This window comes from Pezoporus occidentalis, unplaced genomic scaffold (assembly GCF_034315485.1).
Source record: "Pezoporus occidentalis ecotype Australia unplaced genomic scaffold, CSIRO_AGI_Poc_V1 ctg324, whole genome shotgun sequence".
Lineage (NCBI taxonomy): Eukaryota > Metazoa > Chordata > Aves > Psittaciformes > Psittacidae > Pezoporus > Pezoporus occidentalis.
Genome location: NW_026915202.1, coordinates 1 through 104,763, shown reverse-complemented (window position 1 = coordinate 104,763; position 104,763 = coordinate 1). Strand labels below are relative to the sequence as shown.

Sequence of the window (104,763 nt, the reverse complement as noted above, 5' to 3'; positions counted from 1 at the left end):
AAACCCAGACTGGTTTGTGTTGAAAGGGAGCTCAAAGCTCCTCCAGCTCCAACCCCTGCCACGGGCAGGGACAACTTCCATAGAGCAGCTTGCGCCAAGCCCCTGTGTCCAACCTGCCCTTGAACACTGCCAGGGATGGGGCAGCCACAGCTTCTCTGGGCACCCTGTGCCAGCGCCTCAGCACCCTCACAGGGAAGAGCTTCTGCCTAAGAGCTCAGCTCAGTCTCCCCTCTTCTACCTTAAAGCCGTTCCCAGCCTCTCTCAGCCTGGCTCCAGAGCAGAGCTGCTCCAACCCTCGCAGCAGCTCTGTGGCCTCTGGACTCGCTCCAGCCCCTCCACGTCCCCTTTGTGCTGTTGCCCCAGAGCTGCATCAGGACTGCAGGGGGGGCTCCCCAGAACGCAGCAGAGGGGCAGGATCCCCTCCCCGAGCTGCTGCTCACACTCTGGGGGTCCAGTCCAGCACACGGGGGGGTTCCGGGCTCAAGCACACGCTGGAGCCAGGGAGCTTCTCATCACCCAGCACCCCCAACTCCTCCTCAGGGCTGCTCTCAATACATATGCATTCAGTTCTATTAACATCTATCACCCTGGTCTATACAATACATAACACTGCAGACCTCTGTAAATCTGCCAGCCACATGGGGCTTCCCTCGCGGAGGGAAAGCAGCTGCGAGCGCCTTTTGCTTGGAGCCACTTGGGGCACTGTGAGTGCCGAGCCCTGCGCTCCGTTTGGCGCAATGCACCTCTTGCTGCATCCCGGCAGCCTTCAGTCACGGTGTGAACGTTCCGAGTGGGATGCAGAGGGAGACGTGCTGTGGCTGTCACCGCGGCTGGTGAGGCGACAGATGGCTCTCGCATGTCTGCTCCTGAAAACGCTTCTCCAGGGGCTAGACGCTCCCTTGCTGAGCCATGCTCTCCGGGATCCTAATGGCCATTAGGAATTAGCTTTATTGTGTTATGTTGGTGTTATTTCTTATACAAAGGAACTAGAAAACATCCTCAGGAGCTGTAATAGCGAAATGGACTAGGGGAAGACAACCTTTACTGAAGGACCCACAGCCTGAAACCTGGAGCCTGTGACATCTTGTTCTCATGCTTGCACAGAGTCTCAAAGTCTGGTCCTTGACGACCACTGCAACATCCTATTTCCACTGGTAAGCCAAAAACCTGGGACAGGAATAAGGGACACACTAATTTCTCATCAGATCTTGTGTCTTTTTGTCTGACTTGTCAAATATGTGAAAGAGCTAGAAACGTGCCAGGCAGAACTGCAGCATGTTGCTGTTCACACTCAGCAGTTACATCATTCAGTCCCGATGGTGTGTTATTTGATGGTTTCCACTGCAAGATGAAGAGGTGGCAAAGCAGTGGAGTTTGAACACACACACAGAGCAGAAAAGATACAAATCAACAGCAATTAGGAATGTTAAAAGGAAGAGAGAGAAAAAAACCAACCCAACAGCCAAATCCTCTTTCATGTGTCCAGCCTGTTTACATCCTATACTAGAATAACGCTGATCTCACTGCTGCCATTAATGAAGTTTACACCTCTGGTTGAGCACATTAATTTATCTCAGCAAGCCAAAACTCATTATAAGAGCCCATAAATGCTATCAGATGAAAGCAGCATCCTTCAGCTATCTCAGGGATTAAAGCAAGGAGGCACTCAACTGACAAGTCTTCCGCTGGCAGGACTGCAGTCGGAGCACGCGTGGTGTGGGACGCACAATACCTCAGTTATGGCTGCGGGTTTCTCTCTATGGAGAAAGTGATGTGGAGCCTCTGCAGCACCCCTGTGGGGGCGAGCAGCTCCCTTCTCCCCCGCTCTCAGGACACTTCCTAGGATTCATCAGGCCCAGCAGCAGCTGAAGGGACATGGGAGGCTCTGGGCGACTCCAGAGGTTGGCTGCGGACTGATCTGTGCAGGGACTGGCAGCCCCAAAGGCAAATAAAGAGGGTCAGGGTGGGAGGAGGGAAATGGCTGATTCTCTGATTCTGGCCCCTTGGGTGTGGAAACCTCCTCACGGCACACGTCCCCTCCCACACCGCATCCGGCCCCTTGAAACGCAACTTCCAGCCAGCACCGGCCTTGCCCTGGGTGCAGGCAGTGCAGGATGTGCATGGTCCTGCCCATTGGGCCCCTTAAGCCAGAGCCAGCAGCTCCCAGCACCGCTGCTGTGGGTTACAGGGGAGCCTGGCTGCTCCCAGGCTGAGGGGCTCAGAGGGAACAGCTTCTCCAGCAGTAGGAGTGATCTCCACCACCTTTGCGTCTGAAATCACTTGTCAAAATGACGTATTTTCAGTTTTGCAGCTCTTTTTTCACATGGAGAGTGGTGGAGGGCGGGGAGTGAACCAAAATGAACTCGCAGAACTCCAGCTTCTTTTCCATTTAATGTCACACATGAACTGCACATCACGAACGCAAACCGGGCTTTTCTTCCAAGTCCTCCTTCCAGCAGGCCCAGCACAACGTGGGCAGGGGCTGGGTGGGGGTGAGCCTCTCGGGCTCTGCACCCCGCTGTGCCTCAGCACCACGCTCGCTTTTCCTTGCAGAGCAGCCCACATCCCCGGGAATGCCGTGCGTGTGGCACAGCCCTTGGGATGCAGCAGTTCTCTGTGGTGCAGAGAAAACCATCTCCCCTTACAAGACACGCACCGTGTCCGGCGGTTACCTCATCCCTGCAAGCCACAGTGAGCACACCGAGGGGAAGGTTGTGCGTTTTCAGCAAGGGAAGGAAGACATGCTGGCCAAATGGTCAGCTCCTCCCGGGTGCACAGCATGTGGATGCGCTAAGCCCTGTCATTTTGGGACTGCCGTTGTCAGTAAACTATTGATGCTGCGGTGGAAGGTTGAAGTTAAGGAGAAGGATTCTCATTTCACAGGATTTCTGCAAGGAGCACAGTGGAAAAGGTGCCTGCCTCCAGAGGAGGACATGGTGGGATGCTGTCCTGTGCACACCAGGAAACCAGCCTCGTGCCAGCCGTCCTGCTTGTTTGTGCTGCCCATCCTCAGCCTCTGCAGCTTGGGTTTGTGGGGGGGGAAGATGCTGAAGCATCCTCAGCAGTGTTTTGTGGGAACGATACGCTGCGCTGGAAGGGTTTCTTCAGTCTGCTGTCATCATGAGGACTCGTGTTCGCTGAGCATCAGTTACCACTTGGCAATCACCTCCATTGTCTCTGTGATCAAAACAGCGGCGCAGGGAGCTGTGGCTGTGAGTGGCAGGTACGTTTGAGAGGCTGTGTCACATTTCTTCTAGCTGCTGCCTCGACCTGTCAAATCTAAATGTAATTTACTGTGATACAGGCACAGTGTCATCCAGGAGGCACAGCATCCTTGTATGTGTGATACAGCTGGGAGATCTCATCTGTGTGCATCCCAATGCTGTCAACACAGGTGAGGCAAAGGCAGAACAAAGGCAGAAGGACTCTTTGAGTTCCCACAAACCCAGACAGATCAAGGCACTTTCAGCCCCCAACCCAGGGGGGCCCAGGCTGCCTTGACAGATGAGGGGAGGCTTTTGTGGGCTTGGCCCTGATGGGGTCCATGGTGAATGAGCGCTGGGGCTAAGGCCAAGCTTCCACAGGCAGCTGCCTGCAGACCCACCACGGCTTTGTTATCTCCTGCCTGTTCCTTGTTCAGTTCCTTGAGAGCAGAGCAGAGGAGAGCCCTGCATGAAAATAAATGGATGTGGAACAAAGCCCTAGGCAGGGTGGCCGGCATGGGGTGCATCCCACTGCTAGAGGCTCCCCTATGTCGGGTTAAAGCCATTCCCCCTTGTCCTGTCCCTACATCCCTTGTCCCAAGCCCCTCTCCAGCTTTCCTGCGGCCCCTTCAGGCACTGGAGCTGCTCTAAGGTCTCCCCCCCCTTCAGGAGCCTTCTCTTCCCCAGGCTGCCCCAGCCCAGCTCTCTCAGCCCGGCTCCAGAGCAGAGCTGCTCCAGCCCTCGCAGCAACCCCATGGCCTCCTCTGACCTCACCCCAACAGCTCCACGTCCTTTTTATCATCTTTAGTTTCTAGAGCTCTATTGCAAAGCTCCACTCGAGCTCCTGCTGCCTGGAGCTCCACTCCTCCCTCTTGCCCGTTTCCGCTCCCCGCAGCCATTTCAGGGCTACCCGAGGCGATGCTGATGAACCCCCCGCGCCAGTGACCGCAGTTACAGCAACCGCAGCATCTCGGCCAGACGCCGCTCCCGCTGCGCGGCCGCCCCAGCGGAACCCAACCCTTCGGCGGCTCCACCAGCACAACCGCACGCTCCGCCCCACCCCGCCCTCGGCCGGGCCCCGGCTTTTCGCCGCCCGCCGCCACCGCCCCGCTCCCGCATCCGCTCCCGCAGCTCCGCTCCGCCATGTCCGCCGAACCGGCCCCGGCTGCCGCCGCCACCGCCGCCGCCGCCCCCCCCGAGCCGGCCCCCGGGCCCGAGCCGCCCGCTGGCGCCGATGAAGCGGCCGAGCACCGGGCGCTGGTGCTGACGGGCTTCGGCGGCTACGAGAAGCTGAAGGTGCAGTCGCGGCGCAGCAGCGGCCCCGGGCCGGGAGAGGTCTCGGTTCGCGTCCACGCCTGCGGCCTCAACTTCGCGGACCTGCTGGCGAGGCAGGGGCTGTACGACCGCCTGCCGCCGCCGCCCGTCTGCCCCGGTATGGAGTGCGCCGGAGTCGTCCGCGCCCTCGGAGACGGCGTCCACGACCGGCAGGTGAGGGCGGGGCGGGGCGGTTCGGTTCGGTTCGGATGCGCTCGGCTCTCCCCGCCGCACTGCGGTGGCCCCGCCCCGCCGCCCACCCGGTGCGGTCCCGGTGGCCCCGCCACGTCCCGGTGGTCCCGGCGGTCCCGGCCCGACCGGCGGGGATCGGGGCGCGGCCCCGGCAGCGAACAAAGCCCCGGGACAAAGGGCGGCAGAGCCTGAAGGGAGCTGGAGAGGGGCTTAGGGCCAGGGGTGCAGGGACAGGGCAAGGGAACGGCTTTAACCTGCAGAGGGGAGACCGAGATGAGCTCTTAGGCAGAAGCTCTTCCCTGTGAGGGTGCTGAGGCGCTGGCACAGGGTGCCCAGAGAAGCTGTGGCTGCCCCATCCCTGGCAGTGCTCAAGGCCAGGTCGGAGCAAGCTGCTCCAGTGGAAGGGGTCCCTGCCCGTGGCAGGGGTTGCAGCTGGAGGAGCTTTGAGGTCCCTTCAACCCAAACCTTTCCCCGATTCTCTGTACAAGATGTTCTTGGTGGTGGCGAGCACTGGTAGGATGTTGAGCTAAAGCGGGACGGTGCCGTTCCCGAGCACGTTTGTGAACATCCTTTTAAACTCCACGAATGTGGAAGGAAGCCTCTAGCTGCTGCAGGGCTGTCAGGAGCCACCTGAGGGTGCTGAGGCGCAGGCAGGAGCAGGTTGGCTGCTCTCGGTGCTGGGTTTGTGGTCTGCGAGGCTCTGGCTGCCGCATTTCCAGCACCTCAGGGGACAGGAGAGTTGGCTCTGCGCATCCCAGACCTTCGGGTCTCGGGGCTCTCGCAATCGTGGTGCTTTAAAACGATTCTGGGGTGAACAGCGAGGAAAATGAAGCATCTCAAAAACCCCGGTGCTCAAAGGCGGTTCCCTTTCCTCCAGGACAACATCGTGGTTGTCTGAAGTGGAAATGCCAGACCGGCGAGCTGAGGAGCCTTTCTGCTCACTGCTATGGCTCTGTCTCTCGTCTGCTTGCTGTGTTTTGCTGTATCTTTCCCGTCGCAGAGCAAGCAGCTATTTCTTGCCCAGTGGCATTAAGAGCAGATGTTTGGGGATGCCTCAGGCTTGAGGTTTAGACCTGGGAGGTTTTTCTAAGCTTGGACATGCGTTTTGCAGGGTTCTTCCTGTTAAGCATTGCCCCAGGCCTCCTGCCTGTAGGCAGAGTGATCCTTTACAAGGGGCAGCAGTGATGTTTCAGTGCTCAGACTCCTGCTCCCAGGGCAGGACACAGGCCCCATCTCTCTGACCTCCTCGAGGGTCTGTTGGTACATGTGGGTCCATGGCAGGAGGCGCCCTGGTGTTGGTGCCCAGCGAGTGGATCACAGGGTGCTGCAGTGCCCACAGACACGTGTGCCTGGCTCCGATGTGTGATGACCTGCAAGCCTGGCCTTGTTTCAGACCGCCTTGTCCTCTGTTTGACTGTAGGTGGGTGATAAGGTGATGGTCCTGGCGAAGTCGGGGCTCTGGCAAGAGGTGGTGAACGTTCCAGCCCGTCAGACTTTCCTGATGCCTGCGGGGATGAGCTTCGAGGAGGCGGCTGCTCTCCCCGTCAACTACATCACTGCCTACATGATCCTGTTCGACTTTGGAAACCTGAGACCCAACCAGAGTGTCCTCATCCACATGGCTGCAGGTAAACAGTCCTTGCCAGCCCGTGCTGAGACTCTTGGCTTCAGTGTGCAGCCTCTGAACGGGTACCACGGGGAGGAAGCGATCAGAACAGGGCAGGACTGACCCCATTTCCCAGCAGCTGGGATCAGTCACCAGGGTGTCACAGACATCGGGTTGTTCCCTCCCCTCCCGGTGCTGTGCCCTCAGTCCAAGCAGGGATAATTTACCTCTCCCGGGGGTGTTTGCCTCTAAGCCTTTCTCACTGCTGTTCTCAGGTGGTGTGGGAACTGCTGCCATCCAGCTGTGCAAGACCGTAGAAAACATCACCATTTTTGGCACAGCATCCGCCCCCAAGCACGACGCGCTCCGGAGCAGCGGGGTCGCTCACCCCATTGACTACAGAACGATGGATTACGTGGAGGAGGTCCGGAAAATCTCTCCCAAAGGTACCGGGTGCTGGAGGACTCAAACACCCGTCCTGCGTGTGTCCCCAGGGCAAAGAAACTCCTGGTTACTCTCGATTCCTTCTAGGTGTTGACATTGTCCTGGACCCCCTGGGAGGATCTGATACATCCAAAGCATTTAACCTCTTGAAGCCGATGGGCAAGCTCATCACTTACGGTGAGTGTGAGCAGAGTGTGCCCAAAGCCCCACTCCTGGCAGCGGGCATGTGGATCTGCATGGGGTGCTCTGTGCCTGTTGCTCACTGCTGTGCGTGTAGTGCTGCTGTTTCACAAAGGAAGCTTTGCCTGAGGGCACTGAGGTTTGTGCTGTGTTCCCAGAGCTTTGCTCACAGGCTCTTCCATCCCACGGTGAGATGTCTCTCCAAGTACGAGCCAGTGCCTGCAGGGGAAGCTGGAATGTCCTCACGAGGAGTGCTGGCACAGCTGCTTTGTCCAGGCTGACTTAATGCACAGCACTGATAGAGCCTTGCTTTTCTGCTGGAGGATGTGTGGGTGATGAGGTTTGAGGCTACTGAATACTTCTCTCTCCATTCCCCAGCCCTGGAACACTGTGATTTTGTCCCCCAGACAAAGCCCTCACACAACCCCCAGTGGGATTCCAGACACATGCACCAGTGTACGGCCTGCTGCAGCGTGTGGCTCCCCTGGGGAAGCCTGGCTGTAGAGGGGAGTGCTGTCCTGCCAGCCTGCCTGGATGTGACCTGTAACCCTCTCTTGCCTCTGCCAGTCCAGCTGTGCTGCTGCTGCCCTCCCAAGAGAGGAGTTGTTCTGTGTTTTGGTCATTTATGGGTGCCTATGAGCCAAGTTCTGCATGCCCTGAGGCCGAGGCAGGTTCCTGCTTCCATGGGAGGTCAAATGGGCTGATCCTGATGTGATCCAGTTCTTGCCTCTGTCCTCCATCACTCTGCTTAGCTGTTGCCCTGCATAGAGTCTGAGCTGTTCCATGGGGTGCCTGCTGCCTCTTGGGCTGTGGTCATTCCAGCTCATCCGTGGCTTCCTTTCTTTTTAGGGGTAGCAAACCTGCTCACTGGGCAGAAGAAGAGCCTCGTGGCTATGGCTAAAACCTGGTGGAACCAGTTCAGCATCAATGCCTTGCAGCTCCTGCATCATAACAAGGCTGTGTGTGGCTATGACCTTGGCTCCATGGATGAAGAATTTGAACTCATTGGATGTGTTCTATCCAAGCTGGATAACCTTTACAGCCAAGGCAAAATCAAGCCCAAAATAGACTCCGTATGGCCTTTTGATCAGGTGAGTCTGAGTTAACATATAGGTTGGAGCACCCAGAAATTGCTGGGTGAGTGTATTGTGCACAGTGAGCTCTGGTTCAGTGTGAACACCTTGCTCAGGGGGGCTCAACTGTTGCAGATGTTTAATAACCATCTGTCCTCAGGTGTTCAGTGCTTTTGTCCTCAGGATGTTAAGGGGGAGTAAAGGGGCTGGGCTCTTTGCTCCAGTGCACAGAGCTGGGCAGCACCAGACAGCATCCCTAGGGAATAGGGCAGGTGCTCAGCTGCGCTCCATGCGCAGCAGCAGCCCATAGAGGGTCTGGGTTCTGCATCAGACTGGAAACTGCCCTGTTTGCAGCCTGTAACGGAGCACACAGCTGGGAATGCTGCTACTGCCCTCCCAGCAGGGAGACAGAGCCCAGGCAGTGAAGCGGAATGAGGACGTTGGGAGTGGCCGTGTTCAGCAGCTCTGCTCTGCTGTTGCATCCATGTGTCCAGGCACATTCTCCCCTTGGGAATCCTTTGCTGGGGTAGGACTTAGTAACAATCAGTTGCTGTTCGTACCCATAGTCTGGTGCAAGTGCTTAAGGAAAAGTGATGAATCCAGGCCTGGCCCAGGTGCTGTTTTGCCTGCTAACAATAGACCCCTGTGCATGTTTATTCTGTGGGGCTGTGATGGTAGGAGCTCTGTCCTGGCTGTTGGCTGGGTTTCTGCAGTACTCCCCTTTGAAAGGAAGCAGTGGAGACGTGCAGTTCACTTCACGGTTTGCAGAGCATCCTTCTTCATGTTGGAGCTGGTCTGTGTGAACCCATGAGGACAGTTTCTCACTGTCACATGGGGATCCCATGGGGATTCCTCATGTCCCTGGACTGGGGGAGCTGCCCAGCTCTGTCCAAAATGCTTCTGTGCAGAGGCACCCTGCCAGGAGAGCTGCCCCTGGATGGCCCATGGACCAGGCACCCAGGAAGGGCCAGTGCATGGTGGGTGTGGGTCTCACAGGGTTCCTGTTGCTTCCAGGTGGCAGATGCCATGAGGCAGATGCAAGAGAAGAAGAATGTTGGAAAGGTCATCCTGGTTCCTGAAGCACCCAAGGAAGAGTCCAAAAAAGAAGAGAACTAAGAGATGGGTGCCGATTGTGAATTGGTGGGTTAACTCCTTGATCTCTTTGGGACCTGGAAATGGACAGATCAGTAGCTTCCATCTTCACCAGAACATCGTGGTTAACGTTCAGCCGAGGTTTGCATGCTTTCATTGTGACCGACCCCTTGCCCTCGCTGTCTGGTTTGAAGCCTGCTTATTTCGTACACTTTTACTCCTCACTTGTTTCCCTACTGAGTTTCCAAACTAACCTCCTTTTCCCCTGGCAGTGCAGGTGAAGCTTCCAGCAGCTGGTGCTTAACATCACTGTAGAGTCACGGTGTTAAATGCTGTAGGAACTGCCAAGGGTCTCCGCAGAGCCTGGTCCTGCTGAAGCCCTGCGCTGTCAGATGGGGCCAGGCTTGGGAAGTTGGCTCCGCAGCCAGAGCAAAAGCAGAGCTGGCCCAGTTTCATTCCAGCACTGCCTGCTCTTCCCTTCACACTAAGCACACTCTTCCCTCTGCTTTCCTAGGCCTCTACCACCAGTCAGTTCATAACAGGCTGTGTTGCCTTTGCCTTCTAAATGACCCTCCTGGAGTCTAGGGCATCCTGCACTTCATTTGCAGTCGCTTCTCTGCAGATGACCTGACAGGCTGGTCTGTGCCTGAATGCAAACGGTCCAATTGGGTAACTTGATCTTGTCCATTTTCTGCTTCCAAACTGCATAGGGAGCTCTAAATTGTGTCTTGATTTTTAGAGACCGTAAGGACTCAGCTGTGTCTCAGATGACTGGAACAATTGATGTTGGCTCTGTGCTTTATTAATGTTGGGCTCCCAGCTGGTATTGTTAAGGCTAAAGTTCACCCTCGTGTTTGTGTTTCCAAGGGCTGCAGTGTTGAGCCAGACTTTAGCAGGATGGGAACAGACCAAGCCCCTTAATGCTTGCTTTTTGGTGTGTGCTGGGTAGGGGCTGCAGCTGGGGGAGTGACTTGCAAGAACCAGGCCTGTAAGCACTTCCCAGGAGCCTGGGCTGGCTCCTCTCTGGCGTGCTGCTCAGGGGAGGTTATTGCTGTAGGTGACAAACAGCCCAGCTCTGCCAAGCCTCTTGGCCTGGGCATCTCGAGCAGTTGAAATAGTGCTTTCCATCCTCCTCTTGCTAGCTCGGTAGGTACCCACTCGAACCAGCTCTCAGCTCGTGATGCAGTGCTGCGGCAGGGCTCGACTCTTCTTCCTCTGAAACTGCAAGTCATCGGACTCTTGGGCTCTCTTCCAACGCTGAGGGCTCAGGAGCTGCCTGGGATGCTCCTCCCAGGCCAGAACTCCAGTTTCTCCTTCCTTTCTTCCGTGCATTTGGCAATGGAGCTGTGCAGAGCCCTGAGCCCAGTGCTGTGAGCACTTACCCTGGGTGGTGCTTCCCCTTCCTGCTGGACCGTTTGCAGCCCAGAGCAGGCTGAGATGCAGCTTGTGGCTGCCTCGAGGCTGTGCCGTGGGCTGGGGGTGCTGCAGGCTTTTAGGCTTCGTTTTGGATTCAAAAAGGTAAACGTGAGGGCACCAAGAAGAGCTGCCTGTTGTGGCAGACCCTTGCTACTGGGAGTCCTGCTTACCCAGCCCCCAAGGAGGGGGTGAAGGACCCCATATGCTGAAGAGCATCACTAGGCAGGGCTGGGGCTTCTGTGCAGGTGAGGAGGGTCCAGCTCCATCCTCCTGTCAGTGTTGTTTTGCAGGTGCTTAGACCCTAGTTCTTTAGCAGAGCACAGGCACAGCCTCTGGGGACCTTGCCCTGGCTCTGCTGCTGCTGAGCCAATACACTGAGACCAAATGAAAGCTGCTGTTCAGTTAAAGCTCCATCGCCTGCAGATTTGGGTGTCACATGGATTTGTCTCTACCAGAATTCATCCTTAAGGTTATGGCCAGTGCTCCAAGCCGTGCAGTCACTCACCTAACAAAGGGAGGGCTTTGGCCTTGAGGAGCTTCCTTGGGTGCATCCTGACCCTTAGGGGAGAGTCCTTGGCTGCAGGCTTGCTGCTCCGAGCAGGACCAGCTCAGAAAGCTGCTCTGGCAGGGCTCCATTTGCACCCCAGCCAAATGTGATCTGTGGTACCCCCCTTGCCTGAGGACCCCAGCTTCCCCACTTTGTACCCGCTGCCCACCATCATGGGGGCAGGACAGGAGCTGGGGTGGGAAGGCTTCACGGGGTTTGTTTGGCCTCTGCCATGGTGGGAGCACCTGGCACATGAAGCGTTAAACCAACCCCATTCCCTTGGAGCCCAGAGGAGGCTGGGGCCTGCCACCCATCCTTGTCAGTCCCTCTCCTGCGCTCCCGACGTGAACTTCACCGACGTGGTCTAATGAAACAAGCACAAGTTTGAGCCTTTCTGAATCCAGAATCCTGCTGCTTCTCCTTTCAGCCTGCCCTCTCGTGCCAGTTCACATTCGGTCCAGCAGAGCCTAATGCTGCTTTACCGGCTCTGACAACAGGAGGACTGTCTAAATTGCTAGAATGGGAAGTCTGGACCCGTTCCTCTGAGAACCCAGACTTCACCTTGATGCTCACACGCAGCACAGCCCTGCCACCTTCAGGTTCTGCACACTTGGAAAGGGGACCACTCTCCCACTGTCTGTCCCAGCACCATCCTCTCCTCGCTTTACTCTCGGCCAAGCGTGTGCTCAGTGCCTTACTTGGATGCTCTTGGATCAGGCAGCATAGAAAGGCTCTCGCAGGCTGTCCCTCCCCATGCAGCTTCCCATAGGACACCTCTGCCGTGCTGCCTGCTGCTCCACCTCAGAAAACAGTATCTCGGTGCCTTCTTCTACATGCCTGTAAGGACTAGGAAGTCACTGGAGCCTTTTCCATGCTGGCCTTTCAAAGTATTGCCAAAAACCCGCTGTGACTTTTGCTAGCTCTCTTTTGTGAACACTAGTGATGTAGTCTGACTTGCCGTGGACGAGGCGCTCCCTTTTGGGGTGTTACAGCCCTCCCAGCCTGGGGTCCTGTGCTCCCCAGCCCAGAAGAGCTCCGTCGAGCCCTTGCCTCCCCCAGGGCAGCTGCTCGGCTTTAGGCAGTCCTTGAGCAAGGCTTTATCTGCTGCCTTGGAATCAATTCCAGCTCCCGACTCCCTTCCTGTAGCTGCTCATGTGTTCTCCCTGCACATTCCTGAAGCCCTTATCGGGGCCAGAGAGCTGAGCAGTTACTATTGGTTTGTGTTTAGCGCTGTCTGTTTCATGTCCCTTGGTAGCACCAGTGTTTTTCTACAGAAAGCCAGGATTAAGTGTAACCTTGCTCTCCACCGCCTCACTCACACTGCTCCCCTCGATGGGTTGGGTTTGTTTGGGGTTTTGGTTTTTTTTACCTTATTTTTTTTAATGGATATTTTATGGGCTAAGAAGTATAGACCCGATGTACAACAACTCCAAGTGTCTTAACTCCATGTTAACCAGCAGGTTTGTGTATAAGGACCAAAGCAAAAACCAAACGAAACCCCAGGATCCAGAATCATTCCGTTCACTGTTAACTGCTTAGGGCAGAGTGAGGAGACAGGAGCTTCCTGTGCTCAGCGGCAGGGTGCCATTCCAGCTCCAACAAGTGCCATTTAGTGTTTCTGTTGCTGATTGCCTGATCCAAAGGTTGTGGTGAGGGGTCCGAGCGAGCAGCTCATGGCAGGAGCAGCGTGCCCAGCCCTGTCCGCTGTGGCTGCTCAGTGCAGGGGTGCCTGTGCAGAGCCATTTACTGCAGGCGCCTTCCCAGGCTGCTCTGGGACAAAATGCAACCCCTTTGCTATCACCAGGCTGCTTCTGTCGTGTTTCTGACTCTGGATTCTCTTGAGCTCGCCTGCGTTGCAGCTTCTGTTTGCATAGAGGAGCATGATCCCTGCAGATACGTTTGAGCTGGAGGAAGGAGTTCAGCTGCACCGCTTTGGGCAATGGTATTAAACTAGAATGGGTTGAGCAGGGAGAAGTAAGAAGCGCTGTGGGCCTCAGGCTTTGACTGGTGCAGGATCTTGGCCCGCTTACAGCTGCTGTCAGAGGTGTGAAGCCACACTGTTGTCTAATGAAGGCTCCAGTGTGCCAAGCCCTGGTGATGGCAAAGGGGACCGGCGAGTATTACGCGAGCGTGATGTAAAATGCATTAGACTGAGCCTCTCGCAGCATCCAGTGTGGTCTGTGCTGTCCGAGTTGTGTTGGTTTGGAGTGTGACATGAGTGAAACTCATCCTACAGCCACGTGGCAAATCTTTGTATTCCGCTTTGTGCGTGTAACCAAGGTGGACAGAAAGCAAGTGTGCCAATGCTGTTTACATGACCATGCTGTGTAATGCTCTTCTGTCTGATGTTACCATATGCCTTATGTGTTTCAGATGTTAATTAAAAGCATAACAACCCACCCTGCCCGTGATCTGCTGCTGTTGGAATGAACCCTCTGCCCCAGCTCTGCCTCTTCCTTCCCCAGGCAGGCAGTGGGTGGATGCAGTCAGTTTACTTCCCAAGGGAGAGAACACACCTCTCCTCTCAAGGACTGCTCCCTGGTTACTCCACTGTCGCAGTGATGCTCTAACACCCTGGACTAGAGGGCACCTGTGTGTGTGTGTGGCAAGCCATTAGCTGCTCTCTGCCCTTCACTCTGTGCCTGGGCGTCTCTGTAGCCAGCTGAGATTGAAGCAGGTGCCTGGGGTGATAACAAGGTGTGACCAACCCCTAAAACTGTGGGGATAAACGTTGTTTATTGTGTGCCTGCAGGTACAGGCTCTGTGGTCCCATGGAGGCATGGTCCATGGGGTGCTCCCCCAGCAGAGCAGCAGGGTTCCTGCTGGCCCCAGAGCAGGGCTGGAGCTCAGTGCTGGTGGCTTTTAGGACTGCACCATCTGCCCGAGCTGAGGCAGGCTCCTGCCCTGGTTTGGGTCGTGCTGCTGGAATCCACGTCAGGGCTCAGCCTGACACAAGCTGCATAACTGGCTGCTGAGGATGCGCATCCCGGGCTTGCAGGGCAGCTCTGGTCCATGCTGAGGCTGGGGATGGAGGTGCCTCTGGGGCCGCAGGAGGACAAACATGAGCTCTCTCTTGAGCTGCCTGTGTTAAGCTGCACTTGTTTCAGCTGGAGAGGAAGGTGAAGCATGGGGGGAGCTGTGGCTGCTGCACAGGGAGCCTCATGCAATGCCCAGTTTCTTCAGTGCAGTGCAAACGTCCCGGAGATACAGGGCATCCGGATAACCATTCCTGTGGGGCAGAGAGGGAAGTGGTGTGAATCCTGCTGATGGTGCTAAAACCACCTTCCGGAACCTTCCTGTTCCTTCCAGTACAGGAAGAGGGGAGCGCAGTCTATTTTTGCCCCATGCATTCAGCGGGGCTGGGAGTGGAAGTCACAGCTTGCACCCAGGGCTGGCTGCAGAGACACGGGGAAAGGCAGGGGAACTGTGAGTGAATGGGGCCCGGAATTCCCATCCATAGGGAGCTTAAAGGTGTGGGATGGGCAAGGGCTTAGCTCCAGATGGAGGTGGCCAGAGCCTGCGAGCTGAAGCAGAGTCCCCAACTGCTGCTGTGGGAGCCTGGAAGAGCTGCTCACTGCAGGATGGGGTGAGCTGGAGCCCACGGTTCTCCCCCTTCAATTGCTGCTAGAAAACCCCACACCCGGAAACTTGGGATGAGCTGGGCCATACCTGGCTTTGCCTCCGTCCCAGGAGGTTTTGTGGGGGATAAGGCCCCATGTCACTCTTTCCTCGCCATTGCAGGACTTGATGTGAAACGTCAGCCCACAATCAAATGCCTTCTTCAGAAGCACTGCTGTCTTCTGCCCTTCCCTGTTGTCCGGCAGGAAGGCACAGAAATGCCCCCCTTTGTAAGGCTGGCCTGGGTGGGGGTCACCAACCTTGGAACAGGAAGAACACGTTTAAAACAACCACCTGAGTGCTGTGCCTCGGCGCTGGCCTCCCAGTGACCTGGAACTAAAGCAGAGCTTACAGCACGCTGCTCCCAAACCTGGAGCAGAGCCACCCTTCAGCACCTCTGCTGCCTTGCATGTGGGGCATGGAGCCCGAGCTGCCCTCCTCCCCCTGCCACACAGCCCCTCTCTCCCACCCCAGCCACACTGCACGTCCTGCACGCAGAACCCGTCACATAGAATCATAGAATAGTTTGGGTTGGAAAGGACCTTACGATCATCCAGTTCCAACCCCCTGCCACGGGCAGGGACAGCTCACACTAAACCATCTCACCGAAGGCTTCGTCCAACCTGGCCTTGAACACTGCCAGGGATGGAGCATTCACAACCTCCCTGGGCAACCCATTCCAGTGCCTCAGCACCCTCACAGGAAAGAATTCCTTCCTTAGATCCAATCTAAACTTCCCCTGTTTCAGTTTGAACCCGTTACCCCTTGTCCCATCACTACAGTCCCTAATGAAGAGTCCCTCCCCAGCATCCCTATAGCCCCCTTCCTGCAGCGGGCTGGGGAAGCCGCAGCAGCGGTACCTACCCCTTGCACGCCGTCAGGGATGATGTAGACAACCTGGAGCGTTGGGTCTCGGTAGTAGCCCGGCAGACTCTGAGACAAGGAGGAGATCTGGAACTTCCCCGGGATGCTGCAGCCCGGGGTAAGCGTGGAGACGCTGCAGCAGGGCGGCTGCGGGCTGTCCCCTGCGAAGCACGTCCTGCACAGCCAGTGCCCGCAGCGCGCCGCGCAGGTCACGGCTGCGCCATGGCAGGCATCGCAGCGGCCCGGAGCCATCCTGCTGCTTTCCTGCCCCGGGCTGGGGCCTCTCCCCTGCCCCTCCTGAGCACTGCTCCTGCCTGCAGGGAGCAGAGCCCTGTCTGGGGCCAGGCCTGCAGCCTCCATGGGCCTGCACAGGCGGGCGGGCAGGGAGTGAGGAGCCCCATCCACTGCAGGCACTGGGGAGCGCAGCCATCCCGTCGCCTCGCCATGGCCTCCTCTGCTCTTGGCTCTTGCAAACTGGAACCTGTCCGGCAAAACCTGCCTCAGCCGTGCCGGGTCCGGCTCCCCCACAGGCAGGTTGGTCTTCAGCTGCTCCTGGGGCTCGCTCAGACCGGTGGGACTGGAGTTATCCACCACAGCAGGGCTCAGAAGGTCGCCTCCCTCTTGCTCAGCCCCAGAATCAGCACAGTCATTGGCATCCTCCTGCCCCAGTGTGTGCTGGAGCCCCCAGAGGCTTGGGGACCTCTCAGCCGGGTTAACATCTGCAAGCTCTGCTGTAGCACTAATGGTCAGGTCCTGCAGGTCCATCTGTAGGGACTCGAGGCTACCAGGAAGGGCTGCACCCAGCAGCGTGTCCTGGCTCCTGCCTGGCTGGACAGCACTAGGACACCCTGTACTCTCTGCTCCTGGAGACTTCAGGGCAGGTTGCCTTCTGGAAGAAAACACTTGAAAGGCCTCAGTCACTCCTGGCAGCACCTCCTTGGGGCAGGCAAGGTACAGGTTGTACTTGTCTTTGCTGAACCCAACCTGGAAGGAGTTTCCTCGCAAGAGGCTGCATAGTTCACTGAGGGCGCTGTCATCCGGGCCATCCACAGCGAGCTCTGAGTAGCTCATACTCTGGCACACGAGGTCAGGACACTTCCTCACCAGAGCTTCCACTTTCCATTTGGCCTGGAAAAGCTTCTCCCTACCCTCTGCCTGTAGCGTGAGCACGGTGCAGTCGCCAGCGCGATGCTCCAAGAGCTGCACCTCCCCATCACTGCACAGCTCGGCCACAGCAGCGCGGTGAACGTCCTTCAGGTAAGACCACTGCAGGGAGTCCAGGCTCATCTCCTCACTCACCCTTGCAGCCTCCCTGCCTGCCCGGCCCGTGCCCTGCGGCTTCTCGCTTTCCTTTGATCTGGGCAGGGAGAAGCTGTTGGAACGTTGCAGGAGAGGCTTGGATTCAGAGGGTTTAGAGGTCCTTGTTGTGTCAAAGGCACTGGATGTGCCAGCAAGTGAGTGATGCTTGATGGGACCAGAGCCTTTAGAGTCTCTGTTGTCTTTGTCCCCAGAAGCAGACAGAGCCTTGTGTCTTGTAAGCCTCGCACCTCCTTTCATCTGCTCCCATTCTTTGGGGTCCTGCTGCTGAGACTCTGCTGCTGCCCCCAAATCCACACCTGCTGTAGAGGCACCAGGCTGGTACCGCTGGGTCAGTGCCATTGGGTCACTTGGCCGTAGAGCATCCGTTTGCAGTGGGTGTTTTCCAGAAGGCCCCACCGGTGGGGAGTCCTGAGACCTCTCAGCTTTCAGGGTGCTGAAGCTGGCAGGTGGTCTGAGCTCGCCTCTCAGCTTCGGCCTGCCTGGGATGAACCTTGAGGCTGAGGTGCCTGCGGGCTCCCTGGGCTTGGGCAGGGTATTCTCTGTGGTTGGCTGTGAGGGCAGGGAGCTGCTGACCGTGGCCTGTGCAGCGCCTCTTCTGGCACTGAAATCCTGAAGATACTGCTTGGCCTCGGACACATCGACGAGGTTTCCAATAAGGTAAAGCTGCTTCACATCCTCATGGCAGAGCAACTGGGGATACAGCTGCTGCAGCTCGTGTGTCAGCGCCCTGAGAGCCTGGCTGTCCATACCCAGTCCTCCCTTGGTGATCTTCTCCTTGCGCAAGCTCACCTCCAGCTGCTGGTAAAGCTTCTGCAGGGCCAAGCGGGCCTCTCGCAAGGCACCCATGTCCCCAGCCATCCCTGCAGCGGGTTGGAAGTAGAGCATGGCGATGCCATCGCTGCTGACATCCACCACATCCACACCATGCTGCTGCAGCACGCCCTGGTACTCGGCAGCACAGAACCTCTGCATGTACAAGTAAATGTCTGAGTCCATCACTAGGGAAAAGTCCTCCAGGTGCTCCACAGCTTTCCCATCCACAGGTCCCCAAGGCGATGGAGCTCTACCCGGTTCTTCACATGCCTGGTCCCAGTTCAGGACCTTTGCTGTGTCTTGTGCTGACTCAGCAGAGTCAGGCTCTTGCTGGGGATCAGGGATTCTGGTCTCTTTGGCCCCATGGCTGGAATCTGGCAGGAGGATCTCTCCAGTACCTTGGCTCTTGAGGTTCAGGCTGCCCAGCAGCTCTCTGTTGAAGGCCTGCAGCTCAGTGAATGGCCCCTTGACTATGCAGTGGGCATTCTTGGAGTCAAAGTTGAGCTGCACATTGCTGTAGCCTTTATACAAGTTCCTCAGGAGGGCTTTGCCAGTAGGAAGCTTGCCATAGTCAACTATCACGGAAGCATATAAGAAGATCTGCAAGTAGATAGCAAAGGAGTGAGAGAAGGATGAAAAATACCCCCCTCCAAGGCAAGGGGGAGGCAGATGCACCCAGCGCTTGCCACAGCCCCTGTGTTATTATGGCAGAAAGACGACGTGACCCAAACACCTCTCAGCATCCTGCTTTCGCAGGAGATGGGAGCCAGCACAGGCAGGACTGGGAGCCCCAGGGAGCCCAAGCAGCTCTTGGACCTTGCACACACGGTCAAAAGCTTTCTGCAAGCAGGGAACACAAGGGGGGAATAGCAGAGAGCTGCAGCTCCACGTCTGCCCCCTGAGAGCTCTGCACGCAGCTCACACCCCAGAACGCCATTGTCCCTCCTGTGTCTGCAACGCAGCTGCTCTCCCGCTCCCCCAGGGCTTCAGCTGCAGACTTTCAACACCACGGCCTTGCAGAAGGGTCTGCAGTGCCAGGCTAACTCCCATGCCCCTCTTGTCAGCGCTCAGACACGAAGACACAAGATGTGGCTGCTGCTGTGCTCGGCTGAAACCGCAGAAAGAGGAAGAGCTCCCCAGCGCCTCCTAACACCAGCCCGCCTCCAAAGCTGTGCTGAGCAGGACGCGGGAGCAACACACTGTGTGTGTCCAGCTAATGACACGCAAGGGCATTAATAGGATCCCCCAGTTGCCACCAGATGGGCTAGGGGAGAAGCGCCCCTTCCCTCCAGTCTGTTCTTCCTCACTTTGACAGACACAAACGCCATTGAGCGTGTGCCCGGCCTGTCCCACTGGCCCTGTGCCTCCAGCATGGAAAAGATTCCTCCTTTGACTAGGAATAAAAGTGGCTTTGCCTTAAGTCTCATTAAGGGTAAAGGAGAGCGCGAGGTCTCCCTTTCCCCAGCACAGGCCCAGCGGCAGCGGGGATGCCACGGCCACGTCTGCTCCGCGCTACCTCATCGGGGCTCAGCTCCGCGGCGTGCGCCGTCACTTCCAGCGGGTATTTGTCCCCTCCGATGGACAGGACGTGATTCTTTACCTTCAGGATCCTCTGGGCCACTGGGTGGGAAAAGCACCGGCATCAGCCCAGCCCCGCGCCGTGGGGCAGCAGCACCGCCCCTGCCCGGACCACACGGGGCAGGGGGGGTCCGGGAGCGGGCAGAGCCCACGGGCCGGTCCCTCGAGGGGCCGTTACCTTCCGGCGTCTCGAAGGTGACGAGGGCGCAAACCTGGCGCCCGTCCCTTAGCACCTGCACGTCGGCGATCTCGCCGCCGCCGTTGCGGGAGCGCAGGAAGTGGATGGTCAGCTTGTCGGCCACCCTGTCGGGGGGCAGCTCTGCGGGCAGGCCCCCGACCCGCACCGTGCGGCCCGCCATGCCCGCGCCGAGCCCCCGCACCGGCCGCCAGCCCCGGCGCCGGCTCCCCCCCCCCCTGCACCTCGGCGCTTGACCCCGGCCCCGCTCCGGCTCCGGCTCCGCCGGGAAACGAAAGCGAAACCTGCCCGGGTCCCGGCCCCGGCCCCGCCCCGAGCCCGCACCTCCCGCCCGGCCCCGCCGCTCCCTGCACACGGTTTAATCGCTGCTCCGCGTCCTCCGTGAACGCGGCCACCCCGTGGCTGCCCGCCGGGACGTAACCGACCGCGTCCACCTCCCCCCCGCCGCGGCTGGGCTTCTGGATGTCCAGGATGTCCCTCATGGGCTCCTCGCTCAGCACGTCCGGGATCCCCGAGAGCAGGACGGTCCGGGGACAGCGGGAGGGCTGGAGCTGGGCAGAGCAGGGTGAGGAGCGGGGCTTCAGGAACCCCCCGCTCTGCCTGGCCCTGGGCTGGCACCAGGGCTTGGGCTCTTACCTGCAGGTGTGAGGCCTCCCCACTCAGGCACGGGGATATTTTGAGCTCGTATGTTTGCTTCCCCAAGGGCACCTGGATGCGTCCTCTCTCAAGCAGCAGCTCTGCCACTGCCAGGGTGGGGAGGAAAGCCCTGGGTCACCCAAAGCCCCACTGAGCTCCTGGGGAGGTGACAGCCCTGGCACAGACACTGAGGCTGGCACTGCCCAGCCTCAGCTCGCCTGCACCAGCAGCCTCAGGAGGGACGGGAGAGCCGCAGCTCACTCTGCCCTCCCCGCTCCCCACAGACACAGTTCCATCTGCTCCCAGGACATGACCTGTGCTCAGCCCTTCTCCCCAACCCATCTCCGGATCCTTCCAGAACTTCTTCCTTTTGTCTTCCAGTATCTTGCTCAGCATCTGATACCTCTGCATCAGTGTGTTCTTCATCTCCCTTGCTAACAAAACACTGTCCTGCAAGGAAGGAAAGAGGAGGCAGCAAGGGAACCACCCAGACACGCATGCACAGCCCTGTGCTTGGACACAGCTCCACTTGCACTGATTTTCTGCTCTTGACTGCCTGCAGCCCTGCCCTGGCTCCTCACATTCGGTCACAGCCCTCCACTGCGTGGCACAGGCCTCATGTGATGCCCTGCGAAACCTCCACCGGGTCCAGAGCAAAGCAGTGTGCCCAGCGACACATCCCCTCCACCCAGCTGCCACCTTCCCAAGCCCGGGATGCTCTGCTCACCAACCTGGAGGCAGATCTCTTCTTCTCTCTTGAAATACTTTTGCTGCTTAAAGTTTTCATGCAGATGTTCCCTCTCTTTCCTCAGCCCTCGTGTCCTTTGCTCGACGGCTCCCGTGGCCGTTTGTAGGTTCACGCGGTCTTGCTCCAGCGCGCTGCAAAGCTCCTGTGAGAGGTTCCATCAGTGACACCCTGCAGCATCCCCCGGCTGTCCGGCCCCAGCACACGCTGCTTTTGGCAGCCCCAGCCCCGCCTCCCTTAACCCCCCCCCTTAACCCCCGACTCGCAGCCCGGAGGCACGGAGGAAACCCAAGCTCCCCGCACCTTGCAGCGCTCTATCTCCTGCCGGACGTGCTCGGCGGTGAGGCCCAAGGAGCCGGGGCCGGGGCCCGGGGGGCAAGGCAGCTGCACGAAGGAGTCCTAAAGGCAAGCGAGGTCTCAGGGGAGGGGGCCCGGGGCCCTGCGCCCAGCACCGCTCCGAGCCCCGTGGCTCAGCCTTCACCTCCTCCGATCCCATCCCCAGTTTCGCTTTCGCACCCGGCCCCGCCTTTCCTCTTCTTTCCGCTTCCCGCAGCAGCCCCGGGGGCTGCCTCTCCCCGTCCCCGTGCGGCAAACGGCACCCACGGAGCCAGCCCGAAACCGGACACCCACTGGCACATCACCGCATGGCATCGCCGAGACACAGACACCGGGAGCCCTCGGTCCCGCACCTGCATCCCGATTCACACCATTTTGGGCACTGGGGATTCCCAGCGGGGCAGAACATTCCTCGCCCCTGGGCAGAAGGGGAGAGCAGAGCTGCTCCAGAAGAGTCCCACACCCTCCACAGACACCCTAAAGGCTCCAAAGCTCTCCCCGACCCCAGAGCAGGATCTTCTATGATGGGGCTATGGAACTGATGGACAGGGGTAGAGCAGTTGATGTCATCTCCCTGGACTTGTGCAAAGCGTTCGACACTGTCTCACACGACATCCTTGTCTCTAAATTGGAGAGACATCAATTTGATGCATGGACCACTCGGTGGATAAAGAACTGGCTGGATGGCCGCACGCAAAGAGTTGTGGTCAATGGCTCAATGTCCGGCTGGAGACCAGTAACGAGTGGTGTCCCTCAGGGATCGGTGTTGGGACCGGTCTTTAACATCTTTGTCGCTGCCATGGACATGGGACAGTGGGATTGAGTGCACCCTCAGCAAGTTCACCGATGACACCAAGCTGTGTGGTTCAGTTGATACCCTGGAGGGAAGGAATGCCGTCCAGAGGGACCTTGACACGCTTGTGAGGTGGGCTGATGCCAACCTTATGGGGTTTAACCATGCCAAGTGCAAGGTCCTACACCTGGGTGGGAGCAATCCCAGGCACAGCTACAGGTTGGGCAGAGAAGAGATTCAGAGCAGCCCAAGGAGAAGGACTTGGGGGTGTTGGTTGATGAGAAAATGAACATGAGCTGGCTTCAGTGTGTGCTCGCAGCCCAGAAACCAACCGTACCCTGGGCTGCATCCAAAGCAGCGTGACCAGCAGGTCATGGAGGTGATCCTGCCCCTCTGCTCTGCTCTTGTGAGACCTCACCTGGAGCATTGTGTGCAGTTCTGGTGTCCTCAACATAAAAAGGACATGGAACTGCTGGAACAAGTCCAGAGGAGGCCACGGGGATGATCAGGGGCTGGAGCACCTCCTGTATGGAGACAGGCTGAGGAAGTTGGGGCTGTTCAGCCTGGAGAAGAGAAGGCTGTGTGGAGACCTCAGAGCAGCTTCCAGTATCTGAAGGGGGCTATAGGGATGCTGGGGAGGGACTCTTCATTAGGGACTGCAGTGATAGGACAAGGGGTAACGGGTTAAAACTTAAACAGGGGAAGTTTAAATTGGATATAAGGAAGCAGCTCTTTACTGTGAGGGTGGTGAGGCACTGGAATGGGTTGCCCAGGGAGGTTGTGAATGCTCCATCCCTGGCAGTGTTCAAGGCCAGGTTGGATGAAGCCTTGGGTGAGATGGTTAAGTGTGAGGTGTCCCTGCCCATGACAGGGGGTTGAAACTGCATGATCTTAATGTCCTTTCCAACCAGAACTATTCTATGATTGGCACCAGAGAGGACAAGGCCCAACACTATCACTTCTTTTATGCAACAAACCAAAATGGGGTTTAATAAACATTTATTGATGCAACCTGGTTACACCATTAGAATCGCAGCTTCTGGAAGAACCACTTGTTCTTGCCCGTCTTATACCTGAAACAGGAAGACACAGAGGTCAGAAAATGCTCCCATCCTGGCACCCAAGCAGTCCCTGGCACCCAAGGCTCCCCCAGGGGCAATGCAGCCCATGTCCTCCACCAGGCTGCAGCCAGAGCTCCTGTGCACATCCCAGCTCCCACGGGAAGAGGTCAGCTCCCAGCTTTGTTCTCATCCTCATGAAGGATGCCCACACTCTGGCAGGTCCCCCCTAAAAGACACGCGTGGCCGTGCCGCTCCTGCTGCTGAAGGAGCCTCTGAACAGAAACTGAGAAGCATCATCAACCCAAACGCCCCGGGCCAAGCCCTGGGACACCAGCACTTCGATGCCAAGACCATCACCTGAAGGCCCTGCTGGTGCTGGCACAAGGCTGCAGCACTGCCCCAAACACCAACGAGGTTTTCCCTGCCCCAGTGCAGCAGCTCCCAGGCAGACACCCCACAAGCTCATAGAGGAGAGAAGGACACCCTCAACCCAAAATGTATCCAAGGTAGCTGGGGCAGAAGTGTCCAGCCTGGGACTGGCCACGCCGAGCCCTCACCCTGGGGCTGGGTGGTGACACCATGAAGAGATGAACTTCCAACTCACCTTTCCTCAAACTTCACCTTGGCTTCACGTCTTGCTTTGCGCTTTAGAGCGGGGTCCCTGAACACATCCTTGTTGACCACTGTTTTGTCCAGTGGAATATCAACGGAATACCTGGATGAGAGAGCAGCAACGCTGGGAAAAGCCATGGCACTGGGCACAGACGTGAACACAGCCGAACCGGGCAGCGCAGGGACAAGAGCTGGGATGAGCAACCACAGCTCCTAAAGCCCCTCAGGTCAGTGAACCACCCGAGCACCCGGTAACGTGGAATTCAGGCTGGAACGCAGCGCTGTGTGCAGGGCAAGCAGCTCCAGCTGAGCTCCATGGGGATGGGAAGAAACACGTCCAGGCCATGCCAGCTCTGCCAGCAGCCCGCACCTCTGCAACTGCCTCAAAGGCACATCCACCAGCACCCATGACCAAGAGGGAAGTGAGTGAGGCTGAGGAAGGAACCGGCTGCTTTATTTTGGATGATCGCTAATACCTCCCCCCCTCAGCATCGCACCCCCAAACCCTGTCTCGGGCCCCACTTTTAATCCGGTCACATAACGAAAAGCCTCAACAGCTCCAGCGCTCATTGGAGGGAACGCAGGAGAAGAGCGACTGCGGGCAGCAGCCGAGGCTCCCCCAGCCCCGCGGCCGCACTCACCGGGTGGGCATCAGGTGGTTGTAGTTGTAAACCTTCACGAAGGACTTGATCTTGGACCTCTTCGCGATCTTCTTCTTGCCCATGGCGGCTGTCACCTTACGCGGGTAGCGGTCGATGCCCGCCACCAACGCGTGGCTGTAGGGCCGGTCCGAGGTGCCATCGTCGATGTTCTGCAATACACCGAGAGCAGCCGGCGATGGCACCGGGGACGCCTCCCGGACCACACCGCGGCAGCCCCGCGCTCACCTTCACGATAACGGCCTTGCGGCCCGAGTAGCGCCCGGCCAGCACCAGCACCACCTTCCCCGGCTTCATGAACTTGCCCATCTCTGCGGAGACACCGTGCGGGAGTCACGGCCGGGCCCGCACCGCCCCCGGCCCGCTCCGTGCCGCGGATGGCGGCGGATGCCGCGTCCGGGCCCGCACTTACCGGAGCTCCCGCAGCGATGGCGCCCAGGCCGGAAGAGAAAGCGGCGGCCGCCCCGCCCACCTTTCACCGTGCGTCACTTCCGCTTCCTTCAGGAACCGGTCGCGCTACCCACGCCGCCGTTGCCGGGCAACAGGCGGGGGCACCGGTCCCCGCTCCCCCCCTGCTCCGGTAACGGGGGGGGCATCACCGGTGACCACCCCAGCACCGAGTCCCCGCTCCCGCTGTTAACACCGCGGAGCCGGCGAGCCAGCACCCACCGCGCGACGGCTGGCGACGGATGCACAACACGGGCACCGGGTGCTCGCACACGGACACTTGCTAAAGCGGTTTAATGCACCCCTAGGAAACAGCGGGCCGCCGGTGTGTGCGCTAAAGCTTGGGGAAAAGGGGCTCAGGGAGGGCTGGGCAGAGAAACCGGGGGAGCCACAGGGCCCCCCCGGGCAGCTCTGCCCCGGTTTTCCCCCACGTTCACAGCAGGGAGGGCAAGCAACTGCCTCGGTCTGCGGGACAGACTTGTAGGGCAGCATTTAGAGCAGAGGCAGCACAGGGGCCAAGCTGCAGCTGCACAGGGCTCTGTGCCTGCCGCCAGCCCCACACACTGAACACACACCAGCAAAGGGGTTTTGCTCTTCAGGGCTGCATAAAAGGGGCAGGGTGAGGTGCAGTACAGCAGCAGCCGTGTAAACACGCAGATTTCCAGCATCGAGACACCATGAGATTTCCCTAAAAGCAAGTATCAATTTGAAAGAGCCGAACTCAGTCTTAAAAAAGCCAGGCTTTGAGCCCGGCAGCTGCCCTGCTTGTGGAAAAGGGATGATGTACAATAAAAATCCATCAAAAAGCGTCTTTGATGTTTTTCAGCTGCCGGACAGCCAGGTCTACTGGGAGGTTGAATTTCAAGTTGCTTAGGCGACTGAGAACGTTGAGCGCGCTCTCGAAGCCTGTGTTTGCCATGTAGCTCCACGGCTGGTAGTGGGCCTGTACCAGAGCTCCAGATTTGCAGATGAGATTGACCCAGGAGACCAGGCGCTGCTCGTTGAGCGCCATACACACCAGCGCCTTCAGCTCCGAGTCCGCGCTGCGCTTGAAGGGGTCATGCTCCGTGAGGACAGTGTGAATCGCTGTCAGCAGGCTCTGTTTGGGTGTCACAGCCATGCCTCCTGTCACAGGCAAGGCAAAGGACTGGGAGAGTTTGCGAGCCGGGGATTCCACAAAGGCTTGTCCGTTCTTCGTGTTGTAATACTTCACAAAGAGCTCCCAGGGGTGCATGCTCTGCGGCGAGGAGGTGAGCGCAGGAATCAAGCACGCGATGGGTGCTAATACCAGGCTCATTCCTTGGGAAGAGGCGTAGAGCCCATGAGCCATCAGGTCTCGCAAAGCGATGGTCAGCTCCTTCCGCACAGCCAGAGTCAGCTCGTCCCTGCCTCCCAAGGGAATGTCCTGCAGGTCGGAGGAACTGATAACGTGGTCTTCCTGCTGGTACTTCACTGCCAGCTGCCTCACCCGCTCTACCGACAGCTCCAGTTTCTTGATTAAGGGGGAATAGTCCTTGTTGTCTTGGTCCTTCTGCCAGAGGGTGCGAGGAATCTCACCCGTAGCACAACCAAACTGACTGACAGCAAATATCTGCAGCACAGCAAGCATGCGACGCATGAGGTGCAGGCCTGTTTCTCTCACCTTTCTGGCATCTTCTGGGTTCACTGATCAGGTTAGACAAGAGAAAAATAAACTTTATCATCAAGGAATCGACAGCTCTGCTCTTTCAGACACACAGAGGCTCCTCCTCCATCACAAGTTCTCCTCCTCGGAGGCTTTTGGCACTAGGACTGATGCTACTCTTTCTAGTTTCAAAGCACTGAAACCCACCAGAAAAGCAAACATTGGCGTGGCCTGTTCTCAACAATGAGGTCATCTTACAGAGAGGAAATCCTACAACAGGCTTCCCAGTGAGCATGCACACAGTGAGGAAAGACCACTCTGCAGACATGACCATACCACATGGATAATTAGGAGATACCAAAACCTTTGCTGATGGAGATCACTATTTTCAAGCAGCGCCTTGCTTCAGCAGGCTAAGATGCAGTGCTTACTCCTGATGCCACCACTAAATTCAATTTGTAGGAATAGCCACACTGGGTAATACCCAAATTCCATCTGGGCCAGTATTACACCTCTGACAGATTACTGAAGGTAAAGGTATTGCAGGATTTCTCTAGTACACTATTCCAGCCCCAGTAAATTCATGGGCAAGTAGCTAAGTCTCAAATTATATAAAGAGCTCTGGATCTATCCATCTCAGTGTATCCACTCACAGAGCTAAGAGATCAGAGAGCATTAATTACAGTGCCGCCCAACGGTGTGCACATGACAACAGCTCTGTCTGCTTCAGAAACCCCTTTTCTTCCTGATCTCTGCTGAGGACCAATCCCACCCTCTGTGCCACATGTTTGGGTTCTCTGATGGTTCCAGGGAGCCCATGGAGGAAAGGAATGGAACTGGAACACAGGCTGTCAGTGGGAGCAGAAAAGCACGGATGCTAACACCCAGGAAAACAGCAAAGCAGCCTGGCATGACTGGCTGCTGGTTCCTGCTCATGAGCCTCATGTGAGTGCTGGCAAGAGCCGTGCTGGGAGCTCCAGGCCACACAGTGCCCACCTCTATTTCCTGGAGGACGTGTATTTGGTTTGTGGGAGCCACCACCATCTTTCCTGCCTGCACATTCACAGTGTCCATCTTCCACCTTACCAGAGCTTCCAACTTCATCTAGAATGAGAATTTCACACTATTAGCTAACACTTGTAAATTTAAGCTGCGGATCCCAAATATTAACAGCAATATTCCTTATACCTCTATGCACCTTCTTGGTCAGTCTCCTTCCTACCATCAGTTCAGAGACTTGTACTTCCCTGTGACCCAAAACCTCCTGCATCGTCTGACATCAATGACCTCCCCCCTCATGACTTTCTCAGGGAATCAGAAGCAATTCAGTATCTGCTCATCTAAAAACTCAGCACTGACCCTGGATGAAGTTGATGAACATTTCAAGGTCCCTTATCTGTGTCTTCAGCTGCTCCACCAGCTGCTCCTTCACCCTGGCTGGGTTAACAATCTGCGCTATGGCAGCATCCACACGCTGTCGCAATTCCTCTGGCGAGAGCGCTGCAAAATCTTCACTCAAGTCCATGTCCAGCTTCTTTATCAGCTCATTGATAATCATCTGCAAAACACGTTAGCAGCACAATCTCTCTGCATGGCACCGCCACCCATGAGCTCCACAACCCTCCCTGACCCATTCGTTGCCTTCATGGAGAGGGGCTTTGGACAAAGGCCTGTAGGGACAGGCCAAGAGGGAATGGCTTTAACCTGCCAGAGGGGAGACTGAGGTGAGCTCTTAGGCAGAAGCTCTTCCCTGTGAGGGTGCTGAGGCGCTGGCACAGGGTGCCCAGAGAAGCTGTGGCTGCCCCATCCCTGGCAGTGTTCAAGGCCCGGTTGGACACAGGGGCTTGGCGCAAGCTGCTCCAGTGGAAGGGGTCCCTGCCTGTGGCAGGGGGTTGGAAATGGATGAGCTTTGAGCTACCTTTCAACCCCAAACCAGTCTGGGATTCTAGGATACTGATAGTGTACTACAGCTGCTGTCAAGAAACAAGGACTGACCAGCTCCTACAGTCTGTACAAGGCTCCCAAATGCTTGGGAGTCCACAGGCCTTACCCGTTGTCTTTCCATAACCACAGACTGCGGCAGAGAATCATAGCTGCCCTCTTGGTAAGCAAACGTCTCCAGGTCATCCAGCTGCGTCTTGAGCTGCAGTATCAGCTCCCTCTGCTTCTCCTTCTGCACCTCCGTCTGCTCCTGCTTCTCTCGCTCACCCTGAGGAGCGGGGACGGGTAAATAGATGTACCGAGACGCCAAGCCCCAGGAACAGGACCGCGCGGCACCGGCCGCACCCCCTCACCCGGCACCGGGGCCGCACTCACCGGGGCTCCGCCGAGGCCGAGCGGCGCGGGGCAGCCGCGGAACGCGAAGTCCTCCAGGTCTCGGAGCAGGCGGCGCTGCTCGCCCGGCCCGGCCCGCGCCACCTGCCGCAGCCGGAACTGCACCTGCGCGAAGTGCGAGGCGAGCGCCAGCAGCGCCCCGTGCAGCCGCCGCCGCTCCGCCCGCAGCCGCGGCACCGACTGCGGCGATCCCCCCGCCGCTTCCTCCTCCTCATCTGCTTCCTCCTCCGCTTCCTCCTCCGCCGCAGCCGACACGGCGCCCACCGGCGCCCAGCGCTCCCCCGGGCCCAGCGGGCCGCCCTCCGCCTCCATGGCTGCCGCTACCGGCGCCGCCGCTCCGCCGCCATCTTGCCGCCGCGGCGCGGGGCGGGGCGGGGCCTGCCGGGGGCGGGGAGGGCCCTGCCGGGGGCGGGGCTAGCGCGCCCCCTGGCGGCGCGGAGGTCCCTCCCGGAGGCCTCGCTCCTCCCGGCCCCCGCCACCGGCCCCGCGTCCCCGGCCCGAAATAGCTCGGGGCGGAGCCGGCGCGGCCATGGCGAGGTGAGCGCGGCCCGGGTGAACGGAACGGGACGGAACGGGACGGGACGGGACGGGCAGTACTCGATAGCGGTGTCGGGACCCCCCCCCCCAGGGCTCGTAGCCCAAGGCACCACCGGGCTCGACCCTCAGCCCTGGACCGGGGGCAGTGGCGCCGGGAACGGCAGCGGAGAGCGAGGGCAGGGGCCGGCGGGCTCCGCTGCTGCCCGTGTGCGGCGTGAGAGCGGAGCGCTGCGGGCCCGCGGCCACTGCCCGGCCCGGCGCGCACCTCGTGGTGGGCAAAGCGCGTGTGTGGGGGGCACCTTCCTTGCCCCGGTCCCCAGCCGGTGCCTGCTGGGCACCATGGAGGCAGCCGCTGCTCTGCTCTTTGCCAAGGCAACCCGCGAAGACGCTGTGGTACGACCGCCCGCGGTACGTGTACCTGGAGTTCTGCGTCGAGGACAGCAGGGATGTGGAGGTGGTCATTGAGGAGCAGCGGCTGGTGTTCAGGTGAGCTGCTTGTACCAGGGATGTGTCCCTTGGCTCGGGGTGGTGTGGGTGCAGGCGGACTCTGCAGGGGCAGGGCCCGTCTGGCCTCGCTCCCCTCAGCCAGGCTGTTGCGGTGTTTTGGCAGTTGCAAAAACGCAGACGGCGTGGAGTTCTACAATGAGATCGACCTGTACGCCAGGGTCAACTCCAAGGTGAGGCTTCCCTCCAGCAAACTCTTCTCGGACAGCCTGCATTAGACTCGGAGTTAAACCCAACCTTGAGCAGCGCCGCTTAACGTTGAGTCCTGCCCCTTCCCCAAAAGCCTGAGTGGTGTGAGCACCAACCCGGGAGCCTTGAGCCTGGATCTGGCACTCACGGTGCTGCCTTGGGCCAGAAAACCTGTCTCTGTGGTTCTGTGTCCCCCCACAGCCTGAATGTGGCTGAGTTTAATCCTGTGCGTGGCTGCAGTGGATTACAGACAGGATTGAGGCATCCCCAGTGTCTTGGCAGGACTCGCGGGAGAAGCGCTCTGACCGCTCCATCACATGCTTTATGAGAAAATGGAAGGAGAAAGTGGCCTGGCCCCGCATCACCAAGGAGAACATCAAGGTGCGTGTGGTGCCTCAGTGCTTGCGCTGTCCCCACGCGGCACCTCGTGGCTCCTGGGGACCAACCCGCCCTGGGACAGAAACCGAGGGCCCCACACAGGGACCCCAAAGGGAGCTCAGCCTCACGGGTACCATCAGTCCACAGAGCTCTGCCCTGCAGGAAGGATGCAGAACCCCCTTCCCTCAATGCAGGCAGAATCAGGAGGGGCACGCTCCCCTTCCTGCCCTTCCCCAGCCCACCCTGTGCAGCAGCATCCCCACAGAGCAACCCCCAGGCTTGAGGGGGAGCTGCCAGGTCCCATCCTTCAGGGGATGCTCCCTCTGCCCGCAGCCAGCCTGGCTCTCCGTGGACTTTGACAACTGGCGAGACTGGGAAGGGGATGAGGAGTTGGAGAGGGCCATGATGGAGGAGTATGCAGAGGTGAGCCTGGCTACAGGGTCCCGGGGCATCTGTGGGTGATGGGGATGGCAGAGCTGGGCGTTCAGTGCCCATGGCCGCTGTTTTCCCATCCAGCTCCTGGAGAAGGTGACGGACAAAGGCACCCCCCCCGCCATGGATGACCTGGATGTAAGTACTGCCCACGAGCCTGCCATGGTTCCAGCAGCGGCTCAACACTCTGCTCGGGCAGCCAGACCGGAGCCCCCCGGGGACACGCTCCCGGGGCTGCCCAACCGGTGCCGGCAGCTGCTGCTTCCCTGGCGCCTCGCTCCTCCCTCCCGCAGGACGAGCCCTGAAGCTCAGGACCCGGGCACTCCGCAGGAAGCCTCCCGGTGCGCCGGCAGCGCGCACCCACGAGCAGCGCGGGCGGGGATCTCAGCGCATCAGAGCCGCGGCCCCCGCCGAGCGCGGCGGCCCCCGACCCACGGGCGGCCTCCCCGTGCGGTTCCAATAAACGTGAGCCGCCGCCGCCGCCCTTTGCCGTCCGCTCCTCGTGTTCCGCCCCCGAGACCCAGCGGCACCGGGAGCGCGCACCCCGCAGGCGCCGCCTCCCCGCGCCCGCCATCCGCGTGTCCCTGCGCGGCCGCCGTTGCCGCCAGCCCCGTTGTGTGCGATGGTGTTCCGGTGCCAGCGGGACAGCTGGGCCCGGCAGGTAGCGGCGGGGCCGGCACCGGGAGGAGCGGGGCCGCGGGGCAGGGACGGGCCCCTCACGGCGACACCGGCCCCGTTTGCAGTTCGCCACCAGGGTGGTGTCGTGCCGGGCGGCGGAGCTGCGGCCCGAGGGCGGCGGGGAGCCGGTGCGCGGGTTCCAGGTGGTGCTGGAGGACACCATCCTCTTCCCCGAGGGCGGCGGGCAGGTAGGGGCCGGCCGGGCGGCGTGGGGTGGGGGGGGGAGAGCAGAGCCGCGATGGGGCTGACGGCCGTGTCCGCAGCCGGATGACCGCGGGCTCATCGGCGATGTGCCGGTGCTGCGGGTGACGCGGCGCGGCCCCGAGGCCGTGCACTTCGTGCGGGCGGCGCTGGAGCCGGGCACCGAGGTGCTGCTGTCGCTGGACTGGGAGCGCCGCTTCGACCACATGCAGCAGCATTCAGGTGCGTGCCCGGTAACGCGCAGCTCTGCCCGTGCCGGGCTCCCCTTGCGCTGTGAACAGGTCGGGAAGGAAACGCTCGGCCCGGTTTGAAGCGGGCTTTGTCCTGCTCCTGGCGCCGGTGGCGCTCAAAGCTGTGGCTTGCACGTCTCTTGCAGGGCAGCATCTCATCACTGCCATCGCAGAGCAGATGTTTGGATTCAGGACAACTTCTTGGTGAGCAGGGAAAAGGCTCCTTGTGCCCCAAGTCTCACCTTGTTTGGCGTGTGCCAGCGTGTGGGGAGCTGAGCATGAATACATCAGTTTCCCCAGGGGCATTTCACTTGAGCTCAGAGGAGAAGCTTTGGGGAGAAGCTGTGCAAAGCATTTGCTCTGTCTCTGGGTGTTTGGTGTGCACAGCGTGCTCTGTAAGGAACAGAGAGGAAGGGAATGCTTGTTTCAGTCACGTTTCCAGCAGCGGGATGGTGCTGCCCAGAGGAACCTGCCGGCAGCTCTTAACTACAGCAGCAGATGTTCACTGGTGCAGGGAGCTGGGCCGCCAGCGAAGCGTCATTGAGCTGGACACCCCCTCCATGACAGCAGAGCAAATAGAGGCCCTGGAGAGGAGCGTGAATGAGAAAATCAGGGAGAGGGTGCCTGTGACAGTGAGGGAACTGGCTGCAGATGACCCTGACATTGAAACAGTGAGTGGTGGGGGAGAACTGATGATATCTGCGGGGCCGAGACAACCAGAGCATGGATGCCACCGTGGTGCCAATGTCCTCATGCTAGGTGAGAAGCCGTGGCTTGCCGGATGACCACGTGGGGCCAGTGCGAGTTATTGACATCGAAGGCATAGACTCCAACATGTGCTGTGGGACCCACGTCTCCAACCTGAGTGACCTGCAGGTGCTGAGCTGCTCTGGGGAGCGTTTGGAAGTCCCTGAGATCCATGGTCTGTTGGCATTGCCCCAGTAGTAGAGGGGGTAGCAGGAGCCCTGTGCTGGGTGAACCCAGCAGCACCATGCCCAGGGCGCAGTCTGCATCCACTCACTCAGGTGAATGCAGGAAAGGCCCCTCCTGGCCTGGTCTTTCTTCATAGCAGACCTCAGCCCTCACCTGCAGCAATGGTATTACCTGAACTGCCGGTGCTCTGCAAGGCCATGTGCTGGATTGCCAGCGTGGCAATGCCGCGCTGGGTTGTTCCCTGCTTAAAGCACTGATATTTTTGAGTGCTTGTCATGAACGAGAGAGAAATCCTCTGCAGGGAGGGGGAGAGAAAATTCTAGAGCTGCTTTTAAGCGTTTCTGTCTTTTCAGTCTTTTGTGGGGGTCTGTATCCTACCAGAGACCTCTGGGTGCACTGCAGAGTGCAACCCAGGCTGAGCAAATCATACTCATTCCACTGTATCACCCTCCTTTGGGGGGTTTTTGCATGTTGACCTTTAATCACTGGCAGAGTCAATACTCACAACAAGGCATAATCTGGTAGGAACTGGCCACCTGCGTGAGTATAAGGAAAATACTGTTCTTTTCTGACCGGGGTGATTTTCTTTTTAAGGTTATTAAACTCCTCGGCACAGAAAAAGGGAAAAAGAACAAAACCAACTTGGTTTTCCTGGCAGGAAACAGAGTGCTGAAGTCACTTGAACAAAGTCACAGTACTGAGAAGGCTCTGACTTCACTGCTCAAGTAATACCCTTTCCACTTCTGTTACTTCATCATTATGATTCCTTCTGACAAATAGCACATAAGCCTCAGCAAATGTCTACACGGAGCTTTTTATGATGTTAACCTTCTCTTGCTCCTTTAAGAAACCCTTTCCTTGTCCTCCAGAGCAGTGATCCCAGTTCTTGTTCTTTCAGAAACGGACCAGGTGAGCACGTAGAGGCCGTGAAGAGACTGCAGAGCTCAGTGAAACTGCTGCAGAAGGTACAAGGGTGACTGAGAAAGGCTTCCTGTAGAGCCAAGCTTTAGTCCTAACTGGGAACTGGATTGTGGATGTTAGGAAAACTGCTCCAGCCCCTGGGAACACAGCGGGGGGTTCGTGATTTCTCCATCTGCAGCACAGTTTGGTTGCTTTGCTTGCAGAATAACTTGAACCTGCTTAGAGACATTGCTGTTCTGATAGCCCGGGACTTCAAGAGCAAGCCTGTTCCAAGTCAGCTCTTTGTGCTACACAGGTACAGAGGAGTTCGGGGAAAAGGGGGAAATGGCATCATGGTATCTTAGACATGTTATGGCAGTTGCATCTCTCCATCACCTTTTCAAGCTTGTTTCTCAAGGAAGAATATAAGCAAGGTGGATAGAGGATTAAACTGCCTCAGTCTGCTGGAAGGCTGTGTCATTAAAGGAACGTGTTAGTAATTCAGTCATTGAGTTCTTCTGCTTTTATAGCTCTGAAATAACTGTGTCTGGTTTCTCTCTGCCATTGATATTTTCAAATAAAACTGAAGAGCTCTATTTCTTAGGGATAAACACAAATAATTCCCCATATATCCATAGGAATGCACAGTGAGGGTTTAGATACACAGAGAAGCCCTGGTCTCCATCCTAACAGCAAGAGGCCAGAACCCCAGGCCTGATCAGACCTTTGGTTTCTGCTTGGTATTTTGGACTCTAGAGGGGACTTTTGCCTCTTTCTGAAGTGGGTTTTTTTCTTACCCATCCCTGCAGGAAAGAGGGTGACTCTGAGTTTATGAACATCATCGCTAATGAGATTGGGACAGAGGTAAGTGACTGATGGAGACTCACCTGACCCTATGGGCTCTTTCATTCAGGCTATAGCCCAGGCAGGGGCTGACAGGGCTTCTCTTTGTCCCATAGTCCCAAGCAAGGTGTGTTTACTTCCAAAAGTTACCTGAGGTTATTGTCCCCGTCAGCCTGGGTCTGCAGGGGAATCCTCAACAGTCAGGAAATACACCCGGGAAAATCCAGAGCTCTGCAGAAGAGCCTGTGCTTAGAGAGCCACACAGAACCTTACTGGGAATAGGATAGGATGGAATATTGCAGTTGGGAGGGGGAATGGAATAGACTGTTGCAGTTGGAAGGGATCTACAATGGTCATCCAGTCCAAGTGCCAGCTGTATCCTTTGAACGTGGATACCCCCATGTTCTGTCCCTCACATATGGTTGAGGTTAAGGTTAAGAAACTCGCTCCATTTTACTTCCTTCAACTTGAGTCTCTGCCTCAGTAATGCACACAGACTCCTGAATTATCGGATGGGTCCTGTGGCCAGTGCCTTTGTCCTCCTCCAGACAAGGAGGGCACTGGGTATTCTGGAGCAAGATCCATCTCTCTGTCCACAGAAAACCCTGCTGTTCCTGACTGTGGGAGATGACAAAGAAGCAGGACTCTTTCTTCTAGCTGGACCAGTTGAAGCAGTTGAGCATTTAGGTCCCAGGTAACATGTTCTGTGGGCTCTTTAAAACCAGTGAGAATCTGATGTTGCAGCCTGAGCAGCATCGTTGAGGCACGGATCCGTGTTTGCTGTCTGGAATGGGTTGGGCCAGGCCAGTCTCTTCTCTGCAAGTGAGAAGGAGCCTGTACTGCTGTTACTGCAGGGTGGCAGAGCTGCTGGGGGGCAAAGGAGCTGGGAAGCGAGGCCGCTTTCAGGGCAAGGCCACCAAGATGAGTCGGCGAGGAGAAGTGGAAGCTCTGCTCCAGGAGTTCACCAGCAGTGGGAGCCCTGAAGCCTAAGAACGGTTCTCAAAGCAGAGCCGTTCTGTACCTGCCTTGCGTAAGCCCCAGCACCTTCTCTCCCAGAGAATAAAGACATCAACCCGGCGGCTGGCGTTGGCGTGCTCTGTGTGAGCTGGTTTGGTGCTCATGGAACGCTGGGGACGGGGATGTGCCCTCCACGCTTTGCTGTGAGGGATCCATCAGTTCCTGGAGGAACGGTGCGTGTTCCCGGCTCACACCTCGCCCGGGCAGAGGCAAACCTTTCCCTTGGTGGGGTGCAGTTGTCACCGGTGCGGTCCTCAATAAATGGGGAATTTCCCCCCCCTCTCTATGCAGGAAATGGCAGGTTTGGTCCTATTGCTGCTAATAAATAGAGAAATAAAAGAGAGCTCTATCCTAAGGAGGTTTATCTGTGATGAACACAGGATATACGCCTCTTCCTGATGTTCCAAGGGCTGGAGCACCTCCACTATGGGGCCAGGCTGAAAGAGCTGGGCTGGGTCAGCCTGGAGAAGGCTCCTTAAGGGGAGACCTGAGAGCAGCTCCAGTGCCTGAAGGGGCTGCAGGAAACCTGGAGAGGGGCTTGGGACAAGGGCCTGTAGGGACAGGCCAAGGGGAATGGCTTTAACCTGCCCGAGGGGAGACTGAGCTGAGCTCTTAGGCAGAAGCTCTTCCCTGGGAGGGTGCTGAGGCGCTGGCACAGGGTGCCCAGAGAAGCTGTGGCTGCCCCATCCCTGGCAGTGTTCAAGGCCAGGTTGGACACAGGGGCTTGGAGGAAGCTACTCCAGTGGAAGGGGTCCCTGGTCATGGCAGGGGTTGGAGCTGGAGGAGCTTTAAGGTCCCTTCCAACCCACACTGTTCTGTGATGCTGGGATGGGTTTTGGTGTGGGTTCTGCAGGTTTACCATTGGGTCGGAAGGAAGGTGCTCTCTTGCCTTGTGGCTCTTGGTGTTTTGGCAGAGGGCTCCCATCGGAGGCCTGGCAAGGGCTGCAAAGCCTCCAAACATCAGCTACGTGCAGTGAAGGCTGATCCAAGCTGCAGCAAGACCACGGCTGTTACCGGGGCTCTGCTGAGCACCATCTCCCAAAGGCATTGCAAGATCTGAGCAGGGGAAAGGGGCCACAGCGGAGAGCAGAGCACTGTTGATGCTTGCAGCTGGGTATGGGGTAAATGCTGCAGGAGCTGGTGCTTTGGGGGACATGGATACTGCATGTACAGTATCCAGGGGCTGAGCCAGCACTGATCACCCAGCCCTGCCCTGGCACAGCCCCAACTGAGCCGCTCGGTCCCAAAGCTGTGCTTGTTTCCATAAGCAGACAGGTGACACAAGCACGTCCCTGTTCCTATACCCAGAAGCCCTGGATAAACAGCACAAAAAGCAGCTCATCCCCTCCCGCTGTGCTGCCTGCATCTGACTGCACCCAGGGGGTGAACAGCGATGAGGACCGGGGAAACCCAGCACTGCCTTTCCCAGTGGTTTAATCCTGTCAACACCAAGAGCAGTCCCACCCCATCCCTGCGCCCTGGAGCCAGTCACCCATCCCACCTCAGCAGCCAGCAATACGGGCACCCTCAGCAGCTAAACACACCTTCAGCTTTAATAATACACCTCTTGCTCCCAGCTATATGTGTGTGCAGATACGCATCCCGTGTGTGTATCCCGCAAGCCAGCGCTTTGTCTCCAAATCAGTGTCTGCTGTTCCTGGCCAGCAGCCCCTGAGCACCCATGGGCGAGCACCCTGCTCCCGGCGGTGCCTCCTCCAGCCCTGCAGCACGGAGGTGGCGCGGCCCCATGAGCTGCAAGGGCAGCGCAGCCTTGTCCCCACGCTGCACCAGGTCCTGGGGGCGAGGAGAGCGCTGGGCTCACCATGCCATCGGCTGGCCGCAGACCACCCGAGCCTACACCGTGCCCAGCGCTATGGGTCCATGCAGGAGCCGCCCGGCAGCACCTTCCCTGTCCGCAGTCAGTCTGTGCAGGCTTAGAGGGGGAGCAAACAGTGCTGGGTGCATCCACGGTCTGTGACTGCCTCCGAGGCCAGAGCCCGGGCACACCGTTACCTGCAGGGCCGTTCCTACGCAGCCTTCTTGTCCCGCGTGGCCAGGAGCTGGGAGATGCAGTAAGGGACGAGGCCGACAGTGGCCAGCGGCACGGCTGCGCTCTTGCAGAACGAGAGGACGTAGAAGAGCAGTTGCATGTGGGAGGGCAGCTTGAAGGCATCGAAGAGGTGCAGGATGAGGAGGGAGGCAGCGGCGCAGCCCAGGCGGAACGGCAGCCGCTGGCCCTGCTTCCCCCGGCAGCTCTCCAGGTACATGTGGGAGTTGAGGGCCAGCCCCAGCCCGAAGAGGATGCCCAGGTTACGGAGGAGGCTGGCGAAGGGGGTGGTGTCGATGTGGACCCACTCGGGGCGCTTGCACCACTTCTGTGCCTTTTCCAGTGTCCAGAGCAGGTCCACGCCGACCGCCCGCAGCAGCAGGTAGAAGCCAAGGGCGAAGCTGAAGAGGAAGAAGGTGATGCCCACGTAGCGGCGGAGGCTGGCGTGGTAGATGCAGCGGACGTGCTGGAAGCTCTTGGCCACGGCCATCCCTGCCGGTAAGGAGGCAGTGCCCATCGGTGAGGGATCCCTGCTCCATCCCTGCTCCTCAGGGTGCTGGAGCTGAGCAGGGGACGTGTTGCTGGGGCTCCCCAGTGCTCCCACAAGGCACTCACTGCCCTGGCAGCCACTGCTGCTCACAGGGACTGGCTCTGTCCCTCACACAGTGATGGCCCTTTCACACCCACGTTTGTGGTCCCTCAGGGCCCAGCAGTGCCCTGCCTGCCCCACTGGGACTCCTGCCTCAGACGGGGCAGGGAGTGGAGGGCATCCTGCCCATGAGGAGGAGGGCAGTGAGTGCAAAGCCACAGAGGCAGCTTTGCATCAACACCTCACATGCACCTATCTATCAGGCACCCTTCCTGCCCGGTGCTGCAGGTGCTGTGGGGAAGGCGATGGGGCTCAGATGCACTCACCTGAGATAACCCCTGCGATGACCTGATGGGGGAAGTGGGCAGCAATGAAGACTCGGGACAGGCAGACACAGACCTGGACCGCCCAGAACCCCATCCACAGCACTGTCCACAGCACCCTGCAAGGGGCAGGCACCCGTGTCAGCCCCAGCGCTGACTGACACTGCCCGGGTCTGCCCCCAGCCCTGTGCCCGGCTGGCTCTGGAGCAGCCCCTGCCCACTGCAGGTACTTGCAGCCCACTGCTCACCAGTATTTGAGTGTCTTCAACTGCTTCTTCCCCATGGCAGCGGAGAGGAGGGCTGTCACCATGACATAATACACGCCTGCTGCACCCATGGCGTGTCCGGAGGGGCTCCCTGAGTGCAAAGAGAGCCCCACATCAGAACCCCCCCCATAGAGTGGCACCAATTGCATGGTGCCCAGCACCAGTCTCCCTGTGGCTGCTGCTCTGGAGCCCACTGAGCGGCTGCCAGCGCATGGGGCTGGAGCTGAGCACGGCCCTGGCACAGGGCTGGAGCTGAGCACGGCCCTGGCACAGGGCTGGAGCAGAGCACGGCCATGGCACAGGGCTGGAGCAGAGCACGGCCATGGCACAGGGCTGAAGCTGAGCACAGCCCTGGCACAGGGCTGCAGCTGAGCATGGTCCTGGCACAGGGCTGCAGCTGAGCATGGTCCTGGCACAGGGCTGCAGCCAAGCACAGGCAGGGCTTGGTGCTGAACCGCCACGTGTGCACCGGGGTCAAGGTCTGCTCCACGCAGGGGCTGTCTCTGCCTCCATCGGCAGCAGTTCCAGTCCTCCCTGGGGAGCCAGGCAGGGTTACGGTGGGCAGCAGCCACAGCCACGGCCATGCCACCACCTCCCTCCCCATAGGGAGCTGCATGTGCAGGGTCCCGGGCAAGCACCCACTGTCCCTTCCAGGGACCCACCGGGGCCGGTCTCGCAGGTGAGTGGGAACTGCTGGATGGCTGGGGCAGAGGCGTTGCTGTAATAATCTGTCTCATGGACCCACCAGTATGGTCTTTCCCCAAAGAGGATCCTGCAAAGAAAGAAGAACCGGGGCTGTAGGGGTCCTGGGCAGCAGAGCTGGTGGCATGGCCTCGGGTTCCACTCTGGCCTGGGAGCTGGAGGAGGCAAAGGACCCATGGAATGGTCCAGGGTGTCCCAACAGACACAAACAACATCCAGCAGATTGCTTGGTCCCAATAGCAAACACCGCCTATGCTCTGCCCATCCCTGGCCCCTGAAAGGGGAGAGCAGGGCAACAAGCTGAGAAAGAAGAGTGGTGTCTGCTCCCCTTCAGTCTTTTTCAGGCCAAGAGCAACTGTCTTGTGGTGGCATCGAAGGCAGAGGGCACCCATCCCTGTCACACCTGCAGGCAAGCACAGGCATCCAGGGGGATTTGAGCTGCAGGAAGGCACAGAACTGGGTCCTGCTGCAGGGACACGGGGTGCAGCCCCAGAACCTTGGGATGCTGAAAGGCTGCGGCGGGGATGGCACCCCTGGGTACCACAGCCCGCTGCCAGGATGGGACATGACCTCTTTTATCTGTTTTACGCCCGTGTCAAGGCTGGGAGCGCACATCTGGCCCTCCCTGCTCCAGCTGTGCCAGCACGCGTGGAGGGAGCTGTGGCACGGGGCCACTCACCACTTGAAGACGAGGTTGAGCCAGTCGCCGATCACGGCCACCCAGATGAGCCTGATGCCCACGGCCTCGTTGGAGTGGAACCAGATGGGGAAGAGGACAAAGAAAGCGTTCCTGAGGTCGGCAGCGAAGGAGATGAAGAGGAACAAGTCCTGGGAGCCGCGGAAGTGCTCCTGCAGCCAGTGCGTGGCCTGGATGCCCGCGTCGTGCAGGAGGTTCATGCTGGGTTCCATCCTCCTGCGTGGCTCGGGCTGTCCCGCGCTGCACCGCGCCGCCAGCGTTTTATACTCCTCAGGGTCGTGTTTGCTGCGGGCAGGTTGCTTGTCCCAGCGCCGATCTTTGGACCCAAAACCACTTTTGCCAAAGGTGCATCACCGAGGGGTTGTTACAAACATGTTTGGAACAGCTGACGTAAAAACAGGCTCCGGGGCGCGTGGAGCGCCGGGTGCTCCGGCACCAGCACCTTAACCCCTTCCCACACCGCCGCCTCCCTGCAGGGTGCTGGTGGCTGCCTCAGCCGGGGCTCCTGCAGCTCCTGCCCTTCCTGAGAGCCGGCTCAGCGGCTCCCACTGAACCTGTTCGCTGTTAGCAGGGAGGAGATGCAGGTGCCTGTGCCCTGTGTGAACGGCCCTACGGAGCTGTGGCGCGTTCCCCATCCCTCTGCCATCACCCCAGCACCACCAGAGCGCTGCAGGGATGCCCAGGAGCAGGGAGTGGGTTGTGTGTGGAGTGCAGGGCCAGGTGCCTCCAGCTGATGAAGAGCCACCTTGCTGCCACACCAGGCTGCTCGAGGGTCATGGGAACTTCCCAAGCCATGGGCAGCTCCTGGTTGTCAGTGACGTTGTTCTGGTCTCTGGTGCGGGGTTACAGGGTGCAAAGGGTCCTTAACCCACAGATGAAGAAAGGCATTCCCCCCAGCACAGATCCTCTGGGTTAACCCCTCCTGCACAAGTGCCCTGCCTGCAGGGATGGAGCTGAACACATCACTCATCCCAGCAGTGCTGGCACCGCAGCTTCATCACCCCAGGGAGCAGCATCCCTGGGAGGTGGTGCTGAATGAGGAGCCTGGAGCTGTTCCAGGAGCCTGAGCCCTCGGCATCAGCCTGGCCAGAGAACCCTGCTGGGCACGGCCCCGCAGCCCCATGGCAGCCCCATGCACGGGGTGCCCCAGCAGAGCCTCCCGCAGTGGAAGAGGTGGGACAGGCAAAAGGTGTTAATGATTAGCGGCCAGTGAAAACACATCACTTATCTCCCCTCCTCGAGAAAGTTCAGGTCAAGATCCTTGAACCGCTGCCCATGTGCTGTCTGCCATGGCATGGAGCAGGCAGAGGTCGTGCCCAGGCTCTGCTCTGCTGCGGGCAGCATCCTGCCCCCTTTACCTGCACACAGCCCAGGGAGCCAACAGGCAAACCCACTGCAATCCCCCCTGCCTGGGGTACAGGCACAAAAGCCCAGCGAAGCCGAAGGTTGCACGGAAATGGAATTACTCTTGCAAAACAAACTCCCCAGCAGCTCGTTCCAGGGTCTTCAACCCGGCGCGAAGGAATGCGGCAGCCTTGGCTTCCGCATCGAGAACGTTTTGAAACAGCAATAAATTCTCCCTGGGAGATTTCACAGCGGAAAATGGGGGCAAAAGGTGCTGGGGGATGGGGATTAGCGAGTCCTTGGAAAGAATCCCTGCAGGAGAAGTGGGGCCACGGCAGGGAGAGGCCACGTCCGCCCCACAGTCCAGCACCAGCCAGGCTGTGAGTGCTGCTTCCCAGTGCCCTGCTCTGCACGTAGATCCCTGGCCCCAGACTGGCTCCAGCTTTCCCATGGGAGGAGCAGGGCCAGGCTGCGGGTGCTTTATCCCTGTGCTGGGCTCTGTGCGCAGGCAGGTTTGGATCAGGCTCAGCACCCGGAGCTGTGCGCAGCTGCCTCCGGACCACAGTGTCCCCACGACTCCCAAGGCACCGGCTGCAGCTGCAGGCGATGCTGTGCACGTGGGAGCTCTAACGCACTGTGCTGCACATGGGGCCGCTGCTCCATCCAGAACATTCCCAGCCCGTGGGCAGCAGCAGGGAGCGAGCTGGGTCGCTGCAGCATGGAACTGCCCGGTCCTGCCTGCGTCAGCGTGCGGGCAGAGTCCAGGCAGCACCGCAAGCACGTGGGCACGCAGTGGCAGGCAGGGAGCCGCAGCAGGGAGCATCCCGCATGCTCCACCACGCTCCTCCCGCTGTCACCCCAAGACACCCCTGGGCCTCGTGCCGAGCCATGCCCTGGATCTGCACAGCATCCTTCCCTGCGCCGCACAGCATCCTTCCCTGCGCCGCACAGCATCCTTCCCTGCGCCGCACAGCATCCTTCCCTGCGCCGCACAGCATCCTTCCCTGATCTGCACAGCATCCTTCCCTGCGCCGCACAGCATCCTTCCCTGCGCCGCACAGCATCCTTCCCTGATCTGCACAGCATCCTTCCCTGCGCTGCACAGCATCCTTCCCTGCGCTGCACAGCATCCTTCCTTGCGCTGCACAGCATCCTTCCCTGTGCCGCACAGCATCCTTCCTTGCACTGCACAGCATCCTTCCCTGCGCCGCACAGCATCCTTCCTTGCGCCGCACAGCATCCTTCCCTGCGCCGCACAGCATCCTTCCCTGATCTGCACAGCATCCTTCCCTGATCTGCACAGCATCCTTCCCTGATCTGCACAGCATCCTTCCTTGCACTGCACAGCATCCTTCCCTGCACTGCACATCATCCTTCCTTGCACTGCACAGCATCCTTCCCTGCACTGCACATCATCCTTCCTTGCACTGCACAGCATCCTTCCCTGCGCTGCACAGCATCCTTCCCTGATCTGCACAGCATCCTTCCCTGCGCCGCACAGCATCCTTCCCTGATCTGCACATCATCCTTCCCTGATCTGCACAGCATCCTTCCCTGATCTGCACAGCATCCTTCCTTGCACTGCACAGCATCCTTCCCTGCACTGCACATCATCCTTCCTTGCACTGCACAGCATCCTTCCTTGCACTGCACAGCATCCTTCCCTGCACTGCACATCATCCTTCCCTGCACTGCACATCATCCTTCCTTGCACTGCACAGCATCCTTCCTTGCACTGCACAGCATCCTTCCTTGCACTGCACAGCATCCTTCCCTGATCTGCACAGCATTCTTCCCTGTGCTGCAGCAAGCCAGGCTGGCTCCAAGGGGATGCCCAGGGCTGCTTGAGCCCATCACAGCTTGGCCCTGGGCAGACCCAGCTCCCACAGCAAGGGGGCAGAGGGGATGGGTGCCCACCATGCCCCCAGGGACACAATGGCCAGCACTCGGCATCCACAGCCACATGAGGCTGGAGCTGAGCGACCCTCACCAAGCTCCTCAGTGTCCCCACCCCAGCCCGGTAGAGCGAGGATGAGCTTTGGATAGTGTGGAATTCGGTGGGGGGTGCAGGAGCAAGGGTCCCTGTGCCGGCGGGGGCTGAGCACACTGGGCAGCAGCCAAGGCCAGAGCCGATTGATGCACCTCGGACCGGCCGTTACACATTAACTCCCTTGTTTGTCCCACATTCCGCTGCAGGAACCTCCAGCCAACACCCCGGGTCCAAGAGCACAGCCAGTGCCAGGCTCTGCCCCACCGCCCTTGGACCCCAGGAGCACCCCAGAGCCGAGCCAGGACCCCCCGTTACAGACACCAGTGCCCGCAGCAGCGCTGGGCTCTGGCCTCCAGCCACAGAAGCAGCAGCAGCACCCATGAGCTGCACATTGGTTTGGTCAGAAAAGCATCCGCATGCCTGTTTATTGGGGAAGGGTGGACACGGGGCAGCACCCGTCCCATGCTCCTTGTCCTGCAGGCTCTCAGCGCGCTGTCCCTGTCCCCAGAGCTTGGCACCGCTGCAGCAGCCGCAGCTCAGCATCAGCCCCGGAGCTGCACATCCAGGGGGCCGGGGTGGATGTTTTGGGCATCCCGGAGCTGCTGGCTCCAGTGTGGCTGGGCACACGTGGACCACGGCTCCAAGGGGAGCTGCAAGCTCTGTGCAGTGCCCAGCCCTGGCCAGCACCGTCCCCCTGTGTGCAGTGACCTACCTTGGGGAGCAGCAGGAGCCGCGGTCGTGGAAGAGCAAAGCAGCTGTGGGCAGCCCACAGCATTTTGGGTGGCATCCTGGATGCGGTCTATGAGAGGTCACTCCTTGGGGCTGTCCTTTAGAGGCTGTGAGCCCATGTTTGGCGGTGCTGTGGGGCTGAAACAAGAACTGAGCTCACCCTGAGCATGCAGCATCCCAGACATGGGGAGGGCGGTCCTGGCGTGGCACCGGCACCCCTCCAAGGACCCCACACTGCAAGGGGCTGGGCAGCAGCAGCCCCTTCCCCATCAGAGTGCACCAGGCAGCGGGGCCAGGCTGAGGTTGAGGAACCCCCCGTAACGGAAGGGGGGCAGATGGGGGGCACAGGCTGGGGGCGGGCAGGCCAGCGGGTTGGCTCCGCACATCCCGGGGTCCTGCTCGCTGCTGAAGTAGACGCTGTCGGGTGAGTCCACCGAGGGGTCCTCATCGAAGTAGTTGTAGGGCCTCAGGAAAAAGCCAACGCCGTTCCCCACGGTCACCGTGTTGGGGATGTCTTCAGCATGGGGGACGTGCAGGAACCCCACCGAGATCCAGGCCACCAGGTCCTGGGTAGGAGGGGAGCCGGGCACCCCGTCAGCCCCACGGAGTCCCTTTCAGCCCGTCACCCACCCAGGTTGGCTGCGGGACACGTGGGGCAGGAGCCGGGGCTGCACCCACAGCATTGGGCTCCACGGGCGCAGGGGTCCCCGGCTCACCTCGTTGGTGATGGTCTCGTTGTTGATGAAGTCAGCGAAGGCAACGGTGGGCGTCCAGGGGTCGTTCTGGTTGTAGATGCTGGTGCTGGCGGGCTCCTCCTCCTTCCGACGGGTGACGGCCAACTGGTACCTGCGCAGGGAGCAGAGGGGCTCATCCGTGCGATGCCGGGCACCACCGCCTGGGGATGCACAGGGGCTGAGCGCATCCCTGGTGCGTGCCGGGGCACCAGCTCCGGCCTGCATCAGGGAGGGAAAAGGAGGGGCTGGCGCATGCGATTGCTCTAAATTAATCTTATCTAGGGTCAGATTCGTGCCTGTGAACTGCTGCAAACAGATGGCGTTGAGCAGCTTTTCCAGGGATTCTCAGAGCCAAAAACTGCACGTTTGGTGTTTACCCCGTCCCTGCAGCCCGGCACGGGTTGGGAGCGGTGGGACCCAGTGTCCAGCCCTGGACCTACCTGCCCCAGCTGATGGCTCTCTCCATGGGGCTGCTGGTGGGAAGGTGCTCCCCGGCGAAGCTGGTGATCTGGATCCGGTAGCTGCGCGGATGCCCCCATTTATTGGAATTGGGGCTGGCAAAGGAGACGTAACGGGGCATGGGGGCATTGAGCAGGAACGCCGCCTCATCCTCCCTCTCCAGCCTTTTCCTGCGGAGGTACAGCCGCTCAATGGTGTTCTGCATGCTCCAGGGCTCTTTCAGGAGCTTGTACCCCATGTCCTGGGTGTCCAGGGAGTTCAGCTGCCCTGTGAAACAGCAGGGAAAACCCTCAGGCCCGCAGCCCGCAGTGAACCGCAGCCGCACACAAAGGCACCCAGACCTACCGTCGACATCCAGGTCCACCTTGTAGTGTATGTGGTGGAGGTGCATCGTCCCCAGCGTGTGGGGCCCAACCCTGCTGCCGTAGTCAGTGCCTTGGCCGTGGAGGAAGGAGGTGCTGATGTAGCCGGTGGCGTGCACCCGGACCTCCACGGCCCCGCTGCTGTGGAACATGAAGTCCCAGATGTAGTCGTAGTTGATGAGGGTGGAGATGGTGCGGATGACCAGCGTGGTTTTCCGCAGCCCCCCGTAGTACAAGGAGTGCGAGTCAGAGAAGTGGCGCCGCAGGGGGAGAGCAGCATCGTGCTCAAAAATGCACAGGGAGTTTTGGTTGGTTTTGGGCGTATCTGACTCCACCAGGTAGTGCTGGTCCACGTAGGTCGCGGTGTAGGGGCAGTCGAGGCCCTGGACGAGCTCGTAGGCAAACCTGCCGATGCCAAAGCTCCCATCGAGGTAGCGGGTCGACATCCCCCCGGGGCAGTTGGAGCCGTACAGGGCTAAGGCTTCCTGGAGGCTCAGCTCATAGACAATCCTCTCCCCGCGGTACCTGATGTCAAAGAAGCGTGGGCCAGAGCTGGGGCTCATGCCGAAGGTGACGCTCCAGCCCTGGAAGGTGACCCGGTTGTCCACGACACTGTAGCGGGGACCCTGGGGCTCATAATGCAGCGGACCCGGGGAGCCGGGCTGGTGCCGAGGCCTCATTGAGCCCAGCACTGATTCAGCCCGAGGCTTCTGGATCCTGACAGCCTCCAGTGAGCTGGCCACAAACGCTTCCTCCAGATCCCCCATGCTGGCAAAGTAGTGCCCGTTGTAGAAGACGCGGCGCAGCTGCCAGAGGGAGACGTCGAGAGCCCCATGGTCCACCAGCACCTCCAGCCCCACTGGCAAGAGGTAGTAGCCAGAACCAGGCACGCTATGGAAGAGGACAAACAAGGTCGCCCGGTCGCCGGACTTGAAGCCGCGCGGGGCCGTCGTGAGGGTGGTCAGGTCGGACCCATCAGACTCACAGCACGCGGCGAGGAGGCGTGGAGCCTTTCGCAGCTCCCTCTGGATGAGGACGTTGATGTCCGCGTACTCCTTACCGGTAACGGGTCTGCGGTGGTACGGCACCTTCCCCCCGTACCGGCGCACCGTCACGTCCCGGTGATACAGCGGCGTCGGCAGCGGCCCCACCACGTACTCGGTGACGTTGGGCTCTGCCTGCTCCCCAAAGTACAGCACAGCCAGCGCCTCGCGGGGGGGACGAGCCCCCGCCCCGTCCAGGAACCGCAGCGCCTCTGCCTTGGCCGGCACCTGCAGCTCCACGGAGGCGATGCAGTTGTCGGAGGGCTTTGCCCGCGCGGCGTCCACCAGCCGCAGCCCGAGGTGTCCCCGCAGGTACCGCACCACCTGGGCCAGCTCGGCGGGGGTCAGGTCCGCAAAGACCAGGCTGTGGCCGCCGTCAGGGTCCTCCTGCACTGGGGTCCGGTGCGGGCAGGCACCGGGAGCCCTGCCCCTGCTCAGCAGCACACAGACCAGCGCCAACACTGTGGCTAAAGCCAGGGCCAGGAGCACGAGCGCGGTTCTCACGTTCATGGCTGCTGAGGCTCCGCGCTCCCGCGGTCTGGCACAGCGAGTTTCCAGCTGCAGAACCTCCCCAGTGACCAGAAGGGGCTGGGTTTGGTGGGGTTTGTGGTTTATCCCCCGTTCGCTCGACAGGGAACGGCCCATTGGGCTGCGCAGGAGGGATGCTCTCAGACGTGCCCAGGAGTTGCTGGGGACCATAAAAGGCAACTTTCCTCTGCTTCCCCCAGTGGGTCATAATGTCAAGCACACTTAATGCTTCTGCCTCTGTTCTCCTCCCCTTGTCCCACTGCAGACCTTGGACAGAACAGAGCCAGTCACTTGGGGGAAATAAATCTATCTCCCTGCACTTCCTTCTCTTAACCCTGCAGACAGAAGCAGCCAGGCCAGCAGTGGGGACCGTGAGGACAATGTTCCTATGCGCAGAGCAGCGCTGAGCACAGCATCACGGCCCCACCGTCACCAGCAGCACCTCCACAGCCTGTGCAGGCACTGCAGCATCCTGTGGTCCTGCAGCTGGGAAGGAGGGAGAGGACAGCGGCTGGTGTCCCCCAGAGGCACCTCCTGATGCTGGCATAGATAGGGCTGTGAGGAGGGGCATGAGGGCTCCAGAACCCACCCAGCACTCTGGCAAACGGCAGCAGCACGAGCCTTGCACTGAGCTCTCTGTGGTGGCTTCATGAAGTCTGTGTGGTTCGCACAGAGGGACCCATGAGCCCCATTCCCTGCAATGGTCCCCTCTGCACTCCGCAGTGAGAGCTCAGGACCTGCGTCCCAAGAGGGTCCTGGCTCTGTCCCCACCGAGCCCTGAGACTTCCCAGCCCATCCCTGGAGCATCCCATGCTCAGACACCCAGAGCCTGGTCTGTGGGTTAAGGAAACACAGCAGAGACCCCGCAGCATCCCCGCAGCAGACGCTGCTGTGAGTCGTAAGAACGAGACACTCAAAGAGAGCACTGGACCAGAACCGTTTTCATTCTCTTAACCTGAGACAGGCACTACACAGCGCTTGCTTCTAGGGCAGAGGAACAGGGTTTTCTCCTCGCTTTCCCTCTGCGACAGACCCCAATTCAGCAAGTTAACAGAGCTCACATGGACCTCCCATGCGGCACCACGCCGGGAAGATCATGCTGCCCTTTTACAGAGCACTATCTTAAAGCAATGGCAAAAAGTGAAGTCGTTGCACAACTGGCAATTGAGACAACTCCCCCAAAACACTGAGGCAGAGCAGGCAGCCTGGGGCCTCTGCACCTCCCAACGCCGTCCTCTGGCATTAAAGCCTGCTCGTGTTTTGGAAGCCATCATAGGTGAAGGGGGGGAAGTTGGGCAAACAAGAGGCGGTTTGGGGCAGGCACGCAATGGGGTTGACTTCACAGGCCGTGAAATCCTGCTCACTGGTGAAGAACACCCCGTCGTGCGAGTATATGGAGGGGTCCAGGTCATAGTAGTTGTAGGGTCTCAGGAGAAAGCCCACCGAGTTCCCTACTGTGACAGTGTTGGGAATATCCTCCGAGTGCGGGATGTGAAGGAAACCAGCGGTTATCCAGGCAACCAGGTCCTAGGCAGGGAAGAGCCACAAGGCCATGGTTATTGCAGAACGCTGCAGAGCACCAACCAGAACCTGCCCAGGGGCCATGGGAAGCTCCAGGAGAGCAGGAGGGGACCCAGCCCTGCTGCTCCCACACCGCGAGCTCCCCTCTCCATGGGAAGATCCCCTCCCTTCCCAATGACCTGCCCAAAGCCATGGCCCACCCAGCAGGAAGGGCCCTGCCCTGTGCTCTGCAGCCAAGCTCTGGCTCCACAGGGGTTTTCCTGATGTTCTGCTGCATTTCTCCATAGGGGAAAAACAAGCTCCTGCTCTGCGCGCTGACCTCTGCGCTCTGACCAAAACACCAGATACCCACCAAAGGGGATGCTCGAACCCGCTTCCCTCATTGCCCGGGGCTGTTCCTCTCCCAGCTGAGCCCACTGGGGCAGCTCTGGGGCTGGGTGCCACAGCTCCAGCCCCCGGCTCACCTCGTTGGTGATGGTCTCGTTGTTGATGAAGTCAGCGAAGGCAACGGTGGGCGTCCAGGGGTCGTTCTGGTTGTAGATGCTGGTGCTGGTGGGCTCCTCCTCCTTCCGACGGGTGACGGCCAACTGGTACCTGAGGAGAAGACAAGAGATGGGAGCAGTGCCCTGGGACAGGGCAGAGCTAAACCCAACCCCCTGCTCCCATGGAGCAACCCCAGCCCAGGAGAGCGTTTTCCCTGGTCCTCCCCATCAAGGAACACCTTTCCCAAGCAGTGGGGCCGGGGGCATCACCAAGAGCCTGCTGCCCCATTCAGAGCAGCCTGACCTTGCCCAGCTGATGGCCCTCTCCATGGAGCTGACTTCGGGGACATGGTCCCCTGCAGAACTGGTGACCTGGATCCTGTAGCCACGCTGGTGGCCCCACTTGTTTTTGCTGTTGGCTGCGAAGTAGATGTATCTGGGCAGCTTTGCCTGGAGCCGGAAGGCAGCCTGGTCCTCTGTGTCCAGGACTTTCTTGGTGAGCCGTGGCCGCTCTATCTGCTGCTCTGGGTTCCAGGGAGCCCGCACCATCTCGAAGGCCATGTCGTGGGCCACCAGGGAGTTCTTCACCCCTGTGAAGCAAAAGCAAAGTCACCAAGGAGCATCCCTGCAGTCCCCTGTGCTCCCCATGGACGTCTCCCCAGCCTCACTACCTGCACCCCAGGCTCTGAGCACTGGCTCCTGCCCGGGACAGCAGTTACTGCTCTGTAGCTCCAGTGCTCCATGATGCTGGGCGCACTTCTGTACGGCTCTAGCTTTGTCTGACCCAGGCAACACCACCACCCACAGGGACTCTCACCCTCTGCGAGAGACAGAGGGGAGCCCCATCCCAGTGCAGAAGAACAGGTTTGCTTCCCAGTGCAAGCAGACCCTAATTAAGTCTAGCACCTCATGATCCAGGCACCGTGTTTATGCTCATCAGCATGAGCCCTGGCAGCTGGAAAGCACCAGGAAGAGCCCAGGCTCGGAGTGCATTTGCACATCACAGAACTGGAGCCCTGCTGCACAGTTCAGGTCTTCCCACAGAGAAAAGGGATGGGCCAGAGGCTCAGAGCAACAGGAGTGGCTCAGGAGCAAATGAAGCCAGGGACAAGGTGGCAAAGACAGAGAGAAGTGGAGCTGCTGCTCCAGTTGCTGCTCTGAGCAGCAGAGCCGCATGCTCAGTGCCTGCCCCTGTGCCCCATCACACACCAGCAGCAGAAACAGCCCAAGGAAGCTCCAGGAAGCAGGAATGAAACCACAGAAGAGCTTGATCAACCCTGATCATGTGGGGCTCGGGACAGGGGCGGGGGCTGTGCACAGGCAGGAGGGGAAGGACCCATCCCACAATGGGAAGGCACCAGCATGGGCATGACTGGATCTGCACAGCACCGAGGGGTGACTGCAGTGGACAGAGGGGGAACCCACCCCTGCATCGCAGCAGCTTCTCATTGCTCTAAGAACAGAAGGGAGGCAGGTCTGTGGGAGCACACCCCCCATCCACATGGAAACAAGAAACTGTGTAAGGACCAAAACCGTCAAGTTTTAGGAGTCTAAAAGTACTAAGAGATGGCTCAAAGGAGAGAAAAGACCCAGACCTACCTCCCACATCCAAGTCCACTTTATAGTTGATGAAATGGGTGCGTATCGTACCCAGCGTGCGGTCCCAAACCCTATTGCCGTACCGCAGGCCATCCCCATGGAGGAAGGATGAGCTCGGGTACCCTGTAGCGTGGACCTTGCCTTCAACGGCCCCGTTCTGGTAGAAGATGAAGTCCCACACGTAGTCATGGTTGCCCACGGTGGCAATGGACCGAAGGACCAGGGCGGAGTTGACCAGTCCCCCGTAGTACAGTGACTGCAGGTTGGAGTAGTGCCGCCTCAGCGGGGAGCCCAGGTTCTGCTCAAAGATGCAGAGAGAATCCTTTCTCTTGCTGGGTCTCAGGCTCTCAGACAGGGAGTGCGTGTCGATGTAGGTGGCCGAGTAGGGGCAGTCGACCCCTCGCACCAAGGGGGAGGTGTAGCGCCCGATGCCGAAGCTGCCGTCCATGTACCTCGTGGACATCCCTGCGGGGCAGTTGGAGCCGTACACGGACATTGCCTCCTGGACGCTGATTTCGTAGGCAACCCTCTCCCCCTTGTGTCGGATGTCAAAGAGGCGCAGGCCCATGCTCACGCTCATGCCAAAGGCGAAGCTCCACGCCTGGTAGAGGACGTGGTTGTTCCTGACGCTGTAGCGGGGACCCTGCGGCTCGTACTGCAAAGGGAACGGCGCGGCCCGAGGCGCCCGCGGCTTCATGGACGAGAAGTCCCCGTCCCGCGGCGCTCTCCTCACCTTCTCCACGCTGATGCGACCCTGCACGTAGGCGCTCTCCAGCTGCACCATGTCCCCGTAGTACTGCCCGTTGTAGAAAACCCTGCTCACCGCCCAGCGGGACACGTCCAGGCTGCTGTGGTCAACCAGCACCTCCAGCCCCACCGGGTGCACGAAGAACCCGCTCACGTTCTGAAACAAGGCGAACCAGGACTTGCGGTCTCCAGACTGGAACCCGTGAGGGGCTGCGCTCTCAAACACCACATTGGTGCTGTCGTATTCCAGGACCTCCTTCAGGAAGGTCGGGGCTGCAGCAAACGCCACCGTCTTCAGGAAAGCTCCCACTTGCTCATACTCACTGCCCAGCATCGGTCTGCGGTGGTACGGCACCTTCCCCCCGTACCGGCGCACCGTCACGTCCCGGTGATACAGCGGCGTCGGCAGCGGCCCCACCACGTACTCGGTGACGTTGGGCTCTGCCTGCTCCCCAAAGTACAGCACAGCCAGCGCCTCGCGGGGGGGACGAGCCCCCGCCCCGTCCAGGAACCGCAGCGCCTCTGCCTTGGCCGGCACCTGCAGCTCCACGGAGGCGATGCAGTTGTCGGAGGGCTTCGCCCGCGCTGCGTCCATCAGCCGCAGCCCCAGGTGTCCCCGCAGGTACCGCACCACCTGGGCCAGCTCGGCGGGGGTCAGGTCCGCAAAGACCAGGCTCTGGCTCCTGGATCCCGTCTCCTCCTCAGTGCGGGGCTGGGATTCACAGCCAGGGGACCGCCTGCCCCTGCTCAGCAGCACGCAGGACAGAGCCAGGATCACCACGGCGGCCCCCGCCAGCAGCACGTAGGGCAGTCTGGGGTTCATCTCTCCGAGCGCAGAGCCCACGAGCAGGGCTCGGCTGCAGCATCCAGGATACGTCCCTCTCCTGCAGAGCAGGCTCTTAATCCCTTTGCCATCTGTGGGCGTCAAGGCGTCTCGTTGAGGTGGGGATGGAGCCTGGAGCTTGCATGGGGCTGAGAGGAGATCACAGGTCCCAGCCAGTTCATCCTGTTTCCTCCCTACCCCAGACACCCTGGGGAAGCCAGCACGGAGCCGGTGCCTGACTCACTCCCCAGCTCCTGATGGGTTTCTCTGCTGCAGGGCGACACCGCAGAGCCCCATCCTCTGCCTGCCCAAGGGCCATTTGCTTCTTGCAGCATCTCCCTTGAGACCCCATCCTTTCTCCTGTGGGAGCGCAGCGATGCCATGGGGGGAAGCGATGCCAGCTCAGTCCTTCTGCACCTCAGTGCCCTGGGACCAGCCCTGCTTCCATGAGGAACCGGCGCTCCAGGAGAGCCCAGGACCTGCAGCTCCTCGGCACCTCCCCAGGCCAGTTCTCCCTGTCCCTCCCAGCCCTGCGGGAAGGGGCTGGGCTGCTCCAGCCACGGGCACACAACCTGAGACAGGAGGAAGCTCCCCGGTGAGAACGGGCAGCGCCCACCAAACCCCTGGGAGCAAGCACAAGCGAGAGGCAGTGCCCGGAGCTGCTGCAGCAGGAAGAGCAGAGGCTGCAGGGTGACCAACGGGACACATCTGTCCCCATTCAGCCAACCCAGCCCCACTCCAGAGGATGTGATCCTCGGACAGAAGCTGTCCCACACAGAAATGGCCTCTGTCAGGAAACCTCCGCCTTCCTGACCCCACGATCGAGAGCAGCGAGCAGGGCTCAGGGCCACCCCGGCGCAGCGTGAGGAGGCTGCTCCTGCACGGGCAGCAGTTTCTGCAAGGCTGCTCCCACTGTGGCATCGTGCGAGGCGGCAGCGATGCTCCGTCAGAGGCAAGGATGGAGCACAGGAGCATGGTCCATGTCACTGCCTTCCGGTGGGGCCAGCCTGAGGCACAGATGGGAGGGTCAGGCTGAGGCTGCAACCACTGGATCAACTCAGCACGCTTGTGATGCTGTTAATTCAGGAGTTTCAGTTTTCATTCTCACTTCCATCCTCACCCTTTTCCCCTGTAGGTCCCACACCAGCCTCGGATGAGGATGCAAGCAGCCCCTGTGGGAGATGCCCCGTTGTTGCTGTGCTGCAGTTTTGCTGCTGGGGAAGGGCTGCCCTCCCTCGCTGGGGAATGGGTCTGGGCTCTCACACAGCTCTTCTCGAGAGCGTTTTGCAGCAGCCGGGGCTGCGGGTCTGGAAGCAGAGCTCGGAGCTGAGCATCGCCACCATGCAGGAACTGGATCTTAGCACGTCTCCGTGCCTCACTCACAGGGAGGGAACCAGCATCCAGCCTCTTCCCGGCTGTAAGGACGGCAGCGGCTCCTTTCAGGGCCACACAAACCACAGCACCGCAGGCGGGTACCAGAGAGCCCGCTGGAGCGGCTGCACTGGATGCACATCACTCCCGCATGCAGCAGCAGCCACTGGAGCTGCATTCCCCCTCGCTCTGCTGCAGCCGCAGCCTCTGGTCCTGCGCAGATGCCGAACGTTCTTCCCCCTGCGTTTCACAGGAGCAGGTTTCAGTAACCCCGAACGCCACCAGCGCTGCCCTCGCACCTCCCCAGCCTGCACCCGCTGCAATGACCTTTAAAGGGAAGCAAAGCCCTTGGAGGCTCGCAGGGCAGACGCCAGCACTGCGCTGCTCAGCGCCGGCAGCAGCGAGGGGCTCCCTGCGCTCCCAGAACTCCGCAGGGATCCGCAGCCAAAACCCATGACTCGGAGCAGGAGCAAAGGGAATTTGCTGGCTCCCTACAGAACTCCGCAGCCGGGGGCTTGGGGTCCAGCTTACCGGTGTTTGCTCACAGGAGGAGCAGGAGGGAGCTGCACGAGCTCAGCCCCGCAGGACACCGCTCCTGCTGCCTGCCTCACGCTCGGCACTCACGGTACCAAAAGGACTTCCCCAAGTTACCGGAGCAGCATCGGGCACCAAAGAGCCGGTTCCCACCTCCAGCGCTGCAGACGGGGCCGTGCCTATGGCAACGAGCCCCGTGCCAGGCGGAGGCCTCCAGGAAACACAAACATTTTGCAGCTGCTACCTTCATACTTTCCTTGGCCTGGACACGCAGCTCCCAGACAATTCCCACTGCCTCCAACTCCATCACCTCAGCAGGCTGCTCCATGCATAGGAATGACTTTGCAGTGAAAGAAGAGGTGGGGAGAGTGGAAAAGCAGAGTTCAGATGTTACTTATGGGGGGCTCAACAGACAGGAGGCAACCCCCCAGAGCATTGGGGTTTACCAAGATAATGGCAGGCAGTAAAGGAAGACCCAGACCTACCTCCCACGTCCAAGTCCACTTTATAGTTGATGAAATGGGTGTGCAGCGTACCCAGCGTGCGGTCCCAAACCCTATTGCCGTACCGCAGGCCATCCCCATAGAAGAAGGATGAGCTCGGGTACCCCGTGGCCTGGACCTTGCCTTCAATGGCCCCGTTCTGGTAGAAGATGAAGTCCCACACGTAGTCGTAGTTGCCCACGGTGGCAATGGACCGAAGGACCAGGGCGGAGTTGACCAGTCCCCCGTAGTACAGCGACTGCAGGTTGGAGTAGTGCCGCCTCAGCGGGGAGCCCAGGTTCTGCTCAAAGATGCAGATGGCACCTTTACTGCCTTGAGGGAGCTGAGAATGGGCCAGGAAGTGCACATCCAGGTACGTTGCGAAATAGGGGCAGTCGACCCCTCGCACCAAGGGGGAGGTGTAGTGCCCGATGCCGAAGCTGCCGTCCATGTACCTCGTGGACATCCCTGCGGGGCAGTTGGAGCCGTACACGGACATTGCCTCCTGGACGCTGATTTCGTAGGCAACCCTCTCCCCCTTGTGTCGGATGTCAAACAGGCGCAGGCCCCTGCTCACGCTCATGCCAAAGGCGAAGCTCCACGCCTGGTAGAGGACGTGGTTGTTCCTGACGCTGTAGCGGGGACCCTGCGGCTCGTACTGCAAAGGGAACGGCGCGGCCCGAGGCGCCCGCGGCTTCATGGACGAGAAGTCCCCGTCCCGCGGCGCTCTCCTCACCTTCTCCACGCTGATGCGACCCTGCACGTAGGCGCTCTCCAGCTGCACCATGTCCCCGTAGTACTGCCCGTTGTAGAAGACCCTGCTCACCGCCCAGCGGGACACGTCCAGGCTGCTGTGGTCAACCAGCACCTCCAGCCCCACCGGGTGCACGAAGAACCCGCTCACGTTCTGAAACAAGGCGAACCAGGACTTGCGGTCTCCAGACTGGAACCCGTGAGGGGCTGCGCTCTCAAACACCACATTGGTGCTGTCGTATTCCAGGACCTCCTTCAGGAAGGTCGGGGCTGCAGCGAATGCCACCGTCTTCAGGAAAGCTCCCACTTGCTCATACTCACTGCCCAGCATTGGTCTGCGGTGGTACGGCACCTTCCCCCCGTACCGGCGCACCGTCACGTCCCGGTGATACAGCGGCGTCGGCAGCGGCCCCACCACGTACTCGGTGACGTTGGGCTCTGCCTGCTCCCCAAAGTACAGCACAGCCAGCGCCTCGCGGGGGGGACGAGCCCCCGCCCCGTCCAGGAACCGCAGCGCCTCTGCCTTGGCCGGCACCTGCAGCTCCACGGAGGCGATGCAGTTGTCGGAGGGCTTTGCCCGCGCGGCGTCCACCAGCCGCAGCCCCAGGTGTCCCCGCAGGTACCGCACCACCTGGGCCAGCTCGGCGGGGGTCAGGTCCGCAAAGACCAGGCTCTGGCTCCTGGATCCCGTCTCCTCCTCGGTGCGGGGCTGGGATTCACAGCCAGGGGACCGCCTGCCCCTGCTCAGCAGCACGCAGGACAGAGCCAGGATCACCACGGCGGCCCCCGCCAGCAGCACGTAGGGCAGTCTGGGGTTCATCTCTCCGAGCGCAGAGCCCACGAGCAGGGCTCGGCTGCAGCATCCAGGATACGTCCCTCTCCTGCAGAGCAGGCTCTTAATCCCTTTGCCATCTGTGGGCGTCAAGGCGTCTCGTTGAGGTGGGGATGGAGCCTGGAGCTTGCATGGGGCTGAGAGGAGATCACAGGTCCCAGCCAGTTCATCCTGTTTCCTCCCTACCCCAGACACCCTGGGGAAGCCAGCACAGAGCCGGTGCCTGACTCACTCCCCAGCTCCCGATGGGTTTCTCTGCTGCAGGGCGACACCGCAGAGCCCCATCCTCTGCCTGTCCAAGGGCCATTTGCTTCTTGCAGCATCTCCCATGAGACCCCATCCCTTCTCCTGTGGGAGCGCAGCGATGCCGTGGGGGGAAGCGATGCCAGCTCCGTCCTTCTGCACCTCAGTGCCCTGGGACCAGCCCTGCTTCCATGAGGAACCGGAGCTCCAGGAGAGCCCAGGACCTGCAGCTCCTCGGCACCTCCCCAGGCCAGTTCTCCCTGTCCCTCCCAGCCCTGCGGGAAGGGGCTGCGCTGCTCCAGCCACGGGCACACAACCTGAGACAGGAGGAAGCTCCCCGGTGAGAACGGGCAGCGCCCACCAAACCCCTGGGAGCAAGCACAAGCGAGAGGCAGCGTCCAGAGCTGCTGCAGCAGGAAGAGCAGAGGCTGCAGGGTGACCAACGGGACACATCTGTCCCCATTCAGCCAACCCAGCCCCACTCCAGAGGGCGTGATCCTCGGACAGAAGCTGTCCCACACAGAAATGGCCTCTGTCAGGAAACCTCCGCCTTCCTGACCCCACGATCGAGAGCAGCGAGCAGGGCTCAGGGCCACCCCGGCGCAGCGTGAGGAGGCTGCTCCTGCACGGGCAGCAGTTTCTGCAAGGCTGCTCCCACTGTGGCATCGTGCGAGGCGGCAGCGATGCTCCGTCAGAGGCAAGGATGGAGCACAGGAGCATGGTCCATGTCACTGCCTTCCGGTGGGGCCAGTCTGAGGCACAGATGGGAGGGTCAGGCTGAGGCTGCAACCACTGGATCAACTCAGCACGCTTGTGATGCTGTTAATTCAGGAGTTTCAGTTTTCATTCTCACTTCCATCCTCACCCTTTTCCCCTGTAGGTCCCACATCAGCCTCGGATGAGGATGCAAGCAGCCCCTGTGGGAGATGCCCCGTTGTTGCTGTGCTGCAGTTTTGCTGCTGGGGAAGGGCTGCCCTCCCTCGCTGGGGAATGGGTCTGGGCTTTCACACAGCTCTTCTCGAGAGCGTTTTGCAGCAGCCGGGGCTGCGGGTCTGGAAGCAGAGCTCGGAGCTGAGCATCGCCACCATGCAGGAACTGGATCTTAGCACGTCTCCGTGCCTCACTCACAGGGAGGGAACCAGCATCCAGCCTCTTCCCGGCTGTAACGACGGCAGCGGCTCCTTTCAGGGCCACACAAACCACGGCACCACAGGCGGGTACCAGAGAGCCCGCTGGAGCGGCTGCACTGGATGCACATCACTCCCGCATGCAGCAGCAGCCACTGGAGCTGCATTCCCCCTCGCTCTGCTGCAGCCGCAGCCTCTGGTCCTGCGCAGATGCCGAACGTTCTTCCCCCTGCGTTTCACAGGAGCAGGTTTCAGTAACCCCAAACGGCACCAGCGCTGCCCTCGCACCTCCCCAGCCTGCACCCGCTGCAATGACCTTTAAAGGGAAGCAAAGCCCTTGGAGGCTCGCAGGGCAGACGCCAGCACTGCGCTGCTCAGCGCCGGCAGCAGCGAGGGGCTCCCTGCGCTCCCAGAACTCCGCAGGGATCCGCAGCCAAAACCCATGACTCGGAGCAGGAGCAAAGGGAATTTGCTGGCTCCCTACAGAACTCCGCAGCTGGGGGCTTGGGGTGCAGCTTACCGGTGTTTGCTCACAGGAGGAGCAGGAGGGAGCTGCACGAGCTCAGCCCCGCAGGACACTGGTCCTGCTGCCTGCCTCACGCTCGGCACTCAAGGTACCAAAAGGACTTCCCCAAGTTACCGGAGCAGCATCGGGCACCAAAGAGCCGGTTCCCACCTCCAGCGCTGCAGACGGGGCCGTGCCTATGGCAACGAGCCCCGTGCCAGGCGGAGGCCTCCAGGAAACACAAACATTTTGCAGCTGCTACCTTCATACTTTCCTTGGCCTGGACACGCAGATCCCAGACAATTCCCACTGCCTCCAACTCCATCACCTCAGCAGGCTGCTCCATGCATAGGAATGACTTTGCAGTGAAAGAAGAGGTGGGGAGAGTGGAAAAGCAGAGTTCAGATGTTACTTATGGGGGGCTCAACAGACAGGAGGCAACCCCCCAGAGCATTGGGGTTTACCAAGATAATGGCAGGCAGTAAAGGAAGACCCAGACCTACCTCCCACGTCCAAGTCCACTTTATAGTTGATGAAATGGGTGTGCAGCGTACCCAGCGTGCGGTCCCAAACCCTATTGCCGTACCGCAGGCCATCCCCATAGAAGAAGGATGAGCTCGGGTACCCCGTGGCCTGGACCTTGCCTTCAATGGCCCCGTTCTGGTAGAAGATGAAGTCCCACACGTAGTCGTAGTTGCCCACGGTGGCAATGGACCGAAGGACCAGGGCGGAGTTGACCAGTCCCCCGTAGTACAGCGACTGCAGGTTGGAGTAGTGCCGCCTCAGCGGGGAGCCCAGGTTCTGCTCAAAGATGCAGATGGCACCTTTACTGCCTTGAGGGAGCTGAGAATGGGCCAGAAAGTGCACATCCAGGTACGTTGCGAAATAGGGGCAGTCGACCCCTCGCACCAAGGGGGAGGTGTAGCGCCCGATGCCGAAGCTGCCGTCCATGTACCTCGTGGACATCCCTGCGGGGCAGTTGGAGCCGTACACGGACATGGCCTCCTGGACGCTGATTTCGTAGGCAACCCTCTCCCCCTTGTGTCGGATGTCAAACAGGCGCAGGCCCGTGCTCACGCTCATGCCAAAGGCGAAGCTCCACGCCTGGTAGAGGACGTGGTTGTTCCTGACACTGTAGCGGGGACCCTGCGGCTCGTACTGCAAAGGGAACGGCGCGGCCCGAGGCGCCCGCGGCTTCATGGACGAGAAGTCCCCGTCCCGTGGTGCTCTCCTCACCTTCTCCACGCTGATGCGACCCTGCACGTAGGCGCTCTCCAGCTGCACCATGTCCCCGTAGTACTGCCCGTTGTAGAAGACCCTGCTCACCGCCCAGCGGGACACGTCCAGGCTGCTGTGGTCAACCAGCACCTCCAGCCCCACCGGGTGCACGAAGAACCCGCTCACGTTCTGAAACAAGGCGAACCAGGTGATGCGGTCTCCAGACTGGAACCCACGAGGAGCGGCCGTCAGGGCTGCGAGGCTGCCTCCATCGTACTCCATCACTTGGCGCATGAAGGATGGAGCTGTGGGGAACACTTGGCTCTTTAAAAACCCGGCCAGCTGCTTGTATTCGACAGCCAGCGTCGGTCTGCGGTGGTACGGCACCTTCCCCCCGTACCGGCGCACCGTCACGTCCCGGTGATACAGCGGCGTCGGCAGCGGCCCCACCACGTACTCGGTGACGTTGGGCTCTGCCTGCTCCCCAAAGTACAGCACAGCCAGCGCCTCGCGGGGGGGACGAGCCCCCGCCCCGTCCAGGAACCGCAGCGCCTCTGCCTTGGCCGGCACCTGCAGCTCCACGGAGGCGATGCAGTTGTCGGAGGGCTTTGCCCGCGCGGCGTCCACCAGCCGCAGCCCGAGGTGTCCCCGCAGGTACCGCACCACCTGGGCCAGCTCGGCGGGGGTCAGGTCCGCAAAGACCAGGCTCTGGCCTCCGTCGGGGTCCTCCTGCGCCGGGGGCCGGTGCGGGCAGGCACCGGGAGCCCTGCCCCTGCTCAGCAGCACACAGACCAGCGCCAACACGGTGGCTAAAGCCAGGGCCAGGAGCACGAGCGCGGTTCTCACGTTCATGGCTCCGCTGGTCCCTGGGCCCTCGCAGCAGCTCGGAGCAGGGTTTCCAGCTGCTCCTCTCTCCGTTTAGGCTGCACTGGATGGGTGAGCTGGGTGAGCACAAAGGACTGGGAGAGGCCAGGGGAGGAGATCCGAGCTTGGTGGTGACCAGAAAGGGCAGATCTCTCTCTGCAGCCTCCTGTGTCCTCCCCGAGCAGTGTCTGAAGGCAGCAGTGGAGATGCAGGGGCAGTGACTCAGACAGGCTCCACAGAACTCCGTTACTCGTTCAGTCCAACCTCGCTTCCTGCGGCTGCCTGTAAAAGCACAGCTCCTGTCGTCAGCCCGAGGTGCCTGCGACCTCTGCCCGGCTCTGACAAGCTGGGAATTGTTGCCATGCTGTAGAATTCCACCTCTTTGCGACTCGTCGCGTTTCCTCCTTGTAAACACGGTCCCGGGCAGCCCCGTCCCGAGCTTGCAGTGGCTTTTTATTTATTTTCTCTTAAATCCTCCCCACGGAAGCCTTTGAGGAGAACACATCACTTGTGTAGCACCGGAGCAGCTCTGGCAGGCACGGAGAGAGGGAGCTCAGGGTGAGATTCAGGCACCGGTGCACTGTGAACAACCGGCTCTCAGTCTGCACCTCTGAGCAGCCATGAACTCATTCATTCCACTGAAACAAGCCCTCACTGCTTCCAGTTCACAGGCGACTGAAGGGCAGCTCCTGAGAAGTTCCCTCAAGGACAAAACCACCCCAACCTGTGGCACCCAAGGCTTGGGGCTCAATCCTGCCCGAGGCTGGGGGTCAGACCGCTCCAATCCCTGCCTGTCCCCGCTGGTGCTGGGAAGCAGAAGGCATCCAAGAGAGCCATGGCTGGAGATTCAACCCAACATTTCCACTCCTGCTGCCAGCCTCACCTCACCTCACCCTGGCCCTTCTCATCCTCCCCCCCGACAGCTTCCCGGCCGTGCTCACCAGACACCACACTGGCAGGCAGGAGGCCACATTGCCATAGGACACGCTCCATTATCCTCACCACCACAGGCAGCCTCAGCCTTCTTTAGCCCAGGCTGCAGCTGTGCAGGGCAGGGACACGCACGCCCGTTCCCTGCCAGCAATGTGTCATCGCTGCCTCACCGGCCGCTGCGCCAGCGCCGGCAGAGCCACGGCTCCCGGTGCACGTGGCGCCGGTGCCAGAGGAGGGCACGGACACAAATGATGGGGAGAGATGGGACAGATGAGGACAGAGCCTTGGCTACACAGGATGCTGCAGCTGCAGGTTTCAGAGGTACCCTGCTCTCCCCAACTGGCCTCTAGTGGCAGAATGCCTCTGAGCAGCCACAGATGAAGCAAAGATGCGCTGATGTCCAAGTCAAGTCTTTCAATGGATGCTCTCAAGGCTTTGAGGGTTACTTGGGGCTAGGCCTGAAAGAAAAATTCCCTTTCCATGTAAGCCTGGAACAGGGAATCTGTTTCACCCAGCATTGCACAAGTGCTCTGCACCAACACACACCTACAGAGCCGAGCCAAGAGGATGCACAAGCCCCTGAGGCCGCAGGCACAGCGCTCACACTGACAAAGAGCAGAGCCTCCAGTTTTCCCTTTGCCTCTTGGTTTTGCATCCCAAGTCCCTAAAGGTCAAGGCAGAGGCTGCAATTACAGATGGTCATTTTCTAAGCAGCGCAGCAGTACTTTAAAGACCTGGATGAGCTCCACAGGCTTGAGTGCCCCACAAATCACAACTCAACCCTGCAGCTCGCCTGGGAGACGTCTGAAAATAAAGGGTGGGAACAGCCCTGGGTCTGTGCATGTCGGGGTTTGGAAAAGAAACCCTGACCTGGAATGACATCCCCACGACAAACCAGCGCACGGCACACACCCAGGGCTGCAGGGTGTGTGCCATGGGTGCATGTCTGATACCCCGTTACCGAACCCTGTCCTCTTCTGCTGTGCTTCTCAAGATGAGGACTTGTAAAGCTTCTTAAAGCAACACAAGAATCAGCCTGCACTTGCTGGGAGCAACGTTTAGGACGGAACAGCCCTAAATCCACCTACATCTTGCAGCAGGAATTTCAGGAAGCAGAGTAACTAACAGAGCCTGCAGAGCCAGGAAACCCATGTCGATACCTTCCTGATGGAAGCACTCAAGGATCTTTAAGGGCCACATCACTGAGATGCTCGTGGTACCTTCTCCAAAAGAAGCCTGAGGCAGCTTAAGCCATGTCTCTCAAACAGCAGCATAACTTGCTCATGACTTGTTTGGTTCATGGCGTTTGATGCCCTTCGCCTCGGCCCACACCTGATGGGGAGAATTCACATCCTCCTCCTGGTGTTTATTTTGCCTCCCAGTTCTTTTGGACACTGCCCATTGGTGCCTTTGATAACTGCAGACATCTCCCAGACAAAGCAAGGAGGGAGTTTGCTTGCACAGAGATATGGAGGGAGCAAACACCAGCCTCTCCCATCTATAGAGACCGACCCCAGAGACAGGCAGCGGACACTCTGGAACTGGCAGACACCTGGGAGAGAACTGCACAGGGAACCCTGTGCCAACGCTCCCGACGCAGGCAAGGCTGAAGCACGCCCCGGGCCAGACCTCAGCCTTTGGAAAACTCCCATTCCCTCATCTCACGGGGTCAGCTCCTGTGCAACAGAGCAGCGGGAACTGCCTGACCCCTCCCCACGGCGGCTGCGGATGGGAGCGTCTGCACCCAACTGCTGTGCCTTTGTTCTCCTCACAGAGTTTAACAGTCCCCGTGTAGGAGCTGGGCTGTCACCCGTGAACAGCCCCAACAGCGCAGTGCCACTTGGAGAGCAGAGCACAAACCCCTGCACTGAGGGGTGAGGGTCAGGGACAAGAAACCCTCCCCTGCTCCTGGCTTCCAGCCCAGCTCCTGCCTGTCAGGCACCAGCAGGACTCTCCCAGCCCCAGCAGCACAGGGAAGGCAGGAGCGTGTCCTTGAGCCTCCCCCAGCAGGAGACACAGAGGCCAGGGATAGCCCTTTCCTTGGCACCACATGCAGGGAGCAGGCAAGAGAGGAAAGGAACACACGCAGCAATGGATGCTGCAGTCTCAAGGAGACACCACACAAAGCACACACAAGGTGCCCGAGTCCCACGCACTGGGCTGAGGTGGGACAGAACAGCTCAAACACAAAACCGTGGGGCCAAAGGCAAGCTGCAGTAGAAACAACCTACAGAGCAGTGCAGAGCATTTACAACAGAGAGAGGCATGAGGAGAATGCAGGGAAGGAGCAACTGGATGTGAGAAAGGCACAGCCACTGGCCCTGCGCAGCCTGGGAGCTCGGCATCACACACAAGGGGCTACCTTAGAAGAATTCCAAGTACCTCATTTTAATTTCTTGACATGGTCAAAGTTTACATACGTTCATCTGGCAAAGAGAGCCCAACAACTCAAAAGGAATCAATACAAACACAAGGGGAAGTGCTGCTCCCAGACAGCAGCCAGAATGCAGTTGGTTTGTTACTGAGCATTTATTAGCGGGAAGACTAAGAGTTGACTTACTACAAACAACAACAGAAGAGTCTATAGCAAGGGCCAGCAGCCCTCCACACTCGGGGCAAATCCCTGGGAAACCAGCAAGAGACACCATGGCTCTTAGAGGTGGAAGCAGAAGAAACAAAGAAACTAAGTAAAAAACAAAGGGAAGGGAGAGAATTCATTCCATTTGTCACTGTTGTTACAATGGGGGGAACACAACTATTAAGGCTACTGCACAATGAGAATATACAGGTGTAACAGCGAGACCTGGGCAACAGTGAGGTTCCTGAAACAAATGACTTCACGTTCCCTGAAGAGGGGACTCAAGTAGAAATACTATAAATAAGAAAAATTTTGGAGCTTGCAGCGTTCTGGGCCCATTTGCCACACACAGAAACTGATGCAACACAACCAGTCATTCCCAAAGGGGTTTGTAATGGACCATGAAACGTCCCGGCGGAGCCCCCAGGCACACGAGCATGCCCTCTGCAGGGGAAGGCCTACGGGGTCTGCCATGGGACCAGGTAGGTGGGCACCAGCCATCCTCACCCCAAGCACCAGCTGCACGGGAGCACTGCCAGGGGACAGCGGGGCTCAGCCTGAGCACGTGTGGAGACTACCAGGAGTTAGTATCGGACCCCGGGCCCCCCCTCCTCTCATGCTGAAGGGGCAGCAGGATGTGTGTGAATAACGTTGGGTTTAGCCAAGAAAGGGGCTCTAAGTCCAATCACAACCAGGGGCAGAAGCCACCTGAGCTCCTGACCAGCTGGGACAGTGACCAGCTGAGTTTCAAGCACCACCTTGTGCTGCTCTGCACTGATCTAGCCAGAACTGACAAGGCAGAGGGACAAGGGGCAGGTTCTGCTGTCAGGAGAGAGCCAGGAGGGCAGAGCAGGCAGCAGCACCGGGACCAGGAGGGGCAGGCTCCCCTGTCCTTGCAGAGCACCAGCAGCAGAGGGGCCCAGCAGCAAAGAGCCAGCTTCTCCCCCACAGCACCACCACCCCAGCATGCTCTGTCTGCCCCACTCCCAGAGACCCCAGCTAAGAGATGGGGCAGGACAGGGGCTTGGTCTCTAGTGTCGCTCCTACTCAGGTAGGAAGAAAGGCATGAAGGAATGTTCCTGCCTGGCTGGTGCTCTCACTCCAAAGCAGCCTCTAGGGCACCCCAAAGCAGCACGGCCTTCTCGGTACCAGTTACTAGAGGGAGGGAGAGCTCCTGAGACCTGAACAAAACCAATCACAAAACTAGGCAAGTTTCTTTAGAGTTTAACTAAGAATGCGATACTATTTCCAGCCAGTTTCCCATCTCGATAGTCACGTAACAAACCAAGGCAATGACGGTCTTTAGCTGACTGAACAGTTCTCAAGTTCAAACGTTGACACTTAATAGAGGGTCTCAGCATTGCTGCTCCGAGGCCTCTTGATCTTCTCAATGTTTTTAAGGATCATGTCATGCAAAGTGACCTGCAAAAAGGGAGACAAGGCCTCAGACAGGGTGAGGGGATGCAGCATTCAGTCTTCACAATGAGCCCGGGTTAAAGCAGCAGCATAGCTCACGCTGGCACTACCCTCATCCCTTGCATGCAGTCGTATCCCCAGTCCAAGGGCTTCTTTCAGCCAGACTGTGCAGAAGTCACCACATGTAACGCAGAAATGATTTCTCTAAGGACCCCAGGGATAGCTTGGACTGCAGGGAGAGCTCAGGAGGTGCTAGACACCGGCACCCCCAGGAGAGGTGACAGTCAGCTCCTCTCATCAGAGCGGGGAGGAGGCAGGAGCGGGTGTACCCCAAGGGGAAGGGCAGGGCAGGAGGGTCACAAGGGCTCTCTCCTGTTGGCAAGCTCCAGTTTTCCACTTACATATTGATTCCTCAGCTCTGAAATGATCAGGCGCAGACTAATGTACTCCTTCTCGTCGATCTCGGTCACGGTGCGGCGATAGTCCTCCTGCAGGGAGCAGAGGCTGAGCCCAGCACTGCCTCCCCAGCACCAAGGGAACCCCCCCACCCCTTCAACTGCTCTCCTCTAATGCAGATGTCCTGCACCCCTGCACAATCCCTCCCTGCCCCCCCCAAGACCCTCAGCCCAAAAAGGACAGTGATGAAGTGGCCTAAAGAGTCCCCAAAAGCAGCAGCTTGTACCATGTACATCTCCACTTCCCCACTCACTTACCACATGAGGGTACTTAGCTATTTTGGAAACCAATTTTGCTCTTGTGATATAATATCTGATAAGAAAAGGGAGAGACTAAAGGTCAGATTAACAGCACCGAGATCTTTTTCAGGCCCAAGCTGCCCTAGGAAAGCTGGGGGACCTTCCCCAAGCACCTCCCTTTCCCAAGGGGCTCCCACAAACGAGGCTTGTCCTTGCATGCCTACCTAGAAATCTGGTCCAGGTAGGACGCTGCCTCACTCTCCACAGTTCGAAGCTCAGCGACTGTTTCCTCCTGCAGGGAAGAGGAGGAAGTCATTGGCTGCACGAGACTGCTCACTAGGGCTCTGCAAGCAGCACGTCTCAGCAGTGCCATGTCAAGCTCAGGCTGGGCTTTTAAAACCTGAGTGAACACTATCAAATGGAAGATTCAGAGGAAGCCAAGAGATCCCTGTCCCTGGAGCACAGCTCCTCCTGCAGCAGGGCAGTGAGTAGAGCCAGCAGGGCCTCACCTGAATAGAAACACCAAAGTTGTTTCCATCTTCTATCCTGGGAATGAGAAGCTGCACCCACATTTTGACCTGTGGTGGAGAGATCACAGCACTGATCAATACCGACACCTCCACACAGACCGTGCTCAAAAGGTATGGAGGGGGCCAGAGAAGGGCCACAAAGATGATCCAAAGTTGAGAGCTGGGCTTGTTCAGCCTATAGAAGGCTCCAGGAAGGCCTCACCCCCACATTCCAGTGTTTAAAGGGCGGCTACAAAGAAGAGTGAGACCCCCTTTTGACAAGGACACACATGGAGGAGAGGAGGGGTGATGGGCACAAGTTACTCCTGGGGAGATTCCAGCTGGACACAGGGAAGTTTCTCCCAATGAGAACTATCAGCTGCTGGGATAATCTCCCCAGGGAAGTGGTGGGGTCCTCAGTACCGGACACTGTTAAGATTCAGCTGGGCAGAGTGCTGGGCTATCTAGTGTAGGTCACGGTTTGCCTAGAAAGGTTGCACCAGATGATCCTTGAGGTCCCTTCCGAGCTGGGATTCTAGGATTATTTCCCTACACCTACCCCCAGCCACTCTCAGACACTGCAATACAAATCCTGCCTTTCCTCATCCACAGAGTACAGAGGGGTCAGCTCCTTCCACCCAGAGCAGCTTTGCCTCCATCCTCCTGCTTCCACTTGGCTCCAGTGCTCATACCCACCGTATTACACTTCTCAATAAGCAGCCTGATTTCTGGTTTCACTTTCTCAATGATGTCCACCAGCTGCTGGTTGCTCTTCAGCATCCCATTGGGCATCACAAACACTTTGGTACCTACCAGCAGAGGAGAAAAACACCTCATCAGGACACACAGGAAGAGCTGCACCAGCGGATCACACCGAAGGTCCACCTGAGCATCTGATCTCCTGCAAAGGCTTGTGGACACTGAGTCAAGCTATAGCTAACGTGCATGGAAGGGGAGATCTGACACGGGATGACAGCAGTTACCACAAGGGAAGAAGAGAGAACATGGAGCTGAAGAGCTCCAGGCTGCTGAGCCTGAGCACAAGGGATTTCCTGCTCCAAGTGTGCGAGCTGTTTGTGCCTCAGCTTAAGCCAAAGCCTGGTGTCTTCCTCCAGACAAGGAGAGCCACAGGGAGATGAGCTGCCTCTGTCAGCAAGCCAAGCTCAAGCAAGTACTACTTGTGGCTATCAGAGAAGTCCTAATTATGCTTCTGAGAGCTGGAACCTGACTCCTCCTCAACAGAAGCGTAGGTCAAGCTTGGAGAGGTCGTGGGGACAGGCCTGTATGAGCAGCAGCTGCTGTCAGGACAGGGCAAGTGGGATTCGTGCCATTTCATATCCCCAGGGCGTGGTGCACTGGCTCAGGGTGCAAGCAGCAACACAAGGGACTTGGGGACTCTTACCCTGAAAGGTCTCCTCGCGGTCCTCCAGCTTCCTCTTTTTCATATTTGGCTAAAACATACAAAATGTTTTACTCACAAACTACTCGGGAGCTACAGCAGTGTCCCAAAGGAACCAAGGGAAACTTCAGAGCCTCTGCTACGCTCCTGGATCTAAGCATCCTTCTTTAAGAGCCAAGGAGGTCTGCAGAGCACAGTACTGCCTTCAGCAGACTTCCCAGAGCAGTTCCTAAGAGCCTTTGGGAGAGCCATGGCCTGTTACTGAGTGAGAATATACCTACTCCAGCACAGGGCAAGCCATGCAGTTTTAATCAAGAGAAGCAGGGATCACAGCCAAGAGAGTAACCTTACCCCATCCAGTCCATCGTGGCTGTTTGTGAGAAGAATTGGGTCAGGCACTGGGAGGTTCATGTCCGAATGGATCTGAGTGAGATCATGAATATTCAAGATAGGATCCTGGAAAATAAAGCAGATTTGTTATTTAATTATGAGTGAAGAAACTCTGTCCCACCAAACACAATGAGAAGACAAAAGATCCAGCTCGCTCTCGTATCCAACTATAAAATAAGGACAAATGAAACAGAAAGGGTCTAACAATAAGCCTGTGAGGAGCCCTCCCTCCACCCAAGAGCAGCGTGCCAGCTCCAGCCTGGATCAAAGCTATCAACTGCCTGCAGGGCTGGAGCCATGTGAAAGCACAGCACAGCACAGCCCCACGTAGCAAAACATGTAAGAAAGATGAATGTGGTGATCACACAAAGAAAACTGCAAGGGGAAGCACCCCCTCTAGAGCCAACAGCCCTCAAATGCATGCGAGCGACTGAGCTGCAGCTTCACCCCCGTGCGACACAGTGAAAGACACAAGAGGCCAGGGCCTGCCACGGTGCTATCAGCGCTCAGCTTGGAGGTGAAAAAGGAGACGGGAAGATCTCACCTTGAGGAACCCATCGAGTTCTAACAGCTTCTTTGGGAAAAAGTTTGCCACCAGGTCTTCAGCCTGAGAGAGAAGGCACAGATAATGATGGGAAACAGCTCCCACCGCCAGAGAACAGCAGGAACGCAACTGTCCAAAGGCAGGAAGCAGCAGGGAACATGAGTGCTGTGGCTGCTGCCACACTGAGGCAGGGTGAGAATGGGCCAGGAGAGCACGAGGCTCGAGCCCCTCGCCACGGCTGGCAGCTGATGGGCTGCGGAGCTGCCTGGAGAGGCTCAGACCACAGCCAGGTCTCTCGGGGACATGGACCCGATGGGTTTGTCCCCATCCCACCAGCAGCAATACCGGGGGGGGGGACCCTCACCTCGCTTGTGATCCGCTCCCTGAAGGAATCCACCTGCAGAAGGAGAAAAGCAGCACTTCAGTCACTCCCGAGCCATACCGAGCGCCTCGGGGGCGCCTCCTGCCCTCCGAGGGACCCCCGGGAGCTGACCGAGCCGCTGGGCACCGAGCGGCCGCTGCCGGCGGCGCCGGAAGCTGCTCCGCCTGCGCGGGCCGGGCCCTAGCGGCCCATCCATCGGCACGAGGAGAACCCAACACCGGGCCGGCGGCGGCACCGGGCGCGGAGGGGCAGGCTCCAGACCTCGCTTGGGCCAGCGCCCGCCCTCCCGGTGCGGCGGCGGCCGGGCCGGGCTCAGCGCCCTCACGTGCAACGGCCGCGGTGGAACCAGCGGGCAGCGGCGGCAGCGGCGGCGGCGGCGTGGGGCCGCCCCGCCCCGAGGCCCGGGCCCAGCCCGCGCGGCGGGGGCGCTGAAGAAGGGGGGGAGGCCGCCGGCGGGGCGCGCACCTTGAGCTTCACCTCCGGGTCCACCTTGAGCAGCGAGGCCATGGCGGCGGCGGCGGGCGGGGAGCGTCCGGTCCGCTCCGGTCCGGGGGATGCCGCGGGGGCCGCGCTGCCGCTGCCCCAACACCGGCGTCGCCGCCAACCACCGGAACTGACGTCACGCAGCGCGCCCGCCAATTGGCCGCGCACTCTCCCTCCGCCGCCGAGCTCGAGGTCCTGGCTGCTCACGTTAAAAATGGCCGCCCCTCGTTACACCCCTGACAGGACCGCGCCCCCGCGGCCGCACGTCACATCCGCCGCGCGGCGGTGGCGATGGCGCGGGGCTGAGCGGGCATGGAGGGCAGCCGCGGGGCCGGCGGCACGGCGCAGGTCAGCTTCGTGTGCCAGCGCTGCGGGCAGCCGCTCAAGCTCGACACCTCCTTCAAGATCCTGGACCGCCTCACCATCCAGGAGCTCACCGGTACCGCGGGGCGGAGGGCGGGCGGCGGGGCGGGGGGCGGCGGGGCCGGGCACGGGTAACGCCTCCTCTCCCGCAGCCCCGCTGCTGGCCGCTGCCCCTGCCCGGCCCGGGGACGCGCACGAAGAGGAGAGCGCCCTGACGGAGGTACGGTGGGGTCGGGTGCACTGGTGGGGGTGTCCCCTTACGGTCCTGTGTCCCCTGCCGTGCCCGGTGACGGTGTCCGCTTGTCCCGCAGGAAGCCTTCGCGGAGAACCGGCAGGATGGCGTGTCCAGGCGGTTCATTCCGCCGGCCAGGTACGGCCGCGCTCCCGGCAGGCCCGATCCGCCCCTAGTCCGGGGAAGTGGGGTCCCGTCCGTCCCATCCCCACCGGCAGAACGGGGTCCCCTCAGCAGCGGGGCCCAGCTGAGCCCTGCACGTAGCAACCAGTCCTGTGTGAGCTCTGTTTCCCCCGGGAGTGCGTGGTGCTGCCTGGGGCTGCCCCTTACCTCCGGGTGAACCCAACCACCGTCCCCTAGAGCTCACCCGCAATGCAGCTCCTCCTCTCCTGTGCTCGTCCCTTCTGCCTCTTAACCCAGCCTCAGGTTTAAGCCTGGCCCCTGAGCACTCAGCTCTCCATTTAATTCTTTCCAAGAATGATGTCAACAGAAAGCGCCAACAGCTTCACGCTGATCGGGGAGGCGTCGGATGGCGGCACCATGGAAAACCTCAGCCGCAGACTGAAGGCAAGTTGTGTGGGAGCTGGTAAGTTTGGGTACCTCCGAGCCAGAGCAGCACTCATTCTGGATGCTCTGGGAGACACAGCACTGGCCTCCCGGTGTATCGGGGGTGAGGTTTAGGTGAGGAGCCAACAGCAGCCACGGTTTCACCCAACCTGATGGCAAACGCTTCCTGCAGGTCACCGGCGACCTCTTTGACATCATGTCCGGGCAGACAGACGTGGATCACCCTCTGTGTGAGGAGTGCACGGACACGCTGCTGGACCAGCTGGACACCCAGCTTAACATCACCGAGAACGAGTGCCAGAACTACAAGTGAGTGAGCTGGAGGCAACCCAGGACCAAGTAGCTTTAGGCTGGGGGAAGCCCAGAGCCTTCCCATGACCATTGGGATATCCCTGACTTGAGCACTTGGGGTTTTCTTTGATTGACATGACACCTTCACCTGTGAGAATCCCGTGGTAACAGCTTCTCCAGCTGAGGTCTGTGGCATTCCAGTGCAACCCAGGGCTCCACAGAGACAGTTCCTGTCAGGCAGCGGCAGCCCTCGGTCACCATCTTGCTCCCCTGCTCTGTGTATTCCTGACTCATGGTGCAGGATCAACACAGCTTGGGAACAACAGCAGTGGGAGATCCCAGTCCCCATCTGCACTGCTGCCAGCAGGAGCCTCCCTGCCATCCCTGGTTTGGTAATCCTGGCGCTCTCCTTTAGGAGGTGTCTGGAGATCCTGGAGCAAATGAACGAGGATGATAAGGAGAAGCTGCAGATGGAACTGAAGGAACTCGCACTGGAAGAAGAGCAGCTGATCCAGGAGCTGGAGGATGTCGAGAAGAATCGCAAGGTTGTGGCTGAAGACTTCGAGAGAGTCCGGGCAGAGGCGGAGCGGCTGGAGCAGGAAGAAGCTCAGTGAGTGACCCACAGCTCAGCTTATGGCAGGGATTTTAAGTAACAGATAAATGAGATTATAATGTAGAGAAAGCTGTAAGTAACAGCCAAATGCAGGTGGCTTGGTCTTTGCAAAACTGGAGTTGGCACGGCCAAATAAGCCCTGGAGTACCAGGAGAGCAATCGCTTGTCTGTACAAGCACTTGACATTTGTTGTCTTGCTCTTGTTCAAAGGTATCAGAAGGAATACTGTGAATTCAAGAGGCAACAGCTGGAGCTGGATGATGAGCTGAAGAGTGTGGAGAACCAGATGCGCTACGCCCAGATGCAACTGGATAAACTAAAGAAAACCAACGTGTTCAACGCCACCTTCCACATCTGGTACCGTGGGGCTGCTCGGAGCAGGGACAGCACTAATGGGGTCACACATACCTAAAGGAGGCTGCAGAGAGGCTGTTGTTGATAAAGGCCTGTAGGGACAGCACAAGGGGAATGGCTTGAACCTGCCAGAGGGGGGACTGAGATGAGCTCTTAGGCAGAAGCTCTTCCCTGTGAGGGTGCTGAGGCGCTGGCACAGGGTGCCCAGAGAAGCTGTGGCTGCCCCATCCCTGGCAGTGTTCAAGGCCAGGTTGGACACAGGGGCTTGGAGCAAGCTGCTCCAGTGGAAGGTGTCCCTGCCCGTGGCAGGGGGTTGGAAGCGGATAAGCTTCAGGGTCCCTTCCAACACAAACCAGTCTGGGATTCCATGATAAACAGATAACAAGGGTTTTCTATTTACATACGATTTGTAATCAGAGCCCCAACCCCCCTTTGCTGAGCTCCCCGTGCATGGGGGATGGCTGTTACACCGCAGCCATCACACACTTTAGTGCCAGAAGCTGTTCCTGCTCCAGCAGTTTATTTCTGATTCCTCCTATCACAGGCACAGTGGTCAGTTTGGCACAATAAATAACTTCAGACTTGGCCGGCTCCCCAGCGTGCCTGTAGAATGGAATGAGATCAACGCTGCCTGGGGGCAGACTGTGCTGCTGCTCCATGCCCTTGCAAACAAAATGGGCCTGAAGTTTCAGAGGTACATGCCATGTAACACAGCTTTTGCTTCTGGCCCAGACAGAGACAGCTGGGCTCATCTGCCTGTGAATCCCATCTCCTTTCAGATACCGTCTTGTACCATATGGCAACCACTCATATTTAGAGTCTCTCACGGACAAATCAAAGGTAAGAGACCCCACACAAGTCACACTGACCTTGAGTGCCACAGAGCCCTGGTCACAGAAAGCAAACTTAGCTTTTTGTGTCTATGGTACAGGACAACTACGTGCCACAACTTCTCTAACAAAATAACTAGTATCTAATCTAGTAATTCCATATCCTGTATCAAGCTGCTCTTCCTGCCACCTGGTTAAAAACAACAGGACTCTGGAGCCAAACACTGCACTGGCCAGAGGAAGATGGTGTGGGCTGGTTGTTGGTGATTAGGAACCCAAGCCTGCACGTAACAGGCACCAACCACAAGTCACACTTGCTACGTGCCACAAACCGTTTCTAAGGATCCCCTGACAAATTTAAGCCTCACACTACAGAGGACTAAAGAGCTGCAATGACTCTATCTAAATGGGAATACTTAGAGTGCTTGAAACCCATCTCTTTTCCAGGAGCTTCCCTTGTACTGTTCTGGAGGCCTGAGGTTCTTCTGGGACAATAAATTTGACCATGCGATGGTGGCTTTCCTGGACTGCGTGCAGCAGTTTAAAGAGGAAGTGGAGAAAGGGGAAACCCGGTTTTGTTTGCCCTACAGGTGAGTGCTGCTGTCTGACACAGCAAGTGAACACCTCATGTGCAGCCCCACACAGCACTGACTGACATGGTTCTGCCCTGGAATCAGCCCGTGATCTTTATAACGTGCAAGATTACCCCATTTCTCTTGGTACTTAAAGCCTGTTCCTCAGGTGAAGACCTGAGGCTTGGTAGATTTCTGTTAAAACCAAAGTATTCTTATATAAAATAACAAAAATGTCAGGTTGAAATGTCACATGGAAAAGAAATGCTCGCACTAGTAACACACTAATGAAGCTTTGTATGGTCTAGGATGGACGTGGAGAAAGGAAAGATTGAAGACACAGGCGGCAGCGGTGGCTCTTACTCTATTAAAACACAATTTAACTCTGAGGAGCAATGGACAAAAGCACTGAAATTCATGTTAACTAACCTGAAGTGGGGTCTTGCCTGGGTCTCATCCCAGTTCTATAACAAGTAACCATGGGAAGAACTCGTCCTGGCAGCTGCAGGATGTCTGTGTTCCGTCAGAGAAAGTCACATTAAGATGTCTCTTAATATTAACCAGTATAAAATGTTTACAATACCAAAAAACCACAAGACACTTTATTTAAAAGACCATTATTACAAGTAGTATATAGAAAAGCAATATGTAAAGTTGTGTCATGGAGCTGAACACAATAAAAAGCTGTTAAATCAATGCTAAACTGGCACTTTGAGGTTTATAGACTGAAATGACTGCTGAACTTCAAAGGGGTGAGTTCAGTACCACTCTTACAGCTAGAGAAGTGAAATGTTACAGAGGAACGTGGAGGAGCTCAAGGTAACTTCAGTCTGAAATAAAGGATTCTAAGTCACGTCAGTACTCTGTGCCGCTCAACGTAGCAAGGTTTGATACTGCTTCAGGTACCGTTAGCTGGGATGATGCTGGTGTTTGTGATACTTCCTGCAGCCTGTTCTCACCTGGAGGTGCACCCAGTAAATAATAAAACACTATTCTACACGAAGAGTGCTTCCATGTGACATGGGCACAGCTCCCAGTGACGGGCTCAGCAAGTCCCTGCTATCGCGACAGTCGCATCCCTTTCCAAACTGGGGGAGCTGTGCCTTTGACCACAGAGGTGGGCAACTGCCTGCTGGGCTGGGAGCAGAGAGGGGACACAGGAGCATCCCGGCTGCCTGGGACAAGAGTCAGCTTTAAAGCAGCAGCAAATAGAGAAAGCACGTACAGCTCTGTTTGTAACGGGGTTGTGAGCTGCTCCTAGTGCCCTTACCACACCACGCGCCTCACTGCCGTTTCAGAACGTGACTCCTCAGGGCTTGCTCCTTGTTCAAGGGAACTTCTGTTCGGAACTAAGCTGATGTAGGTCTTACAATAAAGACTTTTCTGCCCAAAGAGGTTATTTCTACTTGGCTCCTGGCGCCTCCCCTCACAGCACTGGGGTGTTGCCTGAAAGGAGCTTTTCTAACTTAACCCTGGTGTTCCAAACAAAAGCAAACCAAATTGCATGGGGTGCTCTGGGCAGTGGCAGTGCTTTGCTGCCCTGGGGCAGGCAGCTCTACTGAGGAGGCCCAGTTCTGTGTTCCAGAGCTTTTGTTCCACACCTCCTGTAGCCCTGCCTCGGACTGGTGCTGCCAATGACCTGTTTCAGTACTGCGTAAGAAAAATCTTGTATGCTCTGGGAAGTGATGCCAGTGATACAGTTCAAATGCTCCACAACCTTAAAAAAAACCCAAGAGAGCAACTTACTAACAGTGCCTAAGAGATGTTCCTTTACATACTTCTTAATCCTGCAAATCTAATGGGAATAACGGGAATAAGTGCTCCATGGCCACACTTCAACAAATGTGAAGCCTCTTGGTATGTTTTCTATGTGGCTGGGGGTTTGTTTGCTTGGTTTAGGGGGGTTTTATGTTTGCTTTGCATTTTCTTTTTTAATCACTTCTACTGAAGAGGTGAAAAAGCTACACACAGGCTGTGAAATAGTCCCACGGGATTACTTCACCTGTATGGGGTTTGTTCTGGCTGTGGAGATGCTGAAGCACAAGGACATACACACACTAATGCACACAGGAGCCTTCCAACACCCTCACACGTGCTTCCTGCTGCACTTCAACAACCCACATAGAGCCAACACCTTTGGAAGTGACTGTACCTGCTTCCAATGGCCAGGGTTTAGTACGAACATGCTTGTGCTGATGGTTCCTACAGCCAAGAGCATGAAATCTTCCTTCACTGTCAAAAACTTTGCTCTGCAGAAGTAAAAGTGTCTCTTGGTGTCATCAATGCCAGCTTTGCAGTTCAAAAGCACCTGCTTCTGGGAGGGCTACAAAGCACACGTTCACTTGCTCAGTCCAAACAAAGCCTGATGCTGTTAACTTCAGTGGACAGTGCCAAAGCTGGGGTTTTATGATTAAACATTTCCCTAGCTTGCCCCTAAAGCACCCGTGTAGAAGCACATTGCTTTGAACATTAAGCTCAATAAATGCTGAAAGCCCCTCAAAATTACTGTTTTTTTAAAAACATGCCCCCCAAAAGTGGCATCATGGGAATTATGCTACTATTTCTTAAGGGTTTTTTAGGGTTTTCATTTCAAACAGTTAAAGCATCAGCCATGGGAGCTACTCACACTTGCAGTCTGCTTGGTGTGGAGTTTTCGACGGCAATCTTCAACAGAGTGTCGTAGATGGCATCTCGTGCAAGGTAGGAGAAGTCGAGGAGCTGAATACACATCTCATGTAAGGGCTTGGTGGGAAGCAAGCAGCCGTTGTACCCTAGCACAGGGATCACACAGGATCAGCACCATATCCCAAGGCATGAAACTGGATTAGAAAGAAGCCGCGAGCCAAGGATGGAGACTCCTGGTGCCAGCTACCCCTTGTTTCTGAGTGCCACAGGCTTTCTCAAGCTCAGTATCATCTCACTGATACCTAAATTCAGGTTGTTAGACCTGGGCACTTGTAGAAAACATGTTCTTGCATTAGGTTTTGGGGGTTTTAAACTCTTCTACTGAACACATCATGTTCAACATGCTGTCCAACAGCACTCATCGGATTCTAGTACGGACAAAGTTCTCACCCAAAGAGTAAAGCCCTGCACAATGTGAATGCACCATATGCCAAAATCTGTAAGAGGAGACAGTCTGGTTCAAACCAGCAATGGCTCTATTCCACCTTTTGAAAACCCTCTCCTCTTAATCCTCTTACCCAGAACCTCCAGGAGCAACTCCACGTAAGCCAAAGGAGTCGAGACGTTGACCTGGAAGTGCAGAGTTTTTAGAACAGCAAGTTCTGACTCGAGCAGCTCCTGTTTCGTGTACGAGTACTTCAGAGACTGCAGAAATTTTAAAGCTACGTCGCTGTTAACTCTCTGAAGGAGGAAAAAGAGGGGAAAAAAGACAAATGAGCTCCTGAGCAGCGGGGAGAAGCAAGCACCTCCTTGGTTTACTCCTCCCACTGGATTTCAGCCGGAACCACTGCAGCTCCCATGGCTCTCTAATCCTGTCTAACACCCCTGTTGAGCTGGAATTAAAACTCCAGTTCAGACCTTCTCTCCCCAAGGTTTCCCTTACCCCACAATCTTTCCCCCTGCAGACATACACCTTTTGACAACCACAGACTTTTCCCCACTGCCTGTACTTTTTTCCCTGCAATATTGGGAACATCTCACAAATTGCTACTTGACAAGTGACAATTCATCCACCCTAAATGTTTAAACCTAAATTTAGGTCTCCATTTCAATATACTTTGCATTTTATGATCAGTAATAGTTTTCAAATTGGAAATAATAGAATCATAGAATTGTGTGGGTTGGAAAGGATCTTGAGATCATGCAGTTCCAAGCCCCTGCATGGGCAGGGACACCTCACACTAAACCATGTCACCCAGGGCTCTGTCCAACCTGGCCTTGAACACTCCAGGGATGGAGCATTTACCACTTCTTTGGGCAACCCATTCCAGTGCCTCACCACCCTCACAGTAAAGAACTTTATATCTAATCTGAACTTCCCCTGTTTAAGTGTAAACCTATTTCCCCTTGTCCTATCGCTCCAGTCCGTGAAGAAGAGTCCCTCTCCAGCATCCTTGTAGCCCCCTTCAGGCACTGGAAGCTGCTCTGAGGTCTCCAAGCAGCTTCTCTTCTCCAGGCTGAACAGCCCCAATGTTCTCAGCCTGGCTCCATACAGAAGGTGCTCCAGCCCCTGACTGCTTTCATGGCCCTCTTCCTTTCTAATCTTCTTTTTAACAGACATAAGTGTACCACATAGCTTGCTACACTGCTAAAAGCCATGACAAGAACAGGTTCATTGGGCTTACGTTATAGTGCAGGGACAGTTTGCTCGCGAGCTGAATGCATGACACGAGCCGCAGGACAAACGTGTTGTAGAGCTGATCTTCCAGAGAGCTGCAGCTGCTGCCTCCCCCCTGCTCACAGTGTTTAACGCTCTTCCTAGAGGACTTAGAGATTTGTTCCACCTGCTTGATCATAAACCTACAAAACCCAAAACTGCTCAGAAAACCGTTCTCTTCTGCTAAGCAAAAGGACAAGCAGCAGTTCTGCATGTATTCAGCTCAAAAAACTGAGCTAAATCAGCAAAGAGAGAAAGCTCTGGGGCTGCGAAAACCAACCACAGGTTGGTTGAGCGAGCGGTCCAGGGCACATGAGAGAGAGACAGGGAATGTACCGAGCACCCGGGCTGCTCCGTACCTCTCAAGTAACTCCACTGCCTGGTACCGCGCCGACGGGTCCAGGCGCCACTTTTCAGCCAAGAGGAAGATGAACTCTGCAGGAGAAGGGCAGAGTCAGCCCTGCCCCGGCCCTGACCGCCACAGGCCGCCGGGCTGGGCCCTCACCCACGATCCGCGCCTCCTTGAAGCACCCGGCCCCCTCGGGCAGCTCGCTCAGGTGCCGCTCGTTCTCCGTGGCCAGGCGGATCAGCGCCTCCTCGATGACCTCCGGGGACACCCTGCCGAAGGCGGGGCCTGGCTCGCGGCACCGGGACGCTGCTTGCGCCTGGGAGCCCATTGCCCGCCCCCGGTGAAGGCTCCGACAGCGCCGCAGCGGCCCCGGGACCGCAACCGGGACCGGCGGCCCCCTCAGCACGCGCGCGGTCACGGGGCCCCGCTCGGCCAATCAGAGCGCGCCCCTGCCGCAGCCAACCACTCGACGCCCCGCTCCCAAAGCCGCTTCTGATTGGACGCGTGTCTCTGGTGGATGTGACGTCAGCACGCTGTACGGAACCGGCGGCGGCGGCGGAAGATGGCGGCGCAGGAGCCGGGCCGGGAGGCGGCGTTCGCTCGGCGCATCGACCCTCGGCGGGAGCCGGGACTGAGCCCCCAGCAGCGGCTGCACATGGAGCGGGTGGAGCGCGCCCTGCGGAGCCGCCCCCGCCGCCGCAACGTGCTGCTGGCGCTCGGCATCGGCGCCGTCACGGTCGGGATCTGTATCCTGCGGGGCCGGGGCGAGGCGGGGTTGGGACCGGGACCGGGACCGGGAGCGCTCCGCGGCAGCTCTTCTCCTTAACGCGGCCCGCAGACGCGTACACCTTCTACTCGGTGTCGCAGGAGCGGTTCCTGGACGATCTGGAGCAGGAGGCGGAGGCGGCGCGGGCGCGGGCCCGGGCGCGGGCTGAGAGCGCAGGGAGCTGAGCGCGGAGCGCCCGGCCCGGCCCCGCTGAACGGCGTGAGCTGCAGCCCCCGCGGAGCGGGAGGGGGAAGCGCCCGGCCCCGGGTGCGGGCTCTGGGCCTGCCCGGTGCGGTGCAGGGAGACGCGCCGGGCGCTCCCGCGCAGGCGGCTGCCTTTGCCAGGGCCCTGCCCGTGGCTTCCGTTAATAAACACCGCGTGTGCAGCCTGCGTCGGTGCCCGGTGAAGTCGCTGCTGGTCAGAGCCCGGCTCCGGTGTCTGCTGAGATGGGGCAAGTTTCTGCTTTGCTCTTTTCTCATCTTAGCTCGGTTTGAGCTAAGGTCACGAGTCCCGCCAGATAGACACAAACAGACCCGAGCTGGATTTAATCGGTATTTATGAAACACTTTCCAGGCATCAGTTCATAACTGAGTGCACCCGCTGCTGGTCCTGCTCACGTTACAGAGCCCAGGGAAGCTCCTTCTGGCTCCGCTGTGCAGGATGAGCTGAGGGGGGCATCAAGCAGGGCAGCCCTGGGGCCGTAGGTCCAGCCCCGTGCATCATCCCACACAGAGCAGGGCTGGATCAGCCCCGGAGCAAGGCTGGGATGGATTGAGATCACTGAGGGGGGGGGTGGTTCTGCCTGCGGGGATCCATAAGGGATGGCAGCGCCTTGCACGTGTCCTGCAGCTGGGATTGGGCTGGAGAAACAGACTGGGAACGGTAGGGAGGGGTCCAGGGGGCACAAGGAAGGAGGAGATTGGAGGGCAGATACAGAGGGCTGGAGGTGAGGGGCTGCGGGCACCCGGCTGGATCGGCCCCACGGCGCTGGCTGCTCCCAGGGCTGGCGCTTCCCTCCCGGGAGGCGCGAAGGGGGCTCTCCCCCACCCCGGGGGCAGCAGGCACTTGGTTGAGGTAGTTCATGAGGTCACTCCCGGCCAGCCGGCTACTGGGGAGAGAAGCAGCCGTGAGCAGCGGCAGCACCGCGGGGCCGCCGGGGGCAGCACCGGCGCCGAGCTCTTACCACGCGGCTGAAGTCATCGGCGAAGGTCACCCCTTTGCTGAGCCGCTGCTCCTGCGAGCCCGTGCTGCTGCCGCTCAGCGAGTTGCGGCGCATGATGCCTGCGGGGACACGGCGGCCCTGAGCGCGGGCACCAGCGGTGCCGCAGCCCCGCGGTCCCCAGCCCGCAGGGTCCCGAGGGGTCGAGCAGAGCAGGGGTCGGCACCTTGGGGCTGCGGCAGCTCCAGGCGCTGCAGGCTGTTGCGGCGGGACGGGTTGAAGCTGCCCTTGGAGAGGCGGCGCTGGCGGCTGGAGAGCATGGCAGCGGGGGACACGATGCCCAGCGCCGGCTGCTTCCCCATGCGCAGGTACAGCTCCTCGATCTCCTTCTTCTGCATGCTCTGCAGCAGCTGCACCTCGGCCAGGTGCCTGCGGAGGAGGCAGGAGCTGGCAGCCGAGCCCTGCGCTGCGCCCAGCCAAGCTCGAGCAGCCCCTGTGCTGCTCCCCCAGGTGCAGCCCCCCCCAAAAGCTCTGCTCACTTCTGGCGCAGGTTCTGCAGCTCCTCCCAGATCTCCTCATCCTCGCTCTCGGTGTCGTCGCTGCTCAGGTAGGACAAGCTGTGGGAGTAGCTCAGCCACACCTGGTTTATCACCGCCTGCGGCGCGCTCTCGCCACCGTCCTCCCCAGGACCCTCCCGGTCACTCTCCGCTGCCGCCGCCCTGCCCTCCTCAACCAGCACCTCCTCAGCCTCGGGGTCCTGCTCCACCATCTCCAGCACTGAGTCCGACTCGCTGCTTGAGCTGCCCCTTGTGGCAGGGGCTGCAGGCAAGGGGGAGCCCCTGGCTGCCGGCTCTGTGCCGTGCTGCTCACCCTCGCTGCTGCCCAGCACCGGAGACGTCGCTGCCACGTCCTTGATTGGTGTCACCTGGAACCGGCCTAGGATCTGGGGCTTGGCCTCTGCTGGGGACGGGGGGCAGTTGGTGGGGTTCAGGGCACAAAGGCTGTCAGGGGTCTCACAGTGCTCTGGCACAGCCTCGGCCCTTCCCCGCCTCACCTTCGTTGATGGGCGAGAGCTGGGCCTTGGGCACGCCAGGGGCTGGTGACTCCGAGATGATGAGCGAGTTGCTGGGCTTGGGGGAGCCAGGCAGCACCTGCAGGCACTCAGACACTGTCAACCACCCCACCCGGGTCCCCCTGCGTCTCCTGGCCCCCACTGCTGTTCCCGTGCCTTGAGACCCACTGCCTGCTCAACCCTCCCTGCATCCCAGGGGCTCCCCACCCCATTCCAGGGCAGCATCTGCAGTGACAACCTGGCCCTCCCGGAGCTGAGCCCCACCTGAGGAGCCATTGCCACCCCAGCACTCACCGCGCTGCCCTCCAGTCTCCCTGGTGTGGATGTACTCAACGATGGCAGGGGACTCCCCACAGCACTGCTGCCTGTGGGGTATGGTGGGGCTGGTGCCGGGGAAGGGAACGGCACGGGCCCCCTGGCAGGGGGGACATCAGCCCCTGCTGACAGCAGAGTCCCACTGAAGGCTGGTGCTGGCTTGACCATGCTGGCGGGTTCAGGGTAGACAAAGCGGGGGGGCCCCAGGACCAGGCTCTGTGGCCGCGGCAGCAGCGGTGGGTACACGTGTGCACCGGAGCTGGCGATGGAGGAGACGCCGGGCAGCAGCGTGTGCGCCACGCTCATCACTGCCAGAGAGAAGACATTGGCCAGAGAAAGGAAGGGGGTGGTGGGGGACCAGGATGTGCTGGTCATGGGGTGGCTCAGGGGGCTGCTGGGCTCGCTGGGAACAGGGGATGTGGGGAGCAGCAGTGGGGACAGGAGGGGCTGGGGTAGGGCTGTGGGGATGGGCCCGCCTGGGGTGCTTGGGGGGCTCTGTGGGAGCACCGGTGGTGCTGTCAGCCAGGAGGGAGCCACCGAGACAAGGGGCCAGGTCTGCACGGAGCCTGCAGAGAGAAGAGCATCAGGAGCACCCCGGCCCCCGCAGGCCCCCTCCTGTCCCTGCCCTGGCACCTTGGAGCCTCGAGCTGCCAAGGGCACGGGCCCAGGCGCCAGGACGGATGTGCCAGGCTGGTACCTGCAGGGGAGCCCAGCAGCGCTGGCTGCAGCTCACCGGCTGCCGGTGCCTCCACGGGGCTGCCGAGGTTGTTCTCTGATGGGGAGCTGCTCAGCAACGGTGGGACCGGGGACTGGACTGAGAGGCTGGGGCTGGTGGAGCCCAGGTCTGCGGCACAGGGGTGACAGCCGGCACTCAGCCAGGGCAGGATGTGCCCCATGGGCTTGGCCGGGGCCATTACCTGCCCTGCATGGGCCCTGGTGGGGATGAGAAGGGCCTGCACAGGGCAGAGACTTACCACTGAGAGAGGACGAGGAGATGGAGCGCGACAGCTCCTGCAGCGGCAGGTCCGTCTGCGGAGGGGATGCAGTGAGACAGCGCTGGGGCAGAGGCCCCGCACAGCCTGATCCAAGCTCCCTCCCCAGCCCCAGCACTGGGCAGGGTACACCACAACCCATTGCAAGAGCAGGCAAGTGACCTGGAGCCACAGGCATAGGGCAGCTCCTACCCATGGCTAGAGGGCTCTGCACCCTGGCCCTCTCCCGCTGGGCTCCCTGGGGCCAGCAGCACCCACAGCTGTACTCAGCGCCGGTGCCTGCCCTGGGCACTCACGGGGCTGTGCTCAGCCTCAGGGCTCCGGGGCAGCTCCACAGCGCTGCTCCCATCCTTGCGGAGCAGGGTCTGCACACGGTGGATGATGTCCCGGATGCGGTGGATGAAGCCGTCCCTCTCCGACTTGAGGATGAACTCGTTGTGGACCTGCGGGCAGAGGGGTGGTCAGCGCCCAGCCCTGCCGAGCGCACTCCGACCCTCACCCTGCCCCACAGTCACCATGACGGCCGCAATCTCCTCTGGGTTGTCCCCGTCCAGGTCGAACTTGAAGGTCACCATCTTGTTGTTGTAGGTCTGCAGCTGGCACTCCACCACCCGGTCGTTCTTGTCCGAGATCTGTGGGCAGCGCGGCCGGCTCAGCCCGGGCTCAGGCTCCTGCCCACCCACCCGCTGCCCGCGGCACTCACGTTGGTGATGCGGAGCCTGGAGCGGGCTCTGCGCCGCAGCAGCTTCCCCGCAGCCCTCTTGGCCGGCCCCTTGGAGCTCTGCTCGCCGGCCGACAGCCCCTCGCAGCCGTCGCTCATGCCCGACGCCACATCGGAGGCGTAGCTGCAGGGAGCCCCGACGGGGAGCATCAGCACCGCCGCTCGCAGCCGCCCGCCCCGCGCCGCCGGCCCCGCGCCCTCACCTGTCCACCGGGGAGGAGAAGCCGCTGGCCGAGGGCAGGCGCTCGGGAGGCAGCTGCACCGCGATGCTCTGCGGGGAGAGGACGGCGTCAGCCGGTGCCGCGCCCGCCCCGGGCCCCAGCGCCGCGGGGCCGCGCTCACCGTGGGGAAGCAGCGCGCAGGGCGGGCGGGCGGCGGGCTCGACGGGTCCCCCGCCGGGAAGCTGCGATGCGCCACGTCCGGGGAGTCCAGGAAGCCGGAGGAGCTCAGGTACCCGTCGGTCTCGCCGTCGGCTGCGGGAGCGTGGCGTGAGCACGGCCCCGCACGGGCTGTGGGGCTCGGTCACGGCACAGCTGGAGGTGGGGAGGGACCCCAGGGACCCCCCCCCCAGCCGCTTCCCACCCCAGGTCACCCCCTGTGGTCCCACCAGCCCAGCCCACGCTGTTGCCCCACTCACACGTGGCCGAGGAGTAGCTGGTGTGCTGGTAGCTGAAGTGCTGGTGCTGGTCGGCCTCGGGCTCCTCGGGCTCGGGGGGGAAGCTGCTGCTGAAGATGGACTCCCCGGAGCCAGGTGTGAGCAGGGAGGGCACCGGGGCTCCGGGCGGCAGCGGGGACTTGAGCTCCTCCAGCATCCGCAGGACGCCCGGTGGTTGCTCCGGCTCCGCAGGCGACCGCATCTCCTGGGAGCGCTTCAGCTTCTCCCGCTTGCGCTTGATGGCGACCACACGGTCCCGCACCGCCTTGGCCACCAGCTTGTAGTCAGCCTCGCAGATGAAGCCCAGGACCACCTGTACGGGAGGGCTTTGTCACGCTGGGCTGCAGGGACCCCGCAGTGACCAGGGCTCCTCCATCCTTGAACCCACCATCTCCTGGGCCACCTCCTCCGCCACATCCTTGTAGAGCTCGAAGAGGAACTCGATGGCGTTGTTGTCCTTGTACTTGCCGTGCAGCTTCTTCGTGTCATCCATGCGCAGCCAGAGCTTGAGCCCAGACTTGACGCCATCGTCCTCCTCCGCCAGCTCCACGTGCACCCCCGTGTCCTCCTGGAAGAAGGAGTGCTCCAGCAGGTCCTGGATGGTGTACCTGTGGGGAGCACAGCTCAGCGTGGGGCCGGAGGCTGGGGGGGGGCTCTTCCACCCAGGCCCCTGGTCCCCTGCTACCTCTCGTCCTTATCCATGCGGATGCAGCCCTCGATGATCTCCTTCAGCTCCGGCACCTTCACCTTGTAGAAGCTGCTGGGCTTCAGGCCCTGGGGGTGATGTGCATCAGCATCTCCTGTGCTGAACCCTGCCATGGTGCTGGGTTTCCAGGGCTGAAGCCAGGCTCTGCAGGGCCATGGTGCCACCAGGCACCGCCCCACCGGCAGCAGGGACATGTGGGGACAGGGCTCCCAGCCCATGGCCCCAGCAGCCTGTGTGCCCCAGGGCGCCGGGTTTCCACCCCAGTGAGCAGGAGCCAGCCAGCACCGTGCGGGGCAGCCGCGGTGCCCCAGGCGAGGGGTGGCTGAATAAACCTGCACCCGTTCCACCCCATTAACGTGCTGGCAGTGCCTGGCGCAGGGCGAGGGACGTGGGGCCTGGCCAAGCCACCGACCCCCCAGCCCTGTCTCACCACCCAGACTGGTTTTAGCTGCTGCAGGACCTGCAGAGTGACACATCTGGGGGAGCAGCGAAGCCAAAGAGCTCCGTGGGACCAGCACCCCCCTGACCCCCTCACCCGGCTCAGCACCAGCACCAGCATCGCCCCAGCTCGGGGCTGCTCACCGAGGTGACCTTGCGGTAGATCTGGGCAGCGTTCTGGCACTCGGAGTAGGGGTACTCCGAGGTAGCCATCTCCAGCATGCACATCCCGAAGGCATAGACATCCACCGCCTCGTCGTACTTCTCCTCATACATCTCTGGCGCCATGAACTCGGGGGTACCTGGGGGCAGGAGCGAGGCTCAGTGAGCCCCATCACCGCCCCATTGTGGCAGCCGCCAGCCCTGTGCCACCAGCACCCCACCTATGACGCTCTTGGCGAAGGAGGCTCGCTTCAGCGTGGCCAGCCCCAGGTCCCCGATCTTGACGGAGCCGGTGGGCCCCGTGATGAAGATGTTGTCGCACTTGAGGTCACGGTGGATGATGGGGGGTGAGCGGGTGTGCAGGAAGTGCAGCCCCTTGAGGATCTGCCGGCTCCAGCGCTGCAGCACCTTCAGCTTCATCTCCTTGAACCGCTTCAGATACCTGTTGGGGGATGCAAGGGGGCTCAGCCCCAGCCCACCCTCCTCCCGCTGCCATGCTGAGCCCATCAGGGCACAGCGGCGAAGAGCATCTTGGCTGGGCTCTGCAGACACAGCACAGAAAACACAGCCCAGGAGGAGCCAAGCTCCGAGCATCAGTGCCAGGAACCAGCCGGTGCTGCCGGGGTGCCGGGGCCACCCCATCCCCATGCAGGGTGGTGCCAGGGAAGCTCCTGGGTGTCCAGATCCCACCTGAGCCCCACCAGAGCCCATTGTCCCACCTCAGCACCCATGTCTCCCATCACTGCAGGGACCCCATTCCCTCCCCTCACACCCCGACCTGGCACTGGGCCCCTGCTCACGTTTTCAGGGTGCCGGATGTCATGAGCTCTGTGATCAGCACGATGCAGAGCTGGCCTTTGATGGATGACTTCCAGGAGTCATAGAAGCGGACAATGTTGGGATGCTGCAGCCCCTTCAGCATCTCCACCTCCTCACTGAACCGCTGCCGTTCTGTCTTCGACAGCTTTCGTGTCTGTGGGAGCAATGGGGAGACGTGATGGGGGCATCGTGGTCCTTAGCGAACACAGGGGGATGCCCTGGCTTAGAAGAGACTCAGATGCCCTCATCCCTACATACAAGGTACCAGGGGCTGCTGTGGCCCCAGTGCAGAGCTGGGATCAGACCTGCTGTCCCCCAGCACAAGGGCTCACGTGTGGCTGGAGCCGTCTCTGACCATGGTCTCACTCCATCGAGCCAGCCTCCATACCCCAGCCTTGCTCTGGATGGAGCTGCTCACCCCCAGGCTGGGGAAGGATGGCCAAGGCCTCCCATGACAGATGCTGTGAAAGGTGCCCTGTGTGGGGGCCGCCTGTCCCCATCCCCGTTGTTCTTATCCCCCACCAAGGGATGGGGAGCCCCAGCTGCAGCCACCCAGCCGAGGGGATGTGCAGGGGCTCTGCAATGGCTGCCCCCCAGCACAGCCCCTCACCGGGGCACCAGCAGCTCCCGGCGCCGGGCACCGGCATGGCCGGGTGTTGGGCCAGCCTCAATGAGGCCTTTGTTGGGGAGAGCAGGAGGGGGAAGCTCCAGCTCAGGTTTTTCCATGTTCCTCCTGCTCGAGTTAATTAAAGTGGAAACCGAAGCCGAGGGCACTGAGCGGAGCTGGGGCTGGGGCCAGCAGGGAGGACATGGACCCCTCTTCCCGAGGGACACGGCCCCATAAGGGGGGAGCCACCAGCCAGACCCAGCAGGAGCCAGGTCCTGCCCCAAGCCCAGAGAGCTGAAATCACTGAGCCCCAGGCAGGGACCGGGACCGGGAGCAGCGACAAACACCACAAGCAGGGACCCCAAAGGGCCCAGGCACTGCTGAACAGGAGCCCCCCAGCCAGGACCCCCATCCAGCCCTGTGGAGCTGTGGGACCAAAGAAACCCCCCAAGCTGCTGCTGGCAGCCGCGGCGCTGCCACCACCAGCGCTGCCAGAGCCGAGCTCGGCTCCTTGGCCGGTGGCCGCCTCCATCAGCACAAGCAGCTTTCCCAACATCTTCATTGCATCACAGCGGCCCCGCGCCCGGGCTGGAGCCGCTCCATAATCCCCTCTGCTTTTAACACACGCTCAGGGACCCGGCTCAGCCCAGATGAGAACCTGAGCCCTGCTGCAGCGGATGAATGGGACCTTTCATACCCGAGGAGGAAAACAGCAACCGAAGCCTGTGCATGGCCCAGGGCACAGGGGCGGCCCTGCCCAGCACCGTGGTTGCCCTCCCACCCCGGCCCCATCCCCACCGAGGAGCCTGGGGGTTCGCTGCCCCCCACGAGCCAAGAGGGGCTACAAACAGTGGCGGGAAGGGAGCCCCCATCAGCCACGGCTCTCCCAGCTAGGCAAGAGCGGTCCCCGCTTGGAGCCCGGGTGCCTGGAGACAAGCCCGGGGGAGCTGCGCCTGTCCCCAAGCCTGTGCCAGGGCTCAGCCGGCTCCGTTCCTCCCGCACACCAAAAGGAGCAGCGGGTCCCGTTCCCCCGCCGAGCACCCACCGAGCGCTGGAGCGGGCAGAGCGGCCCGGCCCCAGCTCGGGCAAAGGAGCTGCTCAGCCCCGGGCAGGCGCTGGGAGGACAGGGCAGCGCTGCCAGCCCCGCACGGGGACACCGCGTCCTCCCGCAGCAGCGGCTCGGGCAGGGCAGGGGAGGACGCTGGGGACGGGTGAGGAGCTGGGTGGCAGCGGTCCAGCCCCATCCCCTGCGCCAGGAGCTGGCTGCTGGGGAGCCCGTCACGGCCAACAGCGGGAGGAGGGAGCGCTGGGCACGGCCGGGGACGGCTCCCGGCTCTGCGGCAGGAGGCTGTGCCCGGAGCGGGGAAGCACCAGCGCTGTCCTCGGGGTCTGCACCCTCCGCAGCGCCCCGGCTCCGTGGTGAGCCCTCGGCCTGTGAGGGGCTGAGAGCTGTGCCTGGGAAGGGGGATTTAGGCTCCGCAGGGACGCTCACAGTGATGCTGTGGAGGGGCACAGAGCACTGGAGACAGCCCAGCACCCTCCCTGTGGCCACGGCACCCCAGTGGGTGCCTGTGCATCACCACTGCCACCATCACCACTGCACGCTGAGCAGTGACCTTGTGCATGCTCGTGAGCACACGTTCCCAAACCCACAGGACCCCACCGAGCAAATCCCATCACCCTGCTCAGTTCATCCCATGCAGGGGCAGAGATCCCAGGCACTGTTCCAGGGCCTGGCCAGGCTCAGTCGCATGATTCCCAAGCACAGCACAGGCAGGACGGGCTGGTGGGCGATGGACAGGGTTTGAGGAGGTGCAGGGCTTTGGGAAGGTTCCCACAGCCCCTGGGGTGCAGGAGCTGGGGGGGGGCACAGCAGCACCCAGGGAGCCCAAGGGGACCCACAGGAAAACCGCTCACAGGCAGGCATTTACAGCTCGATCCTGCTCTGGGCCTCCAGCTTCCTCCCTGCTTCCTCCTTCCTGCTGCCCGCAGCACCTATCCACAGAAATAGCCCCCAGGCTAAAGCTGGAAAGCACAAACAGGTCGCTGCGGGGCTGCGGCACGCAGGCAGGAGGCAAAGACAGATGCTGCCTTCAGGCCTGGGGGCAGCGGCACAGGGGGACAGGGACGGGCAGGTCCCCAGAGGGGTCCCACAGGAAGGCAGGGGACAGGCAGAAACATCCTCCAGGTGACCAGGTAGCCGGGAGGGAAGGGCAGGGCAAGGATGGAACAGAGAGCTGGGATTTGGGATCGGGAGCCATCAGAGCAGCTGGACAAGGCTCTCTGGACCGGAACAGGTCAGGGCTGAGGTCAGGTATTCATTTAGAATTGAAAGGCAATAAAAGGAGAACTGTGAAAGACCCGGGACAAAGCTATTTTTAAAAGGGCAGAACCACAACCAGTTTTATTTGCGGTTCCAAATCCCGTATTTGTGTCACAGTGTCTGATTCTTTGCATGATTGCTGAAAAAACAACAAACTGCTGAAAGTCCTTTTCTGTGCTCTCAGACCCTTGTGGGACGTGGATCTGGGGACAACAGACACTTGGATGAAGAGCAGTCAGTGGGATGGAGAAGGGAAAGGGCTGGGGCAGAGCGATGGAGCAGGGGCAAGCACCGGGGCTGCCCCTTGAGGGGCTCATGTGTACAGCCAGGCTGTGGCTCCCCTGGGAGGTGACGGTGGTGGCCCAAGGAGCCGGGTCTGCCAGGCACTGCGGGATGCTCATGGGATGATCCCCGGCCAGAGCTCGGGCACACATCCCACTGCAGCCCGGCAGGCTCAGGGCTGGCAGCAGCACCGGCATGTGCCTGTTGGGCTCGGGCACAGCAGCTGGTTCTGCTTCCCAACTCCATTCCCTCCACCAGGGATGGTGCAGCCTCGTCCTCTCGCAAGTCACCAGCGCTGCCCCTGCCTGCTCCGTGACCAGCCCTTTGGCCCCGTTGGCACTGCTCTGGGCTGCACAACAAGCACCAGGGCCGCATCCAGACCCAGTGGACACACAGGAGCTGCCCTGACTCAGGGGTATGGGGACAGGGGTCCCACAGCCGGAGGGCAGGGAGCTGGGGCACATCAGGATGAGGGGCTGAGACCCACAGAGCCAGCTGGTGGGAAGCACCGGGCACGGCTCGCTCATCCCGGGAAGGTCCATGGCTCACCATTCCCTGCCAGAGGACTCAAATGGAGCCCAGGAGCATTTGGGCAGAGCTGCACAAGGGGGGGGCGGAGTAGGGAGCCGGCTGAAGGAATTGTGCAACCCAGAGGCAGGCATAGGCCCAAGACCTCACCTTCCGCACGCAGCCCCCCCAGCATCACCCATTGCTATCGCAGGATCTTGCAGTGCTGGGCCCAGCCCGGCACCCGCCTGCAGCTGCACCAGGGCTCTCGGAACAAGGCAACAAACTGGCAAGACACGTTTGTCTGTTGACAAGGACTTGGACCTCCCAGCAGCCACCCCAGGATCGGGAGGGAGCCTGGTGGAGACTTTGGACTTCACCAAAGCCCCTCCCCAGGGGCTCCATGGAGAAAGGGGAGCCCCATGGCCTGGCTCTCCCTGCGCAGCTCCACGGACAAGATCAGGCCCATCGAAAGCAACAAGTGGGAGCAAGCATTGTGGAGGCAACACCTTCACCGCTGCCACCAGCGCCCTGCTGTCAGCATCCTGCTGCAGGGCAGCAAGCGGGATGGAGGAGCAGGGCAGCAGGAGGAGCTGGGGGCATGCTCAGAGACCTGGAAAACCACCGGTCCTGGTGCTGCCCGCAGAGAGCCCCTGGCAGCACCACAGAAACCACACGCGGGTGCCCACGGACACCACTTCAGCCAAGGTCAAGCAGCCAGAGCACAGCAAGGTCGCTCCCGACGGACGCCCAGCCCTGGGCCCGCTGCAGCACGTGCCCCTGCACACACCGAAGGCTATCGGAGCAAACCTCCAGCACTGGCACAGGCACAGCACCAGAGAGGGCTCCTGCCCTTGCTGCCCTTCCAAAGGGAAAGCTGCAGGCTGGTGGGCAGTGAAAAGGCAGCGGGTGCTCAGTCCCTGCAGCACGTCCTGGATCCACCTGTAAACCCCCAGAGCTGGGACCGGCACCAGGAGTGCCGGCGCTCCATAGCTCCGGTGGGCTCCATAGCACAGGCAGCGGGCAGGCAGACAGCAAGCAGCGTGTGATGGGCAGGGTGGCCAGGAGCAGCCCGTTACCGGGGAGCCTAGGCCCGGGCCAAGAGCCCCTGCGGCTCCAGGGAAGGGTGAGGGAACATGAGGGGAGACTGAGCCCAGTGCAGCGCCTTGCCCCGCTCTGCTGCTGCCTGGCACCAACGGGGGACCTCGGGTCCCTCCCGGAAAGATCCCGCACGGCAGCGGCGGGCAGAGGGGCTCGGGGCCCGGGGGGGGGGGGGACTGCCCATGATGGGGAACTTGATGGAGCAGGGCGCGGGCAGAGCGGCCGTACCTGCAGCTCGCACCAGGCCACCTCCACCGTGGTCTCCGTGTCCAGCCCCTTGTAGACGGTCTTGAAGGAGCCGCGGCCGATCTCGATGTCAAACTTGAGGAACCGGCCGTCGGGGGAGGTGGCGACCGCGCGCGTCTCCACCTCCTCGCTCTCCGTCTCCTCCGGCTCCCGGCTCCCGGCAGCGCCCGGCGGTGGCAGCAGCGGCGGCGGCGGAGACCCCCCGCGCCCCTCGCCCGGTGCCGGGTATCCCAGCAGCTCCAGCTCGGCCGAGCTCCGCCGGTTGAAGCGGGAGGAGGCGCGGCGGGAGTCACGTCCCGAGAGCCGCCGGTTGCGGTGCGGGGCCCGCCCGGGGAGCCCCGGCCCCGGCTCCGGTTCTGGCTCCGGCGCGGAGTCGCCTCCCGCCCGCTCTGCCTCGGGCTGGGACATGGCTCCGGCGGGTTCTGCCGCAAGCATCGGCTCAGCCCAGCCCGGCCCGGGGCGACGGCTCCCGCGCAGCTCCGCACCCGGTGCCGCCGCGGCCCCGCAGCCACCAGCGACCGACGAGCACCGGCCCGGGCACCGGCTCCGGCCCCGGCCCAGCCCGGCGGCACCTCCCCCGCCCCGCCCGGGCCCGCCCCCACGCGGCCACCGCCTCCCGCCTGCGCTGCGCCACCGGCCCCGCCACCGGGCACCGGCGGGCACGGGCAGCGGTGAGGGACGAGCTCCGAGCAGCGCTGCCCGCTGGGACCCGCAGCATCCCCCCCATCCCGGTGCTCCCCCGGCCGGGGGCCGCTGCCCGGCTCCTCCCGGGGCTCCGGGGCCGCGCTGCCGTGGCGCTGGCACCGGGGGCTCGGAGCCCCCCTCCCGTCCCCGCCCCGGGGGGCTCTGGGGCCGCTGAACCGAAGCCCCGGGCGGGGCTGCGCAGTCGAAGCCGGGGCGCAGGGAAGCGCCTGGTTTAGACATTTCCTCGGGGTTCCGGAGCAGCCCCGTCCCGCTCCCCGGCGCTCCCCACCCTGACATCAGGGTCGTGCAGGGAGGAAGATCCGAACGTGTGTGTCAGCGTTGTGCGAGCCAAAAGCTGGGACAAGAGCTTGTTGTCTCTCCAGGTGAAAGGAGGAGGTTGTTCTACCCGGTGAGGCTGTTTACACAAAACACAAAGCAATTGAGTCTGGCGCTAATTTCTTTTCCCTAAGGTCAGATTGTTTCTACTCAGCGATACTGGAAACGTGAAGGAAGGGATGGATGCAGAGCGCAGCCGTGTCCCCCCCGCAAACGCTGACCTGGCACATGCAGGGTGACACAGCACGATCCCAGGCTGGACGGGGCTCGGAGCAACCTGCTCCAGTGGAAGGTGTCTCTGCCCATGGCAGGGGGTTGGAACTGGATGAGCTTTAAGGTCCCACCCTACCCAAACCAGTCTGGGATTCGATGATGCAGGGCTGCTGGATACACAGCGCAGTTGCAGCCCCACAAACTCCCATGTCTGAGAAGCAGCGAGGACCAACCCGCACAGCTCTGAGCAGCGCATGGCTCCTGGTCATGGCCAGCCCAAACGCTGCCCAAGCCCCTGCAATGGCTGCCACTCAAGGGGTCCCAGGCTGGCAGGGAGCCCCAGCTCCCCAGCAAGAGACACGGAGCCAGGCAGGGGTCATAGCTTGGGCTCTGGTAGGCTCCTGTCCCCGTATCGAGTGAAACAAGATGCCACAGAAGGTCCCAGAGGAGTGTCCCAGTCCCAATGAGGCCACTGAAGGCAGGAAAGGAAATTCAGGAGATGTTTGCTCCGACTGCTGCCCTCCCACCCCTCCAAGCTGGAGCCAGCTTGGCCCAAAAACAAACGGCTCCCGCTGGGCAGTCAGGTGCCCATTGCAAGCACTGTGATGGTGCCTACAGCTCCCCTCTTATCAGGGTGACATTTCTGGGCTGCGGGTGCCAGCACTGGCCTCTGCTTTGAGGAACCGCTGCAATCAGGCAGCGTAGCCTGTTTCTTGCTTGCATTTGGCTGCCAGGAAGAGAACCGGGCACTGTGTAATCGCCCTCCTCAGGATTAGATCGTGAATCAAAGCCCTACTCAGCTCCTTGCTCCAGCAAGCCCTGCCAGGAATTGTCCATTCTGATTCCAGAGCTTGGGGTGAGATCACAGAGGGAGCAGGAGGGGTCGAACACAGATAGGGATGCCCAGCTCCGGCTGTCAGGCACAGGGTGCCCATCTTGGGAAGGGTCAGAATGGATGAGAGCTCTGCAGAGCCCCATGGCTTGTGTCAGGGCTGGCTTCAGCACCCCTTGCCCTCACACATGGGCTCGGGGAGGAGGTGTCACGCAAACCTCAGTCCCAGCTTTAACCCCAGGCAGATAAACTCGATAACTCCGGAGGATTTCCTTAGCCCAGAAGAACAGCTGGAACCCACCCGCACATCCATCCTAGCACACACATCTATCACGCTGAAACAACCCCTGCTCCAAACCAGCCACGTTAAATAACCCCCCTCTTGGCACTTCCCCCCCACCCCGTGACAGTGGGATCCGAGTGTGGGTGACCTGATAGCGCCTTATCTGGCAGCAGCCCCCTGCGCCCTGCCTCGCCCTGGGCAGCGGGTCCTAATCACTGCAGCCAGACGTGGCAACGGCCTCAGAGTGGCCACATGCGCCAGCCCCCCCATGGAAAAGGCACCTTCTCCAGTGGGGCCCTTGGTGGGGACGGAGCCTGAACTGTGCCCGCAATGGGGCATGGGGTGTGGGGGGGGCGGGCAGAGATTTAGGGCTGGGTTTTAACCTCTCCAACACCAAACTCCCATGCAAAGGGACCAGCGGGGATGGGGTGGGCAGAGCCCGGGCCCTGGCAGCACGGTGGAAGCAAAGAAGTGGCAGGCACGGAGCCACCTGGGTGGGTTCCAGCCATATCCAGCTCCATACTCGGCTCCTCCTTCACTTTGCTCCAGGAGCTCCCTTCTCTCACGCTGTGTCTGAAGCACCAGGAAGAGGTGAACCTGCTCCCTGTTATGGGAATGTCGTGCTTGGAGGCTGCCACGCTCCCTCCGAGCAGTCTAATCCTGACTCTTCCATCTCTACCCAGCACCTCACAGCATCTCTGGGCTGGCTCTGGTGTCCCAGTGCTGTGATTACACCACCAGCCCTTATGAAGTGCTGAATAAAGATAAGGAAGGCAGGTTCAAAGGGCTCTTGCTTTACCTGCTGCAGGAGCTGAGCTCACCCCCAGCTGCAGGCTGCACCATTCCCTGCAGAGGGAACAGCTGCTGCTGGGAGCTGGTCCCACCGGACCCCATGGGTGCAGCCGGATGCGACCCTTTGGAACCAGCCAAGAGGGTGTGGGGAAAGGAAGATTACCCAGTGTCCGTTCTGAAGGAGGGACTTGCTCTTCCTCCTCCTCCTCCTCCTCCTCCCACTAAGCAAGGAACTAAGTAAGGAGCTGAGAGAAGTGAATCACTGCCAGGACTGCATTGGAAAGAAAAAGGCTGGTTTAGGCTTATCTAATGTCACATCAGCCATTTCCTAGGAAGGGAGCAAATTTAATTAAGAACACAGACTGACTCAAGGACAGTCAGGTTACACACAGCACACGCAACACAATGCTGAGGCATCGGCATCATGCATACAGAGAGCAAGGAACACAAATATCCCCAGCCTGGCTGCTAGAGGCTCCTCATCCCGAGCAAACCTAGAGCAGCCAGCACAGAAACAGGGGTCGCTGTAGGGATACAGGGAGGGTGCAGCAACCAGAGAGGGAAGGGCTCAGTGTGGGAGGCAGGGAGAGGAAGAGGCAGATCTCGGACACTGAAATAAGCCCAGGGCAGCCGCTGGTAGCTGATGGTTCCTACAGAGATTTCACTGGCTGCAGAGGCAGGAGCCTCATGCCCACTGTGGGGACACACTACAGGGCTCTTGGCACAGCACAGCCTTCCCTGTGCCATCCTGTTCGCTCACCTCAGCACCAATGGTCAGACAGGATCAGACTCCACATTAGCCCAGTGTGTCAGTGGCTCGTGACAAGTCCTGCCAGTGCCTTTCTCCAGTGGACAAGTGCTGTCACACAGGAATTCACCAGCACAGAGAGGAACCCTGGGCACCAGGCACAGCTCTGGCCATGCCCACATGAAACCAGGACACCCACTGAGCTCAGCTCCATGGACTCGGCTCCAAACAGGACATTTTCACATGTCACCACCCCACAGACTGAGCCTGACTCCAGCATCTCATCTGCACTGAACATCACCCACTGTGGATGGGGACTGCAGCTGAACCAGTGCCAAGTCATCCTGCAAGGGCAGGACAGGCTGCTCAGCGCCGGCTGGGACAGATGGAAGCAGCGTGCTGGGGAGCTGGATCCTGAGAGCGACCACACTGGGAATGACCAAAGGTCGCTGCAGCACAGAACCCCACCTCTGCCTGCAGCCAGCAGCCAGCAGCCAGCACTCGGGTGAAGGACGGGGAAGGCGAGTGTGATCCTGGCACAGCTTCCCCCATCAGCAGTTCAGGATTTACTGGTCATGGACTGGGTGGTGGTTTCTTACAAGCTGGGCCCTTCGTTATCAGCACCGGGAATCTAAGACCTTAGTCACATCCTGCACCAGCCGCTGTTGCAGAGGCTTTACCACACAGCTCTGCAGCAATCCCCTCAGCTATCAACAGGCTGCACGAGGAAAAGGAAAGTAAATGTTGCCCTCAAGACAGGCAGCAAGGGCCCACACACAGCCCATGGCTCCGGTACGTGGAGAAAAGCACTTGTGCTGTCCTCTTCCCACTTAGGAACGCTGTGCAGTGCTCCACTGGTGCAGTAAGGAAACGTGGCTGAAGGGCAAGAACCTGGTACGCTGCTCGGTTTGGTTCCTGATGTTAAAACAAAGATAGACTAAAGCATCCAGGCTGCCCTATAAATACAACTCATTTTAATTCCTCCAAATTAGTTCCTTGGCAGGCACCCCACCCCGCTGCACAGCCTGCTCTGCGGCAAGCACGGGTCATCCTGCTGTTGAGGGCTTCCACGGCGCAGCGACGACCTTCTGCTCGCTCCCACCTTGGCAATGCCGTGTGGCTGCAGAGCCCAAGCACTGGGCAGCAGGAGGGAAGGGGCTGCCCTGCGAGGCCCAGCCTGACCAGCTGGAGAGGCCGCTCTTCTGTGTCTCTCAGGGATGGGGATCAGCAGCAGGAGCAGTTCCAGCATCTCACTTCTGGGCGGTCCCTCTCTAGAGCAGCTTTAGCCTCTCAACCACAATCAACAGGGAGAAAAGACAAGAGGATCTCTCAATGTTTCTAAGTCGTGTCTTTGGGAGGCTTCGCAGGATCTCCTTGCCCCAAGATGTCCCGAGTGTGCAACTGCTTCAGCCACGGCTTGCACCCAGGCCAGGAGAGCAAACCCTCCCAGAGAACCGCTCCGGCAGCCAGGGCAGAGCCAGGGGACTCCTGTCAGAAGAACTTGACGCCTCGGCCATCGTCCAGCGTGATGATCTCAGCCTTGTGCTCCTGCTGCAAGGCTTGCAGGGCACGGAGCAGCATCGCCTCATCCAAGCCGTGGAACTCTAGGGAAGGACAGAGACGCCCATCAACAGTGAGAAGAAAATCACATCAGGAAACAAAGAGGCTTACAAAGCCCACCAGGAGCTGGCGGCAGCGAAGCAGAGGGCTCCAAGGAGCACCTCTCAGACCCCAGCACTGTAACACTACGGCAAACCTGGAGTTACACGCTCGTCCTGATGCTGCTGCATCAGGAACAAAGCCTGAAGGTCAACAGAAAGGAGGGAATGAGTCACATCACTCCCAAAGGCAGCGCAGGAGCTAGACATAAACCCAAAGCACTGGGTGCCAGGTAAGAGCTGGGGCGTGGGGAGGTGTAAATGCGAACAGTGAGAACAAAGGGAGATGTTCATCCAGGGCTGTAAAAAGAGACTTCAGAGGAGCATTCGCCAGTGCTGAGCAATAAAACTGGTGGACTTGCATAAGCAATTCAAAAACATTTAGTCTATAAAACTACAATCTCACCGTCATCAGCACGCTCTGAAAACCTGCTCCAAACAAGACACACGACCTTACCTTCGTTCTCTGTATCGTCTCCACTGACTAATTCATACAGGGTGAATACAGAGTTGGTCAAACCGTTCTTTGACACCTGGAAACATAAAAGCAATATAACAAATCTCACTCGTGTGATTTAATACCCTCAGCATGACCCCTCAGCGCAAGCGGAATGGAACACGGACATCACCCGATGAGCAGTAATACCCTGGAAACACTCCGGGGAGCCAAGAAACAACAGCTGAGGAAACTCAGGAGGCTCCTTTCCCTGCACCCCTGCTCCCTCAGCCACGTATCTCACAATAAGGACTTGTGCCATAAGAACACAACTACATCTTACAGCAAGTAAAAAGCTGTTATTGCCCCTGTGCTTCCCTGTGACAGACAGAAACAGAAGAAGCAGTGAGGAAGCAAAGGAATCGTATCCCAGTGGTCCCAGCCCTCCCGCACACCGCGCCTGCATCCTCACCCACTGATAGATGAGCTTCCCCCATTCTTCTGGTCTCCTCCACATGATCAGAAAGCTGGTTTTGTTCTTATCCAACCATTCCAGGTTTCCTAAGATGGAGAAGGAAAAGGGGTTTAACCAAGGCACAGGCCTACGATAAGGATCAAACCCCCGGGTTTTGTGACACGTGCTGCCCATGGCACCCCCGGAGCTGCAGGCTCCCACCTCTCCCCATCCCACTTCCGTGCACTCTCTGTCTACGGGAAGGAATTTGCCCTTCGGGCCCCTCTTCCCCGCCCACCCCGCTAAGGCAGGGCCCCGGAGCGGCCCGCACAGAGCCCACACAGCCGCTGCCGCCCTTCCCTCCCCACGGGCACCGGCCGGACGGCACCCACCGTTCTTACGGAGCTCCTCCAGCACCACCTGGATGGACTCCAGCGGGAGCTTCCCTGCGCGGGGGTTAAGGACACGTGCACCGGGAAAGGGGCTGCGGGGAGGGCGCGGGGCGCAGGGGGGCCCCAAAGGATACGCTGCAGGCGGTGGTTGGCGAAGAGCGGGCTGTCCTGCGCCTCCCGCACCGTCATGGCGGGCAGCCGGTGCCGTTGGCTGTAGGCGAGCGCCAGCGCGCACCAGGCCGAGAGCTGCTTCTGCCGCGTCTCGCCGTTGGGCTGCAGCCTGCGGGGGCTCCGGTCAGCGGCTCCGCGGCACCCACCCCTCCCGACCCCGCTCCCGCACCCGGCCCCACTCCAGCCCCGTTCCCGGTGCCGCTCCAGCCCCGCTCCCGTTCCCGGTCCCGTTCTGGGCCCTGCTTCCGGTCCCGTTCCCGGTCCCGTTCCCGGCCTCGCTCCAGCCTCGCTCCCGCTCCCGATTCCGCTCCCGGCCCCACTCCAGCCCCGGTCCCGATCCCAATCCCAGTCCCGATCCCGATCCCGATCCCGATCCCGCTCCCGATCCCAATCCCGGTCCCGGTTCCGCTCCCGGCCCCACTCCAGCCCCGGGCCCGATCCCAATCCCAGTCCCGATCCCGATCCCGATCCCGGTCCCGATCCCGATCCCGGTCCCGATCCCGATCCCGGTCCCGATCCCGATCCCGATCCCGATCCCGATCCCGATCCCGGTCCCGGTCCCGGTCCCGGTCCCGATCCCGATCCCGGTGCCGGTGCGGCGCTCACGTGAAGAACGGCGGGAAGCTGTACTGCCACGGCCACACGAAGCTCATCGCCGCCACCGGAACCGCCGCCGTCTTCCGCCCGGCCCGGAGCGCTTCCGGCACGCCCCGCAGAGCCCCGGCCCCGCCGAAACCCCGCCCCTCTAAGCTCCGCCTCCTCCATAAGCCACGCCCCCTCTGAGCTACACCCCTCGCGGCCCGGCCCCTGCTGCTGCCCGGTGCCCGGTGCTCGGTGCCCAGTGCCCGGTGCTCGGTGCCCGGTGCCGCTCCGTGCGCGTTCCCCGCCCAGCGCTGCCCCGCGGGGCCGTGTCAGTGCCGGTGGCACCGAGCGGTGCAAGAACCCGTGGAACGTGTAGGGGGGAAGAAACGTTTAATCCCCATCCGGGAGCAGCGGGGGGCTGGGGGGCTGCCCCAGCAGCGTGTGTCGGTAGCCCCGGGACCACCACCCCCCCCACCGGCGGAGACCCCGCTCCACCCCCGGGGCGGGCAGCACGTGCACGGGACACGCACGGCCCCTGCCCGGTCTCTGCCCGCTGCGGGACGGGAGAGCTGGAGCCGCGGTGCCCGAGCGGCAGCGCTAGGGCTGGGCCTTGCCGTCCTTGCTGCGCCAGATGACAAGGGTGACGAGGAAGGGGATGAGGCAGATGGGGGCGATGATCATGGCCAGCAGCACGTCCTCGGGCGGGTCGAAGTAGACCTGGTGCTCCAGGGTGCAGTTGTGGAAGTAGCGGTGGTGGCTCTGGAAGATGTACTGCTCTGCCAGCGCGTTGGGGTAGCCGTAGTGCAAGTGGTCAGCCCAGTCCTCCAGGCAGGCCTGCAGAAAGCTGTAGGGCCTGGGGAGAAAGCACAGGGTGCTGGGAGGGGATGGGGACACAAGGTAGCTGTGGGACACAGAGGAGCTGCTGGAGGAGAAGGTGGCCCTGGGTGCTTTGGCCAGGGCTTTGCCCCGGTCAAACACTTCCCACTGTCTCGGGAGCTGCTTCCACCATGTGGCCCTGGAGATGAAGGGGCCACAGGCAATGCCCCCACCAAAGAGTCCCCACATGCAGCTTCCCCCACCAGGGCCGTCCCCAGAGCTGGTCAGAGCCCCCCATACCCCTGCAGCACTGCTCGGAGGGGGTCTCCAGCCACCCCGTACCTGCTGATGACTTTCCACTCGCACAGCTCTGACGCTGTCACGTTCCTCATCACTTCAACAAAGAAATCCCAGCACTTCTGTGTGAGGTTGTTGTACATCTCCTCTGCAGGCAAAAGGAGAGGATTCATCCTCCTGTGCAGAGCCTGCGTCACTGCCCGGCCCTGGCCTAGTCCCAGCACTCACCCACGAGCTGCTCGGTCCAGTTGAACATGGCCATGGTCATGGGTGGGCTCGTCCTGGCATCCTGGCCAAAGCCCTCCACCTCGGCAACCACAGGGGACAGCCTGGTCCCCAGGAGCACTGTGGAGTGGGGGGGACAGGGTCAGCAGGAGACGGACACAACAGAGCTGGGTCTGCAGGAGAGAACTGGTTTGGGGTGTCCCTCGGGGCTGCAGGGAAGCGTGCTGCCAGAGCCCTAAGGGCAGGGACTGGGGGGGCAGCCGGGCAGTAGGCAGCTGCTCAAGGGCTTGGAGGGGTGTTAGGGGGCTGTGGGCCCTGGGCCACAGTGTGAGGGCGGCCGTGCCCCCTGCCCATGGGGAGCCACCGCAGCGGCCGCTCCATTGCCCCCGGTGGCTGTGTTGCAGCTGGACAGGGCTGGGGCAGGAAAAGGAAGCTCTGGCCACAGCACGGCACTGCCGGAGAGCCCCCTCCACCCGCTGGCTGCCTCACACGCAGCACTGCCTGCCATGGGCACATCCCGCCTGGAACACCAGAGCCCCACAGCCCGAGGAAACCATCCCGTCCGTCTTCTGCCCTCGGCCTAGGGCTCACGGCATGGGGCAGCAGTGCCGGGCGTGTGGTGAACTGCCTTGGTGGGCACTGCCATAGGGAGCTCCATCGCAGCCACGGGGTAACTCTGGGCTGGCACAGCGGTAGCAGCAAGGGCAGCCTGCCACGTCCTGGTCTTTGTCCCTGACAGCCCCGTCCAGCCTGTCTCTGCTCGAGCACTTGTGGTGCCGCAGCTCCTGCCCCAGCCCGGGGTGTAGCGGGGCTCCCCAGCCGCTCTTGTGGGTCATTTGCCAAAAGCTGGGCGGTGAGTGTGGTGGGGGCTGCCCCACAGCACCCATCGCCTGCCAGTGCTCCCTGGCCACACAGGCAGCGCTGTCCCCACTGCCCAAGCTGGGCTGAGCCGAGACCCTGGCCCCGGGCCCCCGTCCGGGGTGGTGCGAGACACCGGAGCCTCCCGCCCCCCTTGCACTTACCCCCGAGCAGCAGGACCCCTCCAGAGAACCGGCCGGAGCCCATCAGCGTGCGCGGTGCCATCCCGCAGAAGCCTGCGGCTAACGACCGGGACAAGTATTTCAATGGAAATAACAGGAAGCAACTCCTTTCCTCTGACAGGGGCAGTTTGACTACAGGAGACGTGTGAAAAATGAGATTGCTCAGCGCTGCTTTAAAGCGGCTCTCCCGGCGGGATCCAGCCGCCGTGCGGGGCCAACGGCCCCTGCGGGCATCGCTCCCGCACACCGGCACCCAGGCAGCCCGCGCCTCACCCGGCAGCCCGGAGGCTCCGCTCCCCGCGCCGCACGTCCAGTTTTACGAGGCCGCTATTTGTTTACTTGTGTATTTCTCTTTAATCCTGTCTGGGCTGGGTTGTGAAATCCCTCGTCTCCTGCGTGGAGGGCAGGCAGCCCGGCAGCGGGGGGAGTGGATGGGGAAGCGCCGTGTCCCCGGACAGACGCTGCCGCCCGGGGCTCAGGGGACCCGCAGCCCCGACACCGCGGCTCCTGCCTCCCCCGGGGCACCTGCCCCATGGCCGGCATCGCCGCGGTAGCCCCGGGGGTCCCCTGCCTCAGCCAAGGAGGGTCGGGTGGCGGCGTGACCTGCCCGCGGTGTGAGGCCGATGCAGGCGGGGAGGTGGGGACAGGGCAGAGGCTTGGCCGACGTCGCCGGTCCCCGGCCACGCCGCCTTCCTCCCGCACCGCCCTGCCCGCGCCCTTCGCTCCTGGCGCCGCTCCTGCCCGTGGGGCCCGACCCCCCCCCCCCAGCAGCAGCGCTGCCCCTCGGCATTCCCACCCCAGGACCAGGCTGAGGCCGAGTGAGCTCATTTCACCCCCGGGCCAGGGCAGAGCGTGCGTCCAAAGCTTCTCCTTTAACAACCCGCCCATGGGATGCACTGAGTGGAATCGGAGCGTGATGAAGCGCAGCTCGGAGGGACCCTCCCTGCTGCGGAAAGCTGATCTTGCCGGGCTCTGCGCTCCCCGGCACAGCAGCCTGACCCTGCCCCACCGCCCCGCAGCAGCGCGGGACCTTTCATGGGCGAGCGGCTGCATCTGGAAGCCATCAGGGCCCTGGCGCTCCGGGGGCCGCAGGGTTGGAGCCCCCTGGTCCAGCTCTTGGTTGGAGCCAGTGAAGCCTCCGCCTGGGCTGCAGGAGCCTCCGCCAGGGAGACACCCAATGATCTCAGCACAGCCCAGGGGCTGGGACGGCTGCCGGGCTCCTGGGGTGTCCGGAGGGGACGGGCAGGGACGCCATGGGCAGGGACAGGACAGTGGCTGCCAGCCAAAGCTTGGGGCTCCCCACCCCTAGCCTGGCATCCCCATTGGTCCGTGCCAGCTGGGGAAAGGGCTCATCCCAGGCAGGGTCAGGAGCCCAGTCTCCTTCTCCTGACTCTCCCCTGCTTTGGGGCAGATGCAGGCATCCGGAGCCCCAGGCCCAGCTTCCCCCTCCCCAGTGCCATGGGGACCCACTCCATTCCCAGGGATGCCCAGACCCTCACCACTGCTCTGCCCTGTCCCCTGCACCCCTGGCCCACCCTTCAGTTCCCAGGGCTGGGAAGGAAGGGGCCAGCTGCTGGCTCCTCACAGGCATGGGGACAGGCAGGGGCTGAGGTGTGAGCCCCCTTTGGGGCTCTGCTGAGCACAACGGCAGCTGCGAGGGGTACGAGGCAGCTGAGCCCCACGGCCACAGCCAGAGCCAGCCCGGGGGGCATCGCACTCGGCCGGGGGGGCTCAGCCCCCGAGCAGTTGGTGAAGTATTCAGCATGAACCTGCAGGAAGAAGGCATCGAGGACGGAGCTGGGCCAGGGGCAGGAGAGGAGCTGGGCCAGCAGCTGGGTACAGCCAGAGAGCTCACTGTAGGCGCTGCAGGGGGGGCAGCGTGAGACCACGTCCAGTGCAGTGGCCCCACTCTAGGTGTGCATTCGGCACCACCGGGACCGGCGCTGACCCACCTGCTGATCTGGTCCCAGTGGCAGCGGCTGCCCTCAGGGGTGGTCATGAGGGTGGCGTGGAAGGGAGCCCAGCAGTAGAGGGAGATCCAGTCCTGGTAGGTGTCCTGGCAGCGGGCTGCCCCCCCCAGCACCTCCGGCAGTTCTGCAGAGCACCAGGCAGACCCTGGGATGCTCCCCCCGCCGCCTCTCCCTCTGATTTCAGTTTTGAGGGGGATGTTTGGGGTCACCCATGGGGAACACTCCCAGCACTGCCCATTGTGGGCCCATCTGCCAACCCTGGGGGTCCCCACTGGGGCTGCCTACAGCCATGAGGGCCCTGTGACCTGGGCCCTTGTGAGCCCCAGAACAGATCACAGGAGGTCTGTGGGTGGGTGGGGATGACAGCCAGAATCGCAGGAGAGCAGCTCCTCACCATCCTCATCCAGGTACACGTAGTAACCTGGAAGGAGAGACAGTGCTGTCAGCGCCAGTGGGACCTGCACACTGTGTGAGGGCAGCAGAGCCCATGGCTGTGAGGATGCTGCTGCAGCTGGGGCCACAACCATGCTGGGACTATGGCATCAGGGTCTTACCTTCATCCTTGAGGTCCCCATCCTCTGTGTCCCCACACCCTGCAGCAAAGAGACACGGGGTGCTAGGGGTGCACTGGGGCATGAGCTGGGATGCTCCCAGCACCTCAGACATGCCTCCTCCACCTCCTCCCAGGCTGAGCTGAGCAGAACAGAGGTGACAGGGCCAAGGGTAGGAAACGGGAGCAGGAGGCTCCTGGCTCTGCCTTGGCATTGGCAACAGAGGCAGAATGGTTTCCGATCAAGCACCAGCCCTGTGGGCAAACCCTGCCCAGAGCATCCTCCAAGGGTAGGGCAGGAGAGGACACGTTGGAATGGAGGGGAGAAACGGGCCAGGGGCCCCGTGGGGACTCGCTGCCAGGCCAGACCCTGTGCCTGACCTCTTGGGCACCTCTATGCAGTCCCCCCGGCTGGTACCCCCTCACCGCACCGCACAGCCCCAGCTCCGGGCTGCTCTTACCGCGCTGGAGCAGAGCGAGGAGCACGCAGCAGAGGATCCGCGCCCTGAGGAGCATCCTCCCGCCACCGGGCCCTCGACACGCGGGCTGGGGCCGTGCTCCGGGGGTTTATCCCGGTGCCCGGCCCGCCCCAGCGCTGCCCGCCCGCTCCCGAGCCAATGCCCGGGAAGGTCGGGGGGACGCCTCGCTCCCACCCCGTCTGACTCAGCGAAGCTCCAAGGGCATCAGATGCGGGCCCGGTGCGGGGCTGCGGGCGCGGGGCGGCCCCTCTCTTCCCCCCGAGGTCACCCCTGCGGGACCGACCCCCCCTTCCCTCCCGCCGGGAAGCGGAGTCCCGAACCGCAGCCCCCGGTCCCCGTCCTGCAGGGCCGAAGGGGAAGGACGCGACCCTCGCCGGGGCCGGGCCCGGCACCACCCGCTCAGGCCGCCTGGGATCCCCGGAGCAGGAAAGCCGCCGCCAACAGCCGCTTCCTGCCCGGCGCCGCTGCAGGAAGCTCGGGGCCCTCCCGGCCGCGGGGACCAGCCCCACCATTGCCCCGCAGCCATGCGGCACCCGCGTCCCCCGGGCCTGTCCCTGGCCGCTCGAGAGCCAGAAGCGCGGTGGTCACCGAGACCGGGGGTGCCCCGTCGGGAAGGACGGCCCCGGTTCTCCC

At 60.3% G+C, this 104,763-nt stretch overlaps 19 protein-coding genes across 27 annotated transcripts; 5 read left to right on the top strand and 14 right to left on the bottom strand.

The window, feature by feature from the left end:
- Positions 1-4,294: 4,294 nt before the first annotated feature.
- VAT1 (vesicle amine transport 1) lies at positions 4,295-9,404 on the top strand. Its single transcript, XM_062628840.1, has 6 exons — positions 4,295-4,691; positions 6,130-6,337; positions 6,591-6,761; positions 6,847-6,936; positions 7,789-8,030; positions 9,027-9,404. Exons 1-6 carry the CDS (start codon positions 4,347-4,349, stop codon positions 9,126-9,128), a joined length of 1,158 nt encoding a protein of 385 aa, XP_062484824.1. The 5' UTR covers positions 4,295-4,346; the 3' UTR covers positions 9,129-9,404.
- Positions 9,405-14,107: 4,703 nt separating this feature from the next.
- LOC134168802 (uncharacterized) lies at positions 14,108-19,625 on the bottom strand. Its single transcript, XM_062628857.1, has 5 exons — positions 19,439-19,625; positions 19,199-19,302; positions 15,550-18,282; positions 14,737-14,945; positions 14,108-14,296 (listed from the first exon to the last, which is right to left on the bottom strand). Exons 1-5 carry the CDS (start codon positions 19,617-19,619, stop codon positions 14,227-14,229), a joined length of 3,297 nt encoding a protein of 1,098 aa, XP_062484841.1. The 5' UTR covers positions 19,620-19,625; the 3' UTR covers positions 14,108-14,226.
- Positions 19,626-19,824: 199 nt separating this feature from the next.
- IFI35 (interferon induced protein 35) lies at positions 19,825-21,488 on the bottom strand (the record flags this gene model as incomplete). The annotated part of the gene is made up of 6 exons (XM_062628889.1): positions 21,354-21,488; positions 21,141-21,236; positions 20,824-20,982; positions 20,379-20,542; positions 20,093-20,222; positions 19,825-20,007 (listed from the first exon to the last, which is right to left on the bottom strand). Coding segments are annotated over exons 1-6 (867 nt in total), but the record flags the coding sequence as incomplete, so codon positions are not given.
- Positions 21,489-22,948: 1,460 nt separating this feature from the next.
- RPL27 (ribosomal protein L27) lies at positions 22,949-24,854 on the bottom strand. Its single transcript, XM_062628839.1, has 5 exons — positions 24,711-24,854; positions 24,527-24,609; positions 24,281-24,450; positions 23,632-23,742; positions 22,949-23,039 (listed from the first exon to the last, which is right to left on the bottom strand). Exons 2-5 carry the CDS (start codon positions 24,605-24,607, stop codon positions 22,991-22,993), a joined length of 411 nt encoding a protein of 136 aa, XP_062484823.1. The 5' UTR covers positions 24,608-24,609; positions 24,711-24,854; the 3' UTR covers positions 22,949-22,990.
- Positions 24,855-25,011: 157 nt separating this feature from the next.
- Positions 25,012-29,065, bottom strand: RUNDC1 (RUN domain containing 1). 2 transcript variants are annotated; one of them, XM_062628834.1, is made up of 5 exons: positions 28,686-29,062; positions 28,420-28,578; positions 27,729-27,927; positions 27,366-27,473; positions 25,012-26,410 (listed from the first exon to the last, which is right to left on the bottom strand). In XM_062628834.1, exons 1-5 carry the CDS (start codon positions 29,013-29,015, stop codon positions 25,545-25,547), a joined length of 1,662 nt encoding a protein of 553 aa, XP_062484818.1. In that variant the 5' UTR covers positions 29,016-29,062; the 3' UTR covers positions 25,012-25,544. The 2 variants fall into 2 exon arrangements, with proteins under 2 accessions (XP_062484818.1, XP_062484819.1); XM_062628835.1 differs by lacking the exon at positions 27,366-27,473 and having other exon boundaries at positions 28,686-29,065.
- Positions 29,066-29,170: 105 nt separating this feature from the next.
- On the top strand, positions 29,171-31,170 carry PTGES3L (prostaglandin E synthase 3 like). Of its 2 annotated transcripts, none has more exons than XM_062628837.1 (7): positions 29,171-29,240; positions 29,613-29,726; positions 29,830-29,917; positions 30,216-30,314; positions 30,645-30,734; positions 30,828-30,881; positions 31,037-31,170. In XM_062628837.1, exons 1-7 carry the CDS (start codon positions 29,233-29,235, stop codon positions 31,046-31,048), a joined length of 465 nt encoding a protein of 154 aa, XP_062484821.1. In that variant the 5' UTR covers positions 29,171-29,232; the 3' UTR covers positions 31,049-31,170. The 2 variants fall into 2 exon arrangements, with proteins under 2 accessions (XP_062484821.1, XP_062484822.1); XM_062628838.1 differs by having other exon boundaries at positions 29,851-29,917; positions 31,037-31,169.
- Positions 31,171-31,327: 157 nt separating this feature from the next.
- On the top strand, positions 31,328-35,603 carry AARSD1 (alanyl-tRNA synthetase domain containing 1). Its single transcript, XM_062628836.1, has 12 exons — positions 31,328-31,404; positions 31,487-31,609; positions 31,685-31,844; positions 31,999-32,056; positions 32,367-32,523; positions 32,612-32,728; positions 33,380-33,510; positions 33,684-33,750; positions 33,910-34,001; positions 34,495-34,549; positions 35,128-35,222; positions 35,383-35,603. The coding sequence occupies exons 1-12, from the start codon at positions 31,366-31,368 to the stop codon at positions 35,516-35,518; spliced, it is 1,230 nt and encodes a 409-aa protein (XP_062484820.1). The 5' UTR covers positions 31,328-31,365; the 3' UTR covers positions 35,519-35,603.
- Positions 35,604-37,378: 1,775 nt separating this feature from the next.
- On the bottom strand, positions 37,379-40,424 carry G6PC1 (glucose-6-phosphatase catalytic subunit 1). The gene is made up of 5 exons (XM_062628858.1): positions 40,152-40,424; positions 39,433-39,542; positions 38,753-38,861; positions 38,508-38,623; positions 37,379-38,084 (listed from the first exon to the last, which is right to left on the bottom strand). The coding sequence occupies exons 1-5, from the start codon at positions 40,379-40,381 to the stop codon at positions 37,573-37,575; spliced, it is 1,077 nt and encodes a 358-aa protein (XP_062484842.1). The 5' UTR covers positions 40,382-40,424; the 3' UTR covers positions 37,379-37,572.
- Positions 40,425-43,907: 3,483 nt separating this feature from the next.
- On the bottom strand, positions 43,908-47,656 carry LOC134168789 (membrane primary amine oxidase-like). Its single transcript, XM_062628833.1, has 4 exons — positions 45,771-47,656; positions 45,407-45,692; positions 44,949-45,078; positions 43,908-44,798 (listed from the first exon to the last, which is right to left on the bottom strand). Exons 1-4 carry the CDS (start codon positions 47,527-47,529, stop codon positions 44,502-44,504), a joined length of 2,472 nt encoding a protein of 823 aa, XP_062484817.1. The 5' UTR covers positions 47,530-47,656; the 3' UTR covers positions 43,908-44,501.
- A 485-nt stretch (positions 47,657-48,141) lies between these two features.
- Positions 48,142-56,703, bottom strand: AOC3 (amine oxidase copper containing 3). 3 transcript variants are annotated; one of them, XM_062628830.1, is made up of 4 exons: positions 50,961-53,035; positions 49,666-49,951; positions 49,344-49,473; positions 48,142-48,885 (listed from the first exon to the last, which is right to left on the bottom strand). In XM_062628830.1, exons 1-4 carry the CDS (start codon positions 52,528-52,530, stop codon positions 48,601-48,603), a joined length of 2,271 nt encoding a protein of 756 aa, XP_062484814.1. In that variant the 5' UTR covers positions 52,531-53,035; the 3' UTR covers positions 48,142-48,600. The 3 variants fall into 3 exon arrangements, with proteins under 3 accessions (XP_062484814.1, XP_062484815.1, XP_062484816.1); XM_062628831.1 differs by lacking the exon at positions 50,961-53,035 and adding an exon at positions 54,921-56,703 and having other exon boundaries at positions 48,144-48,885; XM_062628832.1 differs by lacking the exon at positions 50,961-53,035 and adding an exon at positions 50,179-50,615 and having other exon boundaries at positions 48,152-48,885.
- Positions 56,704-58,688: 1,985 nt separating this feature from the next.
- On the bottom strand, positions 58,689-60,856 carry LOC134168786 (membrane primary amine oxidase-like). The gene has a single exon (XM_062628829.1). It carries the CDS (start codon positions 60,445-60,447, stop codon positions 58,801-58,803), a length of 1,647 nt encoding a protein of 548 aa, XP_062484813.1. The 5' UTR covers positions 60,448-60,856; the 3' UTR covers positions 58,689-58,800.
- A 2,899-nt stretch (positions 60,857-63,755) lies between these two features.
- Positions 63,756-69,921, bottom strand: PSME3 (proteasome activator subunit 3). The gene is made up of 11 exons (XM_062628828.1): positions 69,771-69,921; positions 69,288-69,320; positions 68,924-68,986; positions 68,341-68,445; positions 67,993-68,041; positions 67,287-67,399; positions 66,591-66,659; positions 66,306-66,373; positions 66,100-66,154; positions 65,788-65,874; positions 63,756-65,392 (listed from the first exon to the last, which is right to left on the bottom strand). The coding sequence occupies exons 1-11, from the start codon at positions 69,810-69,812 to the stop codon at positions 65,312-65,314; spliced, it is 765 nt and encodes a 254-aa protein (XP_062484812.1). The 5' UTR covers positions 69,813-69,921; the 3' UTR covers positions 63,756-65,311.
- A 115-nt stretch (positions 69,922-70,036) lies between these two features.
- On the top strand, positions 70,037-74,306 carry BECN1 (beclin 1). The gene is made up of 11 exons (XM_062628827.1): positions 70,037-70,227; positions 70,304-70,371; positions 70,463-70,521; positions 70,860-70,950; positions 71,123-71,259; positions 71,657-71,851; positions 72,065-72,211; positions 72,753-72,902; positions 72,988-73,048; positions 73,486-73,628; positions 73,919-74,306. The coding sequence occupies exons 1-11, from the start codon at positions 70,101-70,103 to the stop codon at positions 74,085-74,087; spliced, it is 1,347 nt and encodes a 448-aa protein (XP_062484811.1). The 5' UTR covers positions 70,037-70,100; the 3' UTR covers positions 74,088-74,306.
- A 544-nt stretch (positions 74,307-74,850) lies between these two features.
- Positions 74,851-78,633, bottom strand: CNTD1 (cyclin N-terminal domain containing 1). The gene is made up of 7 exons (XM_062628826.1): positions 78,458-78,633; positions 78,312-78,387; positions 77,921-78,095; positions 76,814-76,976; positions 76,237-76,381; positions 75,763-75,859; positions 74,851-75,327 (listed from the first exon to the last, which is right to left on the bottom strand). Exons 1-7 carry the CDS (start codon positions 78,627-78,629, stop codon positions 75,166-75,168), a joined length of 990 nt encoding a protein of 329 aa, XP_062484810.1. The 5' UTR covers positions 78,630-78,633; the 3' UTR covers positions 74,851-75,165.
- A 195-nt stretch (positions 78,634-78,828) lies between these two features.
- LOC134168782 (cytochrome c oxidase assembly factor 3 homolog, mitochondrial) lies at positions 78,829-79,419 on the top strand. The gene is made up of 2 exons (XM_062628825.1): positions 78,829-79,047; positions 79,140-79,419. Exons 1-2 carry the CDS (start codon positions 78,864-78,866, stop codon positions 79,250-79,252), a joined length of 297 nt encoding a protein of 98 aa, XP_062484809.1. The 5' UTR covers positions 78,829-78,863; the 3' UTR covers positions 79,253-79,419.
- A 191-nt stretch (positions 79,420-79,610) lies between these two features.
- On the bottom strand, positions 79,611-91,735 carry WNK4 (WNK lysine deficient protein kinase 4). Of its 2 annotated transcripts, none has more exons than XM_062628823.1 (20): positions 91,155-91,735; positions 86,088-86,260; positions 85,509-85,729; positions 85,270-85,427; positions 84,667-84,755; positions 84,370-84,589; positions 83,964-84,294; positions 83,669-83,799; positions 83,530-83,597; positions 83,309-83,450; positions 83,121-83,237; positions 82,902-83,048; positions 82,588-82,642; positions 82,311-82,457; positions 81,593-82,179; positions 81,281-81,377; positions 80,766-81,186; positions 80,453-80,655; positions 80,251-80,348; positions 79,611-80,175 (listed from the first exon to the last, which is right to left on the bottom strand). In XM_062628823.1, exons 1-20 carry the CDS (start codon positions 91,605-91,607, stop codon positions 80,173-80,175), a joined length of 3,861 nt encoding a protein of 1,286 aa, XP_062484807.1. In that variant the 5' UTR covers positions 91,608-91,735; the 3' UTR covers positions 79,611-80,172. The 2 variants fall into 2 exon arrangements, with proteins under 2 accessions (XP_062484807.1, XP_062484806.1); XM_062628822.1 differs by having other exon boundaries at positions 79,611-80,172.
- A 4,277-nt stretch (positions 91,736-96,012) lies between these two features.
- On the bottom strand, positions 96,013-98,906 carry VPS25 (vacuolar protein sorting 25 homolog). The gene is made up of 6 exons (XM_062628821.1): positions 98,778-98,906; positions 98,135-98,280; positions 98,001-98,054; positions 97,627-97,715; positions 97,176-97,251; positions 96,013-96,664 (listed from the first exon to the last, which is right to left on the bottom strand). Exons 1-6 carry the CDS (start codon positions 98,822-98,824, stop codon positions 96,552-96,554), a joined length of 525 nt encoding a protein of 174 aa, XP_062484805.1. The 5' UTR covers positions 98,825-98,906; the 3' UTR covers positions 96,013-96,551.
- Positions 98,907-99,242: 336 nt separating this feature from the next.
- RAMP2 (receptor activity modifying protein 2) lies at positions 99,243-101,540 on the bottom strand. The gene is made up of 5 exons (XM_062628820.1): positions 101,405-101,540; positions 101,114-101,263; positions 100,095-100,211; positions 99,912-100,014; positions 99,243-99,606 (listed from the first exon to the last, which is right to left on the bottom strand). Exons 2-5 carry the CDS (start codon positions 101,172-101,174, stop codon positions 99,351-99,353), a joined length of 537 nt encoding a protein of 178 aa, XP_062484804.1. The 5' UTR covers positions 101,175-101,263; positions 101,405-101,540; the 3' UTR covers positions 99,243-99,350.
- LOC134168777 (receptor activity-modifying protein 1-like) lies at positions 101,462-104,674 on the bottom strand. 4 transcript variants are annotated; one of them, XM_062628818.1, is made up of 4 exons: positions 103,656-104,674; positions 103,496-103,522; positions 103,084-103,225; positions 101,462-102,994 (listed from the first exon to the last, which is right to left on the bottom strand). In XM_062628818.1, exons 1-4 carry the CDS (start codon positions 103,864-103,866, stop codon positions 102,670-102,672), a joined length of 705 nt encoding a protein of 234 aa, XP_062484802.1. In that variant the 5' UTR covers positions 103,867-104,674; the 3' UTR covers positions 101,462-102,669. The 4 variants fall into 4 exon arrangements, with proteins under 4 accessions (XP_062484802.1, XP_062484803.1, XP_062484801.1 ...); XM_062628819.1 differs by having other exon boundaries at positions 101,462-102,900; XM_062628817.1 differs by having other exon boundaries at positions 101,462-103,225; positions 103,656-103,694; positions 104,113-104,674.
- Between the last annotated feature and the right edge of the window lie 89 nt (positions 104,675-104,763).

What these genes read in the sequence shown, in the direction of transcription:
- VAT1 (XM_062628840.1), top strand. Translation starts at nt 4,347, where the DNA reads ATGTCCGCCGAACCGGCCCCGGCTGCCGCCGCCACCGCCGCCGCCGCC. An exon ending in CCTCATCCACATGGCTGCAG is followed by an intron (nt 6,338 to 6,590) that starts GTAAACAGTCCT and finishes TGCTGTTCTCAG; the next exon opens with GTGGTGTGGGAACTGCTGCC. An exon ending in CCGGAAAATCTCTCCCAAAG is followed by an intron (nt 6,762 to 6,846) that starts GTACCGGGTGCT and finishes GATTCCTTCTAG; the next exon opens with GTGTTGACATTGTCCTGGAC.
- LOC134168802 (XM_062628857.1), bottom strand. Translation starts at nt 19,619, where the DNA reads ATGGCGGGCCGCACGGTGCGGGTCGGGGGCCTGCCCGCAGAGCTGCCC. An exon ending in CACCTTCGAGACGCCGGAAG is followed by an intron (nt 19,303 to 19,438) that starts GTAACGGCCCCT and finishes TTTCCCACCCAG; the next exon opens with TGGCCCAGAGGATCCTGAAG. An exon ending in TCCCTGACGGCGTGCAAGGG is followed by an intron (nt 14,946 to 15,549) that starts GTAGGTACCGCT and finishes TCCTGTTCCAAG; the next exon opens with GTTGGTGACCCCCACCCAGG.
- RPL27 (XM_062628839.1), bottom strand. Translation starts at nt 24,607, where the DNA reads ATGGGCAAGTTCATGAAGCCGGGGAAGGTGGTGCTGGTGCTGGCCGGG. An exon ending in AACCACCTGATGCCCACCCG is followed by an intron (nt 23,743 to 24,280) that starts GTGAGTGCGGCC and finishes TCTCTCATCCAG; the next exon opens with GTATTCCGTTGATATTCCAC. An exon ending in AAGGTGAAGTTTGAGGAAAG is followed by an intron (nt 23,040 to 23,631) that starts GTGAGTTGGAAG and finishes TTCCTGTTTCAG; the next exon opens with GTATAAGACGGGCAAGAACA.
- RUNDC1 (XM_062628834.1), bottom strand. Translation starts at nt 29,015, where the DNA reads ATGGAGGCGGAGGGCGGCCCGCTGGGCCCGGGGGAGCGCTGGGCGCCG. An exon ending in GTTCATCAACTTCATCCAGG is followed by an intron (nt 27,474 to 27,728) that starts GTCAGTGCTGAG and finishes TTCTCATTCTAG; the next exon opens with ATGAAGTTGGAAGCTCTGGT. An exon ending in ACGTCCTCCAGGAAATAGAG is followed by an intron (nt 26,411 to 27,365) that starts GTGGGCACTGTG and finishes TAACCTGATCAG; the next exon opens with TGAACCCAGAAGATGCCAGA.
- PTGES3L (XM_062628837.1), top strand. An exon ending in ACGCCAGGGTCAACTCCAAG is followed by an intron (nt 29,918 to 30,215) that starts GTGAGGCTTCCC and finishes GTGTCTTGGCAG; the next exon opens with GACTCGCGGGAGAAGCGCTC. An exon ending in TGATGGAGGAGTATGCAGAG is followed by an intron (nt 30,735 to 30,827) that starts GTGAGCCTGGCT and finishes TTTCCCATCCAG; the next exon opens with CTCCTGGAGAAGGTGACGGA.
- AARSD1 (XM_062628836.1), top strand. Translation starts at nt 31,366, where the DNA reads ATGGTGTTCCGGTGCCAGCGGGACAGCTGGGCCCGGCAG. An exon ending in CTAATGAGATTGGGACAGAG is followed by an intron (nt 34,550 to 35,127) that starts GTAAGTGACTGA and finishes CTCTGTCCACAG; the next exon opens with AAAACCCTGCTGTTCCTGAC. An exon ending in GTTGAGCATTTAGGTCCCAG is followed by an intron (nt 35,223 to 35,382) that starts GTAACATGTTCT and finishes CTGTTACTGCAG; the next exon opens with GGTGGCAGAGCTGCTGGGGG.
- G6PC1 (XM_062628858.1), bottom strand. Translation starts at nt 40,381, where the DNA reads ATGGAACCCAGCATGAACCTCCTGCACGACGCGGGCATCCAGGCCACG. An exon ending in CACCTGCGAGACCGGCCCCG is followed by an intron (nt 38,862 to 39,432) that starts GTGGGTCCCTGG and finishes CTTTGCACTCAG; the next exon opens with GGAGCCCCTCCGGACACGCC. An exon ending in CATCGCAGGGGTTATCTCAG is followed by an intron (nt 38,085 to 38,507) that starts GTGAGTGCATCT and finishes CCTTACCGGCAG; the next exon opens with GGATGGCCGTGGCCAAGAGC.
- LOC134168789 (XM_062628833.1), bottom strand. Translation starts at nt 47,529, where the DNA reads ATGGTCCCCAGCAACTCCTGGGCACGTCTGAGAGCATCCCTCCTGCGC. An exon ending in GGTGGACCTGGATGTCGACG is followed by an intron (nt 45,693 to 45,770) that starts GTAGGTCTGGGT and finishes GCTGTTTCACAG; the next exon opens with GGCAGCTGAACTCCCTGGAC. An exon ending in ACGAGACCATCACCAACGAG is followed by an intron (nt 44,799 to 44,948) that starts GTGAGCCGGGGA and finishes CCTCCTACCCAG; the next exon opens with GACCTGGTGGCCTGGATCTC.
- AOC3 (XM_062628831.1), bottom strand. Translation starts at nt 56,490, where the DNA reads ATGAACCCCAGACTGCCCTACGTGCTGCTGGCGGGGGCCGCCGTGGTG. An exon ending in AGGGCCATCAGCTGGGCAAG is followed by an intron (nt 49,474 to 49,665) that starts GTCAGGCTGCTC and finishes TCTTCTCCTCAG; the next exon opens with GTACCAGTTGGCCGTCACCC. An exon ending in ACGAGACCATCACCAACGAG is followed by an intron (nt 48,886 to 49,343) that starts GTGAGCCGGGGG and finishes TTCCCTGCCTAG; the next exon opens with GACCTGGTTGCCTGGATAAC.
- LOC134168786 (XM_062628829.1), bottom strand. Translation starts at nt 60,447, where the DNA reads ATGAACGTGAGAACCGCGCTCGTGCTCCTGGCCCTGGCTTTAGCCACC.
- PSME3 (XM_062628828.1), bottom strand. Translation starts at nt 69,812, where the DNA reads ATGGCCTCGCTGCTCAAGGTGGACCCGGAGGTGAAGCTCAAG. An exon ending in ACCCGGAGGTGAAGCTCAAG is followed by an intron (nt 69,321 to 69,770) that starts GTGCGCGCCCCG and finishes CTCCTTCTGCAG; the next exon opens with GTGGATTCCTTCAGGGAGCG. An exon ending in GGGAGCGGATCACAAGCGAG is followed by an intron (nt 68,987 to 69,287) that starts GTGAGGGTCCCC and finishes CTTCTCTCTCAG; the next exon opens with GCTGAAGACCTGGTGGCAAA.
- BECN1 (XM_062628827.1), top strand. Translation starts at nt 70,101, where the DNA reads ATGGAGGGCAGCCGCGGGGCCGGCGGCACGGCGCAGGTCAGCTTCGTG. An exon ending in CTGGAGCAGGAAGAAGCTCA is followed by an intron (nt 71,852 to 72,064) that starts GTGAGTGACCCA and finishes TCTTGTTCAAAG; the next exon opens with GTATCAGAAGGAATACTGTG. An exon ending in ATGGGCCTGAAGTTTCAGAG is followed by an intron (nt 72,903 to 72,987) that starts GTACATGCCATG and finishes ATCTCCTTTCAG; the next exon opens with ATACCGTCTTGTACCATATG.
- CNTD1 (XM_062628826.1), bottom strand. Translation starts at nt 78,629, where the DNA reads ATGGGCTCCCAGGCGCAAGCAGCGTCCCGGTGCCGCGAGCCAGGCCCC. An exon ending in ACACCAAGCAGACTGCAAGT is followed by an intron (nt 75,860 to 76,236) that starts GTGAGTAGCTCC and finishes TTACTTCTGCAG; the next exon opens with AGCAAAGTTTTTGACAGTGA. An exon ending in ACCCTGGCCATTGGAAGCAG is followed by an intron (nt 75,328 to 75,762) that starts GTACAGTCACTT and finishes GTTTTTTTTAAG; the next exon opens with GTTGTGGAGCATTTGAACTG.
- LOC134168782 (XM_062628825.1), top strand. Translation starts at nt 78,864, where the DNA reads ATGGCGGCGCAGGAGCCGGGCCGGGAGGCGGCGTTCGCTCGGCGCATC. An exon ending in CGCCGTCACGGTCGGGATCT is followed by an intron (nt 79,048 to 79,139) that starts GTATCCTGCGGG and finishes CGCGGCCCGCAG; the next exon opens with ACGCGTACACCTTCTACTCG.
- WNK4 (XM_062628822.1), bottom strand. Translation starts at nt 91,607, where the DNA reads ATGCTTGCGGCAGAACCCGCCGGAGCCATGTCCCAGCCCGAGGCAGAG. An exon ending in TGGCCTGGTGCGAGCTGCAG is followed by an intron (nt 86,261 to 91,154) that starts GTACGGCCGCTC and finishes TTGCTCCCACAG; the next exon opens with ACACGAAAGCTGTCGAAGAC. An exon ending in GCTCTCGCCCATCAACGAAG is followed by an intron (nt 81,187 to 81,280) that starts GTGAGGCGGGGA and finishes CCCCGTCCCCAG; the next exon opens with CAGAGGCCAAGCCCCAGATC.
- VPS25 (XM_062628821.1), bottom strand. Translation starts at nt 98,824, where the DNA reads ATGAGCTTCGTGTGGCCGTGGCAGTACAGCTTCCCGCCGTTCTTCAC. An exon ending in GGAGGAGCTCCGTAAGAACG is followed by an intron (nt 97,716 to 98,000) that starts GTGGGTGCCGTC and finishes TCTCCATCTTAG; the next exon opens with GAAACCTGGAATGGTTGGAT. An exon ending in AGACGATACAGAGAACGAAG is followed by an intron (nt 96,665 to 97,175) that starts GTAAGGTCGTGT and finishes GTCCTTCCCTAG; the next exon opens with AGTTCCACGGCTTGGATGAG.
- RAMP2 (XM_062628820.1), bottom strand. Translation starts at nt 101,174, where the DNA reads ATGGCACCGCGCACGCTGATGGGCTCCGGCCGGTTCTCTGGAGGGGTC. An exon ending in AGGGGTCCTGCTGCTCGGGG is followed by an intron (nt 100,212 to 101,113) that starts GTAAGTGCAAGG and finishes CCCACTCCACAG; the next exon opens with TGCTCCTGGGGACCAGGCTG. An exon ending in GAGTGGAAAGTCATCAGCAG is followed by an intron (nt 99,607 to 99,911) that starts GTACGGGGTGGC and finishes CTTTCTCCCCAG; the next exon opens with GCCCTACAGCTTTCTGCAGG.
- LOC134168777 (XM_062628816.1), bottom strand. Translation starts at nt 103,866, where the DNA reads ATGCCAAGGCAGAGCCAGGAGCCTCCTGCTCCCGTTTCCTACCCTTGG. An exon ending in TGGGGACCTCAAGGATGAAG is followed by an intron (nt 103,523 to 103,655) that starts GTAAGACCCTGA and finishes CTCTCCTTCCAG; the next exon opens with GTTACTACGTGTACCTGGAT. An exon ending in CGTGTACCTGGATGAGGATG is followed by an intron (nt 103,226 to 103,495) that starts GTGAGGAGCTGC and finishes GGTGCTCTGCAG; the next exon opens with AACTGCCGGAGGTGCTGGGG.